The sequence below is a fragment of the Gymnodraco acuticeps genome, unplaced genomic scaffold, assembly GCF_902827175.1.
Source record: "Gymnodraco acuticeps unplaced genomic scaffold, fGymAcu1.1, whole genome shotgun sequence".
Taxonomy (NCBI): Eukaryota; Metazoa; Chordata; class Actinopteri; order Perciformes; family Bathydraconidae; genus Gymnodraco; species Gymnodraco acuticeps.
This window is the reverse complement of record NW_022990485.1, coordinates 410883-548870: the sequence shown is the minus strand read 5'-3', so window position 1 is coordinate 548870 and position 137988 is coordinate 410883. Positions and strand designations below refer to the sequence as shown.

Below are 137988 nucleotides of genomic sequence, written 5' to 3'. Positions count from 1 at the left end.
CTCGACAACGTTAGCAATGACTCCCATAGCTTGAGTCGAAAGACTGAAAACAACGCGACTTCCGCGTGCAGTTTTTTTAAATGTCAAAATAAAAGTCCCTAGATGAAAGCATCTGAAAAAGGGAATCATAATATTTTAAGTGTCTTGCGATGAGGTTCAGGTAAAGCACGGTTAAAGTATTATATTTCAGTCAAAATGTTCCGGTGCTACAGAAATAACATTCTGGGCTCTATCAATCAACATACCTGGGTTATGAGTTGATACATTTTCCTATCCGTATATCATTTAAAATATGTTTGGGAGAAGGTATTGGTGGTTATAGCTTTTAATTACGTCAGCACGCAAGACACTTCAAATATTATGATTCCCTTTTTCAGATAATTACATCTAGGGACTTTTATTTTGACATTTTAAAAAACTGCAGGCGGAAGTCACGTGGTTTTCAGTCTTTCGACTCAAGAGCCTCATCCCAATAACCCTCCTCGACTCCTCTCTTCCCCCTTAATTATAAACTATAATATAAGAAGACGTCCGTTTGTGATGACGCCACACAGCTGATCGTCTGACAGCAGGGTTGCATTCCAATAGTCCATTTAGCTTAGGAACCTTCCTAACGGAGTGAAATGACCCGGAAGTACGTCACTGGCAGCCATGATAAGTGCCGTTCCAATTCTCCAAATGAAAGGAAAGGAGGTTTCAAACTTCCTCTGTCACTACCCGATCTGCAGCTCTGCCCGATCTGCAGTGCGCATGTGCGAGATGGTCCGCCATATTGGACAACTCCGGACGGCAACCCAAGTAGGACAACATTGACACAGTGGCTTTTGACAAAAATAAAACGAGAGAGAGATGAGTTATTGTTATAACAACGTGACTTCACTATTATTTAATAACTCTTTTTATTGGGTTCTTTTATTTGTGGTTAAGTACATTGTCAGATTAAGTGAGAAATGGATTTAACTTCTGCTAGACAGCTATCATACTGAATTTACTGTGAATGTATGCAAAAATGTATGGCATATAGCTGTCTAACAGAAGTTAAATTCATAGGACAAAATTGACATCTAGACCGTCCTGAACGCAACTTGCAATTGCCAATTCGCAAGTTTTACATGTGACACAACGGGTGATTTGCAGAGTTTTTACATGTGACAAATGGTGATTTGCATTGCATCTGACAGAATGAAGACTTTAGTGTTTTACAACAATTTGAGAGAATACATGTCTGAAGGTGAATTTCACACAGACCTCTCTAAAAATGAGCGAGATCAAATGCGCCGTGCGTCATCGAACTTTACAGTAAAAGGTAATTAATTATCATTCTCCTGTTATTTTATGTTGTGACTAACTGATCAGTTACTTAGCTCTGTCCCAAGTTTTGTATTGTATTTTTATTCTATTGTATTTGTATTGCCTTTCTAAATGAAATAATACTATACAAAAAAATATTTAATTCAATATTATAATATAATTTATTATTTTATTATTATTTATAATATAATAATTGTATTCCTGAATGACCCCTTTTTTATGTTTGTGTTTCTGTTTTTTTAATTAATCAAGCAAAATTAAAGGATACAAACTCCAGTTATATAATTCCATATGAATAAATAATATTACATGCAAATGACATTTCCTGTAGGATGCTGAACTCTCTCCCACCTCTCCCCTCTGCCCCCATTGGACCTGGATCTTACACCCCACCCCCCCCCCCCCCCACCCCACACACACACAATATATGTATTGCTGTGCCTTCTTATTTGCTCGTATTATGATGGGATATGGTTTAATTTAGTAAATGGTTTGTGTGTGAAAAATGTATATCTCTAAAATGTGGTTTTAGGTATGATCACATTGTTATATGAAAATGTATGAAGTTCATAACAAACATTCTCAGTGTACAGTCAATCAACTGCAAAGGGTGACGATATGGCAGAAGGTGCTAATCTATATATATTATGAATTGTGTATATATTATTATATATATCTATATATATCTATATTATATATATATATATATACACAATTCAAAAGCTGGTAAGACTCTTTCAAATTTAGGCAATAATAGTCTGAACAAAAGGACTGATAACAGAGATTTGTTTGTTCAGGAATATGTATTCATATGATAAGGGCTCTTGGTCTTAACCCCAAATAATAAACACAAAAGTCTTTCATTCTGTCAGATGGTTCAAGTGCAGTCTTCATTCTGTACATAAAAACACAAAGTCTTCATTCTGTCAGATGCAAAAGTTCTTCATTCTGTAATAAAACACAAAAGTCTTCATTCTGTCCAGAGGCAAAAGGTCTCATTCTGGTAATAAAACACAGTTCTTCATTCTGTCAGATGCAAAGTCTTCACATTCTGTAATAAACACAAAAGTCTCATTCTGTCAGATGCAAAAGTCTCAGTCTGTCAGATGCAATGCAAATCACCGTTTGTCACATGTAAAAAACTTGCGAATGCGCAATGCATATTTTGTCACATGTAAAACTGGCGAATGGTTCAGACGGTCTAGATGTCAATGTCGTCCTACTTGGGATTGCCGTCCGGCGTTGTCCAATATGGCGGACCATCTCGCACATGCGCACAGCAGATCGGGCAGAGCTGCAGATCGGGTAGTGACAGTGACAACCTCCTTTAGCTTAGGAACCACTGGACCTCCCTAACCGAAAGGAGAGGAGAAAATGCTGCCCCACAATGCCTTGCAGCCGCAGCATTTACCGTCACTCAACAGTCGGCCGTTCACGGAAACAACCGATTATGACCGAGAAATGATATCATGAAAGTTACTGTGCTTATTAAGCTTTTTAAAACTTATGTGGTAAGTTGCCAAAGTGCTTTGTTCTGAACGTTCATCAGTATTATAATCAAAAAGAGAAATATGAACGTTAGTTTTGACTGAAATGATCAAATAAAGTCAACATCTCACAGTCTTTACTGAGCTGTGGGGTTTGTTCAACTTTTAAAAGATGTTTGAATGGTGATATACACAGTGATAGATGTTAAGGACTAACGTTTATAATAAATACATTTATGATTTTAAGATATTTTCATACAATCATACGTATTGGGATCATTTGTATTAATGTGGACCGGAGGGAGAGGGTGACGAGCATAAGTTTCACTTTCCTTTTTTATTTCAATTCCAACTTTGGTCCTGAAGAATATGTTTCTCTGTTGTCCACGTTCATAAAGCATAAAGCAACAGCGTCAGAGCACAGAGTCTCTAGATGAGTTTACAGGAGTCCCTCGTTCTTATTGAACATCCATGTTGTAGTCCGCTGTATAGAAAACTGTAGTTTCCATAGTTTCCCCACAGCAGCAGACGCACATTCATGACGTCCGCTGGCGCATCATAAACACGTCGGATAGTGAAAGTGCATTCGGATTCTCTAAAGTACCGCGGTCTCTTCTCCTAAGTCCTTTTGAATTCTCCTATCCACTATCCCTTAACCCCGTGACGTTTCACTCAGAGGTCAAGGAATAGGAGATAGGGTTAGAATTTAGGAGCTGATTTTTGGATTATCGGAACGCAACCCAGCTCTGTCCCCGTTCTTTTCACAAACACCCCCGCCTCTGTTAGTACACATTTACTGACACAAACATTTGTATCATCTGTTGTAGACCCCAATACATAAAATAAAATAAGAACTCATTCTCAAAAAAGATAAACGCCATTCTTAAAATGTATAAACGAACAATAGTTTGATTAATATTGATTAGAGTGCACAAAAGAAATAAAATAATTGAGAGAAGAAAAAGAGATATGTTATCTATCAAAACCCAGTTAGATTAACATTCATTGGATTGCACACTTTGTTTGTTTGTGTGGATATGTAGCACATTAACATTTTAATAGCACTTAATGACTGACTGAATGGAAATGACAATAAATGAAAATGTAAAACGAAAAAAGCGATCATGAAAATGTTTCCAATAAATGAATACAATTATTTTTGACCACTTTGTCGTTTTGCATGATGTCACTGACAATGTTTTAAGGATCTCTTGTCGAGCTAGGTTGTCCGTTTGAAATGTCTGGATGAAGATGTAACTCATTTACAAATGTTACAAAATATTTTAAAAAATGCCTCTTTTCATCCTCTGTCTGAGGGAAACCCCCAAAAAGCATGATAGGGCGAGCCAGGCCCCTTTAAGTTATTTTATTTATTTTTGTCTGCTTCTGAGAAGCTAATGTATAAGTTATACAGTTATTTCTGCAAGAAAATTACAATAAAATGACTGTTAAATCTTCACATCTTGTATTCATGTCTATAATTTTGAGCACCAAAACATTGAAAAGTATCGATAAGAGTATCGAAACATACCGATAAGCAGTATCGGTATCGATAAAATCCTAACGATACCCATCCCTACCTGCGAGTAGGAGCTCATATTGTCCTTCGGGTTTTCCCTTTCCTGTAGTGTGTTATATAGGTTTTAGTGCATGTGAATGGTCTGCAAAGGCTAAAATCCCTGTGCTACCTCCAGAGGGGGTTTCTCTCCCACACACTCCCGCCTCACTTGCTTGAAACACCCACATTGGACTCCTTTGTTTACTTCCTGAACATAATGACATCAACATGTAACACTTGGCTAGCGCTCCAACTAATTGTATGTGAAAGGCTAAGGGGCAGGACATCTCTAAGCGGTTGTCCAATCAGAGCAAGCTGGGCTCTGGTTTCAGACAGAGGGTGAAAAAAGGTGCTGCAGAACAGGCAGTATGAGACAAATAAAGGGCTTTTTGAACATTAAAGCATGAAGACATGTCTCAGTAGAGATAATACTGATATACACCTGAAAGTGAGCATCATAACTTCATTTAAATGAAGTTGGAGCGTGTTTGGATGATGTGAAGTTGGTTTTACAGTATGTGATGTATTTTCTGCAAACAGAAGGTGGAGGAAGCACGCTGGTTCTGATGTGTTGTTTGTCACAGTTAGGGGCGACTGCATCATTACGGCAGCGAGCCCCCGGGTCTCTTCAGCGTCGGAGGGTACAGGGGTCCGCATTAATAATCTTAACAAGGCCGTCAACACTGATATGATCGCTCTCAAGGTCACGATTAAGGCTGAGAGGAAAAGTATCAGTGAAACCCAGCAGGTAAGACCTGTTAAAGGAATACTTCACACCCAAAAGGACCATTTGTATATCAATGACTCCCCTGTGTTACCTTGAATTCTTAAACACATATTTGTTTTTCTTGCCTGCCTCCACTTTGTGCGTTGGTGTTCGGATCAGGGTTCAAACCCCACTGCAGTCAACATGTCGTTCTGTCCCTGAGACACTTCACCCCAAATTGCTCCTGTGGGGATTGTCCACAGTATTGAGTATGTAAGTCGCTTTGGATAAAGCGTCTAACAAGTGACATGTAATGTAATGTAACAACAGGGTGAAACAAAAACATATTTTTGCTCTCCAATTACTTCAATAAATCCCAAATGTTTTCTGTTTTCACTTTCTTCATTTTACCCTGAGAAATGCAACAAAAACAAACAAGTTTCTTGAACAACTGAAAGTAACCCTTTGTGAGAAAGTCTGATGTACAAAATGGTCATTTAGGGGTTTGAGATATTGCTCTTTTACCTTACAGTTTTTTGCACAGGACTTAAGAACTCAGAGGTGACAGAAAATCAGAAAATCAACAGCACTCAGTTGCCACCCTGACAGCACAGCAGCACCTGTAGACAATCAGCTCATTAGGCCCTGATTGGCTGCAAGCTGCAATAAAGCCTCCTTTCTGCTGCTCAGACAAGCAGAGCAAGTCACTTCGGGGCTACTGGTTCTTTACTGCTGTGTTGGAACAGAGAGAGAGAGAAATATGACTTGTGGAGTTCATTTGGGGTAAGTTTCTGCAGATATGCAAAGTTAATTGTTGTTAGCCGTCTGCGTTCTCTGATGTTTACATATTTTCTGTGCAGGATTTTCCTTATTGTCTTGGTTCAAGCAGAGCATGTGCGCTGTTTGTGGGCTTCACAAGGTGAGCTAAGCACAACATTTCACTTAACCCTTCTCTTGCGTTAGGTCATACCCCCCTTCCCATGCTATTTTTGGTCAAAATTGACCGGTGTGTTTTGCAAAGTGATATCTCTGGAACCCCTTATCCAATTTTGATTGTTGACATCTCATTTGAACAGTCAAAGCAAGTATAATCAAGGGGTGACAGACTGAATGACACCAGGGGTGAGTTTAATATTATCTTTTGCAGTAAGGTCAAAGACAGCGCTTATTTTACGTTACTGTAGTGTATATTATAAAAATGCTTGCCATGTAGGCTGTGTTTACTGGAGATGGAAGTACTTTAGTTAGTGCTGTAGCTGAGATTCTTCCCGTTCCAATGATGTATTGATTTGATAGTGTTTCATGTCATGGTCCGGACCCACCGGTGGGCCCATCAAGTTCAGCATTCACTGTGATGAATATAAAATAAGACACTGATACTGTTTTCCTCAATGAAAATGTATTGAAAGAGAAATACACCATAACAGAATGTGTGTGTGTGCATGCTCACATGTGTTCACGCACATAGTTGGCAATGCAAAATTGTGGTGGAATGTTCCTTGCAAACGTAGGCATGGCACTTCTGGCAGGCCTAGCTGGTTTTTCTCCTCTCCCTCAGGTGCCCCTTCCTGGTCTGCTGTAGGCTCATAGTCTGGATCGCTGTTGTCTTCCGTTTCTGTGAAATCTTCCTCTATCTCCTCTTCATCTGGTTAAAAAAAAGTGTCCAGAGCCCCTCGTACAGAAAATCGCCTAATCGGTCGCCTACTCATTGTGTCAATGAGTCAAATGTCGGCAAGCCACAAATATAACTGCTTGAGAGCCAGTAAGGGAGGCGCAATTAGTGAGAGGTTTGTGTTTCTTGAGGGGCACCGAGCTCGCACCTGTGAGAAGGTAGAGGTTCCCCTAACGTGTGTATAGATGTTTTCCATCTGCAGGATGAACATAATGCACTCATACCCATTCGTTTTCTATGGTGGTCAAGTGCTGTGAATGACTATAGCTGTGGCTTTAATATTTTTCTTTTTCTCTAGCAGCTCAGAGCAAGAACAACAACACATATGTTGGCTTCAGGCAAAATAATCGGGAAGCTGGTGTCAACTATCTCCAGAATCGACGCAGACAGGCCCTAAGCAGAAACTTAAACATACCTTCAGCTGTGGGCGGTCGTTTTAGCTGGGGGCCTTCTACTGGTGGCTACACACAAACTGTTTCACAGCCAACTAAAAGTGGCTTGGCTAAAGTCAGGTTAGTGCAGGGCAGCTCAGTGTCAAAACCTAACTTGAATCGTGTGCCTAAACAGCGTTTTCATGGCCTTTCTAGTGCTATTGCCGGTAGCGATTCTCTGAGTAAGAGCAGCAACAAGGACACGGGGAAGTCTTCCAGCCTGTTTGGTGCTGGCGCTCCTGAGCCAAACCAAACCCCTGCACGGACCAAAACTTCCTCCAGTGTTCGCGCTAAGCTAGTGTCTAAAACGGCTAAATCTTCCCGTCCCTCAGCTCCTAAAAACCCCAGCCAGACTGAGGTTGTGAACCCATACAAGAGTAAACTGTTTTCAGGGAATGCAGGAAATGCCAGAGGAAGCTACAAGGCTATTTCCATGGCCTCAAGTTATGGCACTGACTCCAAATCGTCCAGAGAGGGAACCTCTGGTAAGAAGTTCGCCCCGACCAAGACCCACATCATCCCTGATAAATTTGGTGGCTATGCTATCAGACGGCTGAAGGCTCCTGGGCAGGAGAAAGTGAGTGTCAGGAAGCCCCAGCAGCAGACTCCCAACAAGGCCTACAATGCTCCCCGGCAGCAGATTCCCAACAAAGCCTACGAGGCTCCCAACAAGGCCTACAATGCTCCCCGGCAGCAGATTCCCAACAAGGCCTACGTGGCTCCCAACACGGCCTACAATGCTCCCCAGCAGCAGACTCCCAACAGGGCCTACGAGACTTCCAACATGGTCTACAATGCTCCCCAGCAGCAGGCTCCCAACAGGGCCTACAATGCTCCCCAGCAGCAGACTCCCAACAAGGCCTACAATGCTCCCCAGCAGCAGACTCCCAACAAGGCCTACGAGACTCCCAACAGGACTCCCAACAGGGCCTACGAGACTCCCAACAGGGCCTACGAGACTCCCAACAGGCCCTACAAGACTCCCAAGAAGGCCTACGTAGCCCCTCAGCGGCAAGCAACAAACCAGGCCTACGAGGCTCCCAACAGGGCCTACGTGGCCCCTCAGAGGCAGGCTGAACCCCAGACCTACATCTTTCCTCAGGTTGCTCCTCCCAAACCTCAAGTCCCGAGTGCTCACATAAATGCCAAATGGTTTCGTGTCAGTCCAAAGTGGGGACAATAGCAGGTGAGTTCTATGCTCGCTTTCTTGCTGTTCTATACATTAACTTAAACCTGGTGACTAATGTGTGTTTGTTCTTACAGGTGCAGCTGGTGTCCTCGGATGAATATTTCGTTTTTTTTTTTAAATGAAATAAATACATTAATTTACCACCTGGTTGTGTCTTTACTTCACCTTGTATTGTGGGATGGTGAATGCCTTAGCATGAGTGCTTGTGGCTTGGTGCCCTCTAGTGTCTAGTGCAAAAATGTTTCCTTTACAAAACACATTTGCAAAATGTATCTTAATACTTTACAGCGCTCACAAAAGATTGTGAAAATCCCCTTAGCAAAAACAAATGTCTCAATAGTTCTAGTTTAAACTATTGCAAATTTACAAAAGTGTGAGATATCTGCTTATGTGGCACACTGGTTCTTACAACAATGCAGTGTTTGCTTTTGAGTTGGACTTTTTACTTTGACCTTTACCAGTGGCACTCTTTATAATGTGACTCTTAGGTTTTAGTTAAGTGGTAAAATATCTTATCACTTTAAGGGGCTCCCACTAAATGTACAAGTCAATTGATAGACATTGAGCACTAAACTTAAAACATGTGATTCCTTATCCCAATGTCTGCACTTGAAACTTTGAAAGTTCCTCAACTTGAATGCAAAGTGTACATGCTAGTGTAGACTGTGGCCATATTGGATTACATGTTTATAATATATTGCCTTATATTTAACATTGTAGTCTGATGAAACTTTTAATGTAAAGATAAAAACCTTGCTTCTTTCAACATTAAACTTTGTAAACCAGGCTCTATCAGGGGCGTTTCCTGGACCTGGAAACATTTGGGGCTTAGCCCACAGTGGCGGAGCCAGAGATTTTCTTTTGGGTGTGCTGTGGGGTAGCTTGACGTTTCATGGAGGGTGCTCAAACATTTAGGGTTAAGGTACCGGGCGCTACAGTGGAATGTTCTACTGCAACACTCCCCACACACAGTACACCCGCGACTGTTACAATGAAGGCTCGATAATCAGCTCAGGCCATAGAGGTGTAAGCAGGGGTAAAGTCTCTATCTTTTAGTATTTCATAACTGTTTTTAATTTATTCTCTGTTTTATAACTATAATGGTCATATGAAGGTGTGCCTTGGAATAATCTTTCACATACTAATTGCATTCACTGAACACGATAAATTACAATCCTGCCGTCCTCTCTATAGTGTCATGAGGTGCAGGTGAAGCACGGTTAATGTATTATATTTCAGGGAGAATTGTCCGGGGCTACAGAAAAAACATTCTGGGCTCTATCAATATCTCTGTCCCTGATATGCAAGTTGCAAATCCAAAGTGCCTCATTTTCATATGTAAAATTCAACCTGTTCTCACCAGAATGCGTGACTCCACGACTCCTTTGACACCGCATTGCGTCGTGGAGTCACGAACTTTGCTACATTTACGTGTCTGCACCACGCAAACAACCCCAATGTAAAGTGAATGTGGCTGCTTTGTCGTGGTGCACACACGCATTTCTACAACGTCCAGCAGTGAGCTTTTATTCTATAAAATGTTTTTTAAATCTACTTTATAGCTTGTAGAAACTCGCGGGAGGCTTCTTTTATTATATTTGTATTCATAATATTTTTTGTTTTTCGTCAGAATGTATTATGGTGCATTAGTTACGAATTTCTGTTCTCAGAAAACTGCATTGTGTGTAATACAACTGTGATTTTTATTAAATTAGTTAGTTTTTAAGGAAGGCCAGAGCTTCAGCTGTGTCCAATAGATTGTTCCCTTTAGTTAACGTTTTTCAAAAGAACATTATATTCCGATTTGATCATTATTATTGTATTACGGAAAGCAATGTGAGCGTCCATTCCCATTGGATAACGCAGGATTTTACACCCGGAAGTAAGTATTCTCTTTACTGTCGATTGATTTTATAGTGATATCTGCACTACTCATCATCTCAAAAACACCAGATTATCCTTGTTGATTACACAACATTGATTGGTTTAAATTGTGTACAAGGCTTTTGTAATTTTCCTCTTCGATTCGGAGAAACAAATATTTGTTCAGTTTAGGATGGCCGAAGACACTACACTACCCAGAATCCTCAGCTATCGTTTGGGACTACACCATGTGCTTTGCTTGACAAACCCTGTGATTTGTCCTCAAGCTCTGTGATTGGATGTTGGAGTGGCAGTGCGCGAAGTTTACGCCGAGCGTCACAGCATTTTGAAATGGAATGAAACCCATCGACGGCACACTATTCAAAACAGGAATCGAATGTCTCCCCCAGACAGACTAGAAGATCTCCAGCATCTTGCTGCACACGTGGAAGGATCTCAGCTTCCTCAGAAAATAGAGTCTGTTCATCCCCTTCTTGCAGGGGCGGACTGGGACTACAAATCAGCCCGGGACTCTCGACCGGCCCACTTCGGTACCGCCGGCCCACCGCGATACCGCATAATAGCGCTAGTAAATTGTCGAAGGGGGGGGGGGGGGGGGGGGGTGTGCTAGTGACTTACCGCAGAGGTTGACATTAAGGGTAAAATGGACTTGTATTATCACTGGCCCCACCATTGTAACCACTGGCCCGGAGCATTCGTCCAAAAAAAAAAAATCGACTAATATAGAAGAAAATTAACACATAATATAATAATATATTTTATTTCTTTAGCGCTTTTCTTGAACCCAAAGACATGTGTTGCAATAGTAATTTATGCACTAATTACATTACTACTTGTACTCCAACATTTGAATCATCAGTTCTTCCTCATTTTCCTCAATTGTTCATATTTAGTTTATTAAAATAATGATATTGTGGTCATTGTTAAAAAATGTCTGCTATTATTATGAGTATTATTATTTGTATAATGCACTTTCTGCCTTCCTGTCATTAGGAGTTAGACATGTAATGGATATGTAATAGATTAGATTAGAACCTTCATTATCCTAAACTGCTGGGACATTTCGCCAATACCTTTTATATTGTCTACTCTTCACTTACTTGTCAGCATAGGTCGGCATTGATGTACAGAGCCGACAGAAGACCTTGTTTATATTGGCATCATATTGAGAGGTGCAGTGACGCATCCTAAAACCAGGAAGTAAGCTGCTGGTTCCCTCGACAAAAAGCAATGGGATTTCTCCACAGGGTTTTGGAAAATAGCTGGAACTAAGGTCTGTGGAAAACAAACCTGTTTGATAAATGCACGTTTTGTTCAGCCGGATAATCTCCACATGCTACCCTACTTTTATAATTTTTGAATCATAAATCTAATCGATAGATTATAAAAGGGTTTTAGGACGCGTCACTGCACCACTAGAAGCCAACTCCATCGATCAAGCTGGTTGAAACTTTCTCTCCCTCTTTTTCTCATGCTCCCTGTCACTCTCCTTTAACTCCTCCGGTGATTTTCTTTTATTTAAAGATAGTTTTTTGCCGGCGCTTGGCCGGTTACCGCTGGTATTAAAAACATTTTGGCGAATGGTTAGGTGCAGAGCCCTAGAGAGATAATTATAATTATAATTATTATTATATAATTATCTCTCTAGGGCTCTGGTTAGGTGGCGAGAAAGTCTGTAGTGAAGGAGCGCGCTCACGGGAGCCTGCTCGTGCTGCGCTCTGCAGCAAACAGCTGTTTGCTTTTCACCCAACAACGACAACCGACTCACGGAGCGCTATGTTGTAGCGTTGATAAACGAAACAATTTAACAAAATTGCTAGTCAAAATACCAATACCACAGGACAATTTGTTTAAAGCAATATTTTTAGTGGCCCGAGCGGGCAAGTGGAAAGTACATTATGCTGGCCCGGGGTGTCTAAATAGTGCTTCCGGGCCAGCGGGCCATTTAATGTCGAGCCCTACCGGTTACCGGCCGGCCCACACCGTCCGACCGGCCCACTTCAGTAACGGCCCATCGGGATTCGTCCCGATGGCCAGTCCGCCCCTGATAAGAGCCATGGGACGCTACTCAAGATGGCGCAGACAAAATAAACTTCCGGTGAGACCGAGGACCGAGGAGCGAGGAAATGAAAATAGTCGACCTGAGACAGGGCCCCGGAAGTCCGTCAGTGGCAGCCATGTTAAGTGCCGTTCCAATTCTCTAAATGAAAGGAAAGGAGGTTTCAAACTTCCTTTATAACCTCCTTTAGCTTAGGAACCACTGGACCTCCCTTGACGAAAGGAGAGGAGAAAATGCTGCCCCACAATGCATTGCAGGCATGGGCGCGGGAAGGGGGGTGCTGAGGGCGCTGCAGCACCCCCTAGCGGCAGGCAGGGGGTGCGGAGCTCCCCTGTCTGAATTATTATTTGACGGTTATTGCTGCTCCCGCTGTGCATAATCTGTGTAATTTGTAGCCAATAAATTCCACATTGTTGGTAAAATAATATTTTGGCCTGCCCCGAATGTTTTTTCTGTAGCACCGGACAATTCTACCTCAATAACATAATACATGTTTTACGTGAACCTCATCATGCCACTCGAGAGGACGGCAGGACTGTAATTTCCCGTGTTCAGTGAATGCAACAGAGGCAAGACACCAGACCAATCAGAGAGTTGCATGGAAATAAAAGTGTGCTTGTGTCATTCAAACTCGGCTCTGTTTGTGTGTGTGTGTGTGTGTGTGTGTGTGTGTGTGTGTGTGTGTGTGTGTGTGTGTGTGTGTGTGTGTGTGTGTGTGTGTGTGTGTGTGTGTGTGTGTGTGTGTGTGTGTGTGTGTGTGTGTGTGTGTGTGTGTGTGTGTGTGTGTGTGTGTGTGTGTGTGTGTGTGTGTGTGTGTGTGTGTGTGTGTGTGTGTGTGTGTGTGTGTGTGTGTGTGTGCAGGACCGGCCCTAGACATTTTGGTGCCCTAGGCGAGATTATGATTTGGTGCCCCCCCCCCCCCCCCCCCCCTCCAAGCAATACACAATAGAATATATAAAGACTAAATGAAAAATCTCTACAAAAGACCAATACACTGTAAGAACTGAAACGTATTGACATGTTGGTTAAATACATAAAGAAGGTTTCAAATATATTCATTATTGTATGAACATGTTTTAATTGGGAGGTGGACGTCACATCCTCTGGGGGGGGTCCGGGGGTATGTCACCCCGGAAAGATTTGTTTTAACATTTTAAAGTAGAATGCTTCAATCTGCTGCACTTAGAGCAGAATTACTAGAGACTAGATCTAGGGGGCACAACTCTAAAACACCCATATGAAAAAGATCGGTTTACATTTTAACAATCAAATAAGTATGTGAACATAACCAATAACCCATAGCCAATAACAAAATAAATGTAAAGTATTTTATTTTTGTTGTTCATTCATATCTTATTTTACCTAGTTAACATTTATTTATTGATGCATATTTGTTTATATCTCCAGTTTTAAACAATATTTTTGGTTACTGTCCTATACATTGGAATGATTTCAAACCTGTTTTTATTTATCCTAATAATTATGAAGGTGTGCCTTGGAAATACTTGTTTACATAAATTGTGACCAAACCATTTGAGACCCACTGATATAACTTAGACTAAAGTGAACTATCTAAACACTCAGAGTCCTTTACCTCACTGAGCTGTAGTTATCAGCCTCAATCCAACAACAATCCGCGGTACCGATGCATGCATGCACGCCCTCTCTCTCTCTCTCTCTCTTGCTCGCTCGGAGGCTAGCTCGCACTTTGGCTGTGAGCTGCGGGCGCCTGATGCGTCAACATGCCCCACTTTCATCACTTAACAGCGCCCATCATACAGGGCAAATGCAAAATGTTGTCGGCCCGGGGTACAAAGGGTGTTTACTTTATTCAATTATTAATGTAAATGTATTACATCAAGGGCAGAACATTAGGCAGAATAAAAATGTAAAACAATTTTGTTTATAATTTTTTTTATCAGAGCTCAGCGCCCCTCCAGATCTGGCGCCCTAGGCGACCGCCTAGTTCGTCAGTGCCAAGAGCCGGCCCTGTGTGTGTGTGTGTGTGTGTGTGTGTGTGTGTGTGTGTGTGTGTGTGTGTGTGTGTGTGTGTGTGTGTGTGTGTGTGTGTGTGTGTGTGTGTGTGTGTGCGCGGACATAGCGCATTTATGGCGCATTTCCACTGCAGCGGGTAGCCCCGTTTAAGCGTCCTTAACCGTCCTCAAGCGGCCAGGCCAGTTTTTGGTGGCCTTTCCATATAGCCTAGTACCGGCTAGCGGGTACTTTTTCCCTCTTTTTCCAGCCCCATAAAATCGTGGTTCTATCAGACCAGGGCCAGGGCTGAACTAGTGACGTCAACACTCTCGACTGCTGATTGGTCAGAGAGAATCGTCACAAGATCGCGCGCGAGTTCATCCCTTTATATAAAGGCTGCTTCTCAGGTCGATTAAATGAAATCCTTGCTTCCCTCACTTGCGTCGTTTCCCTGCGTTTAGTCCCTCCCACCAGGGAAGCATGGAGGGACGCAAGGAAACCACGAGAAGCAGGGAAATGAGTTTTAAGAGCAATGGGACGTCCTTTCCTCCGGAGCGTCACGTGAAGTGACGTCCGTTTGTGATGACGCTGCACAGCTGATCGTCTGACAGAAGCCAGCTCTGTCCCCGTTATTTCCACAAACATTTGTATCATCTGTTGTAGATCCCAATAAATAAAATAAAATAAGAACTCATTCTCAAAAAAAATAAACGCCATACTTAAAATGTATAAACGAACAATAGTTTGATTAATATTGATTAGAGTGCACAAAAGAAATAAAATAATTGAGAGAAGAAAAAGAGATATGTTATCTATCAAAACCCAGTTAGATTAACATTCATTGGATTGCACACTTTGTTTGTTTGTTTGTTTGTTTGGATATGTAGCACATTAACATTTTAATAGCACTTAATGACTGACCGAATGGAAATGACAATAAATGAAAATGTAAAACGAAAAAAGCGATCATGAAAATGTTTCCAACAAATGAATAAAATGATTTTTGACCACTTTGTTGTTCAGATATATCACATATTTGTAACTAAATGAAACATGAATTGAAACAAAACACGGTATAAACTGAGGAGTGACTCCCGTGAGGTTCATGTATTTTCTTCACTCTGCTCTCATGTCAAGAAGCATGAGATCAGTGCATGCACTGCATCGTCCAATCAGTGAGCGATACACAGTAAGGGGGCGGGGCGAGTATCTGAGGATTTCATCGGAGGATGGTCTGGTGGTTCCTCGATTATCGCTCCTCGATCCTCGGTCCTCCGGCAGAAATAAGAGCCATGGGACGGTACTCAAGATGGCGCAGGCAAATCAACTTCCGGTGAGACCGAGGACCGAGGAGCGAGGAAATGAAAATAGTCGACCTGAGAAGCAGCCATAGTCTATGGTTCATCCCTAGCGTCGCATATATATTTAGAAGCAAGCTTGCAGCATTTTTATAAACAGCATTTTGTAAACGGATGAGCTACAAAAATGGCTACGTCTAATAAGAAAAGCACACCGTGGTCGACCGAGGAGGTGACGACGTTCCTACATCTCATTGGGGATGATCAAATCCAGCGGGAGCTCGACGGAACAACTCGAAATGTGAACAAAAACAAAGCCGATCGCCCCGCCTACACTGCGTTGCTACCCCAGGTCCTAAACTGTAATGGAAATGCGCCACGGCCTCGGACGGCCAGCGAGGTAGCCCGAGGCCTGAGCGAGGACGCTTAAACGGGGTAGTGTCTGTGAGAGAGGGAGAGAGAGAGAGAGAGAGAGAGAGAGAGAGGGACCGGTGCCAGCAGCAGGGACCGTGTTGTTAGCATCTGGTTAGCTAGCTGCACTAACGGACATACGGAGCTGTTGGTTCCACAACAAGCTGGAGGAGAGCTCTCCTCTCAGACTGAGAGGCTCAGGTGAGTGTTTAGATAGTTAACTTTAGTCTAAGTTATCTCAGTGGGTCTCAAACGGTTTGGTCACAAATTATTCAAAAGATTATTTCCGCGGCACACCTTCATATGATCATTATAGTTATAAAACAAATAAGAGAATAAAGGGAAAACAGTTATGAAATACTATATGGCAGTACAACAAGAATACAGTTTGAAAGGGGAGTGATTTGTAAAATATCCATAAAGAAAAAGAACATCTGCTTACAGTTGTGTTTCATCTGGGTGTTGAGAGAGATGTATCCATAGATCTCTTAATGTTGCTCTCAAAGTGCACCAGATTGATGCTTTTAACTTCAATATTTAAAAAAAAATCTTCCCGGGGGAGCATCCCCCCGGACCTCCCTAGAGGAGGTGAGGTCCGCTCCCCACTCGTAAAAAATAGCACTTTACCCCTGCTTATATGCCGTGAGCTGATTATTGAGCCTTCATTGTAACAGTCGCGGGTGTACTGTATGTTTGCGTGTGGGGATTGCTTTTGTGCGTGCTCTATAGTGCCCGTAATAGTGTTCACTGGAGTCCAGCACCTCAGCACCCCCACTCAAAATACCTTCCCGCGCCTCTAATTGCAGCCGCAGCATTTGCCGTCACTCAACAGTCGGCCGTTCACGGAAACAACCGATTATGACCGAGAAATTATATCATGAAAGTTACGGTGCTTATTAAGCTTTTTAAAACGTATGTGGTAACTTGCCAAAGTGCTTTGTTCTGAACGTTCATCAGTATTATAATTAGGGCTGTCAGTCGATTAAAATATTTAATCGCGATTAATCGCATGATTGTCCATAGTTAATCGCGATTAATCGCAAATTAATCGCACATTTTTTATCTGTTCTAAATGTACCTTAGAGGAATATCTTTCAAGTTTTTAATAATCTTATCAACATATGAGTGGACAAATATGCTTTATGCTAATGTTTATTATCATTTGAACAATGACAAATATTCTGATGAATATTAAACACAACAACCTCTGAACAGTGGCGGCACCAGAGTATTTTTGTTGGGTAATCTATGGTAGGGCTAACCCATACAGTGGTGGGGCTCAAGCAGTATTTGTAATGTAGTAACACGCTATATCGCACCCCTTGACAGTGAAACGCACGCGTGAGGCTTTTATTAGCTTCTATTAGTCGCGTAAACGCGTAAATGTGTGGCGGGGGTGTTTGTGAAAAGAACGGGGACAGAGCTGGGTTGCGTTCCGATAATCCAAAAATCAGCTCCTAAATTCTAACCCTATCTCCTATTCCTTGACCTCTGAGTGAAACGTCACGGGGTTAAGGGATAGTGGATAGGAGAATTCAAAAGGACTTAGGAGAAGAGACCGCGGTACTTTAGAGAATCCGAATGCACTTTCACTTTCCGACGTGTTTATGATGCGCCAGCGGACGTCATGAATGTGCGTCTGCTGCTGTGGGGAAACTATGGAAACTACAGTTTTCTATACAGCGGACTACAACATGGATGTTCAATAAGAACGAGGGACTACTGTAAACTCATCTAGAGACTCTGCACCGTGCTCTGATGCTGTTGCTTTATGCTTTATGAACGGGGACAACAGAGAAACAGATTCTTCAGGACCAAAGTTGGAATTGAAATAAAAAAGGAAAGTGAAACTTATGCTCGTCACCCTCTCCCTCCGGTCCACGTATGATTGTATGAACTATTAAAAGATCTTAAAATCATAAATGTATTTAGTATAAACGTTAGTCCTTAACATCTATCACTGTGTATATCACCATTCAAACATCTTTTAAAAGTTGAACAAACCCCACACAGCTCAGTAAAGACTGTGAGATGTTGACTTTATTTGATCATTTCAGTAAAAACTAACGTTCATATTTCTCTTTTTGATTATAATACTGATGAACGTTCAGAACAAAGCACTTTGGCAACTTACCACATACGTTTTAAAATGCTTAATAAGCACCGTAACGTTCATGATATCATTTCTCGGTCATAATCGGTTGTTTCCGTGAACGGCCGACTGTTGAGTGACGGCAAATGCTGCGGCTGCAATGCATTGTGGGGCAGCATTTTCTCCTCTCCTTTCGGTTAGGGAGGTCCAGTGGTTCCTAAGCTAAAGGAGGTTATAAAGGAAGTTTGAAACCTCCTTTCCTTTCATTTGGAGAATTGGAACGGCACTTATCATGGCTGCCACTGAGGTACTTCCGGGTCATTTCACTCCGTTAGGAAGGTTCCTAAGCTAAATGGACTATTGGAACGCAACCCCGCAGTCTCTTCTCTAAGTCCTTTTGAATTCTCCTATCCACTATTCCTTAACCCCGTGACGTTTCACTCAGAGGTCAAAGAATAGGAGATAGGGTTAGAATTTAGGAGCTGATTTTTGGATTATCGGAACGCAACCCAGGGCTGCAGTCGAATAGTCCATTTAGCTTAGGAACCTTCCTAACGGAGTGAAATGACCCGGAAGTCCCTCAGTGGCAGCCATGATAAGTGCCGTTCGAATTCTCTAAATGAAAGGAAAGGAGGTTTCAAACTTCCTTTATAACCTCCTTTAGCTTAGGAACCACTGGACCTCCCTCACCGAAAGGAGAGGAGAAAATGCTGCCCCACAATGCATTGCAGCCGCAGCATTTGCCGTCACTCAACAGTCGGCCGTTCACAGAAACATGACAGAGAAATTATATCATGAAAGTTACGGTGCTTATTAAGCATTTTAAAACGTAGGTGGTAAGTTGCCAAAGTGCTTTTTTCTGAACGTTCATCAGTATTATAATCAAAAAGAGAAATATGAACGTTAGTTTTGACTGAAATGATCAAATAAAGTCAACATCTCACTGAGCTGTGTGGGGTTGTTCAACTTTTAAAAGATGTTTGAATGGTGATATACACAGTGATAGATGTTAAGGACTAACGTTTATAATAAATACATTTGTATTTATTTTAAGATATTTTCATACAATCATACGTATTGGGATCATTTGTATTAATGTGGACCGGAGGGAGAGGGTGACGAGCAGAAGTTTCACTTTCCTTTTTTATTTCAATTCCAACTTTGGTCCTGAAGAATATGTTTCTCTGTTGTCCACGTTCATAAAGCATAAAGCAACAGCATCAGAGCACAGAGTCTCTAGATGAGTTTACAGGAGTCCCTCGTTCTTATTGAACATCCATGTTGTAGTCCGCTGTATAGAAAACTGTAGTTTCCATAGTTTCCCCACAGCAGCAGACGCTCATTCATGACGTCCGCTGGCGCATCATAAACACGTCGGATAGTGAAAGTGCATTCGGATTCTCTAAAGTACCGCAGTCTCTTCTCCTAAGTCCTTTTGAATTCTCCTATCCACTATCCCTTAACCCCGTGACGTTTCACTCAGAGGTCAAGGAATAGACGATAGGGTTAGACGTTAGGAGCTGATTTTTGGACTATTCGACTGCAGCCCAGATCTCTGTAGATCAGCGTTTCTCAAAGTGTGGGGCGCGCCCCAGTGGCAGGGCGCAGAGATGTGATAGGTGGGTCGCAAAATACAAAATGTCATTTTTTTTTTTTTTTTTTCACACTGGTGGAATATCAAAACAACGGCCCTGGGTGCAAAACGCATCAATGAAACCCTCTACCACACAAAACTACACCTGTAAATAACCCAATTTGTTTTCTTTGAAATTGAAAAGGATATTGCATTGTGTTTGTTACTTTTGTTGCAGTTGTATGTCTTAAGTGTAATCTGGCATGCTTTTATTTTGAAGGCGATTTTACGCTGTTGACAGTTGTTGTTGCTATGGAAACAAGAAACGTTTCACAGCGGGCGGAACTTCTCATAAAGTCCGTGATAATAAAGCCCACCCATTTAGAGGGAAGATATGATTGGTCAATTGTACTGTCATTTGACATTACTCTCGTTCAGTTACTATAGCTGGCCCTTTGTGAATTCATAGCTGGACGTCCAATCAGCTCCTGTCTTCACCTCGCAGAGATGAGCTTCTTTCATTTAACCCTTCACATTCAAACAGAAACTGAATAGGCAGATTCAAAGGATTTATTTCTTTGGAAATGTTATTTTAAATACAATTTAATCAAGTTATTATTGGTAAAACTAATGGCAAATATTACTAAAAACATATTTAAAAAATATATATAAAGAAAAATATATTTTGTAGAATATCTTAGGCCCTCAGAGACAGGCTCGCCACTGGTAAATATCTCTCATACACACATGTGAAACGCTCTCACAGACACACAACAGCGTTGCAGTCGGGAAGAAAAGCAATGTGGAGCGAGAGAGAGAGCACACCTTTATCTATTTAATAAAGTTGTAAAACATAAACTATAGGACAGTAAAAAGTTTAAAAGGGGAGGGATTAGTCAAATATGCATAAATAAAAAGAAAGCTAACTAGGTAACATAAGATAAGAATAAACAAGTTTAAATGATTTGTTGTGATCATATTCTAAAGATGTTTGGATTATTGAAAAGTATACGGCTCCCTTTCATCTGAGTGGAGAGCTGTATCCATAAATTCATGTTGGGCTCAAAGTAGGGCTGCTCGATTATGGCAAAAATCATAATCTCGATTATTTGGGTCAATAATTGATATCACGATTATTAAAAACGATTCACGTAGAACTATTGAGACATTTGTTTTTGCTAAGGGGATTTTCACAATCTTTTGTCAGCGCTGTAAAGTATTAAGATACATTTTGCAAATTTGTTTTGTAAAGGAAACATTTTTGCACTAGACACTAGAGGGCACCAAGCCACAAGCACTCATGCTTAGGCATTCACCATCCCACAATACAAGGTGAAGTAAAGACACAACCAGGTGGTAAATTCATGTATTTATTTCATTTAAAAAAAACTAAATATTCATCCGAGGACACCAGCTGCACCTGTAAGAACAAACACACATTAGTCACCAGGTTTAAGTTAATGTATAGAACAGCAAGAAAGCGAGCATAGTACTCGCCTGCCATTGTCCCCACTTTGGACTGACACGAAACCATTTGGCATTTATGTGAGCACTCGGGACTTGAGAGGAGCAACCTGAGGAAAGATGTAGGCCTGGGGTTCAGCCTGCCTCTGAGGGGCCACGTAGGCCCTGTTGGGAGCCTCGTAGGCCTGGTTCGTTGCTTGCCGCTGAGGGGCTACGTAGGCCTTCTTGGGAGTTTCGTAGGGCCTGTTGGGAGTTTCGTAGGGCCTGTTGGGAAACTCGTAGGGCCTGTTGGGAAACTCGTAGGGCCTGTTGGGGGTCCTGTTGGGAGTCTCGTAGGCCCTGTTGGGGGTCCTGTTGGGAGTCTCGTAGGCCCTGTTGGGAGTCTCGTGGGCCCTGTTGGGAGTCTCGTGGGCCCTGTTGGGAGTCTCGTGGGCCCTGTTGGGAGTCTCGTGGGCCCCGTTGGGAGTCTCGTGGGCCCTGTTGGGAGTCTCGTGGGCCCTGTTGGGAGTCTCGTGGGCCCTGTTGGGAGTCTCGTGGGCCCTGTTGGGAGTCTCGTGGGCCCTGTTGGGAGTCTTGTGGGCCCTGTTGGGAGCATTGTAGACCCTGTTGGGAGTCCTGTTGGGAGTCTCGTAGGCCTTGTTGGAAGTCTCGTAGACCCTGTTGAGAGTCTGCTGCTGGGGAGCATTGTAGGCCTGGTTTGTTGCTTGCCGCTGAGGGGCCACGTAGGCCTTGATGGGAGTCTGGTAGGCCTGCTGGGGCTTCCTGACACTCACTTTCTCCTGCCCAGGAGCCTTCATTCGTCTGATAGCATAGCCACCAAATTGATCAGGGATGATGTGGGTCTTGGTCGGGGCTAACTTCTTACCAGAGGTTCCCTCTCTGGATGATTTGGAGTCGTAGCTCGTTGAGTAACTGTGAGGCTTGAAGATGGGACCATTTCCTACATTGGACTCAAGAGAAGTGCCATAACTTGAGGCCATGGAAGTAGCCTTGTAGCTTCCTCTGGCATTTCCTGCATTCCCTGAAAACAGTTTACTCTTGTATGGGTTCACAACCTCAGTCTGGCTGGGGTTTTTAGGAGCTGAGGGACGGGAAGGTTTATCCGTTTTAGACACTAGCTTAGCACGAACACTGGAGGAAGTTTTGGTCCGTGCAGGGGTTTGGTTTGGCTCAGGAGCACCGGCACCAAACAGGCTGGAAGACTTCCCCGTGTCCTTGTTGCTGCTCTTACTCAGAGAACCGCTACCGACAATAGCACTAGAAAGGCCATGAAAACGCTGTTTAGGCACACGATTCAAGTTAGGTTTTGACACTGAGCTGCCCTGCACTAACCTGACTTTAGCTAAGCCACTTTTAGCTGGCTGTGAAACAGTTTGTGTGTAGCCACCAGTAGAAGGCCCCCAGCTAAAACGACTGGCCACAGCTGAAGGTATGTTTAAGTTTCTGCTTTGAGCCTGTCTGAGTCGATTCTGGAGATAGTTGACACCAGCTTCCCGATTATTTTGCCTGAAGCCAACATATGTGTTGTTGTTCTTGCTCTGAGCTGCTAGAGAAAAAGAAAAATATTAAAGCCACAGCTATAGTCATTCACAGCACTTAAGTGAAATGTTGTGCTTAGCTCACCTTGTGAAGCCCACAAACAGCGCACATGCTCTGCTTGAACCAAGACAACAAGGAAAATCCTGCACAGAAAATATGTAAACATCAGAGAACGCAGACAGCTAACAACAATTAACTTTGCATATCTGCAGAAACTTACCCCAAATGAACTCCACAAGTCATATTTCTCTCTCTCTCTCTGTTCCAAGACAGCAGTAAAGAACCAGTAGCCCCGAAGTGACTTGCTCTGCTTGTCTGAGCAGCAGAAAGGAGGCTTTATTGCAGCTTGCAGCCAATCAGGGCCTAATGAGCTGATTGTCTACAGGTGCTGCTGTGCTGTCAGGGTGGCAACTGAGTGCTGTTGATTTTCTGATTTTCTGTCACCTCTGAGTTCTTAAGTCCTCAGGGTAAAATGAAGAAAGTGAAAACAGAAAACATTTGGGATTTATTGAAGTAATTGGAGAGCAAAAATATGTTTTTGTTTCACCCTGTTGTTACATTACATTACATGTGACTTGTTAGACGCTTTTATCCAAAGCGACTTACATACTCAATACTGTGGACAATCCCCACAGGAGCAATTTGGGGTGAAGTGTCTCAGGGACACAACGACATGTTGACTGCAGTGGGGTTTGAACATGTGACCCGCTGATCTGAACACCAACGCACAACCCACTACACCACACGCCTTTTTTTGCTTGTATTATGGTACTGTTATTGGTTTTGTGAATATCTTTAGGACAAAGAAAAACAAGATTCAAGTTTGAATGTTCATTTGAGTTTTTCTTTTGTTACAAGTCCTTTTTGTTGCCTATGGTATTAGAGACTGTGTGCATGTTTGTCTGTCCTGCTTTCAGAATAATCATATATACTGTTATGTGCTCACTCCGTCACAAACACATGCGTTTTAATTAAGATAAAACAATTAAATACACTTGCAAAAACAGTTTTAGGCACGCTACTTCTGTACTTGTGTTAAAGTGTGTTATACTACATTGGCTGTTTGAGTAAACCATTCTTGTGATATGATTGATTTAAGGGCGGTGCGACACCTCTGCCAGCGAAGGTGGAGGCTGTTGCGGCTTTTCCCTCGCCCGCTCACAGCCAAGCCCCCAGGAAGTGCGCCGGAGTCTGATGAGAATATTCATAGTGGCCAAATGGCGGTACTACACTTCCGTTTGGTTGCTGGGCCCGGAAACACTTTTTCCCATTGACTTACATTGGGAAAGAGTGGTCTGTAACTCGTTGGATAATTTTTTTTAAACTAAATAAACAACCCAGTATGAAGACTTGTATAGCCCTTATTAAAAACATTCGTTCCTCAAGTTGTAAAAATTTGCTAATAACGTTATTCTGAGAGTTATTTCCCTCGGCATTATGAACGCGCATCTAACCCACGGGACCGCCTGCCCGGCACGTTCATGTGATGTGACGTATTCAGCACCTCCCCCTTCACACGCGGTCACGTTCAGTGTTCACTGTCATGTCACTGAGGCTAAAGAGACAACGCTTTACAGTCTATGCTAACAACCGACAACAGTTTGCTCCAAAAGGTAAGATACGAAAACATATTTATTTTCTAACCTGCCTCCTTAATGTCTGTATGTAATGTAACATGTTCTCATATAAAAGAGTAAAATAAGCCAAACCACTCATCAGCAACCGCTACTGTGGCTAAGCTAATGTTGGGTGTTTGCACAGTAATTTTCCATACTTTTCATAGTTAACCAAAATGCTAGAAATGTATGCATGCCAGCAGTTCTGCAATGTTAACTCTGGATGCATTAGCCAACTTTCTAGAAACCAGACTTTGCATTTATAATTCGTTTTATATATATATATTTCTATTTAAAATCTATAAATGTGAGATGAAAAATCTAAAAATGACATATCTTTTTCACAACTAATTTCCAATGCAATGTCCCTACCATTGTAAACGACGATGCATACAGAATCTTCAAGAACACATATTATTTTAAAGAGGCGTGAAGAGCTAATCATTTGTACTTTATTTATAGATGGCAGAAATAGCCGGATCGTCATCCAGAGAGGAAATGCTGAAGGAAAGTGGGCCTCCCGCCATACTTGGACAAGGTGCTGTATAGTTTTTATAAGAATTTGTATTCATTTTGTTTCAGTAATTTTTTGATTGCATACCCTTTACTTTCATATGGCAAAAACAAATATATTGTACCTTATTTTTACATCTGATAAGTGAAATCAGTTGATTGTGACCTTATCACAAAAAGTCAGTGACTTGATACATCCTGCTTCGTAATAATGCATGAAATCGTCATGCATTATTTAATGTAATATTAATATATAATCTTAATCCTTATAAAGTTTCATCATGATTCTATATACAAGTATAGAGTTATATGTAATATAATCTACAAATTAAACTTGTGTAGTCTTAAAAATATGATGAAAATGATATGACAACTCAGGCTACATGTACCGCCTTTTTCTAAAAGATGATCACCAGTAACCACTTTTTCCTTTTTCAATATATTTTATTCTATCTAGGTCCCAATGTGTGGATAATAGGGAGCAGCTACATTAGACGTGGGGAAGAAAGAGCCAGACACACCATGGGAAGCAACCTGGGTCTCAATTGCCGTGTGTGGTGGTTTGGCAAGGGTGGTCTGAGGTGGAGGAACCTTCTTCCCTTTTTCTATTAGTCCTTGAGAGGAAGAACAGTCCCGGATGTCCTGCTCATCCACTGTGGCGGCAACGACAACAACCTTGGCAACATCAAAGGTGTGGAGCTTGTCACAGCGATGAAGCAGGACCTGCTTTCCCTCAGTGACAACTTCTCAGAGATGAAGATAATTCTATCTTCTATCAATGAGAGATGTCACTGGAGGAAAGCCAATCCGGGAAAGCTGAACAAGGCCAGAATGTGGGTGAACAGAGAGATGGGTAAATGTGTTAGTGGTTTGGGTGGAGAGAGTGTAAGGCATCCTTGCATTAAGTTTGACTGCCCTGGCATATTTCTAAGAGATGGAGTTCATTTCACCAATTTGGGAAATTATATGTTTTTAAGTAACCTTAAACAGTCCCTTGAGGCTATAATCTAAAGTGGTTCTGCATTTTGGATTCTAGCCTCAACAGGATATGTATATTTAACAAGAATAACTTATAGATTTGACAGGGCAGTCCTCCTTGTAAGGATGTCTTCACTTACTCACACTATTTTTTTTAAATGTGTCATTTAATTAAATTGTTCACTCACATTCTGTGTTCTTCCTCTCTCTTAAACTTTAGTCCCCTTGTCTTTTTCTCTCTTTCCTTCACTCATCTTAGTCCCCTTGTCTTTTTCTCTCTTTCCTTCACTCATCTTAGTCCCCTTGTCTTTTTCTCTCTTTCCCTCACTCATCTTAGTCCCCTTGTCTTTTTCTCTCTTTCCCTCACTCATCTTAGTCCCCTTGTATTTTTCTCTCTTTCCCTCACTCATTTTAGTCCCCTTGTATTTTTCTCTCTTTCCCTCACTCATCTTAGTCCCCTTGTCTTTTTCTCTCTTTCCTTCACTCATCTTAGTCCCCTTGTCTTTTTCTCTCTTTCCCTCACTCATCTTAGTCCCCTTGTCTTTTTCTCTCTTTCCCTCACTCATCTTAGTCCCCTTGTCTTTTTCTCCCTTTCCCTCACTCATCTTAGTCCCCTTGTCTTTTTCTCTCTTTCCCTCACTCATCTTAGTCCCCTTGTATTTTTCTCTCTTTCCCTCACTCATCTTAGTCCCCTTGTCTTTTTCTCTCTTTCCTTCACTCATCTTAGTCCCCTTGTCTTTTTCTCCCTTTCCCTCACTCATCTTAGTCCCCTTGTCTTTTTCTCTCTTTCCCTCACTCATCTTAGTCCCCTTGTATTTTTCTCTCTTTCCCTCACTCATTTTAGTCCCCTTGTATTTTTTCTCTCTTTCCCTCACTCATCTTAGTCCCCTTGTATTTTTCTCTCTTTCCCTCACTCATCTTAGTCCCCTTGTATTTTTCTCTCTTTCCCTCACTCATCTTAGTCCCCTTGTATTTTTCTCTCTTTCCCTCACTCATTTTAGTCCCCCTGTTTTGTTTCTCCCTTTCCCCTCACTCATCTTCCCCAGCCTCACCAGCCTCACCCAGACGACGAGACGGCGTACAGAGAGGAGGTCGAAAACCTGACATCTTGGTGCCAGGATAACAACCTCCATCTCAACGTCAGCAAAACCAAGGAGCTGATTGTGGATTGCAGGAAGCAGCAAAGAGAGGGACACGCCCCCCATCGCCATCAATGGGACTACGGTTAGAGAGAGTCAGCAGCTTCAGGTTCCTCAGTGTCCATCACGGACACAGCTGCATCACGGCCCTTGTACGGCAGCTGCACCGCCCTCAATCGTAAGGCTTTCCAAAGGGTGGTGAAAACTGCACAGAACATCACCAGGGTGGAGCTGCCATCCATGGAGGACCTTTACTCCCAGCGGCTCAGGAAGAAAGCCCTCAGTTTATGTTTATGTTTATTTTAGAAATGTTTTGCACATTTGTTCCAATTCTGCTAATGGTATATTGCAGGATATTTAAGTCTCCCATGTACTTTTTAAATTAATAATAGTATGTTCATCTTGATGTTTAACTTGTAATATTGTAATCATCTTAGTTAGAAATGCTGTTTCCACCCCATCCTCTGCTGCTGAATGATTTTATATATTGTTACTGAAAGTGCTTGTCTTTGATATTATAATGATTCCACCAGAAAGTCACTCTTTGTGAGATTTATTTGTTCACATTTTTCCCAGCCACAAGATGATGTTCATTCATTGGAGGCCTCAAAGCTGGGTGAAGGTATTGATGCACGGATCAATGCAATCCTTTACAACAGCATTCCACTATGGTTGGGGATGTCTGTAAAAAAAGGAGAAATAATCTTAAACCAAATAAGTGTCGCAATATAGGGAAACAAACTGACAAAAACATCAATTAGATCAGAATACATTTACATTGTTACAGCAGAAAGAGCCAAAGACAGCCTAATGTTACTTAAAGTATGCATAAAAAAAGTATTAAAGATTCAAAACAAGAAATTATAATTTAAAAAAAATACACATTTCACAAAATACACATCCAGCAACAACAGTTTGGAGGATTTAGCAGCCTGGTATATTACACAGTTTTTAGCGGCATATTTATATATATATATATATATATATATACACATGGTTGGTATTTAACAACAAGGGGTGTTGTACTGTGATATTGGTATTTATGGGAACATTTGACACCTTTCCTTCAAGTATTATACGTTTTAGTTACTTGTGGGCTACTTAACATGAATAATCACAGTTACTATCCTTTTACTCAATCACATTTCAAAAAGAAATAGGATATTGTTATTTTAACTCCACCACAGTAATCCATCATCAGCTTTACTTTTTAGATAAAGTTTTAACTCACAATTGATCATAACAGGCTTCAACATATACATTTGTATATATTACCAAGTGGTTTCATGTACAACCCACACAAGTATCATGCTAAATGAAGCTCTGTTGCTTGGATATCACTAGATCCTGATGTCAGCGTAATATAAAAGTACATAACGATTGATGTGTAAGTTAGCATCATTTACTAGCTAGCCGCTAGCTGCTAACTGCCGCCTCGTTAATATAAATCCAGTACCATGCTGTCATGAACGCGCGGTGCTGTTACGTGTACGCAAATTCACGTGCTTAATGTGAACGAGCCTTTTGGGCGGCGTGGTTAAAGTTGCGCATGCGCTATGAGCGCACATACGGGTACTTCTCAGGCATGCCGGGTAATCTGTGACGTTTCGCTCTCTCAAAAGTTGGGCCATTTTGTCATCATGCGCTAATGAGCAACTCTCATAGGAATGAATGAGGCCCCGCCTCCCACGCTGTATCCAGTTCTTATTATACATCCATGCTCACAGCCCGGTCGCTCCGTGAGTTTCTGGGGATGGTGACTTTCTACCTGTAGCGTTAGCTTCCATTCCTGCTAGCTCGTCAAGCAGAGCAGTTCATGTGATAACCTCTCTGTTATTAATGGCTAATAAAGATTGGAACTCTGTTCTTAATACACCGCCTCCGACTCCCTTTTCCTGGCACTACAATACACAATATTACAAATCAGTTCATAGTCATCAGAAAATTAGTGGCCGGTGAATTAACTTTTATAAATGTTTGGGTTAAAACAACCCATATTCTTCAAGAAGCTTGTACTGTTCGGTATGGCAGTTTGACACTGAAGCTTCGAACGGAGCTTCAACCCTGGACTTCCTATTCCATAGAAGCAGTGCTTCGAAGCTTGCTTCAAATCACGTGACATATGACGTCCGAAGCAGCAACTGCTTCAAATCAAAGTGATTCGATGCTTCATTCAAAGCTTCATTTTGCCATCACTACTGTTCGGTCTTAGTGTATCTTTACATTAAAAGTTTCATCAGACTACAATGTTAAATATAAGGCAATATATTATAAACATGTAATCCAATATGGCCACAGTCTACACTAGCATGTACACTTTAATTCAAGTTGAGGAACTTTCAAGTGCAGACATTGGGATAAGGAATCACATGTTTTAAGTTTAGTGCTCAATGTCTATCAATTGACTTGTACATTTAGTGGGAGCCCCTTAAAGTGATAAGATATTTTACCACTTGAGCTAAAACCTAAGAGTCACATTATAAAGAGTGCCACTGGTAAAGGTCAAAGTAAAAAGTCCAACTCAAAAGCAAACACTGCATTGTTGTAAGAACCAGTGTGCCACATAAGCAGATATCTCACACTTTTGTAAATTTGCAATAGTTTAAACTAGAACTATTGAGACATTTGTTTTTGCTAAGGGGATTTTCACAATCTTTTGTCAGCGCTGTAAAGTATTAAGATACATTTTCCAAATTTGGTTTGTAAAGGAAACATTTTTGCAACACACCTTTTAGACACTAGAGGGCACCAAGCTTACATCCACAAGCATTCATGCTTAGGCATTCACCATCCCACAATACAAGGTGAAGTAAAGACACAACCAGGTGGTAAATTAATGTATTTATTTAAAAATAAAATATTCATCCGAGGACACCAGCTGCACCTGTAAGAACAAACACACATTAGTCACCAGGTTTAAGTTAATGTATAGAACAGCAAGAAAGCGAGCATAGTACTCACCTGCTATTGTCCCCACTTTGGACTGACACGAAACCATTTGGCATTTATGTGAGCACTCGGGACTTGAGAGGAGCAACCTGAGGAAAGATGTAGGCCTGGGGTTCAGCCTGCCTCTGAGGGGCCACGTAGGCCCTGTTGGGAGCCTTGTAGGCCTGGTTCGTTGCTTGCCGCTGAGGGGCTACGTAGGCCTTCTTGGGAGTTTCGTAGGGCCTGTTGGGAGTTTCGTAGGGCCTGTTGGGAGTTTCGTAGGGCCTGTTGGGAGTTTCGTAGGGCCTGTTGGGAGTTTCGTAGGGCCTGTTGGGAAACTCGTAGGGCCTATTGGGAGTCTCGTAGGCCCTGTTGGGGGTCCTGTTGGGAGTCTCGTAGGCCCTGTTGGGGGTCTCGTGGGCCCTGTTGGGAGTCTCGTGGGCCCTGTTGGGAGTCTCGTGGGCCCTGTTGGGAGTCTCGTGGGCCCTGTTGGGAGTCTCGTGGGCCCTGTTGGGAGCATTGTAGGCCTTGTTGGGAGCATTGTAGACCCTGTTGGGAGTCTCGTAGGCCTTGTTGGAAGTCTCGTAGACCCTGTTGAGAGTCTGCTGCTGGGGAGCATTGTAGGCCTGGTTTGTTGCTTGCCGCTGAGGGGCCACGTAGGCCTTGATGGGAGTCTGGTAGGCCTGCTGGGGCTTCCTAACACTCACTTTCTCCTGCCCAGGAGCCTTCAGCCGTCTGATAGCATAGCCACCAAATTGATCAGGGATGATGTGGGTCTTGGTCGGGGCTAACTTCTTACCAGAGGTTCCCTCTCTGGATGATTTGGAGCCGTAGCTCGTTGAGTAACTGTGAGGCTTGAAGATGGGACCATTTCCTACATTGGACTCAAGAGAAGTGCCATAACTTGAGGCCATGGAAGTAGCCTTGTAGCTTCCTCTGGCATTTCCTGCATTCCCTGAAAACAGTTTACTCTTGTATGGGTTCACAACCTCAGTCTGGCTGGGGTTTTTAGGAGCTGAGGGACGGGAAGGTTTATCCGTTTTAGACACTAGCTTAGCGCGAACACTGGAGGAAGTTTTGGTCCGTGCAGGGGTTTGGTTTGGCTCAGGAGCACCGGCACCAAACAGGCTGGAAGACTTCTGCGTGTCCTTGTTGCTGCTCTTACTCAGAGAACCGCTACCGACAATAGCACTAGAAAGGCCATGAAAACGCTGTTTAGGCACACGATTCAAGTTAGGTTTTGACACTGAGCTGCCCTGCACTAACCTGACTTTAGCTAAGCCACTTTTAGCTGGCTGTGAAACAGTTTGTGTGTAGCCACCAGTAGAAGGCCCCCAGCTAAAACGATTGCCCACAGCTGAAGGTATGTTTAAGTTTCTGCTTTGAGCCTGTCTGAGTCGATTCTGGAGATAGTTGACACCAGCTTCCCGATTATTTTGCCTGAAGCCAACATATGTGTTGTTGTTCTTGCTCTGAGCTGCTAGAGAAAAAGAAAAATATTAAAGCCACAGCTATAGTCATTCACAGCACTTAAGTGAAATGTTGTGCTTAGCTCACCTTGTGAAGCCCACAAACAGCGCACATGCTCTGCTTGAACCAAGACAATAAGGAAAATCCTGCACAGAAAATATGTAAACATCAGAGAACGCAGACAGCTAACAACAATTAACTTTGCATGTCTGCAGAAACGTACCCCAAATGAACTCCACAAGTCATATTTCTCTCTCTCTCTGTTCCAAGACAGCAGTAAAGAACCAGTAGCCCCGAAGTGACTTGCTCTGCTTGTCTGAGCAGCAGAAAGGAGGCTTTATTGCAGCTTGCAGCCAATCAGGGCCTAATGAGCTGATTGTCTACAGGTGCTGCTGTGCTGTCAGGGTGGCAACTGAGTGCTGTTGATTTTCTGATTTTCTGTCACCTCTGAGTTCTTAAGTCCTGTGCAAAAAACTGTAAGGTAAAAGAGCAATATCTCAAACCCCTAAATGACCATTTTGTACATCAGACTTTCTCACAATGGTTACTTTCAGTTGTTCAAGAAACTTGTTTGTTTTTGTTGCATTTCTCAGGGTAAAATGAAGAAAGTGAAAACAGAAAACATTTGGGATTTATTGAAGTAATTGGAGAGCAAAAATATGTTTTTGTTTCACCCTGTTGTTACATTACATTACATGTGACTTGTTAGACGCTTTTATCCAAAGCGACTTACATACTCAATACTGTGGACAATCCCCACAGGAGCAATTTGGGGTGAAGTGTCTTGCCCAGGGACACAACGACATGTTGACTGCAGTGGGGTTTGAACATGTGACCCGCTGATCTGAACACCAACGCACAACCCACTACACCACACGCCTTTTTTTGCTTGTATTATGGTACTGTTATTGGTTTTGTGAATATCTTTAGGACAAAGAAAAACAAGATTCAAGTTTGAATGTTCATTTGAGTTTTTCTTTTGTTACAAGTCCTTTTTGTTGCCTATGGTATTAGAGACTGTGTGCATGTTTGTCTGTCCTGCTTTCAGAATAATCATATATACTGTTATGTGCTCACTCCGTCACAAACACATGCGTTTTCATTAAGATAAAACAATTAAATACACTTGCAAAAACAGTTTTAGGCACGCTACTTCTGTACTTGTGTTAAAGTGTGTTATACTACATTGGCTGTTTGAGTAAACCATTCTTGTGATATGATTGATTTAAGGGCGGTGCGACACCTCTGCCAGCGAAGGTGGAGGCTGTTGCGGCTTTTCCTCGCCCGCTCACAGCCAAGCCCCCAGGAAGTGCGCCGGAGTCTGATGAGAATATTCGTAGTGGCCAAATGGTGGTACTACACTTCCGTTTGGTTGCTGGGCCCGGAAACACTTTTTCCCATTGACTTACATTGGGAAAGAGTGGTCTGTAACTCGTTGGATAATTTTTTTTTAAACTAAATAAACAACCCAGTATGAAGACTTGTATAGCCCTTATTAAAAACATTCGTTTCCTCAAGTTGTAAAAATTTGCTAATAACGTTATTCTGAGAGTTATTTCCCTCGGCATTATGAACGCGCATCTAACCCACGGGACCGCCTGCCCGGCACGTTCATGTGATGTGACGTATTCAGCACCTCCCCCTTCACACGCGGTCACATTCAGTGTTTCACTGTCATGTCACTGAGGCTAAAGAGACAACGCTTTACAGTCTATGCTAACAACCGACAACAGTTTGCTCAAAAGGTAAGATACGAAAACATATTTATTTTCTAACCTGCCTCCTTAATGTCTGTATGTAATGTAACATGTTCTCATATAAAAGAGTAAAATAAGCCAAACCACTCATCAGCAACCGCTACTGTGGCTAAGCTAATGTTGGGTGTTTGCACAGTAATTTTCCATACTTTTCATAGTTAACCAAAAATGCTAGAAATGTATGCATGCCAGCAGTTCTGCAATGTTAACTCTGGATGCATTAGCCAACTTTCTAGAAACCAGACTTTGCATTTATAATTCGTTTTATATATATATATTTCTATTTAAAATCTATAAATGTGAGATGAAAAATCTAAAAATGACATATCTTTTTCACAACTAATTTCCAATGCAATGTCCCTACCATTGTAAACGACGATGCATACAGAATCTTCAAGAACACATATTATTTTAAAGAGGCGTGAAGAGCTAATCATTTGTACTTTATTTATAGATGGCAGAAATAGCCGGATCGTCATCCAGAGAGGAAATGCTGAAGGAAAGTGGGCCTCCCGCCATACTTGGACAAGGTGCTGTATAGTTTTTATAAGAATTTGTATTCATTTTGTTTCAGTAATTTTTTGATTGCATACCCTTTACTTTCATATGGCAAAAACAAATATATTGTACCTTATTTTTACATCTGATAAGTGAAATCAGTTGATTGTGACCTTATCACAAAAAGTCAGTGACTTGATACATCCTGCTTCGTAATAATGCATGAAATCGTCATGCATTATTTAATGTAATATTAATATATAATCTTAATCCTTATAAAGTTTCATCATGATTCTATATACAAGTATAGAGTTATATGTAATATAATCTACAAATTAAACTTGTGTAGTCTTAAAAATATGATGAAAATGATATGACAACTCAGGCTACATGTACCGCCTTTTTCTAAAAGATGATCACCAGTAACCACTTTTTCCTTTTTCAATATATTTTATTCTATCTAGGTCCCAATGTGTGGATAATAGGGAGCAGCTACATTAGACGTGGGGAAGAAAGAGCCAGACACACCATGGGAAGCAACCTGGGTCTCAATTGCCGTGTGTGGTGGTTTGGCAAGGGTGGTCTGAGGTGGAGGAACCTTCTTCCCTTTTTCTATTAGTCCTTGAGAGGAAGAACAGTCCCGGATGTCCTGCTCATCCACTGTGGCGGCAACGACAACAACCTTGGCAACATCAAAGGTGTGGAGCTTGTCACAGCGATGAAGCAGGACCTGCTTTCCCTCAGTGACAACTTCTCAGAGATGAAGATAATTCTATCTTCTATCAATGAGAGATGTCACTGGAGGAAAGCCAATCCGGGAAAGCTGAACAAGGCCAGAATGTGGGTGAACAGAGAGATGGGTAAATGTGTTAGTGGTTTGGGTGGAGAGAGTGTAAGGCATCCTTGCATTAAGTTTGACTGCCCTGGCATATTTCTAAGAGATGGAGTTCATTTCACCAATTTGGGAAATTATATGTTTTTAAGTAACCTTAAACAGTCCCTTGAGGCTATAATCTAAAGTGGTTCTGCATTTTGGATTCTAGCCTCAACAGGATATGTATATTTAACAAGAATAACTTATAGATTTGACAGGGCAGTCCTCCTTGTAAGGATGTCTTCACTTACTCACACTATTTTTTTTAAATGTGTCATTAATTAAATTGTTCACTCACATTCTGTGTTCTTCCTCTTTCTTAAACTTTAGTCCCCTTGTCTTTTTCTCTCTTCCTTCACTCATCTTAGTCCCCTTGTCTTTTTCTCTCTTTCCTTCACTCATCTTAGTCCCCTTGTCTTTTTCTCTCTTTCCCTCACTCATCTTAGTCCCCTTGTCTTTTTCTCTCTTTCCCTCACTCATCTTAGTCCCCTTGTATTTTTCTCTCTTTCCCTCACTCATTTTAGTCCCCTTGTATTTTTCTCTCTTTCCCTCACTCATCTTAGTCCCCTTGTATTTTTCTCTCTTTCCTTCACTCATTTTAGTCCCCTTGTATTTTTCTCTCTTTCCCTCACTCATCTTAGTCCCCTTGTCTTTTTTCTCTCTTTCCTTCACTCATCTTAGTCCCCTTGTCTTTTTCTCTCTTTCCCTCACTCATCTTAGTCCCCTTGTCTTTTTCTCTCTTTCCCTCACTCATCTTAGTCCCCTTGTATTTTTTCTCTCTTTCCCTCACTCATTTTAGTCCCCTTGTATTTTTCTCTCTTTCCCTCACTCATCTTAGTCCCCTTGTATTTTTCTCTCTTTCCCTCACTCATCTTAGTCCCCTTGTATTTTTCTCTCTTTCCCTCACTCATCTTAGTCCCCTTGTATTTTTCTCTCTTTCCCTCACTCATTTAGTCCCCCTGTTTTGTTTCTCTCTTTCCCTCACTCATCTTCCCCAGCCTCACCAGCCTCACCCAGACGACGAGACGGCGTACAGAGAGGAGGTCGAAAACCTGACATCTTGGTGCCAGGATAACAACCTCCATCTCAACGTCAGCAAAACCAAGGAGCTGATTGTGGATTGCAGGAAGCAGCAAAGAGAGGGACACGCCCCCCATCGCCATCAATGGGACTACGGTAGAGAGAGTCAGCAGCTTCAGGTTCCTCAGTGTCCATCACGGACACAGCTGCATCACGGCCTTGTACGGCAGCTGCACCGCCCTCAATCGTAAGGCTTTCCAAAAGGGTGGTGAAAACTGCACAGAACATCACCAGGGTGGAGCTGCCATCCATGGAGGACCTTTACTCCCAGCGGCTCAGGAAGAAAGCCCTCAGTTTATGTTTATGTTTATTTTAGAAATGTTTTGCACATTTGTTCCAATTCTGCTAATGGTATATTGCAGGATATTTAAGTCTCCCATGTACTTTTTAAATTAATAATAGTATGTTCATCTTGATGTTTAACTTGTAATATTGTAATCATCTTAGTTAGAAATGCTGTTTCCACCCCATCCTCTGCTGCTGAATGATTTTATATATTGTTACTGAAAGTGCTTGTCTTTGATATTATAATGATTCCACCAGAAAGTCACTCTTTGTGAGATTTATTTGTTCACATTTTTCCCAGCCACAAGATGATGTTCATTCATTGTAGGCCTCAAAGCTGGGTGAAGGTATTGATGCACGGATCAATGCAATCCTTTACAACAGCATTCCACTATGGTTGGGGATGTCTGTAAAAAAAGGAGAAATAATCTTAAACCAAATAAGTGTCGCAATATAGGGAAACAAACTGACAAAAACATCAATTAGATCAGAATACATTTACATTGTTACAAGCAGAAAAGAGCCAAAGACAGCCTAATGTTACTTAAAGTATGCATAAAAAAAGTATTAAAGATTCAAAACAAGAAATTATAATTTAAAAAAAATACACATTTCACAAAATACACATCCAGCAACAACAGTTTGGAGGATTTAGCAGCCTGGTATATTACACAGTTTTAGCGGCATATTTATATATATATATATATATATATACACATGGTTGGTATTTAACAACAAGGGGTGTTGTACTGTGATATTGGTATTTATGGGAACATTTGACACCTTTCCTTCAAGTATTATACGTTTTAGTTACTTGTGGGCTACTTAACATGAATAATCACAGTTACTATCCTTTTACTCAATCACATTTCAAAAAGAAATAGGATATTGTTATTTTAACTCCACCACAGTAATCCATCATCAGCTTTACTTTTTAGATAAAGTTTTAACTCACAATTGATCATAACAGGCTTCAACATATACATTTGTATATATTACCAAGTGGTTTCATGTACAACCCACACAAGTATCATGCTAAATGAAGCTCTGTTGCTTGGATATCACTAGATCCTGATGTCAGCGTAATATAAAAGTACATAACGATTGATGTGTAAGTTAGCATCATTTACTAGCTAGCCGCTAGCTGCTAACTGCCGCCTCGTTAATATAAATCCAGTACCATGCTGTCATGAACGCGCGGTGCTGTTACGTGTACGCAAATTCACGTGCTTAATGTGAACGAGCCTTTTGGGCGGCGTGGTTAAAGTTGCGCATGCGCTATGAGCGCACATACGGGTACTTCTCAGGCATGCCGGGTAATCTGTGACGTTTCGCTCTCTCAAAAGTTGGGCCATTTTGTCATCATGCGCTAATGAGCAACTCTCATAGGAATGAATGAGGCCCCGCCTCCCACGCTGTATCCAGTTCTTATTATACATCCATGCTCACAGCCCCGGTCGCTCCGTGAGTTTCTGGGGATGGTGACTTTCTACCTGTAGCGTTAGCTTCCATTCCTGCTAGCTCGTCAAGCAGAGCAGTTCATGTGATAACCTCTCTGTTATTAATGGCTAATAAAGATTGGAACTCTGTTCTTAATACACCGCCTCCGACTCCCTTTTCCTGGCACTACAATACACAATATTACAAATCAGTTCATAGTCATCAGAAAATTAGTGGCCGGTGAATTAACTTTTATAAATGTTTGGGTTAAAACAACCCATATTCTTCAAGAAGCTTGTACTGTTCGGTATGGCAGTTTGACACTGAAGCTTCGAACGGAGCTTCAACCCTGGACTTCCTATTCCATAGAAGCAGTGCTTCGAAGCTTGCTTCAAATCACGTGACATATGACGTCCGAAGCAGCAACTGCTTCAAATCAAAGTGATTCGATGCTTCATTCAAAGCTTCATTTTGCCATCACTACTGTTCGGTCTTAGTGTATCTTTACATTAAAGTTTCATCAGACTACAATGTTAAATATAAGGCAATATATTATAAACATGTAATCCAATATGGCCACAGTCTACACTAGCATGTACACTTTAATTCAAGTTGAGGAACTTTCAAGTGCAGACATTGGGATAAGGAATCACATGTTTTAAGTTTAGTGCTCAATGTCTATCAATTGACTTGTACATTTAGTGGGAGCCCCTTAAAGTGATAAGATATTTTACCACTTGAGCTAAAACCTAAGAGTCACATTATAAAGAGTGCCACTGGTAAAGGTCAAAGTAAAAAGTCCAACTCAAAAGCAAACACTGCATTGTTGTAAGAACCAGTGTGCCACATAAGCAGATATCTCACACTTTTGTAAATTTGCAATAGTTTAAACTAGAACTATTGAGACATTTGTTTTTGCTAAGGGGATTTTCACAATCTTTTGTTAGCGCTGTAAAGTATTAAGATACATTTTCCAAATTTGGTTTGTAAAGGAAACATTTTTGCAACACACCTTTTAGACACTAGAGGGCACCAAGCTTACATCCACAAGCATTCATGCTTAGGCATTCACCATCCCACAATACAAGGTGAAGTAAAGACACAACCAGGTGGTAAATTAATGTATTTATTTAAAAATAAAATATTCATCCGAGGACACCAGCTGCACCTGTAAGAACAAACACACATTAGTCACCAGGTTTAAGTTAATGTATAGAACAGCAAGAAAGCGAGCATAGTACTCACCTGCTATTGTCCCCACTTTGGACTGACACGAAACCATTTGGCATTTATGTGAGCACTCGGGACTTGAGAGGAGCAACCTGAGGAAAGATGTAGGCCTGGGGTTCAGCCTGCCTCTGAGGGGCCACGTAGGCCCTGTTGGGAGCCTTGTAGGCCTGGTTCGTTGCTTGCCGCTGAGGGGCTACGTAGGCCTTCTTGGGAGTTTCGTAGGGCCTGTTGGGAGTTTCGTAGGGCCTGTTGGGAGTTTCGTAGGGCCTGTTGGGAGTTTCGTAGGGCCTGTTGGGAAACTCGTAGGGCCTGTTGGGAAACTCGTAGGGCCTATTGGGAGTCTCGTAGGCCCTGTTGGGGGTCCTGTTGGGAGTCTCGTAGGCCCTGTTGGGGGTCTCGTGGGCCCTGTTGGGAGTCTCGTGGGCCCTGTTGGGAGTCTCGTGGGCCCTGTTGGGAGTCTCGTGGGCCCTGTTGGGAGTCTCGTGGGCCCTGTTGGGAGCATTGTAGGCCTTGTTGGGAGCATTGTAGACCCTGTTGGGAGTCTCGTAGGCCTTGTTGGAAGTCTCGTAGACCCTGTTGAGAGTCTGCTGCTGGGGAGCATTGTAGGCCTGGTTTGTTGCTTGCCGCTGAGGGGCCACGTAGGCCTTGATGGGAGTCTGGTAGGCCTGCTGGGGCTTCCTAACACTCACTTTCTCCTGCCCAGGAGCCTTCAGCCGTCTGATAGCATAGCCACCAAATTGATCAGGGATGATGTGGGTCTTGGTCGGGGCTAACTTCTTACCAGAGGTTCCCTCTCTGGATGATTTGGAGCCGTAGCTCGTTGAGTAACTGTGAGGCTTGAAGATGGGACCATTTCCTACATTGGACTCAAGAGAAGTGCCATAACTTGAGGCCATGGAAGTAGCCTTGTAGCTTCCTCTGGCATTTCCTGCATTCCCTGAAAACAGTTTACTCTTGTATGGGTTCACAACCTCAGTCTGGCTGGGGTTTTTAGGAGCTGAAGGACGGGAAGGTTTATCCGTTTTAGACACTAGCTTAGCGCGAACACTGGAGGAAGTTTTGGTCCGTGCAGGGGTTTGGTTTGGCTCAGGAGCACCGGCACCAAACAGGCTGGAAGACTTCTGCGTGTCCTTGTTGCTGCTCTTACTCAGAGAATCGCTACCGACAATAGCACTAGAAAGGCCATGAAAACGCTGTTTAGGCACACGATTCAAGTTAGGTTTTGACACTGAGCTGCCCTGCACTAACCTGACTTTAGCTAAGCCACTTTTAGCTGGCTGTGAAACAGTTTGTGTGTAGCCACCAGTAGAAGGCCCCCAGCTAAAACGACTGCCCACAGCTGAAGGTATGTTTAAGTTTCTGCTTTGAGCCTGTCTGAGTCGATTCTGGAGATAGTTGACACCAGCTTCCCGATTATTTTGCCTGAAGCCAACATATGTGTTGTTGTTCTTGCTCTGAGCTGCTAGAGAAAAAGAAAAATATTAAAGCCACAGCTATAGTCATTCACAGCACTTAAGTGAAATGTTGTGCTTAGCTCACCTTGTGAAGCCCACAAACAGCGCACATGCTCTGCTTGAACCAAGACAATAAGGAAAATCCTGCACAGAAAATATGTAAACATCAGAGAACGCAGACAGCTAACAACAATTAACTTTGCATGTCTGCAGAAACTTACCCCAAATGAACTCCACAAGTCATATTTCTCTCTCTCTCTGTTCCAAGACAGCAGTAAAGAACCAGTAGCCCCGAAGTGACTTGCTCTGCTTGTCTGAGCAGCAGAAAGGAGGCTTTATTGCAGCTTGCAGCCAATCAGGGCCTAATGAGCTGATTGTCTACAGGTGCTGCTGTGCTGTCAGGGTGGCAACTGAGTGCTGTTGATTTTCTGATTTTCTGTCACCTCTGAGTTCTTAAGTCCTGTGCAAAAATCCGTAAGGTAAAAGAGCAATATCTCAAACCCCTAAATGACCATTTTGTACATCAGACTTTCTCACAAAGGGTTACTTTCAGTTGTTCAAGAAACTTGTTTGTTTTTGTTGCATTTCTCAGGGTAAAATGAAGAAAGTGAAAACAGAAAACATTTGGGATTTATTGAAGTAATTTTGAGCAAAAATATGTTTTTGTTTCACCCTGTTGTTACATTACATTACATGTGACTTGTTAGACGCTTTTATCCAAAGCGACTTACATACTCTATACTGTGGACAATCCCCACAGGAGCAATTTGGGGTGAAGTGTCTTGCCCAGGGACACAACGACATGTTGACTGCAGTGGGGTTTGAACATGTCACCCGCTGATCTGAACACCAACGCACAACCCACTACATCACACGCCTTTTTTTGCTTGTATTATGGTACTGTTATTGGTTTTGTGAATATCTTTAGGACAAAGAAAAACAAGATTCAAGTTTGAATGTTCATTTGAGTTTTTCTTTTGTTACAAGTCCTTTTTGTTGCCTATGGTATTAGAGACTGTGTGCATGTTTGTCTGTCCTGCTTTCAGAATAATCATATATACTGTTATGTGCTCACTCCGTCACAAACACATGCGTTTTCATTAAGATAAAACAATTAAATACACTTGCAAAAACAGTTTTAGGCACGCTACTTCTGTACTTGTGTTAAAGTGTGTTATACTACATTGGCTGTTTGAGTAAACCATTCTTGTGATATGATTGATTTAAGGGCGGTGCGACACCTCTGCCAGCGAAGGTGGAGGCTGTTGCGGCTTTTCCTCGCCCGCTCACAGCCAAGCCCCCAGGAAGTGCGCCGGAGTCTGATGAGAATATTCATAGTGGCCAAATGGCGGTACTACACTTCCGTTTGGTTGCTGGGCCCGGAAACACTTTTTCCCATTGACTTACATTGGGAAAGAGTGGTCTGTAACTCGTTGGATAATTTTTTTTAAACTAAATAAACAACCCAGTATGAAGACATGTATAGCCCTTATTAAAAACATTCGTTCCTCAAGTTGTAAACATTTGCTAATAACGTTATTCTGAGAGTTATTTCCCTCGGCATTATGAACGCGCATCTAACCCACGGGACCGCCTGCCCGGCACGTTCATGTGATGTGACGTATTCAGCACCTCCCCCTTCACACGCGGTCACGTTCAGTGTTCACTGTCATGTCACTGAGGCTAAAGAGACAACGCTTTACAGTCTATGCTAACAACCGACAACAGTTTGCTCCAAAAGGTAAGATACGAAAACATATTTATTTTCTAACCTGCCTCCTTAATGTCTGTATGTAATGTAACATGTTCTCATATAAAAGACTAAAATAAGCCAAACCACTCATCAGCAACCGCTACTGTGGCTAAGCTAATGTTGGGTGTTTGCACAGTAATTTTCCATACTTTTCATAGTTAACCAAAATGCTAGAAATGTATGCATGCCAGCAGTTCTGCAATGTTAACTCTGGATGCATTAGCCAACTTTCTAGAAACCAGACTTTGCATTTATAATTCGTTTTATATATATATATTTCTATTTAAAATCTATAAATGTGAGATGAAAAAACAAAAAATGACATATCTTTTTCACAACTAATTTCCAATGCAATGTCCCTACCATTGTAAACGACGATGCATACAGAATCTTCAAGAACACATATTATTTTAAAGAGGCGTGAAGAGCTAATCATTTGTACTTTATTTATAGATGGCAGAAATAGCCGGATCGTCATCCAGAGAGGAAATGCTGAAGGAAAGTGGGCCTCCCGCCATACTTGGACAAGGTGCTGTATAGTTTTTATAAGAATTTGTATTCATTTTGTTTCAGTAATTTTTTGATTGCATACCCTTTACTTTCATATGGCAAAAACAAATATATTGTACCTTATTTTTACATCTGATAAGTGAAATCAGTTGATTGTGACCTTATCACAAAAAGTCAGTGACTTGATACATCCTGCTTCGTAATAATGCATGAAATCGTCATGCATTATTTAATGTAATATTAATATATAATCTTAATCCTTATAAAGTTTCATCATGATTCTATATACAAGTATAGAGTTATATGTAATATAATCTACAAATTAAACTTGTGTAGTCTTAAAAATATGATGAAAATGATATGACAACTCAGGCTACATGTACCGCCTTTTTCTAAAAGATGATCACCAGTAACCACTTTTTCCTTTTTCAATATATTTTATTCTATCTAGGTCCCAATGTGTGGATAATAGGGAGCAGCTACATTAGACGTGGGGAAGAAAGAGCCAGACACACCATGGGAAGCAATCCCCTTGTCTTTTTCTCTCTTTCCCTCACTCATCTTAGTCCCCTTGTCTTTTTCTCTCTTTCCCTCACTCATCTTAGTCCCCTTGTATTTTTCTCTCTTTCCCTCACTCATTTGAGTCCCCTTGTCTTTTTCTCTCTTTCCCTCACTCATCTTAGTCCCCTTGTATTTTTCTCTCTTTCCCTCACTCATCTTAGTCCCCTTGTATTTTTCTCTCTTTCCCTCACTCATCTTAGTCCCCTTGTATTTTTCTCTCTTTCCCTCACTCATTTTAGTCCCCCTGTTTTGTTTCTCTCTTTCCCTCACTCATCTTCCCCAGCCTCACCAGCCTCACCCAGACGACGAGACGGCGTACAGAGAGGAGGTCGAAAACCTGACATCTTGGTGCCAGGATAACAACCTCCATCTCAACGTCAGCAAAACCAAGGAGCTGATTGTGGATTGCAGGAAGCAGCAAAGAGAGGGACACGCCCCCCATCGCCATCAATGGGACTACGGTAGAGAGAGTCAGCAGCTTCAGGTTCCTCAGTGTCCATCACGGACACAGCTGCATCACGGCCTGGTACGGCAGCTGCACCGCCCTCAATCGTAAGGCTTTCCAAAGGGTGGTGAAAACTGCACAGAACATCACCAGGGCGGAGCTGCCATCCATGGAGGACCTTTACTCCCAGCGGCTCAGGAAGAAAGCCCTCAGTTTATGTTTATGTTTATTTTAGAAATGTTTTGGCACATTTGTTCCAATTCTGCTAATGGTATATTGCAGGATATTTAAGTCTCCCATGTACTTTTTAAATTAATAATAGTATGTTCATCTTGATGTTTAACTTGTAATATTGTAATCATCTTAGTTAGAAATGCTGTTTCCACCCCATCCTCTGCTGCTGAATGATTTTATATATTGTTACTGAAAGTGCTTGTCTTTGATATTATAATGATTCCACCAGAAAGTCACTCTTTGTGAGATTTATTTGTTCACATTTTTCCCAGCCACAAGATGATGTTCATTCATTGTAGGCCTCAAAGCTGGGTGAAGGTATTGATGCACGGATCAATGCAATCCTTTACAACAGCATTCCACTATGGTTGGGGATGTCTGTAAAAAAAGGAGAAATAATCTTAAACCAAATAAGTGTCGCAATATAGGGAAACAAACTGACAAAAACATCAATTAGATCAGAATACATTTACATTGTTACAGCAGAAAAAGAGCCAAAGACAGCCTAATGTTACTTAAAGTATGCATAAAAAAAGTATTAAAGATTCAAAACAAGAAATTATAATTTAAAAAAAATACACATTTCACAAAATACACATCCAGCAACAACAGTTTGGAGGATTTAGCAGCCTGGTATATTACACAGTTTTAGCGGCATATTTATATATATATATATATATATATATATATATATATATATATATATATATATACACATGGTTGGTATTTAACAACAAGGGGTGTTGTACTGTGATATTGGTATTTATGGGAACATTTGACACCTTTCCTTCAAGTATTATACGTTTTAGTTACTTGTGGGCTACTTAACATGAATAATCACAGTTACTATCCTTTTACTCAATCACATTTCAAAAAGAAATAGGATATTGTTATTTTAACTCCACCACAGTAATCCATCATAAGCTTTACTTTTTAGATAAAGTTGTAACTCACAATTGATCATAACAGGCTTCAACATATACATTTGTATATATTACCAAGTGGTTTCATGTACAACCCACACAAGTATCATGCTAAATAAAGCTCTGTTGCTTGGATATCACTAGATCCTGATGTCAGCGTAATATAAAAGTACATAACGATTGATGTGTAAGTTAGCATCATTTACTAGCTAGCCGCTAGCTGCTAACTGCCGCCTCGTTAATATAAATCCAGTACCATGCTGTCATGAACGCGCGGTGCTGTTACGTGTACGCAAATTCACGTGCTTAATGTGAACGAGCCTTTTGGGCGGCGTGGTTAAAGTTGCGCATGCGCTATGAGCGCACATACGGGTAATCTGTGACGTTTCGCTCTCTCAAAAGTTGGGCCATTTTGTCATCATGCGCTAATGAGCAACTCTCATAGGAATGAATGAGGCCCCGCCTCCCACGCTGTATCCAGTTCTTATTATACATCCATGCTCACAGCCCGGTCGCTCCGTGAGTTTCTGGGGATGGTGACTTTCTACCTGTAGCGTTAGCTTCCATTCCTGCTAGCTCGTCAAGCAGAGCAGTTCATGTGATAACCTCTCTGTTATTAATGGCTAATAAAGATTGGAACTCTGTTCTTAATACACCGCCTCCGACTCCCTTTTCCTGGCACTACAATACACAATATTACAAATCAGTTCATAGTCATCAGAAAATTAGTGGCCGGTGAATTAACTTTTATAAATGTTTGGGTTAAAACAACCCATATTCTTCAAGAAGCTTGTACTGTTCGGTATGGCAGTTTGACACTGAAGCTTCGAACGGAGCTTCAACCCTGGACTTCCTATTCCATAGAAGCAGTGCTTCGAAGCTTGCTTCAAATCACGTGATATATGACGTCCGAAGCAGCAACTGCTTCAAATCAAAGTGATTCGATGCTTCATTCAAAGCTTCATTTTGCCATCACTACTGTTCGGTCTTAGTGTATCTTTACATTAAAAGTTTCATCAGACTACAATGTTAAATATAAGGCAATATATTATAAACATGTAATCCAATATGGCCACAGTCTACACTAGCATGTACACTTTCATTCAAGTTGAGGAACTTTCAAAGTTTCAAGTGCAGACATTGGGATAAGGAATCACATGTTTTAAGTTTAGTGCTCAATGTCTATCAATTGACTTGTACATTTAGTGGGAGCCCCTTAAAGTGATAAGATATTTTACCACTTGAGCTAAAACCTAAGAGTCACATTATAAAGAGTGCCACTGGTAAAGGTCAAAGTAAAAAGTCCAACTCAAAAGCAAACACTGCATTGTTGTAAGAACCAGTGTGCCACATAAGCAGATATCTCACACTTTTGTAAATTTGCAATAGTTTAAACTAGAACTATTGAGACATTTGTTTTTGCTAAGGGGATTTTCACAATCTTTTGTCAGCGCTGTAAAGTATTAAGATACATTTTCCAAATTTGGTTTGTAAAGGAAACATTTTTGCAACACACCTTTTAGACACTAGAGGGCACCAAGCTTACATCCACAAGCATTCATGCTTAGGCATTCACCATCCCACAATACAAGGTGAAGTAAAGACACAACCAGGTGGTAAATTAATGTATTTATTTAAAAATAAAATATTCATCCGAGGACACCAGCTGCACCTGTAAGAACAAACACACATTAGTCACCAGGTTTAAGTTAATGTATAGAACAGCAAGAAAGCGAGCATAGTACTCACCTGCTATTGTCCCCACTTTGGACTGACACGAAACCATTTGGCATTTATGTGAGCACTCGGGACTTGAGAGGAGCAACCTGAGGAAAGATGTAGGCCTGGGGTTCAGCCTGCCTCTGAGGGGCCACGTAGGCCCTGTTGGGAGCCTTGTAGGCCTGGTTCGTTGCTTGCCGCTGAGGGGCTACGTAGGCCTTCTTGGGAGTTTCGTAGGGCCTGTTGGGAGTTTCGTAGGGCCTGTTGGGAGTTTCGTAGGGCCTGTTGGGAGTTTCGTAGGGCCTATTGGGGGTCCTGTTGGGAGTCTCGTAGGCCCTGTTGGGGGTCCTGTTGGGAGTCTCGTGGGCCCTGTTGGGAGTCTCGTGGGCCCTGTTGGGAGTCTCGTGGGCCCTGTTGGGAGTCTCGTGGGCCCTGTTGGGAGTCTCGTGGGCCCTGTTGGGAGTCTCGTGGGCCCTGTTGGGAGCATTGTAGGCCCTGTTGGGAGCATTGTAGACCCTGTTGGGAGTCTCGTAGGCCTTGTTGGAAGTCTCGTAGACCCTGTTGAGAGTCTGCTGCTGGGGAGCATTGTAGGCCTGGTTTGTTGCTTGCCGCTGAGGGGCCACGTAGGCCTTGATGGGAGTCTGGTAGGCCTGCTGGGGCTTCCTGACACTCACTTTCTCCTGCCCAGGAGCCTTCGGCCGTCTGATAGCATAGCCACCAAATTGTTCAGGGATGATGTGGGTCTTGGTCGGGGCTAACTTCTTACCAGAGGTTCCCTCTCTGGATGATTTGGAGTCGTAGCTCGTTGAGTAACTGTGAGGCTTGAAGATGGGACCATTTCCTACATTGGACTCAAGAGAAGTGCCATAACTTGAGGCCATGGAAGTAGCCTTGTAGCTTCCTCTGGCATTTCCTGCATTCCCTGAAAACAGTTTACTCTTGTATGGGTTCACAACCTCAGTCTGGCTGGGGTTTTTAGGAGCTGAAGGACGGGAAGGTTTATTCGTTTTAGACACTAGCTTAGCACGAACACTGGAGGAAGTTTTGGTCCGTGCAGGGGTTTGGTTTGGCTCAGGAGCACCGGCACCAAACAGGCTGGAAGACTTCTGCGTGTCCTTGTTGCTGCTCTTACTCAGAGAATCGCTACCGACAATAGCACTAGAAAGGCCATGAAAACGCTGTTTAGGCACACGATTCAAGTTAGGTTTTGACACTGAGCTGCCCTGCACTAACCTGACTTTAGCTAAGCCACTTTTAGCTGGCTGTGAAACAGTTTGTGTGTAGCCACCAGTAGAAGGCCCCCAGCTAAAACGACTGCCCACAGCTGAAGGTATGTTTAAGTTTCTGCTTTGAGCCTGTCTGAGTCGATTCTGGAGATAGTTGACACCAGCTTCCCGATTATTTTGCCTGAAGCCAACATATGTGTTGTTGTTCTTGCTCTGAGCTGCTAGAGAAAAAGAAAAATATTAAAGCCACAGCTATAGTCATTCACAGCACTTAAGTGAAATGTTGTGCTTAGCTCACCTTGTGAAGCCCACAAACAGCGCACATGCTCTGCTTGAACCAAGACAATAAGGAAAATCCTGCACAGAAAATATGTAAACATCAGAGATTGCAGACAGCTAACAACAATTAACTTTGCATGTCTGCAGAAACGTACCCCAAATGAACTCCACAAGTCATATTTCTCTCTCTCTCTCTGTTCCAAGACAGCAGTAAATAACCAGTAGCCCCAAAGTGACTTGCTCTGCTTGTCTGAGCAGCAGAAAGGAGGCTTTATTGCAGCTTGCAGCCAATCAGGGCCTAATGAGCTGATTGTCTACAGGTGCTGCTGTGCTGTCAGGGTGGCAACTGAGTGCTGTTGATTTTCTGATTTTCTGTCACCTCTGAGTTCTTAAGTCCTGTGCAAAAAACTGTAAGGTAAAAGAGCAATATCTCAAACCCCTAAATGACCATTTTGTACATCAGACTTTCTCACAAAGGGTTACTTTCAGTTGTTCAAGAAACTTGTTTGTTTTTCTTGCATTTCTCAGGGTAAAATGAAGAAAGTGAAAACAGAAAACATTTGGGATTTATTGAAGTAATTGGAGAGCAAAAATATGTTTTTGTTTCACCCTGTTGTTACATTACATTACATGTGACTTGTTAGACGCTTTTATCCAAAGCGACTTACATACTCAATACTGTGGACAATCCCCACAGGAGCAATTTGGGGTGAAGTGTCTTGCCCAGGGACACAACGACATGTTGACTGCAGTGGGGTTTGAACATGTGACCCGCTGATCTGAACACCAACACACAACCCACTACACCACACGCCTTTTTTTGCTTGTATTATGGTACTGTTATTGGTTTTGTGAATATCTTTAGGACAAAGAAAAACAAGATTCAAGTTTGAATGTTCATTTGAGTTTTTCTTTTGTTACAAGTCCTTTTTGTTGCCTATGGTATTAGAGACTGTGTGCATGTTTGTCTGTCCTGCTTTCAGAATAATCATATATACTGTTATGTGCTCACTCCGTCACAAACACATGCGTTTTCATTAAGATAAAACAATTAAATACACTTGCAAAAACAGTTTTAGGCACGCTACTTCTGTACTTGTGTTAAAGTGTGTTATACTACATTGGCTGTTTGAGTAAACCATTCTTGTGATATGATTGATTTAAGGGCGGTGCGACACCTCTGCCAGCGAAGGTGGAGGCTGTTGCGGCTTTTCCTCGCCCGCTCACAGCCAAGCCCCCAGGAAGTGCGCCGGAGTCTGATGAGAATATTCGTAGTGGCCAAATGGTGGTACTACACTTCCGTTTGGTTGCTGGGCCCGGAAACACTTTTTCCCATTGACTTACATTGGGAAAGAGTGGTCTGTAACTCGTTGGATAATTTTTTTTAAACTAAATAAACAACCCAGTATGAAGACTTGTATAGCCCTTATTAAAAACATTCGTTCCTCAAGTTGTAAAAATTTGCTAATAACGTTATTCTGAGAGTTATTTCCCTCGGCATTATGAACGCGCATCTAACCCACGGGACCGCCTGCCCGGCACGTTCATGTGATGTGACGTATTCAGCACCTCCCCCTTCACACGCGGTCACGTTCAGTGTTCACTGTCATGTCACTGAGGCTAAAGAGACAACGCTTTACAGTCTATGCTAACAACCGACAACAGTTTGCTCCAAAAGGTAAGATACGAAAACATATTTATTTTCTAACCTGCCTCCTTAATGTCTGTATGTAATGTAACATGTTCTCATATAAAAGAGTAAAATAAGCCAAACCACTCATCAGCAACCGCTACTGTGGCTAAGCTAATGTTGGGTGTTTGCACAGTAATTTTCCATACTTTTCATAGTTAACCAAAATGCTAGAAATGTATGCATGCCAGCAGTTCTGCAATGTTAACTCTGGATGCATTAGCCAACTTTCTAGAAACCAGACTTTGCATTTATAATTCGTTTTATATATATATATTTCTATTTAAAATCTATAAATGTGAGATGAAAAAACTAAAAATGACATATCTTTTTCACAACTAATTTCCAATGCAATGTCTCTACCATTGTAAACGACGATGCATACAGAATCTTCAAGAACACATATTATTTTAAAGAGGCGTGAAGAGCTAATCATTTGTACTTTATTTATAGATGGCAGAAATAGCCGGATCGTCATCCAGAGAGGAAATGCTGAAGGAAAGTGGGCCTCCCCGCCATACTTGGACAAGGTGCTGTATAGTTTTTATAAGAATTTGTATTCATTTTGTTTCAGTAATTTTTTGATTGCATACCCTTTACTTTCATATGGCAAAAACAAATATATTGTACCTTATTTTTACATCTGATAAGTGAAATCAGTTGATTGTGACCTTATCACAAAAAGTCAGTGACTTGATACATCCTGCTTTGTAATAATGCATGAAATCGTCATGCATTATTTAATGTAATATTAATATATAATCTTAATCCTTATAAAGTTTCATCATGATTCTATATACAAGTATAGAGTTATATGTAATATAATCTACAAATTAAACTTGTGTAGTCTTAAAAATATGATGAAAATGATATGACAACTCAGGCTACATGTACCGCCTTTTTCTAAAAGATGATCACCAGTAACCACTTTTTCCTTTTCAATATATTTTATTCTATCTAGGTCCCAATGTGTGGATAATAGGGAGCAGCTACATTAGACGTGGGGAAGAAAGAGCCAGACACACCATGGGAAGCAACCTGGGTCTCAATTGCCGTGTGTGGTGGTTTGGCAAGGGTGGTCTGAGGTGGAGGAACCTTCTTCCCTTTTTCTATTAGTCCTTGAGAGGAAGAACAGTCCCGGATGTCCTGCTCATCCACTGTGGGCGGCAACGACAACGACCTTGGCAACATCAAAGGTGTGGAGCTTGTCACAGCGATGAAGCAGGACCTGCTTTCCCTCAGTGACAACTTCTCAGAGATGAAGATAATTCTATCTTCTATCAATGAGAGATGTCACTGGAGGAAAGCCAATCCGGGAAAGCTGAACAAGGCCAGAATGTAGGTGAACAGAGAGATGGGTAAATGTGTTAGTGGTTTGGGTGGAGAGAGTGTAAGGCATCCTTGCATTAAGTTTGACTGCCCTGGCATATTTCTAAGAGATGGAGTTCATTTCACCAATTTGGGAAATTATATGTTTTTAAGTAACCTTAAACAGTCCCTTGAGGCTATAATCTAAAGTGGTTCTGCATTTTGGATTCTAGCCTCAACAGGATATGTATATTTAACAGAATAACTTATAGATTTGACAGGGCAGTCCTCCTTGTAAGGATGTCTTCACTTACTCACACTATTTTTTTTAAATGTGTCATTTAATTAAATTGTTCACTCACATTCTGTGTTCTTCCTCTCTCTTAAACTTTAGTCCCCTTGTATTTTTCTCTCTTTCCTTCACTCATCTTAGTCCCCTTGTCTTTTTCTCTCTTTCCTTCACTCATCTTAGTCCCCTTGTCTTTTTCTCCCTTTCCCTCACTCATCTTAGTCCCCTTGTCTTTTTCTCTCTTTCCCTCACTCATCTTAGTCCCCTTGTCTTTTTCTCTCTTTCCCTCACTCATCTTAGTCCCCTTGTATTTTTCTCTCTTTCCCTCACTCATTTTAGTCCCCTTGTATTTTTCTCTCTTTCCCTCACTCATCTTAGTCCCCTTGTCTTTTTCTCTCTTTCCTTCACTCATCTTAGTCCCCTTGTCTTTTTCTCTCTTTCCCTCACTCATCTTAGTCCCCTTGTCTTTTTCTCTCTTTCCCTCACTCATCTTAGTCCCCTTGTATTTTTCTCTCTTTCCCTCACTCATCTTAGTCCCCTTGTATTTTTCTCTCTTTCCCTCACTCATCTTAGTCCCCTTGTATTTTTCTCTCTTTCCCTCACTCATCTTAGTCCCCTTGTATTTTTCTCTCTTTCCCTCACTCATCTTAGTCCCCTTGTATTTTTCTCTCTTTCCCTCACTCATTTTAGTCCCCCTGTTTTGTTTCTCTCTTTCCCTCACTCATCTTCCCCAGCCTCACCAGCCTCACCCAGACGACGAGACGGCGTACAGAGAGGAGGTCGAAAACCTGACATCTTGGTGCCAGGATAACAACCTCCATCTCAACGTCAGCAAAACCAAGGAGCTGATTGTGGATTGCAGGAAGCAGCAAAGAGAGGGACACGCCCCCCATCGCCATCAATGGGACTACGGTAGAGAGAGTCAGCAGCTTCAGGTTCCTCAGTGTCCATCACGGACACAGCTGCATCACGGCCTTGTACGGCAGCTGCACCGCCCTCAATCGTAAGGCTTTCCAAAGGGTGGTGAAAACTGCACAGAACATCACCAGGGTGGAGCTGCCATCCATGGAGGACCTTTACTCCCAGCGGCTCAGGAAGAAAGCCCTCAGTTTATGTTTATGTTTATTTTAGAAATGTTTTGGCACATTTGTTCCAATTCTGCTAATGGTATATTGCAGGATATTTAAGTCTCCCATGTACTTTTTAAGTTAATAATAGTATGTTCATCTTGATGTTTAACTTGTAATATTGTAATCATCTTAGTTAGAAATGCTGTTTCCACCCCATCCTCTGCTGCTGAATGATTATATATATTGTTACTGAAAGTGCTTGTCTTTGATATTATAATGATTCCACCAGAAAGTCACTCTTTGTGAGATTTATTTGTTCACATTTTTCCCAGCCACAAGATGATGTTCATTCATTGTAGGCCTCAAAGCTGGGTGAAGGTATTGATGCACGGATCAATGCAATCCTTTACAACAGCATTCCACTATGGTTGGGGATGTCTGTAAAAAAAGGAGAAATAATCTTAAACCAAATAAGTGTCGCAATATAGGGAAACAAACTGACAAAAACATCAATTAGATCAGAATATATTTACATTGTTACAGCAGAAAAGAGCCAAAGACAACCTAATGTTACTTAAAGTATGCATAAAAAAAGTATTAAAGATTCAAAACAAGAAATTATAATTTAAAAAAAATACACATTTCACAAAATACACATCCAGCAACAACAGTTTGGAGGATTTAGCAGCCTGGTATATTACACAGTTTTAGCGGCATATTTATATATATATATATATATATATATATATATATATATATATATATATACACATGGTTGGTATTTAACAACAAGGGGTGTTGTACTGTGATATTGGTATTTATGGGAACATTTGACACCTTTCCTTCAAGTATTATACGTTTTAGTTACTTGTGGGCTACTTAACATGAATAATCACAGTTACTATCCTTTTACTCAATCACATTTCAAAAAGAAATAGGATATTGTTATTTTAACTCCACCACAGTAATCCATCATCAGCTTTACTTTTTAGATAAAGTTTTAACTCACAATTGATCATAACAGGCTTCAACATATACATTTGTATATATTACCAAGTGGTTTCATGTACAACCCACACAAGTATCATGCTAAATGAAGCTCTGTTGCTTGGATATCACTAGATCCTGATGTCAGCGTAATATAAAAGTACATAACGATTGATGTGTAAGTTAGCATCATTTACTAGCTAGCCGCTAGCTGCTAACTGCCGCCTCGTTAATATAAATCCAGTACCATGCTGTCATGAACGCGCGGTGCTGTTACGTGTACGCAAATTCACGTGCTTAATGTGAACGAGCCTTTTGGGCGGCGTGGTTAAAGTTGCGCATGCGCTATGAGCGCACATACGGGTACTTCTCAGGCATGCCGGGTAATCTGTGACGTTTCGCTCTCTCAAAAGTTGGGCCATTTTGTCATCATGCGCTAATGAGCAACTCTCATAGGAATGAATGAGGCCCCGCCTCCCACGCTGTATCCAGTTCTTATTATACATCCATGCTCACAGCCCGGTCGCTCCGTGAGTTTCTGGGGATGGTGACTTTCTACCTGTAGCGTTAGCTTCCATTCCTGCTAGCTCGTCAAGCAGAGCAGTTCATGTGATAACCTCTCTGTTATTAATGGCTAATAAAGATTGGAACTCTGTTCTTAATACACCGCCTCCGACTCCCTTTTCCTGGCACTACAATACACAATATTACAAATCAGTTCATAGTCATCAGAAAATTAGTGGCCGGTGAATTAACTTTTATAAATGTTTGGGTTAAAACAACCCATATTCTTCAAGAAGCTTGTACTGTTCGGTATGGCAGTTTGACACTGAAGCTTCGAACGGAGCTTCAACCCTGGACTTCCTATTCCATAGAAGCAGTGCTTCGAAGCTTGCTTCAAATCACGTGACATATGACGTCCGAAGCAGCAACTGCTTCAAATCAAAGTGATTCGATGCTTCATTCAAAGCTTCATTTTGCCATCACTACTGTTCGGTCTTAGTGTATCTTTACATTAAAAGTTTCATCAGACTACAATGTTAAATATAAGGCAATATATTATAAACATGTAATCCAATATGGCCACAGTCTACACTAGCATGTACACTTTAATTCAAGTTGAGGAACTTTCAAGTGCAGACATTGGGATAAGGAATCACATGTTTTAAGTTTAGTGCTCAATGTCTATCAATTGACTTGTACATTTAGTGGGAGCCCCTTAAAGTGATAAGATATTTTACCACTTGAGCTAAAACCTAAGAGTCACATTATAAAGAGTGCCACTGGTAAAGGTCAAAGTAAAAAGTCCAACTCAAAAGCAAACACTGCATTGTTGTAAGAACCAGTGTGCCACATAAGCAGATATCTCACACTTTTGTAAATTTGCAATAGTTTAAACTAGAACTATTGAGACATTTGTTTTTGCTAAGGGGATTTTCACAATCTTTTGTCAGCGCTGTAAAGTATTAAGATACATTTTCCAAATTTGGTTTGTAAAGGAAACATTTTTGCAACACACCTTTTAGACACTAGAGGGCACCAAGCTTACATCCACAAGCATTCATGCTTAGGCATTCACCATCCCACAATACAAGGTGAAGTAAAGACACAACCAGGTGGTAAATTAATGTATTTATTTAAAAATAAAATATTCATCCGAGGACACCAGCTGCACCTGTAAGAACAAACACACATTAGTCACCAGGTTTAAGTTAATGTATAGAACTGCAAGAAAGCGAGCATAGTACTCACCTGCTATTGTCCCCACTTTGGACTGACACGAAACCATTTGGCATTTATGTGAGCACTCGGGACTTGAGAGGAGCAACCTGAGGAAAGATGTAGGCCTGGGGTTCAGCCTGCCTCTGAGGGGCCACGTAGGCCCTGTTGGGAGCCTTGTAGGCCTGGTTCGTTGCTTGCCGCTGAGGGGCTACGTAGGCCTTCTTGGGAGTTTCGTAGGGCCTGTTGGGAGTTTCGTAGGGCCTGTTGGGAGTTTCGTAGGGCCTGTTGGGGGTCCTGTTGGGAGTCTCGTAGGCCCTGTTGGGGGTCCTGTTGGGAGTCTCGTAGGCCCTGTTGGGGGTCCTGTTGGGAGTCTCGTGGGCCCTGTTGGGAGTCTCGTGGGCCCTGTTGGGAGTCTCGTGGGCCCTGTTGGGAGTCTTGGGGGCCCTGTTGGGAGTCTCGGGGGCCCTGTTGGGAGTCTCGTGGGCCCTGTTGGGAGTCTCGTGGGCCCTGTTGGGAGTCTCGTGGGCCCTGTTGGGAGTCTCGTGGGCCTTGTTGGGAGCATTGTAGACCCTGTTGGGAGTCTCGTAGGCCTTGTTGGAAGTCTCGTAGACCCTGTTGAGAGTCTGCTGCTGGGGAGCATTGTAGGCCTGGTTTGTTGCTTGCCGCTGAGGGGCCACGTAGGCCTTGATGGGAGTCTGGTAGGCCTGCTGGGGCTTCCTAACACTCACTTTCTCCTGCCCAGGAGCCTTCAGCCGTCTGATAGCATAGCCACCAATTGATCAGGGATGATGTGGGTCTTGGTCGGGGCTAACTTCTTACCAGAGGTTCCCTCTCTGGATGATTTGGAGCCGTAGCTCGTTGAGTAACTGTGAGGCTTGAAGATGGGACCATTTCCTACATTGGACTCAAGAGAAGTGCCATAACTTGAGGCCATGGAAGTAGCCTTGTAGCTTCCTCTGGCATTTCCTGCATTCCCTGAAAACAGTTTACTCTTGTATGGGTTCACAACCTCAGTCTGGCTGGGGTTTTTAGGAGCTGAAGGACGGGAAGGTTTATCCGTTTTAGACACTAGCTTAGCGCGAACACTGGAGGAAGTTTTGGTCCGTGCAGGGGTTTGGTTTGGCTCAGGAGCACCTGCACCAAACAGGCTGGAAGACTTCTGCGTGTCCTTGTTGCTGCTCTTACTCAGAGAATCGCTACCGACAATAGCACTAGAAAGGCCATGAAAACGCTGTTTAGGCACACGATTCAAGTTAGGTTTTGACACTGAGCTGCCCTGCACTAACCTGACTTTAGCTAAGCCACTTTTAGCTGGCTGTGAAACAGTTTGTGTGTAGCTACCAGTAGAAGGCCCCCAGCTAAAACGACTGCCCACAGCTGAAGGTATGTTTAAGTTTCTGCTTTGAGCCTGTCTGAGTCGATTCTGGAGATAGTTGACACCAGCTTCCCGATTATTTTGCCTGAAGCCAACATATGTGTTGTTCTTGCTCTGAGCTGCTAGAGAAAAAGAAAAATATTAAAACCACAGCTATAGTCATTCACAGCACTTAAGTGAAATGTTGTGCTTAGCTCACCTTGTGAAGCCCACAAACAGCGCACATGCTCTGCTTGAACCAAGACAATAAGGAAAATCCTGCACAGAAAATATGTAAACATCAGAGATTGCAGACAGCTAACAACAATTCACTTTTCATGTCTGCAGAAACTTACCCCAAATGAACTCCACAAGTCATATTTCTCTCTCTCTCTCTGTTCCAAGACAGCAGTAAAGAACCAGTAGCCCCGAAGTGACTTGCTCTGCTTGTCTGAGCAGCAGAAAGGAGGCTTTATTGCAGCTTGCAGCCAATCAGGGCCTAATGAGCTGATTGTCTACAGGTGCTGCTGTGCTGTCAGGGTGGCAACTGAGTGCTGTTGATTTTCTGATTTTCTGTCACCTCTGAGTTCTTAAGTCCTGTGCAAAAATCCGTAAGGTAAAAGAGCAATATCTCAAACCCCTAAATGACCATTTTGTACATCAGACTTTCTCACAAAGGGTTACTTTCAGTTGTTCAAGAAACTTGTTTGTTTTTGTTGCATTTCTCAGGGTAAAATGAAGAAAGTGAAAACAGAAAACATTTGGGATTTATTGAAGTAATTGGAGAGCAAAAATATGTTTTTGTTTCACCCTGTTGTTACATTACATTACATGTGACTTGTTAGACGCTTTTATCCAAAGCGACTTACATACTCAATACTGTGGACAATCCCCACAGGAGCAATTTGGGGTGAAGTGTCTTGCCCAGGGACACAACGACATGTTGACTGCAGTGGGGTTTGAACATGTGACCCGCTGATCTGAACACCAACGCACAACCCACTACACCACACGCCTTTTTTTGCTTGTATTATGGTACTGTTATTGGTTTTGTGAATATCTTTAGGACAAAGAAAAACAAGATTCAAGTTTGAATGTTCATTTGAGTTTTTCTTTTGTTACAAGTCCTTTTTGTTGCCTATGGTATTAGAGACTGTGTGCATGTTTGTCTGTCCTGCTTTCAGAATAATCATATATACTGTTATGTGCTCACTCCGTCACAAACACATGCGTTTTCATTAAGATAAAACAATTAAATACACTTGCAAAAACAGTTTTAGGCACGCTACTTCTGTACTTGTGTTAAAGTGTGTTATACTACATTGGCTGTTTGAGTAAACCATTCTTGTGATATGATTGATTTAAGGGCGGTGCGACACCTCTGCCAGCGAAGGTGGAGGCTGTTGCGGCTTTTCCTCGCCCGCTCACAGCCAAGCCCCCAGGAAGTGCGCCGGAGTCTGATGAGAATATTCGTAGTGGCCAAATGGCTGGTACTACACTTCCGTTTGGTTGCTGGGCCCGGAAACACTTTTTCCCATTGACTTACATTGGGAAAGAGTGGTCTGTAACTCGTTGGATAATTTTTTTTAAACTAAATAAACAACCCAGTATGAAGACATTGTATAGCCCTTATTAAAAACATGCGTTCCTCAAGTTGTAAAAATTTGCTAATAACGTTATTCTGAGAGTTATTTCCCTCGGCATTATGAACGCGCATCTAACCCACGGGACCGCCTGCCCGGCACGTTCATGTGATGTGACGTATTCAGCACCTCCCCCTTCACACGCGGTCACGTTCAGTGTTCACTGTCATGTCACTGAGGCTAAAGAGACAACGCTTTACAGTCTATGCTAACAACCGACAACAGTTTGCTCCAAAAGGTAAGATACGAAAACATATTTATTTTCTAACCTGCCTCCTTAATGTCTGTATGTAATGTAACATGTTCTCATATAAAAGACGTAAAATAAGCCAAACCACTCATCAGCAACCGCTACTGTGGCTAAGCTAATGTTGGGTGTTTGCACAGTAATTTTCCATACTTTTCATAGTTAACCAAAATGCTAGAAATGTATGCATGCCAGCAGTTCTGCAATGTTAACTCTGGATGCATTAGCCAACTTTCTAGAAACCAGACTTTGCATTTATAATTCGTTTTATATATATATATTTCTATTTAAAATCTATAAATGTGAGATGAAAAAACTAAAAATGACATATCTTTTTCACAACTAATTTCCAATGCAATGTCCCTACCATTGTAAACGACGATGCATACAGAATCTTCAAGAACACATATTATTTTAAAGAGGCGTGAAGAGCTAATCATTTGTACTTTATTTATAGATGGCAGAAATAGCCGGATCGTCATCCAGAGAGGAAATGCTGAAGGAAAGTGGGCCTCCCGCCATACTTGGACAAGGTGCTGTATAGTTTTTATAAGAATTTGTATTCATTTTGTTTCAGTAATTTTTTGATTGCATACCCTTTACTTTCATATGGCAAAAACAAATATATTGTACCTTATTTTTACATCTGATAAGTGAAATCAGTTGATTGTGACCTTATCACAAAAAGTCAGTGACTTGATACATCCTGCTTCGTAATAATGCATGAAATCGTCATGCATTATTTAATGTAATATTAATATATAATCTTAATCCTTATAAAGTTTCATCATGATTCTATATACAAGTATAGAGTTATATGTAATATAATCTACAAATTAAACTTGTGTAGTCTTAAAAATATGATGAAAATGATATGACAACTCAGGCTACATGTACCGCCTTTTTCTAAAAGATGATCACCAGTAACCACTTTTTCCTTTTTCAATATATTTTATTCTATCTAGGTCCCAATGTGTGGATAATAGGGAGCAGCTACATTAGACGTGGGGAAGAAAGAGCCAGACACACCATGGGAAGCAACCTGGGTCTCAATTGCCGTGTGTGGTGGTTTGGCAAGGGTGGTCTGAGGTGGAGGAACCTTCTTCCCTTTTTCTATTAGTCCTTGAGAGGAAGAACAGTCCCGGATGTCCTGCTCATCCACTGTGGCGGCAACGACAACGACCTTGGCAACATCAAAGGTGTGGAGCTTGTCACAGCGATGAAGCAGGACCTGCTTTCCCTCAGTGACAACTTCTCAGAGATGAAGATAATTCTATCTTCTATCAATGAGAGATGTCACTGGAGGAAAGCCAATCTGGGAAAGCTGAACAAGGCCAGAATGTGGGTGAACAGAGAGATGGGTAAATGTGTTAGTGGTTTGGGTGGAGAGAGTGTAAGGCATCCTTGCATTAAGTTTGACTGCCCTGGCATATTTCTAAGAGATGGAGTTCATTTCACCAATTTGGGAAATGATATGTTTTTAACCTTAAACAGTCCCTTGAGGCTATAATCTAAAGTGGTTCTGCATTTTGGATTCTAGCCTCAACAGGATATGTATATTTAACAAGAATAACTTATAAATTTGACAGGGCCCTCCTCCTTGTAAGGATGTCTTCACTTACTCACACTATTTTTTTTAAATGTGTCATTTAATTAAATTGTTCACTCACATTCTGTGTTCTTCCTCTCTCTTAAACTTTAGTCCCCTTGTATTTTTCTCTCTTTCCTTCACTCATCTTAGTCCCCTTGTATTTTCTCTCTTTCCTTCACTCATCTTAGTCCCCTTGTCTTTTTCTCCTCTTTCCCTCACTCATCTTAGTCCCCTTGTCTTTTTCTCTCTTTCCCTCACTCATCTTAGTCCCCTTGTATTTTCTCTCTTTCCCTCACTCATCTTAGTCCCCTTGTATTTTTCTCTCTTTCCCTCACTCATCTTAGTCCCCTTGTATTTTTCTCTCTTTCCCTCACTCATCTTAGTCCCCTTGTATTTTTCTCTCTTTCCCTCACTCATTTTAGTCCCCCTGTTTTGTTTCTCTCTTTCCCTCACTCATCTTCCCCAGCCTCACCAGCCTCACCCAGACGACGAGACGGCGTACAGAGAGGAGGTCGAAAACCTGACATCTTGGTGCCAGGATAACAACCTCCATCTCAACGTCAGCAAAACCAAGGAGCTGATTGTGGATTGCAGGAAGCAGCAAAGAGAGGGACACGCCCCCCATCGCCATCAATGGGACTACAGGTAGAGAGAGTCAGCAGCTTCAGGTTCCTCAGTGTCCATCACGGACACAGCTGCATCACGGCCTGGTACGGCAGCTGCACCGCCCTCAATCGTAAGGCTTTCCAAAGGGTGGTGAAAACTGCACAGAACATCACCAGGGCGGAGCTGCCATCCATGGAGGACCTTTACTCCCAGCGGCTCAGGAAGAAAGCCCTCAGTTTATGTTTATGTTTATTTTAGAAATGTTTTGGCACATTTGTTCCAATTCTGCTAATGGTATATTGCAGGATATTTAAGTCTCCCATGTACTTTTTAAATTAATAATAGTATGTTCATCTTGATGTTTAACTTGTAATATTGTAATCATCTTAGTTAGAAATGCTGTTTCCACCCCATCCTCTGCTGCTGAATGATTTTATATATTGTTACTGAAAGTGCTTGTCTTTGATATTATAATGATTCCACCAGAAAGTCACTCTTTGTGAGATTTATTTGTTCACATTTTTCCCAGCCACAAGATGATGTTCATTCATTGTAGGCCTCAAAGCTGGGTGAAGGTATTGATGCACGGATCAATGCAATCCTTTACAACAGCATTCCACTATGGTTGGGGATGTCTGTAAAAAAAGGAGAAATAATCTTAAACCAAATAAGTGTCGCAATATAGGGAAACAAACTGACAAAAACATCAATTAGATCAGAATACATTTACATTGTTACAGCAGAAAAGAGCCAAAGACAGCCTAATGTTACTTAAAGTATGCATACAAAAAGTATTAAAGATTCAAAACAAGAAATTATAATTTAAAAAAAATACACATTTCACAAAATACACATCCAGCAACAACAGTTTGGAGGATTTAGCAGCCTGGTATATTACACAGTTTTAGCGGCATATTTATATATATATATATATATATATATATATATATATATATACACATGGTTGGTATTTAACAACAAGGGGTGTTGTACTGTGATATTGGTATTTATGGGAACATTTGACACCTTTCCTTCAAGTATTATACGTTTTAGTTACTTGCTGGCTACTTAACATGAATAATCACAGTTACTATCCTTTTACTCAATCACATTTCAAAAAGAAATAGGATATTGTTATTTTAACTCCACCACAGTAATCCATCATCAGCTTTACTTTTTAGATAAAGTTTTAACTCACAATTGATCATAACAGGCTTCAACATATACATTTGTATATATTACCAAGTGGTTTTCATGTACAACCCACACAAGTATCATGCTAAATGAAGCTCTGTTGCTTGGATATCACTAGATCCTGATGTCAGCGTAATATAAAAGTACATAACGATTGATGTGTAAGTTAGCATCATTTACTAGCTAGCCGCTAGCTGCTAACTGCCGCCTCGTTAATATAAATCCAGTACCATGCTGTCATGAACGCGCGGTGCTGTTACGTGTACGCAAATTCACGTGCTTAATGTGAACGAGCCTTTTGGGCGGCGTGGTTAAAGTTGCGCATGCGCTATGAGCGCACATACGGGTACTTCTCAGGCATGCCGGGTAATCTGTGACGTTTCGCTCTCTCAAAAGTTGGGCCATTTTGTCATCATGCGCTAATGAGCAACTCTCATAGGAATGAATGAGGCCCCGCCTCCCACGCTGTATCCAGTTCTTATTATACATCCATGCTCACAGCCCGGTCGCTCCGTGAGTTTCTGGGGATGGTGACTTTCTACCACCGTTTCATCGCCCGGGCCGCACACATCATGCGGCCGCTGTATGAAGCGTTGAAAGGCAAGACCTCCGTCCAGGAGATCGACTGGACAGCAGAGGCGGACGGCGCTTTTGCTGAGGTCAAGACCACGTTGGCTCAGGCGGCTTTGCTGGCACACCAAACACCTACGGCTCCCATCTCCATCACCATGGACGCGTCGGACTACGCGGTCGGCGCAGTGCACGAGCAGTGGGTGGAGGGCGCTTGGCGGCTGAAAAAGGCGAGCGGCTGCCAAGCGCCCTCCACCCACTGCTCGTGCACTGCGCCGACCGCGTAGTCCGGCGCCTTTTTCAGCCGCCAGCTGACGCCTAGAGAACGCAAATACAGCGCCTTTGACCCGGAGCTCCTCGGACTTTATTTGGCCGTGCGGCACTTCCGTTTCATGCTGGAAGGCCGTGAATTTACGGCGTTTGGCGACCACAAGCCGCTCACCTTCGCCATGTCAAAAGTGGCGGAGCCTTGGTCGGCACGTCAGCAGCGGCAGCTGTCCTACATATCGGAGTTCACTACGGACATTAAGCACGTGGCTGGCAAGTCGAACCTGGTTGCTAATTGCCTCTCCAGGGTCGTCATCGGTGCTGTCCAGTTGGGCCTGGACTATACTCGCATGGCGGCGGACCAGGTCACAGATCCCGGCGTCCAGGCTCTGAAGGTGGAGAGCGCGGGGCTGCGCTTGGAGGACGTGGTGTTCGGCGATGCGGGCATTACTCTCCTGTGTGACGTCTCTACGGGCCTGGCGCGGCCTGTCGTCCCTGCCATCTGGATGCGTCCTGTGTTCGAGGCTGTGCACGGCCTGTCACACCCGGCGTTAAACCTTCGGTACATTTGGTAGCGGCGAAGTTCGTTTGGCAAGGACTGAAAAGGGACGTGAGGACTTGGGCCAGGGAGTTCGTGGCTTGTCAACGCGCTAATGTGCACCGCCACACGAAGGCCCCGTTGGAGCGTTTCCTAGTGCCTGAGAGGAGGTTTGATCACGTCAACATTGACCTGGTTGGTCCGTTGCCTTCCTCTCAGGGGTTTTCCTACCTCCTCACCATGGTGGACAGAACGACCCTTTGGCCGGAGGCGGTTCCGCTCGTTTCGACATCAGCCGCAGACGTTGCCCGGGCCTTCATTGCAACGTGGGTGTGTCGTTTTGGCACCCCGTCAGACATTTCCTCAGATAGGGGCTCTCAGTTCACGTCCGAGCTCTGGAACACTGTGGCAGGCGGTTTGGGGGTTAAGCTGCACAGGACTACCGCTTACCACCCTCAGGCTAACGGCCTCTGCGAGCGCTTCCATCGCTCCATGAAGGCGGCCCTCAAGGCCGGCCTTACGGAAGGTAACTAGGTCGACAAGCTGCCCAGGGTGATGCTGGGCCTGAGGACCGCACCTAAGGAAGATCTGCAGTGTTCTACAGCGGAGATGGTCTACGGTCAGCCGCTGAGAGTTCCGGGGGATTTCCTCCCAAATGCATCAGCTCCCTGGTCTGCCACGGCCCAGCGAGTTTTTCCCGCGTGACGCGGCGGAGGCTTTCGCTCCAGTCCCGACTACTCAGCACGCTGCGCCAGGGTCTCAAGTTCCCGCGGAGCTACGCTCGGCTGGGCACGTCTTCATTCGTCACGACGCCACACAGAGGCCCCCTGCAGCCCCCTTACGATGGACCTTTCCGGGTTTTGGAACACGGTGAAAAACACCTGGTGGTCGACATGGGCGGTAAGGCTGAGCACGTCTCGGTTGACCGGGTGAAGGCTGCTCACTTGGACGTGGACCGGCCGGTGGTGCTGGCTCGGCCGCCGAGACGGGGCCGACCCCCGGCTTTGATTCCTGTCAGGGAGTGTGGACCTGTTGTTCCGGTCCCTCCTCTGTCAGGGGCCGCACGGGTGGAAGTCGCTGTTCCGACTCCGGTGCGCAGGCGGATTGTTCCTCCCCGCCTTACGGATTTGTTTACACGTGAATTCTGGGGGGGCTTGTGTGGTGACACGTTATTGGACATAATTCACCTCTCGTATTGTGTTGCCACACGGACCCTTTAGTGGGAACACCTGTAGCGTTAGCTTCCATTCCTGCTAGCTCGTCAAGCAGAGCAGTTCATGTGATAACCTCTCTGTTATTAATGGCTAATAAAGATTGGAACTCTGTTCTTAATACACCGCCTCCGACTCCCTTTTCCTGGCACTACAATACACAATATTACAAATCAGTTCATAGTCATCAGAAAATTAGTGGCCGGTGAATTAACTTTTATAAATGTTTGGGTTAAAACAACCCATATTCTTCAAGAAGCTTGTACTGTTCGGTATGGCAGTTTGACACTGAAGCTTCGAACGGAGCTTCAACCCTGGACTTCCTATTCCATAGAAGCAGTGCTTCGAAGCTTGCTTCAAATCACGTGACATATGACGTCCGAAGCAGCAACTGCTTCAAATCAAAGTGATTCGATGCTTCATTCAAAGCTTCATTTTGCCATCACTACTGTTCGGGTCTTAGTGTATCTTTACATTCAAAGTTTCATCAGACTACAATGTTAAATATAAGGCAATATATTATAAACATGTAATCCAATATGGCCACAGTCTACACTAGCATGTACACTTTAATTCAAGTTGAGGAACTTTCAAGTGCAGACATTGGGATAAGGAATCACATGTTTTAAGTTTAGTGCTCAATGTCTATCAATTGACTTGTACATTTAGTGGGAGCCCCTTAAAGTGATAAGATATTTTACCACTTGAGCTAAAACCTAAGAGTGACATTATAAAGAGTGCCACTGGTAAAGGTCAAAGTAAAAAGTCCAACTCAAAAGCAAACACTGCATTGTTGTAAGAACCAGTGTGCCACATAAGCAGATATCTCACACTTTTGTAAATTTGCAATAGTTTAAACTAGAACTATTGAGACATTTGTTTTTGCTAAGGGGATTTTCACAATCTTTTGTCAGCGCTGTAAAGTATTAAGATACATTTTCCAAATTTGGTTTGTAAAGGAAACATTTTTGCAACACACCTTTTAGACACTAGAGGGCACCAAGCTTACATCCACAAGCATTCATGCTTAGGCATTCACCATCCCACAATACAAGGTGAAGTAAAGACACAACCAGGTGGTAAATTAATGTATTTATTTAAAAATAAAATATTCATCCGAGGACACCAGCTGCACCTGTAAGAACAAACACACATTAGTCACCAGGTTTAAGTTAATGTATAGAACAGCAAGAAAGCGAGCATAGTACTCACCTGCTATTGTCCCCACTTTGGACTGACACGAAACCATTTGGCATTTATGTGAGCACTCGGGACTTGAGAGGAGCAACCTGAGGAAAGATGTAGGCCTGGGGTTCAGCCTGCCTCTGAGGGGCCACGTAGGACCTGTTGGGAGCCTTGTAGGCCTGGTTCGTTGCTTGCCGCTGAAGGGCTACGTAGGCCTTCTTGGGAGTTTCGTAGGGCCTGTTGGGAGTTTCGTAGGGCCTGTTGGGAGTTTCGTAGGGCCTATTGGGGGTCCTGTTGGGAGTCTCGTAGGCCCTGTTGGGGGTCCTGTTGGGAGTCTCGTGGGCCCTGTTGGGAGTCTCGTGGGCCCTGTTGGGAGTCTCGTGGGCCCTGTTGGGAGTCTCGTGGGCCCTGTTGGGAGTCTCGTGGGCCCTGTTGGGAGTCTCGTGGGCCCTGTTGGGAGTCTCGTGGGCCCTGTTGGGAGTCTCGTGGGCCCTGTTGGGAGTCTCGTGGGCCCTGTTGGGAGTCTCGTGGGCCCTGTTGGGAGCATTGTAGGCCTTGTTGGGAGCATTGTAGACCCTGTTGGGAGTCTCGTAGGCCTTGTTGGAAGTCTCGTAGACCCTGTTGAGAGTCTGCTGCTGGGGAGCATTGTAGGCCTGGTTTGTTGCTTGCCGCTGAGGGGCCACGTAGGCCTTGATGGGAGTCTGGTAGGCCTGCTGGGGCTTCCTGACACTCACTTTCTCCTGCTCAGGAGCCTTCAGCCGTCTGATAGCATAGCCACCAAATTGATCAGGGATGATGTGGGTCTTGGTCGGGGCTAACTTCTTACCAGAGGTTCCCTCTCTGGATGATTTGGAGCCGTAGCTCGTTGAGTAACTGTGAGGCTTGAAGATGGGACCATTTCCTACATTGGACTCAAGAGAAGTGCCATAACTTGAGGCCATGGAAGTAGCCTTGTAGCTTCCTCTGGCATTTCCTGCATTCCCTGAAAACAGTTTACTCTTGTATGGGTTCACAACCTCAGTCTGGCTGGGGTTTTTAGGAGCTGAAGGACGGGAAGGTTTATCCGTTTTAGACACTAGCTTAGCGCGAACACTGGAGGAAGTTTTGGTCCGTGCAGGGGTTTGGTTTGGCTCAGGAGCACCGGCACCAAACAGGCTGGAAGACTTCTGCGTGTCCTTGTTGCTGCTCTTACTCAGAGAATCGCTACCGACAATAGCACTAGAAAGGCCATGAAAACGCTGTTTAGGCACACGATTCAAGTTAGGTTTTGACACTGAGCTGCCCTGCACTAACCTGACTTTAGCTAAGCCACTTTTAGCTGGCTGTGAAACAGTTTGTGTGTAGCCACCAGTAGAAGGCCCCCAGCTAAAACGACTGCCCACAGCTGAAGGTATGTTTAAGTTTCTGCTTTGAGCCTGTCTGAGTCGATTCTGGAGATAGTTGACACCAGCTTCCCGATTATTTTGCCTGAAGCCAACATATGTGTTGTTCTTGCTCTGAGCTGCTAGAGAAAAAGAAAAATATTAAAGCCACAGCTATAGTCATTCACAGCACTTAAGTGAAATGTTGTGCTTAGCTCACCTTGTGAAGCCCACAAACAGCGCACATGCTCTGCTTGAACCAAGACAATAAGGAAAATCCTGCACAGAAAATATGTAAACATCAGAGATTGCAGACAGCTAACAACAATTCACTTTTTATGTCTGCAGAAACTTACCCCAAATGAACTCCACAAGTCATATTTCTCTCTCTCTCTGTTCCAAGACAGCAGTAAAGAACCAGTAGCCCCGAAGTGACTTGCTCTGCTTGTCTGAGCAGCAGAAAAGGAGGCTTTATTGCAGCTTGCAGCCAATCAGGGCCTAATGAGCTGATTGTCTACAGGTGCTGCTGTGCTGTCAGGGTGGCAACTGAGTGCTGTTGATTTTCTGATTTTCTGTCACCTCTGAGTTCTTAAGTCCTGTGCAAAAATCCGTAAGGTAAAAGAGCAATATCTCAAACCCCTAAATGACCATTTTGTACATCAGACTTTCTCACAAAGGGTTACTTTCAGTTGTTCAAGAAACTTGTTTGTTTTTGTTGCATTTCTCAGGGTAAAATGAAGAAAGTGAAAACAGAAAACATTTGGGATTTATTGAAGTAATTGGAGAGCAAAAATATGTTTTTGTTTCACCCTGTTGTTACATTACATTACATGTGACTTGTTAGACGCTTTTATCCAAAGCGACTTACATACTCAATACTGTGGACAATCCCCACAGGAGCAATTTGGGGTGAAGTGTCTTGCCCAGGGACACAACGACATGTTGACTGCAGTGGGGTTTGAACATGTGACCCGCTGATCTGAACACCAACGCACAACCCACTACACCACACGCCTTTTTTTGCTTGTATTATGGTACTGTTATTGGTTTTGTGAATATCTTTAGGACAAAGAAAAACAAGATTCAAGTTTGAATGTTCATTTGAGTTTTTCTTTTGTTACAAGTCCTTTTTGTTGCCTATGGTATTAGAGACTGTGTGCATGTTTGTCTGTCCTGCTTTCAGAATAATCATATATACTGTTATGTGCTCACTCCGTCACAAACACATGCGTTTTCATTAAGATAAAACAATTAAATACACTTGCAAAAACAGTTTTAGGCACGCTACTTCTGTACTTGTGTTAAAGTGTGTTATACTACATTGGCTGTTTGAGTAAACCATTCTTGTGATATGATTGATTTAAGGGCGGTGCGACACCTCTGCAAGCGAAGGTGGAGGCTGTTGCGGCTTTTCCTCGCCCGCTCACAGCCAAGCCCCCAGGAAGTGCGCCGGAGTCTGATGAGAATATTCATAGTGGCCAAATGGCGGTACTACACTTCCGTTTGGTTGCTGGGCCCGGAAACACTTTTTCCCATTGACTTACATTGGGAAAGAGTGGTCTGTAACTCGTTGGATAATTTTTTTTAAACTAAATAAACAACCCAGTATGAAGACTTGTATAGCCCTTATTAAAAACATTCGTTCCTCAAGTTGTAAAAATTTGCTAATAACGTTATTCCGAGAGTTATTTCCCTCGGCATTATGAACGCGCATCTAACCCACGGGACCGCCTGCCCGGCACGTTCATGTGATGTGACGTATTCAGCACCTCCCCCTTCACACGCAACCCTGTCTCCTAAAAATTACGTTCCCACAGAACTAAACTGCATTCTCAATTACGTTTAGCTAGAAACGTATTTTCTCCCACGTTACGTTTGTTATGAACGTATCTCAAATACGTTTATTTTCTACATATCTTCTAGAAACATATCTTCTCCCACGTTACGTTCGTTATGAACGTATCTTAAATACGTTTAATTTCTACATATCTTCTAGAAACGTATTTTCTCCCACGTTACGTTCGTTATGAACGTATCTTAAATACGTTTATTTTCTACATATCTTTTCCATTTATTGCCTTGCTTATAATAATGATAATAGTCATTTATAAATATCATTTTAGAGCACACATTTGAAATCGAGAATCGGGCTCGATATATGGTTAAATTAAAAATCAGTAGGCGAGGCTGTAATTTCGGCAGCTGTTACTCTCATGAGCGAGGCAGAAAATAATAGTTTTAACATGACAAAAAGCTGCTGTGTCGTTTATTGCACCTCAAAGATTAAAACAAATCCAGAGTTACTTGTTTCTGTACTTCCTCTAAGAAGAAAGGACAGTAAAAGAAGAGCTCTGTGGCTTCAGGCTTGATCGCCGTTCAAATGACAGCGTTGGTTTCCCCAAAAGTGGGCGGGGCTGTAAAGTGACGTTTTACTATCATCTATTATTCAAAACCATTCTATTTATTCTAACGTAAATTACATGCCAGTGTTTTATCTTTTTATTTATTTGTTTTTATTTTAAATCGTATAATGTCGGACTTTTTTCCCGTCTGTGAGGAAAATAAATGGGGTTTAGAGCCTCAAAATACTGAAATCTGTATTTTTTAAAATCTTTTCCTTCTAATTTGTTATTATTTTCTAAATAACACACTGTTATTTACTCAACCATAACACACAATTATCCTTGTTTTTATTTATTCGTTTAATTCTATAATCTTGGGCTTTTTAGCCGTAAATAAAGTCACCGGAAACAGGCGGGACATTTCGAGCGATACACACCACAAATCCACCGAACTGATTACCCAAGATCCTCAGCTTGAAGCTCGTTGATTGGATGTTTTAGCCGCAATAAACGCTGGTATATGGTGTTAATAAGTTGTGATATCCGAAAACGAAAAATAAAATAATACCTAATTCAGAGTGTTCTTGCTTTTCTCTTTGGAAGTCATCACATAACGGCATTGTAATACACGGTTCGGCTCCATTAAATATTATACATCTGCCATAGTTCTTTATTTATAGAGCCCTGATGAGAAGACTTCTAGACAAACATGAGGAACTGCCGCCAAAACTGAATACTTGATGTGGATCATAAATATATCAACAATTAAACAACATCTTCAATTTCTTTTCACAAAATACGTCTCCTTGCAGTATCAATAGTAATTCGGCTGACTTTTATATTTGATCCAATTGGTAGATAATAGGTTATATTTACACCATAACGGTGCACAGCTGATAGAAAAGGACTTGTAGTTTTTAAAGATATTACTGATTTTCTTTGAATATAAGAATGTAAACGAGATCGCGGATACAAGCGGCCGAGATGGGTTTTCTCCGCAGGGTGGCTGGTGTCTCCCTTAGGGATAAGGTGAGAAGTTCGGTCATCAGGGAGGGACTCGGAGTTGAGCCGCTCCTCCTTCGCGTCGAAAGGAGCCAGTTGAGGTGGTTCGGTCACCTAGTTAGGATGCCACGTGGGCGCCTCCCTAGGGAGGTGTTCCAGGCACGTCCAGCTGGGAAGAGACCAAGGGGTAGACCTAGGACCAGGTGGAGGGATTATATCTCTTCGCTGGCCTGGGAGCGCCTTGGGATCCCCCAGTCAGAGCTGGTTGATGTCGCCAGGGAAAAGAAAGTTTGGGGTTCTCTGCTGGAACTGCTACCCCCGCGACCCGACCACGGATAAGCGGAAGAAGATGGATGGATGGATGGATAAGAATGTAAATACTGAGTTGAGAGAATAGTCAGGGGATTTGGGTGATGGGAGACACATCTATGGATTCAGAATTGCAATAGCTTACCATTAAATGACGGATATGCCTTTCTGTCTGTGATGTTTTACAAATCAGATATTAATGTGTAGAAGTAAAACGTGAAATAATATAGCAATATCCTGTAAAATTATGTGAAAACATGAATAAAACTACACATCTTCAGATGTTATACATACATAAGTGTTCTACACTAATAATACAAAGTTATTATTAGTATGCTGTGTGTACCTTGTGTGCACCGCCTAGTGGTTAAAGCACGTTATTGAATTATTTTTGTTGAATAATGTTATTTGATGAAAACAATATTAAGAGTACATACTTTCATAGGGGGAAAGTAGAAGGTCAATGATAGAAATATAGAATATAAAAAGTCAAGAAGATACTATAAGTGATCTCTACAATAAAACAGTTTAGTGCCGGATGTACAAAGATATTAATAGGAGGATGTGCAAAACAGAAAAACGAATTAACCTTTATTAACACATTAAAGAATACTTTAGGTTAAGGTCTTATTTTAAACAAGAAAAAAGCTTTGGGGGTATCTATCTACCGATGAATATTAAGCCTGACAAAGTACTTAACGTCTAATATATTGCTTTCCTGCCATGTTAACTATGTTGAAGCACTTCTTTTAACTGATATTATACACATTAATTATACTCTTATGTATGTAGATAGAATAAGAAATGTGCAGAATATGACAGTTTAATGGTGGAGGTACACACATATTGATAGATGTCTTGTAATGCGCTGTTGAGGAACCTGCGACCCAAGTTGTGTATATGATCAAGAAACCTTAGAAAATCTTGAAATCTTGAAAGGGATGTGCAAAATAGCCATTATACAGTTTTTAATTAACTATTAGTAGAGAATAACGAGTAATGAATATACTTTATAGAGATCTGCAGATGAATGTTTCGTCTTCTCAAGCACCACCTATCAAATATCTCTCCTGATTGTTGGCACTTGACAATCACCTTCCCTGAATTTTACTCAGGTGTAACTAAAGTCTGCTTTAAGGGTTGTTTATATTTCACATTATTAATCAGAATCTGCAAAGTAACTAAACTAAATGTAGTGGAGTAAAAATACCAGGTTAACCTCTGAATTGTAGTGGAGTAGAATTACAAAGTAACAATGAGCTGTCGTGTGGGTATATATTAATGCTGCCCATTATGGATATAAGCGATTTTTACCCATTTAGTAATTACATGTTTTAAATGTGTACACACCAATGTGTTTCCTATCGCCTAAACCTCCAGGGCTGTACACAGTTTAATACTGGCAACTTCTAATTTTGGGAAAAACGTCTTTTAAAACTACAATTCCCAGTAGAGACGTGCCATAGAGAACATGTTGCGAAACACAATAGCCAGCATGTGTATTTCTCGGGGGGCGTTCGAGTCCAGTTTTGAATAGTCTGCCGTGGTTTCGTTCCATTTCAAAGAGCTTGACGCTCGGCGTAACCTTGGCGCACTGCCACTCCAACATCACGGGGTTAGTCAACGGGACTGTAGTCCCAAACGATAGCTGGGGATTATGGGTAGTGTAGTGTCTTCGGCCATCCTAAATCTCGAAATGTCCCGTCTGTTTCTGGTGACTTTATTTACGGCTAAAAAGCCCAAGATTATAGAATTAAACAAATAAATAAAAACAAGGATAATTGTGTGTTATTGTTGAGTAAATAACAGTGTGTTATTTCGAAAAGAATAACAAATTAGAAGGAAAAGATTTTAAAAAATACAGATTTCAGTATTTTGAGGCTCTAAACCCCATTTATTTTCCTCACAGACGTTTATACGATTTAAAATAAAAACAAATAAATAAAAAGATAAAACACTGGCATGTAATTTACGTTAGAATAAATAGAATGGTTTTGAATAATAGATGATAGTAAAATCTACGTCACTTTACAGCCCCGCCCACTTTTGGGGAAACCAACGCTGTCATTTGAACGGCGATCAAGCCTGAAGCCACAGAGCTCTTCTTTTACTGTCTTTTCTTCTTAGAGGAAGTACAGAAACACGTAACTCTGGATTTGTTTTAATGTTTGAGGTAAACGACACAGCAGCTTTTTGTCATGTTAAAACTATTATTTTCTGCCTCGCTCATGAGAGTAACAGCTGGCGAAATTACAGCCTCGCCTACTGATTTTAATTTAACCATATATCGAGCCTGATTCTCGATTTCAAAGGTGTGCTCTAAAATGATATTTATAAATGACTATTATCATTATTATAAGCAAGACAATAAATGGCAAAGATATGTAGAAAATAAACGTATTTAAGATACGTTCATAAGGAACGTAACGTGGGAGAAAATATGTTTCTAGAAGATATGTAGAAAATAAACGTATTTGAGATACGTTCATAACGAACGTAACGTGGGAGTAAATACGTTTCAAGCTAAACGTAATTCAGAATGCAGTTTAGTTCTGTGGGAACGTAATTTTTAGGAGACAGGGTTGCCACACGCGGTCACGTTCAGTGTTCACTGTCATGTCACTGAGGCTAAAGAGACAACGCTTTACAGTCTATGCTAACAACCGACAACAGTTTGCTCCAAAAGGTAAGATACGAAAACATATTTATTTTCTAACCTGCCTCCTTAATGTCTGTATGTAATGTAACATGTTCTCATATAAAAGACTAAAATAAGCCAAACCACTCATCAGCAACCGCTACTGTGGCTAAGCTAATGTTGGGTGTTTGCACAGTAATTTTCCATACTTTTCATAGTTAACCAAAATGCTAGAAATGTATGCATGCCAGCAGTTCTGCAATGTTAACTCTGGATGCATTAGCCAACTTTCTAGAAACCAGACTTTGCATTTATAATTCGTTTTATATATATATATTTCTATTTAAAATCTATAAATGTGAGATGAAAAAACTAAAAATGACATATCTTTTTCACAACTAATTTCCAATGCAATGTCCCTACCATTGTAAACGACGATGCATACAGAATCTTCAAGAACACATATTATTTTAAAGAGGCGTGAAGAGCTAATCATTTGTACTTTATTTATAGATGGCAGAAATAGCCGGATCGTCATCCAGAGAGGAAATGCTGAAGGAAAGTGGGCCTCCCGCCATACTTGGACAAGGTGCTGTATAGTTTTTATAAGAATTTGTATTCATTTTGTTTCAGTAATATTTTGATTGCATACCCTTTACTTTCATATGGCAAAAACAAATATATTGTACCTTATTTTTACATCTGATAAGTGAAATCAGTTGATTGTGACCTTATCACAAAAAGTCAGTGACTTGATACATCCTGCTTCGTAATAATGCATGAAATCGTCATGCATTATTTAATGTAATATTAATATATAATCTTAATCCTTATAAAGTTTCATCATGATTCTATATACAAGTATAGAGTTATATGTAATATAATCTACAAATTAAACTTGTGTAGTCTTAAAAATATGATGAAAATGATATGACAACTCAGGCTACATGTACCGCCTTTTTCTAAAAGATGATCACCAGTAACCACTTTTTCCTTTTTCAATATATTTTATTCTATCTAGGTCCCAATGTGTGGATAATAGGGAGCAGCTACATTAGACGTGGGGAAGAAAGAGCCAGACACACCATGGGAAGCAACCTGGGTCTCAATTGCCGTGTGTGGTGGTTTGGCAAGGGTGGTCTGAGGTGGAGGAACCTTCTTCCCTTTTTCTATTAGTCCTTGAGAGGAAGAACAGTCCCGGATGTCCTGCTCATCCACTGTGGCGGCAACGACAACGACCTTGGCAACATCAAAGGTGTGGAGCTTGTCACAGCGATGAAGCAGGACCTGCTTTCCCTCAGTGACAACTTCTCAGAGATGAAGATAATTCTATCTTCTATCAATGAGAGATGTCACTGGAGGAAAGCCAATCTGGGAAAGCTGAACAAGGCCAGAATGTGGGTGAACAGAGAGATGGGTAAATGTGTTAGTGGTTTGGGTGGAGAGAGTGTAAGGCATCCTTGCATTAAGTTTGACTGCCCTGGCATATTTCTAAGAGATGGAGTTCATTTCACCAATTTGGGAAATTATACGTTTTTAAGTAACCTTAAACAGTCCCTTGAGGCTATAATCTAAAGTGGTTCTGCATTTTGGATTCTAGCCTCAACAGGATATGTATATTTTAACAAGAATAACTTATAGATTTGACAGGGCAGTCCTCCTTGTAAGGATGTCTTCACTTACTCACACTATTTTTTTTAAATGTGTCATTTAATTAAATTGTTCACTCACATTCTGTGTTCTTCCTCTCTCTTAAACTTTAGTCCCCTTGTCTTTTTCTCTCTTTCCTTCACTCATCTTAGTCCCCTTGTCTTTTTCTCTCTTTCCTTCACTCATCTTAGTCCCCTTGTCTTTTTCTCTCTTTCCCTCACTCATCTTAGTCCCCTTGTCTTTTTCTCTCTTTCCCTCACTCATCTTAGTCCCCTTGTATTTTTCTCTCTTTCCCTCACTCATTTTAGTCCCCTTGTATTTTTCTCTCTTTCCCTCACTCATCTTAGTCCCCTTGTCTTTTTCTCTCTTTCCTTCACTCATCTTAGTCCCCTTGTCTTTTTTCTCTCTTTCCCTCACTCATCTTAGTCCCCTTGTCTTTTTCTCTCTTTCCCTCACTCATCTTAGTCCCCTTGTCCTTTTCTCTCTTTCCCTCACTCATCTTAGTCCCCTTGTATTTTTCTCTCTTTCCCTCACTCATTTTAGTCCCCTTGTATTTTTCTCTCTTTCCCTCACTCATCTTAGTCCCCTTGTATTTTTCTCTCTTTCCCTCACTCATCTTAGTCCCCTTGTATTTTTCTCTCTTTCCCTCACTCATCTTAGTCCCCTTGTATTTTTCTCTCTTTCCCTCACTCATTTTAGTCCCCCTGTTTTGTTTCTCTCTTTCCCTCACTCATCTTCCCCAGCCTCACCAGCCTCACCCAGACGACGAGACGGCGTACAGAGAGGAGGTCGAAAACCTGACATCTTGGTGCCAGGATAACAACCTCCATCTCAACGTCAGCAAAACCAAGGAGCTGATTGTGGATTGCAGGAAGCAGCAAAGAGAGGGACACGCCCCCCATCACCATCAATGGGACTACGGTAGAGAGAGTCAGCAGCTTCAGGTTCCTCAGTGTCCATCACGGACACAGCTGCATCACGGCCTTATACGGCAGCTGCACCGCCCTCAATTGTAAGGCTTTCCAAAGGGTGGTGAAAACTGCACAGAACATCACCAGGGTGGAGCTGCCATCCATGGAGGACCTTTACTCCCAGCGGCTCAGGAAGAAAGCCCTCAGTTTATGTTTATTTTAGAAATGTTTTGGCACATTTGTTCCAATTCTGCTAATGGTATATTGCAGGATATTTAAGTCTCCCATGTACTTTTTAAATTAATAATAGTATGTTCATCTTGATGTTTAACTTGTAATATTGTAATCATCTTAGTTAGAAATGCTGTTTCCACCCCATCCTCTGCTGCTGAATGATTTTATATATTGTTACTGAAAGTGCTTGTCTTTGATATTATAATGATTCCACCAGAAAGTCACTCTTTGTGAGATTTATTTGTTCACATTTTTCCCAGCCACAAGATGATGTTCATTCATTGTAGGCCTCAAAGCTGGGTGAAGGTATTGATGCACGGATCAATGCAATCCTTTACAACAGCATTCCACTATGGTTGGGGATGTCTGTAAAAAAAGGAGAAATAATCTTAAACCAAATAAGTGTCGCAATATAGGGAAACAAACTGACAAAAACATCAATTAGATCAGAATACATTTACATTGTTACAGCAGAAAAGAGCCAAAGACAGCCTAATGTTACTTAAAGTATGCATAAAAAAAGTATTAAAGATTCAAAACAAGAAATTATAATTTAAAAAAAATACACATTTCACAAAATACACATCCAGCAACAACAGTTTGGAGGATTTAGCAGCCTGGTATATTACACAGTTTTAGCGGCATATTTATATATATATATATATATATACACATGGTTGGTATTTAACAACAAGGGGTGTTGTACTGTGATATTGGTATTTATGGGAACATTTGACACCTTTCCTTCAAGTATTATACGTTTTAGTTACTTGTGGGCTACTTAACATGAATAATCACAGTTACTATCCTTTTACTCAATCACATTTCAAAAAGAAATAGGATATTGTTATTTTAACTCCACCACAGTAATCCATCATCAGCTTTACTTTTTAGATAAAGTTTTAACTCACAATTGATCATAACAGGCTTCAACATATACATTTGTATATATTACCAAGTGGTTTCATGTACAACCCACACAAGTATCATGCTAAATGAAGCTCTGTTGCTTGGATATCACTAGATCCTGATGTCAGCGTAATATAAAAGTGCATAACGATTGATGTGTAAGTTAGCATCATTTACTAGCTAGCCGCTAACTGCCGCCTCGTTAATATAAATCCAGTACCATGCAGTCATGAACGCGCGGTGCTGTTACGTGTACGCAAATTCACGTGCTTAATGTGAACGAGCCTTTTGGGCGGCGTGGTTAAAGTTGCGCATGCGCTATGAGCGCACATACGGGTAATCTGTGACGTTTCGCTCTCTCAAAAGTTGGGCCATTTTGTCATCATGCGCTAATGAGCAACTCTCATAGGAATGAATGAGGCCCCGCCTCCCACGCTGTATCCAGTTCTTATTATACATCCATGCTCACAGCCCGGTCGCTCCGTGAGTTTCTGGGGATGGTGACTTTCTACCACCGTTTCATCGCCCGGGCCGCACACATCATGCGGCCGCTGTATGAAGCGTTGAAAGGCAAGACCTCCGTCCAGGAGATCGACTGGACAGCAGAGGCGGACGGCGCTTTTGCTGAGGTCAAGACCACGTTGGCTCAGGCGGCTTTGCTGGCACACCAATCACCTATGGCTCCCATCTCCATCACCACGGACGCGTCGGACTACGCGGTCGGCGCAGTGCACGAGCAGTGGGTGGAGGGCGCTTGGCGGCTGAAAAAAGGCGAGCGGCTGCCAAGCGCCCTCCACCCACTGCTCGTGCACTGCGCCGACCGCGTAGTCCGGCGCCTTTTTCAGCCGCCAGCTGACGCCTAGAGAACGCAAATACAGCGCCTTTGACCCGGAGCTCCTCGGACTTTTTTTGGCCGTGCGGCACTTCCGTTTCATGCTGGAAGGCCGTGAATTTACGGCGTTTGGCGACCACAAGCCGCTCACCTTCGCCATGTCAAAAGTGGCGGAGCCTTGGTCGTTACGTCAGCAGCGGCAGCTGTCCTACATATCGGAGTTCACTACGGACATTAAGCACGTGGCTGGCAAGTCGAACCTGGTTGCTGATTGCCTCTCCAGGGTCGTCATCGGTGCCGTCCAGTTGGGCCTGGACTATACTCGCATGGCGGCGGACCAGGTCACAGATCCCGGCGTCCAGGCTCTGAAGGTGGAGAGCGCGGGGCTGCGCTTGGAGGACGTGGTGTTCGGCGATGCGGGCATTACTCTCCTGTGTGACGTCTCTACGGGCCTGGCGCGGCCTGTCGTCCCTGCCATCTGGATGCGTCCTGTGTTCGAGGCTGTGCACGGCCTGTCACACCCGGCGTTAAACCTTCGGTACATTTGGTAGCGGCGAAGTTCGTTTGGCAAGGACTGAAAAGGGACGTGAGGACTTGGGCCAGGGAGTTCGTGGCTTGTCAACGCGCTAATGTGCACCGCCACACGAAGGCCCCGTTGGAGCGTTTCCTAGTGCCTGAGAGGAGGTTTGATCACGTCAACATTGACCTGGTTGGTCCGTTGCCTTCCTCTCAGGGGTTTTCCTACCTCCTCACCATGGTGGACAGAACGACCCTTTGGCCGGAGGCGGTTCCGCTCGTTTCGACATCAGCCGCAGACGTTGCCCGGGCCTTCATTGCAACGTGGGTGTGTCGTTTTGGCACCCCGTCAGACATTTCCTCAGATAGGGGCTCTCAGTTCACGTCCGAGCTCTGGAACACTGTGGCAGGCGGTTTGGGGGTTAAGCTGCACAGGACTACCGCTTACCACCCTCAGGCTAACGGCCTCTGCGAGCGCTTCCATCGCTCCATGAAGGCGGCCCTCAAGGCCGGCCTTACGGAAGGTAACTAGGTCGACAAGCTGCCCTGGGTGATGCTGGGCCTGAGGACCGCACCTAAGGAAGATCTGCAGTGTTCTACAGCGGAGATGGTCTACGGTCAGCCGCTGAGAGTTCCGGGGGATTTCCTCCCAAATGCATCAGCTCCCTGGTCTGCCACGGCCCAGCGAGTTTTTTCCCGCGTGACGCGGCGGAGGCTTTCGCTCCAGTCCCGACTACTCAGCACGGTGCGCCAGGGTCTCAAGTTCCCGCGGAGCTACGCTCGGCTGGGCACGTCTTCATTCGTCACGACGCACACAGAGGCCCCCTGCAGCCCCCTTACGATGGACCTTTCCGGGTTTTGGAACACGGTGAAAAACACCTGGTGGTCGACATGGGCGGTAAGGCTGAGCACGTCTCGGTTGACCGGGTGAAGGCTGCTCACTTGGACGTGGACCGGCCGGTGGTGCTGGCTCGGCCGCCGAGACGGGGCCGACCCCCGGCTTTGATTCCTGTCAGGGAGTGTGGACCTGTTGTTCCGGTCCCTCCTCTGTCAGGGGCCGCACGGGTGGAAGTCGCTGTTCCGACTCCGGTGCGCAGGCGGATTGTTCCTCCCCGCCTTACGGATTTTGTTTACACGTGAATTCTGGGGGGGCTTGTGTGGTGACACGTTATTGGACATAATTCACCTCTCGTATTGTGTTGCCACACGGACCCTTTAGTGGGAACACCTGTAGCGTTAGCTTCCATTCCTGCTAGCTCGTCAAGCAGAGCAGTTCATGTGATAACCTCTCTGTTATTAATGGCTAATAAAGATTGGAACTCTGTTCTTAATACACCGCCTCCGACTCCCTTTTCCTGGCACTACAATACACAATATTACAAATCAGTTCATAGTCATCAGAAAATTAGTGGCCGGTGAATTAACTTTTATAAATGTTTGGGTTAAAACAACCCATATTCTTCAAGAAGCTTGTACTGTTCGGTATGGCAGTTTGACACTGAAGCTTCGAACGGAGCTTCAACCCTGGACTTCCTATTCCATAGAAGCAGTGCTTCGAAGCTTGCTTCAAATCACGTGACATATGACGTCCGAAGCAGCAACTGCTTCAAATCAAAGTGATTCGATGCTTCATTCAAAGCTTCATTTTGCCATCACTACTGTTCGGTATTAGTGTATCTTTACATTCAAAGTTTCATCAGACTACAATGTTAAATATAAGGCAATATATTATAAACATGTAATCCAATATGGCCACAGTCTACACTAGCATGTACACTTTCATTCAAGTTGAGGAACTTTCAAGTGCAGACATTGGGATAAGGAACCACATGTTTTAAGTTTAGTGCTCAATGTCTATCAATTGACTTGTACATTTAGTGGGAGCCCCTTAAAGTGATAAGATATTTTACCACTTGAGCTAAAACCTAAGAGTGACATTATAAAGAGTGCCACTGGTAAAGGTCAAAGTAAAAAGTCCAACTCAAAAGCAAACACTGCATTGTTGTAAGAACCAGTGTGCCACATAAGCAGATATCTCACACTTTTGTAAATTTGCAATAGTTTAAACTAGAACTATTGAGACATTTGTTTTTGCTAAGGGGATTTTCACAATCTTTTGTCAGCGCTGTAAAGTATTAAGATACATTTTGCAAATTTGGTTTGTAAAGGAAACATTTTTGCAATACACCTTTTAGACACTAGAGGGCACCAAGCTTACATACACAAGCATTCATGCTTAGGCATTCACCATCCCACAATACAAGGTGAAGTAAAGACACAACCAGGTGGTAAATTTATGTATTTATTTAAAAATAAAATATTCATCCGAGGACACCAGCTGCACCTGTAAGAACAAACACACATTAGTCACCAGGTTTAAGTTAATGTATAGAACAGCAAGAAAGCGAGCATAGTACTCACCTGCTATTGTCCCCACTTTGGACTGACACGAAACCATTTGGCATTTATGTGAGCACTCGGGACTTGAGAGGAGCAACCTGAGGAAAGATGTAGGCCTGGGGTTCAGCCTGCCTCTGAGGGGCCACGTAGGCCCTGTTGGGAGCCTTGTAGGCCTGGTTCGTTGCTTGCCGCTGAGGGGCTACGTAGGCCTTCTTGGGAGTTTCGTAGGGCCTGTTGGGAGTTTCGTAGGGCCTGTTGGGAGTTTCGTAGGGCCTGTTGGGAGTTTCGTAGGGCCTATTGGGGGTCCTGTTGGGAGTCTCGTAGGCCCTGTTGGGAGTCTCGTGGGCCCTGTTGGGAGTCTCGTGGGCCCTGTTGGGAGTCTCGTGGGCCCTGTTGGGAGTCTCGTGGGCCCTGTTGGGAGCATTGTAGACCCTGTTGGGAGTCTCGTAGGCCTTGTTGGAAGTCTCGTAGACCCTGTTGAGAGTCTGCTGCTGGGGAGCATTGTAGGCCTGGTTTGTTGCTTGCCGCTGAGGGGCCACGTAGGCCTTGATGGGAGTCTGGTAGGCCTGCTGGGGCTTCCTGACACTCACTTTCTCCTGCCCAGGAGCCTTCAGCCGTCTGATAGCATAGCCACCAAATTGTTCAGGGATGATGTGGGTCTTGGTCGGGGCTAACTTCTTACCAGAGGTTCCCTCTCTGGATGATTTGGAGTCGTAGCTCGTTGAGTAACTGTGAGGCTTGAAGATGGGACCATTTCCTACATTGGACTCAAGAGAAGTGCCATAACTTGAGGCCATGGAAGTAGCCTTGTAGCTTCCTCTGGCATTTCCTGCATTCCCTGAAAACAGTTTACTCTTGTATGGGTTCACAACCTCAGTCTGGCTGGGGTTTTTAGGAGCTGAAGGACGGGAAGGTTTATCCGTTTTAGACACTAGCTTAGCGCGAACACTGGAGGAAGTTTTGGTCCGTGCAGGGGTTTGGTTTGGCTCAGGAGCACCGGCACCAAACAGGCTGGAAGACTTCTGCGTGTCCTTGTTGCTGCTCTTACTCAGAGAATCGCTACCGACAATAGCACTAGAAAGGCCATGAAAACGCTGTTTAGGCACACGATTCAAGTTAGGTTTTGACACTGAGCTGCCCTGCACTAACCTGACTTTAGCTAAGCCACTTTTAGCTGGCTGTGAAACAGTTTGTGTGTAGCCACCAGTAGAAGGCCCCCAGCTAAAACGACTGCCCACAGCTGAAGGTATGTTTAAGTTTCTGCTTTGAGCCTGTCTGAGTCGATTCTGGAGATAGTTGACACCAGCTTCCCGATTATTTTGCCTGAAGCCAACATATGTGTTGTTGTTCTTGCTCTGAGCTGCTAGAGAAAAAGAAAAATATTAAAGCCACAGCTATAGTCATTCACAGCACTTAAGTGAAATGTTGTGCTTAGCTCACCTTGTGAAGCCCACAAACAGCGCACATGCTCTGCTTGAACCAAGACAATAAGGAAAATCCTGCACAGAAAATATGTAAACATCAGAGATTGCAGACAGCTAACAACAATTAACTTTGCATGTCTGCAGAAACGTACCCCAAATGAACTCCACAAGTCATATTTCTCTCTCTCTCTCTGTTCCAAGACAGCAGTAAAGAACCAGTAGCCCCGAAGTGACTTGCTCTGCTTGTCTGAGCAGCAGAAAGGAGGCTTTATTGCAGCTTGCAGCCAATCAGGGCCTAATGAGCTGATTGTCTATAGGTGCTGCTGTGCTGTCAGGGTGGCAACTGAGTGCTGTTGATTTTCTGATTTTCTGTCACCTCTGAGTTCTTAAGTCCTGTGCAAAAAACTGTAAGGTAAAAGAGCAATATCTCAAACCCCTAAATGACCATTTTGTACATCAGACTTTCTCACAAAGGGTTACTTTCAGTTGTTCAAGAAACTTGTTTGTTTTTGTTGCATTTCTCAGGGTAAAATGAAGAAAGTGAAAACAGAAAACATTTGGGATTTATTGAAGTAATTGGAGAGCAAAAATATGTTTTTGTTTCACCCTGTTGTTACATTACATTACATGTGACTTGTTAGACGCTTTTATCCAAAGCGACTTACATACTCAATACTGTGGACAATCCCCACAGGAGCAATTTGGGGTGAAGTGTCTTGCCCAGGGACACAACGACATGTTGACTGCAGTGGGGTTTGAACATGTGACCCGCTGATCTGAACACCAACGCACAACCCACTACACCACACGCCTTTTTTTGCTTGTATTATGGTACTGTTATTGGTTTTGTGAATATCTTTAGGACAAAGAAAAACAAGATTCAAGTTTGAATGTTCATTTGAGTTTTTCTTTTGTTACAAGTCCTTTTTGTTGCCTATGGTATTAGAGACTGTGTGCATGTTTGTCTGTCCTGCTTTCAGAATAATCATATATACTGTTATGTGCTCACTCCGTCACAAACACATGCGTTTTAATTAAGATAAAACAATTAAATACACTTGCAAAAACAGTTTTAGGCACGCTACTTCTGTACTTGTGTTAAAGTGTGTTATACTACATTGGCTGTTTGAGTAAACCATTCTTGTGATATGATTGATTTAAGGGCGGTGCGACACCTCTGCCAGCGAAGGTGGAGGCTGTTGCGGCTTTTCCTCGCCCGCTCACAGCCAAGCCCCCAGGAAGTGCGCCGGAGTCTGATGAGAATATTCGTAGTGGCCAAATGGTGGTACTACACTTCCGTTTGGTTGCTGGGCCCGGAAACACTTTTTCCCATTGACTTACATTGGGAAAGAGTGGTCTGTAACTCGTTGGATAATTTTTTTAAAACTAAATAAACAACCCAGTATGAAGACTTGTATAGCCCTTATTAAAAACATTCGTTCCTCAAGTTGTAAAAATTTGCTAATAACGTTATTCTGAGAGTTATTTCCCTCGGCATTATGAACGCGCATCTAACCCACGGGACCGCCTGCCCGGCACGTTCATGTGATGTGACGTATTCAGCACCTCCCCCTTCACACGCGGTCACGTTCAGTGTTCACTGTCATGTCACTGAGGCTAAAGAAACAACGCTTTACAGTCTATGCTAACAACCGACAACAGTTTGCTCCAAAAGGTAAGATACGAAAACATATTTATTTTCTAACCTGCCTCCTTAATGTCTGTATGTAATGTAACATGTTCTCATATAAAAGAGTAAAATAAGCCAAACCACTCATCAGCAACCGCTACTGTGGCTAAGCTAATGTTGGGTGTTTGCACAGTAATTTTCCATACTTTTCATAGTTAACCAAAATGCTAGAAATGTATGCATGCCAGCAGTTCTGCAATGTTAACTCTGGATGCATTAGCCAACTTTCTAGAAACCAGACTTTGCATTTATAATTCGTTTTATATATATATATTTCTATTTAAAATCTATAAATGTGAGATGAAAAAACTAAAAATGACATATCTTTTTCACAACTAATTTCCAATGCAATGTCCCTACCATTGTAAACGACGATGCATACAGAATCTTCAAGAACACAAATTATTTTAAAGAGGCGTGAAGAGCTAATCATTTGTACTTTATTTATAGATGGCAGAAATAGCCGGATCGTCATCCAGAGAGGAAATGCTGAAGGAAAGTGGGCCTCCCGCCATACTTGGACAAGGTGCTGTATAGTTTTTATAAGAATTTGTATTCATTTTGTTTCAGTAATTTTTTGATTGCATACCCTTTACTTTCATATGGCAAAAACAAATATATTGTACCTTATTTTTACATCTGATAAGTGAAATCAGTTGATTGTGACCTTATCACAAAAAGACAGTGACTTGATACATCCTGCTTCGTAATAATGCATGAAATCGTCATGCATTATTTAATGTAATATTAATATATAATCTTAATCCTTATAAAGTTTCATCATGATTCTATATACAAGTATAGAGTTATATGTAATATAATCTACAAATTAAACTTGTGTAGTCTTAAAAATATGATGAAAATGATATGACAACTCAGGCTACATGTACCGCCTTTTTCTAAAAGATGATCACCAGTAACCACTTTTTCCTTTTTCAATATATTTTATTCTATCTAGGTCCCAATGTGTGGATAATAGGGAGCAGCTACATTAGACGTGGGGAAGAAAGAGCCAGACACACCATGGGAAGCAACCTGGGTCTCAATTGCCGTGTGTGGTGGTTTGGCAAGGGTGGTCTGAGGTGGAGGAACCTTCTTCCCTTTTTCTATTAGTCCTTGAGAGGAAGAACAGTCCCGGATGTCCTGCTCATCCACTGTGGCGGCAACGACAACGACCTTGGCAACATCAAAGGTGTGGAGCTTGTCACAGCGATGAAGCAGGACCTGCTTTCCCTCAGTGACAACTTCTCAGAGATGAAGATAATTCTATCTTCTATCAATGAGAGATGTCACTGGAGGAAAGCTGAACAAGGCCAGAATGTGGGTGAACAGAGAGATGGGTAAATGTGTTAGTGGTTTGGGTGGAGAGAGTGTAAGGCATCCTTGCATTAAGTTTGACTGCCCTGGCATATTTCTAAGAGATGGAGTTCATTTCACCAATTTGGGAAATTATATGTTTTTAAGTAACCTTAAACAGTCCCTTGAGGCTATAATCTAAAGTGGTTCTGCATTTTGGATTCTAGCCTCAACAGGATATGTATATTTAACAAGAATAACTTATAGATTTGACAGGGCAGTCCTCCTTGTAAGGATGTCTTCACTTACTCACACTATTTTTTTTAAATGTGTCATTTAATTAAATTGTTCACTCACATTCTGTGTTCTTCCTCTCTCTTAAACTTTAGTCCCCTTGTCTTTTTCTCTCTTTCCTTCACTCATCTTAGTCCCCTTGTCTTTTTCTCTCTTTCCTTCACTCATCTTAGTCCCCTTGTCTTTTTCTCTCTTTCCCTCACTCATCTTAGTCCCCTTGTCTTTTTCTCTCTTTCCCTCACTCATCTTAGTCCCCTTGTATTTTTCTCTCTTTCCCTCACTCATTTGAGTCCCCTTGTCTTTTTCTCTCTTTCCCTCACTCATCTTAGTCCCCTTGTATTTTTCTCTCTTTCCCTCACTCATCTTAGTCCCCTTGTATTTTTCTCTCTTTCCCTCACTCATCTTAGTCCCCTTGTATTTTTCTCTCTTTCCCTCACTCATTTTAGTCCCCCTGTTTTGTTTCTCTCTTTCCCTCACTCATCTTCCCCAGCCTCACCAGCCTCACCCAGACGACGAGACGGCGTACAGAGAGGAGGTCGAAAACCTGACATCTTGGTGCCAGGATAACAACCTCCATCTCAACGTCAGCAAAACCAAGGAGCTGATTGTGGATTGCAGGAAGCAGCAAAGAGAGGGACACGCCCCCCATCGCCATCAATGGGACTACGGTAGAGAGAGTCAGCAGCTTCAGGTTCCTCAGTGTCCATCACGGACACAGCTGCATCACGGCCTGGTACGGCAGCTGCACCGCCCTCAATCGTAAGGCTTTCCAAAGGGTGGTGAAAACTGCACAGAACATCACCAGGGCGGAGCTGCCATCCATGGAGGACCTTTACTCCCAGCGGCTCAGGAAGAAAGCCCTCAGTTTATGTTTATGTTTATTTTAGAAATGTTTTGGCACATTTGTTCCAATTCTGCTAATGGTATATTGCAGGATATTTAAGTCTCCCATGTACTTTTTAAATTAATAATAGTATGTTCATCTTGATGTTTAACTTGTAATATTGTAATCATCTTAGTTAGAAATGCTGTTTCCACCCCATCCTCTGCTGCTGAATGATTTTATATATTGTTACTGAAAGTGCTTGTCTTTGATATTATAATGATTCCACCAGAAAGTCACTCTTTGTGAGATTTATTTGTTCACATTTTTCCCAGCCACAAGATGATGTTCATTCATTGTAGGCCTCAAAGCTGGGTGAAGGTATTGATGCACGGATCAATGCAATCCTTTACAACAGCATTCCACTATGGTTGGGGATGTCTGTAAAAAAAGGAGAAATAATCTTAAACCAAATAAGTGTCGCAATATAGGGAAACAAACTGACAAAAACATCAATTAGATCAGAATACACTTACATTGTTACAGCAGAAAAGAGCCAAAGACAGCCTAATGTTACTTAAAGTATGCATAAAAAAAGTATTAAAGATTCAAAACAAGAAATTATAATTTAAAAAAAATACACATTTCACAAAATACACATCCAGCAACAACAGTTTGGAGGATTTAGCAGCCTGGTATATTACACAGTTTTAGCGGCATATTTATATATATATATATATATATATATATATATATATATATATATATATATATATATATATATATATACACATGGTTGGTATTTAACAACAAGGGTTGTTGTACTGTGATATTGGTATTTATGGGAACATTTGACACCTTTCCTTCAAGTATTATACGTTTTAGTTACTTGTGGGCTACTTAACATGAATAATCACAGTTACTATCCTTTTACTCAATCACATTTAAAAAAGAAATAGGATATTGTTATTTTAACTCCACCACAGTAATCCATCATCAGCTTTACTTTTTAGATAAAGTTTTAACTCACAATTGATCATAACAGGCTTCAACATATACATTTGTATATATTACCAAGTGGTTTCATGTACAACCCACACAAGTATCATGCTAAATGAAGCTCTGTTGCTTGGATATCACTAGATCCTGATGTCAGCGTAATATAAAAGTACATAACGATTGATGTGTAAGTTAGCATCATTTACTAGCTAGCCGCTAGCTGCTAACTCCCGCCTCGTTAATATAAATCCAGTACCATGCTGTCATGAACGCGCGGTGCTGTTACGTGTACGCAAATTCACGTGCTTAATGTGAACGAGCCTTTTGGGCGGCGTGGTTAAAGTTGCGCATGCGCTATGAGCGCACATACGGGTAATCTGTGACGTTTCGCTCTCTCAAAAGTTGGGCCATTTTGTCATCATGCGCTAATGAGCAACTCTCATAGGAATGAATGAGGCCCCGCCTCCCACGCTGTATCCAGTTCTTATTATACATCCATGCTCACAGCCCGGTCGCTCCGTGAGTTTCTGGGGATGGTGACTTTCTACCTGTAGCGTTAGCTTCCATTCCTGCTAGCTCGTCAAGCAGAGCAGTTCATGTGATAACCTCTGTTATTAATGGCTAATAAAGATTGGAACTCTGTTCTTAATACACCGCCTCCGACTCCCTTTTCCTGGCACTACAATACACAATATTACAAATCAGTTCATAGTCATCAGAAAATTAGTGGCCGGTGAATTAACTTTTATAAATGTTTGGGTTAAAACAACCCATATTCTTCAAGAAGCTTGTACTGTTCGGTATGGCAGTTTGACACTGAAGCTAAGAACGGAGCTTCAACCCTGGACTTCCTATTCCATAGAAGCAGTGCTTCAAATCACGTGACATATGACGTCCGAAGCAGCAACTGCTTCAAATCAAAGTGATTCGATGCTTCATTCAAAGCTTCATTTTGCCATCACTACTGTTCGGTCTTAGTGTATCTTTACATTAAAAGTTTCATCAGACTACAATGTTAAATATAAGGCAATATATTATAAACATGTAATCCAATATGGCCACAGTCTACAGCATGTACACTTGCATTCAAGTTGAGGAACTTTCAAGTGCAGACATTGGGATAAGGAATCACATGTTTTAAGTTTAGTGCTCAATGTCTATCAATTGACTTGTACATTTAGTGGGAGCCCCTTAAAGTGATAAGATATTTTACCACTTGAGCTAAAACCTAAGAGTCACATTATAAAGAGTGCCACTGGTAAAGGTCAAAGTAAAAAGTCCAACTCAAAAGCAAACACTGCATTGTTGTAAGAACCAGTGTGCCACATAAGCAGATATCTCACACTTTTGTAAATTTGCAATAGTTTAAACTAGAACTATTGAGACATTTGTTTTTGCTAAGGGAATTTTCACAATCTTTTGTCAGCGCTGTAAAGTATTAAGATACATTTTCCAAATTTGTTTTGTAAAGGAAACATTTTTGCAACACACCTTTTAGACACTAGAGGGCACCAAGCTTACATCCACAAGCATTCATGCTTAGGCATTCACCATCCCACAATACAAGGTGAAGTAAAGACACAACCAGGTGGTAAATTAATGTATTTATTTAAAAATAAAATATTCATCCGAGGACACCAGCTGCACCTTTAAGAACAAACACACATTAGTCACCAGGTTTAAGTTAATGTATAGAACAGCAAGAAAGCGAGCATAGTACTCACCTGCTATTGTCCCCACTTTGGACTGAAACGAACCCATTTGGCATTTATGTGAGCACTCGGGACTTGAGGTTTGGGAGGAGCAACCTGAGGAAAGATGTAGGTCTGGGGTTCAGCCTGCCTCTGAGGGGCCACGTAGGCCCTGTTGGGAGCCTCGTAGGCCTGGTTCATTGCTTGCCGCTGAGGGGCTACGTAGGCCTTCTTGGGAGTCTCGTAGGGCCTGTTGGGAGTCTCGTAGGGCCTGTTTGGGGTCCTGTTGGGAGTCTCGTAGGCCCTGTTGGGAGTCTCGTAGGGCCTGTTGGGAGTCTCGTAGGGCCTGTTGGGGGTCTCGTAGGGCCTGTTGGGAGTCCTGTTGGGAGTCTCGTAGGCCCTGTTGGGGGTCCTGTTGGGAGTCTCGTAGGCCCTGTTGGGGGTCCTGTTGGGAGTCTCGTAGGCCCTGTTGGGAGTCTCGTAGGCCCTGTTGGGGGTCCTGTTGGGAGTCTCGTAGGCCCTGTTGGGAGTCTCGTAGGCCCTGTTGGGAGTCCTGTTGGGAGTCTCGTAGGCCCTGTTGGGAGTCCTGTTGGGAGTCTCGTAGGCCCTGTTGGGAGTCCTGTTGGGAGTCTCGTAGGCCCTGTTGGGAGTCTCGTAGGCCTTGTTGGGAGTCTCGTGGGCCCTGTTGGGAGTCTGCTGCTGGGGAGCATTGTAGGCCTTGTTGGGAGCCTCGTAGGCCTGGTTTGTTGCTTGCCGCTGAGGGGCCACGTAGGCCTTGATGGGAGTCTGGTAGGCCTGCTGGGGCTTCCTGACACTCACTTTCTCCTGCCCAGGAGCCTTCAGCCGTCTGATAGCATAGCCACCAAATTGATCAGGGATGATGTGGGTCTTGGTCGGGGCGAACTTCTTACCAGAGGTTCCCTCTCTGGACGATTTGGAGTCGTAGCTCGTTGAGTAACTGTGAGGCTTGAAGATGGGACCATTTCCTTCATTGGACTCAAGAGAAGTGCCATAACTTGAGGCCATGGAAGTAGCCTTGTAGCTTCCTCGGGCATTTCCTGCATTCCCTGAAAACAGTTTACTCTTGTATGGGTTCACAACCTCAGTCTGGCTGGGGTTTTTAGGAGCTGAGGGACGGGAAGGTTTATCCGTTTTAGACACTAGCTTAGCGCGAACACTGGAGGAAGTTTTGGTCCGTGTAGGGGTTTGGTTTGGCTCAGGAGCGCCGGCACCAAACAGGCTGGAAGACTTCCCCGTGTCCTTGTTGCTGCTCTTACTCAGAGAATCGCTACCGACAATAGCACTAGAAAGGCCATGAAAATGCTGTTTAGGCACACGATTCAAGTTAGGTTTTGACACTGAGCTGCCCTGCACTAACCTGACTTTAGCTAAGCCACTTTTAGCTGGCTGTGAAACAGTTTGTGTGTAGCCACCAGTAGAAGGCCCCCAGCTAAAACGACTGCCCACAGCTGAAGGTATGTTTAAGTTTCTGCTTTGAGCCTGTCTGAGTCGATTCTGGAGATAGTTGACACCAGCTTCCTGATTATTTTTCCTGAAGCCAACATATGTGTTGTTGTTCTTGCTCTGAGCTGCTAGAGAAAAAGAAGAATATTAAAACCACAGCTATAGTCATTCACAGCACTTAAGTGAAATGTTGTGCTTAGCTCACCTTGTGAAGCCCACAAACAGCGCACATGCTCTGCTTGAACCAAGACAACAAGGAAAATCCTGCACAGAAAATATGTAAACATCAGAGAACGCAGACAGCTAACAACAATTAACTTTGCATATCTGCAGAAACTTACCCCAAATGAACTCCACAAGTCATATTTCTCTCTCTCTCTCTGTTCCAAGACAGCAGTAAAGAACCAGTAGCCCCGAAGTGACTTGCTCTGCTTGTCTGAGCAGCAGAAAGGAGGCTTTATTGCAGCTTGCAGCCAATCAGGGCCTAATGAGCTGATTGTCTACAGGTGCTGCTGTGCTGTCAGGGTGGCAACTGAGTGCTGTTGATTTTCTGATTTTCTGTCACCTCTGAGTTCTTAAGTCCTGTGCAAAAAACTGTAAGGTAAAAGAGCAATATCTCAAACCCCTAAATGACCATTTTGTACATCAGACTTTCTCACAAAGGGTTACTTTCAGTTGTTCAAGAAACTTGTTTGTTTTTGTTGCATTTCTCAGGGTAAAATGAAGAAAGTGAAAACAGAAAAGATTTGGGATTTATTGAAGTAATTGGAGAGCAAAAATATGTTTTTGTTTCACCCTGTTGTTACATTACATTACATGTCACTTGTTAGACGCTTTTATCCAAAGCGACTTACATACTCAATACTGTGGACAATCCCCACAGGAGCAATTTGGGGTGAAGTGTCTTGCCCAGGGACACAACGGGTCCTTCTCACTTCGGTTAAATGAAAACCTTGTGTCGTTTCCCTGTGACTAGTCCCTCGCAACAGGGAAGCATGGAGAGACGCAAGGAAACCACGAGAAGCAGGGAAATTAGTTTTAAGAGCAATGGGACTTCCTTTCCTCCGGAGCGTCACGTGAAGCGATGACCGTTTGTGATGACGCTGCACAGCTGATCGTCTGACAGCAGCACTGTCCCCGTTATTTCCACACACACCCCCGCCTCTGTTAGTACACATTTACTGACACAAACATTTGTATCATCTGTTGTAGACCCCAATACATTAAATCAAATAAGAACTCATTCTCAAAAAAGATAAACGCCATTCTTAAAGTGTATAAGCGAACATTAGTTAGATTAATATTGATTAGAGTGCACAATAGAAATAAAATAATTGAGAGAAGAAAAAGAGATATGTTATCTATCAAAACCCAGTTAGATTAACATTCATTGGATTGCACACTTTGTTTGTTTGTGTGGATATGTAGCACATTCATATTTTACGTAATTAGATTACTTTTAGATTACTTTTGGATTACTTTCTGGAGACACAAAAAGCAAAAGGACACTGAACGTGTTTTTACTGTTTTAATGGTTTATCAAGAGCACAACTGAAACATAACATCTGAAACGATGTAACAACATACACTTTTTGGGGATGCAGCTTGGGATGTGAGGAGTGAGGGACACGGCTTAGAACGGGCGTGTCGCCTTCTGTCCTGCCAGTGTTGGCAGGACATGAATTAAAATGTCAAACTCGGACTTCATTTTAAGGACATTTCGGCCAGGTGTGTAGAGCTATATTTGTTTAAGCACCGGATTGGCAAAACAGGAGAATGTGTGCACCAGTCTGCCTTGATCTATGAATTCATGTCCGTGACACTCACAGTATCCTATCTGCTGCCCACAGCTGTTTTATAGAAGGAAAACCTCCTTCACTTCATGAAATTTCTGCAGCACCAGGAGGCAGCGGGAGGGTTAACTCAGCCTCTGAGAAGAGGAGCGCGCAGTGCCTTTCACGCACCGCCTTCACTGTGTATACCTTCAGAAATAATCATTAGGCTAAAGAGCGACCGCAGGCTGATTTGTTTTAACCACACACACCTATATATACACACACGATTTAAACGCAGACTTTTGTTCCTCCATGTTTCGTTGTTATTGTTTCACTGAGCGAGCGGACCCGCGATACATTTGCAATAGTTTAAACTAGAACTATTGAGACATTTGTTTTTGCTAAGGGGATTTTCACAATCTTTTGTGAGCGCTGTAAAGTATTAAGATACATTTTGCAAATGTGTTTTGTAAAGGAACATTTTTTGCACTAGACACTAGAGGGCACCAAGCCACAAGCACTCATGCTTAGGCATTCACCATCCCACAATACAAGGTGAAGTAAAGACACAACCAGGTGGTAAATTAATGTATTTATTTCATTTTTTTTTAAAAACTAAATATTCATCCGAGGACACCAGCTGCACCTGTAAGAACAAACACACATTAGTCACCAGGTTTAAGTTAATGTATAGAACAGCAAGAAAGCGAGCATAGTACTCACCTGCTATTGTCCCCACTTTGGACTGACATGAAACCATTTGGCATTTATGTGAGCACTCGGGACTTGAGAGGAGCAACCTGAGGAAAGATGTAGGCCTGGGGTTCAGCCTGCCTCTGAGGGGCCACGTAGAACCTGTTGGGAGCCTCGTAGGCCTGGTTCGTTGCTTGCCGCTGAGGGGCTACGTAGGCCTTCTTGGGAGTTTCGTAGGGACTGTTGGGAAACTCGTAGGGCCTGTTGGGAGTTTCGTAGGGCCTGTTGGGAGTTTCGTAGGCCCTGTTGGGGGTCCTGTTGGGAGTCTCGTGGGCCCTGTTGGGAGTCTCGTGGGCCCTGTTGGGAGTCTCGTGGGCCCTGTTGGGAGTCTCGTGGGCCCTGTTGGGAGTCTCGTGGGCCCTGTTGGGAGTCTCGTAGGCCCTGTTGGGAGTCTCGTGGGCCCTGTTGGGAGTCTCGTGGGCCCTGTTGGGAGCATTGTAGGCCCTGTTGGGAGCATTGTAGACCCTGTTGGGAGTCCTGTTGGGAGTCTCGTAGGCCTTGTTGGAAGTCTCGTAGACCCTGTTGAGAGTCTGCTGCTGGGGAGCATTGTAGGCCTGGTTTGTTGCTTGCCGCTGAGGGGCCACGTAGGCCTTGATGGGAGTCTGGTAGGCCTGCTGGGGCTTCCTGACACTCACTTTCTCCTGCCCAGGAGCCTTCAGCCGTCTGATAGCATAGCCACCAAATTGATCAGGGATGATGTGGGTCTTGGTCGGGGCTAACTTCTTACCAGAGGTTCCCTCTCTGGACGATTTGGAGTCGTAGCTCGTTGAGTAACTGTGAGGCTTGAAGATGGGACCATTTCCTTCACTGGACTCAAGAGAAGTGCCATAACTTGAGGCCATGGAAGTAGCCTTGTAGCTTCCTCTGGCATTTCCTGCATTCCCTGAAAACAGTTTACTCTTGTATGGGTTCACAATCTGGCTGGGGTTTTTAGGAGCTGAGGGACGGGAAGGTTTATCCGTTTTAGACACTAGCTTAGCGCGAACACTGGAGGAAGTTTTGGTCCGTGCAGGGGTTTGGTTTGGCTCAGGAGCACCGGCACCAAACAGGCTGGAAGACTTCTGCGTGTCCTTGTTGCTGCTCTTACTCAGAGAATCGCTACTGACAATAGCACTAGAAAGGCCATGAAAACGCTGTTTAGGCACACGATTCAAGTTAGGTTTCGACACTGAGCTGCCCTGCACTAACCTGACTTTAGCTAAGCCACTTTAGCTGGCTGTGAAACAGTTTGTGTGTAGCCACCAGTAGAAGGCCCCCAGCTAAAACGACTGCCCACAGCTGAAGGTATGTTTAAGTTTCTGCTTTGAGCCTGTCTGAGTCGATTCTGGAGATAGTTGACACCAGCTTCCCGATTATTTTGCCTGAAGCCAACATATGTGTTGTTCTTGCTCTGAGCTGCTAGAGAAAAAGAAAAATATTAAAGCCACAGCTATAGTCATTCACAGCACTTAAGTGAAATGTTGTGCTTAGCTCACCTTGTGAAGCCCACAAACAGCGCACATGCTCTGCTTGAACCAAGACAATAAGGAAAATCCTGCACAGAAAATATGTAAACATCAGAGATTGCAGACAGCTAACAACAATTAACTTTGCATGTCTGCAGAAACTTACCCCAAATGAACTCCACAAGTCATATTTCTCTCTCTCTCTGTTCCAAGACAGCAGTAAAGAACCAGTAGCCCCGAAGTGACTTGCTCTGCTTGTCTGAGCAGCAGAAAGGAGGCTTTATTGCAGCTTGCAGCCAATCAGGGCCTAATGAGCTGATTGTCTACAGGTGCTGCTGTGCTGTCAGGGTGGCAACTGAGTGCTGTTGATTTTCTGATTTTCTGTCACCTCTGAGTTCTTAAGTCCTGTGCAAAAAACTGTAAGGTAAAACAGCAATATCTCAAACCCCTAAATGACCATTTTGTACATCAGACTTTCTCACAAAGGGTTACTTTCAGTTGTTCAAGAAACTTGTTTGTTTTTGTTGCATTTCTCAGGGTAAAATGAAGAAAGTGAAAACAGAAAACATTTGGGATTTATTGAAGTAATTGGAGAGAAAAAATATGTTTTTGTTTCACCCTGTTGTTACATTACATTACATGTGACTTGTTAGACGCTTTTATCCAAAGCGACTTACATACTCAATACTGTGGGCAATCCCCACAGGAGCAATTTGGGGTGAAGTGTCTCAGGGACACCACGGGTCCTTCTCACTTCGGTTTAATGGATTCCTTGCGTCCCTCACTTGCGTCGTTTCCCTGTGACTAGTCCTTCCCACCAGGGAAGCATGGAGAGACGCAAGGAAACCTACGAGAAGCAGGGAAATTAGTTTTAAGAGCAATGGGACGTCCTTTCCTCCGGAGCGTCACGTGAAGCGACGACCGTTTGTGATGACGCTGCACAGCTGATCGTCTGACAGCAGCACTGTCCCCGTTATTTCCACACACACCCCGCCTCTGTTAGTACACATTTACTGACACAAACATTTGTATCATCTGTTGTAGACCCCAATACATTAAATCAAATAAGAACTCATTCTCAAAAAAGATAAACGCCATTCTTAAAGTGTATAAGCGAACATTAGTTAGATTAATATTGATTAGAGTGCACAATAGAAATAAAATAATTGAGAGAAGAAAAAGAGATATGTTATCTATCAAAACCCAGTTAGATTAACATTCATTGGATTGCACACTTTGTTTGTTTGTGTGGATATGTAGCACATTCACATTTTACGTAATCAGATTACTTTTAGATTACTTTTGGATTACTTTCTGGAGACACAAAAAGCAAAAGGACACTGAACGTGTTTTTACTGTTTTAATGGTTTATCAAGAGCACAACTGAAACATAACATCTGAAACGATGTAACAACATAATTAACTTTTTGGGGATGCAGCTTGGGATGTGAGGAGTGAGGGACACGGCTTAGAACGGGCGTGTCGCCTTCTGTCCTGCCAGTGTTGGCAGGACATGAATTAAAATGTCGAACTCGGACTTCATTTTAAGGACATGTCGGCCAGGTGTGTAGAGCTATATTTGTTTAAGCACCGGATTGGCAAAACAGGAGAGTGTGTGCACCAGTCTGCCTTGATCTATGAATTCATGTCCGTGACACTCACAGTATCCTATCTGCTGCCCACAGCTGTTTTATAGAAGGAAAACCTCCTTCACTTCATGAAATCTCTGCAGCACCAGGAGGCAGCGGGAGGGTTAACTCAGCCTCTAGACGAGCGCGCCGCGCAGTGCCTTTCACGCACCGCCTTCACTGTGTATACCTTCAGAAATAATCATTAGGCTAAAGAGCGACCGCAGGTGTTTCAGTCTGCAGCTTTATTCCGTAACTCACAACTCCATCACATGTATATTCCCGCGCTTGCGGATATAGTACATCACAGTGTAAGCCTGTGTCAGCATGCAGTTTACTAAAGCGCCAACAGGCGTCACTATATAGCAGGCATTAACAGATCCCCATATCTGTAACATCTCCTTTCCTTTAGCTGTAAACAACATCAGCATGTCACTTTAAAGTGCAGGTAAGAGCTACATTGTGTAAAGCTAACACTTTAACATTGTCAACCTCCAATACATGAAAACAATTACAATACTGATTAACCATGCAAGTACCGATACAAAACTATAATAATATCCAACAATTCTTTTTTTTTTCTTAACAGTCCAACAGACTTAGTGACAATGTTCCCAGTTGTATCACAGGTTCAGTCTCTGCGGCGGCCGTAACAGGCGACCACACCGCGAGTATACAGCTTGGCTCTCTGTACTCACTGGCTTCCCTGGTGTCAAACCCCGCCCTTGCGCCGGGACCCCTGGAGAGTGAGGAGGCTCCCCCAAACCTGTGTCATCCTGGACCGGGTCGGTTCGAGCTCCACCTGCAGCCCTCTCTGCGTTGACATGGCCCCGGTCCGTGTGGCTGCTCTGCTCCGGCCCTACCAGCTGTCGCATCCGGGCTGAGCGCTCCGCAACCCGCAGATCCACCCGGTTTTCTCCCGTAGAGCGTGCCGTCCACCTCCACTACGAATGAGCGAGGAGCGACTTTCTGGAGGCATTGACCCAGTTGCCAACGGCCTGTGCGATCTCCTGGAAGAGGCCTCATCCTTATGTGTTCCCCAACATTCAGTTCTGGTAAGTCCCTTGCCGATATGTCGTAGGCGGATTTTGCAAGCCGCCGTTTCAACCGCAGCTTTTCCGTCACTCCCGTCACTAACCACGGTTGCAGCAAGCTGTCCGCAACCGGCAGCGAAGTCTTCAGCCTTCGTGACATTAAGCGTTGGGCTGGACTGCTGTCCAACCCCTCTGTGGGCGTGTTGCGCCAATGGAGAATGGCCTGCCATTTATCCGTGCCATCCAACTTTGCCCGCTTGCAGAGTGATTTCACTATCTTGACAGCTGACTCAGCTTTGCCGTTTGATTTTGGATATCTGGGTGAGGATGTGACATGGTTAAATCCCCACTTTGCAGCAAACTTCCTGAACTGTTCACAGGCAAACTGTGGGCCATTATCTGTGAGCACTTTGTCTGGCTGTCCGTAGCGTGCAAATTGAGATTTACAGCATGTGATGAGAGTGTCAGCTGATAGATCCGGCAGAAGATCAATCTCCCAGAAGTCTGAATAGTGGTCCACTAGGACGATGAAATCTTGGCCAGCGTAAGAGAAGATATCCATACTCACTGTTTGCCATGGACGTGTTGGGATATCATGCGACATCAATGATTCCTTCTGCTGGGCTCGTGCATATTCATTGCATGCAGAGCAGTTCGACACATAGTCTTTTATCTCTGTTCTCATGTTTGGCCAGAACAGCGTATCCCTGGCGCGCCTGTAACATGCCTCCCCCCCGATGTGGCTGGTGTGTATGCGTCTTAACAACTCTGCCCTCAAGGCCTTAGGGATAACAACGCACTTTCCTCTGTATAGCACACTGTTTTGCACGTTGAGCTCATCCCTGAAGGGCCAGTATTCTCGCACCAAGAGGGGGGTGTCCTCTTTGAAATCAGGCCATCCCCTGAGGATTACTGATGTCAAAGCTTGTAATACATCGTCCATCTCTGTGTGCTGGGCAATTTGGCGAAACCTGAAGTCAGTAACATCCAGATGCTGTGCCTGATCCAGCTCTGAGTCCTCCACCTGAAAGCTGTCCATGGAACACACCGCCTGTCGTACATAGGGGGTGTCGGAACCACGATACGGTGGAGTGGCCCTGCTTAGAGTGTCACTGACATACATCTCCGTGCCTGGTTTGTAAACAACATCCAGATTGTACCCCTGGAGCTGCAGTAACATGCCCTGAAGGCGTTTAGGCGCATTCATGAGGGGCTTCTTAAAGATGGTGATCAGTGGTTTGTGGTCTGTTTCTGCAGTGATTGTGTCCCTGCCGTATAGGTACTGGTGAAATCTCTGGCATGCAAAAACTATGCTTAAACACTCTTTCTCTATTTGAGCGTAGTTTTGCTCAGTCCGTGTCAGTGCGCGTGAGGCAAAGGCTACGGGCTGCCCCTTTTGCAGCAAGCAGCACCCCAGTCCATTCATGCTGGCATCACTCTGGATCGTTACAGGCTTTGTGACGTCATAATATTTGAGAACCGGCGTGTTGGTGACCATCCGCTTTATCTCGCGTATTGCATCATCGTGTTTTGGCAGCCAGTGCCATGCTGTGTCCTTATCCAGGAGTCTGCGAAGAGGCTCACAGATCTCCGATAGCCCTGGCAGGAACTTAGCCAGATATGTCACAAACCCGATCATGCGTTGCACTGCCTTAGCATCCGTGGGCGTCGGCATGTCCAACACTGCTTGAGTTTTCTCTGGGTCGATTTTCAGTCCTTCTGTAGACAGTACATGGCCGTGGAAATGTACAGCTTTGAGCTTGAACTGCAGCTTGCGTTCACTCAATCTGAGCTTCACAGCCCTGCACCGTTGCATGAGAGCTCTTAAGTTGGTGTTGTGGTCCTCTTCAGCCTCTGCGTCCGTATCGCCACACCCGACCACCAGGATGTCATCCGCAATAGGCTCGATGCCAGCCAGGCCTGATAGCAGCTCATGTTGCTTGCGCTGATAGATCTCTGGCGCCACTGAGACTCCAAACGGGAGTTTGAGCCATCTCATCCGACCCCATGGGGTCCAGAATGTCGTCAAGCGGCTGCTTTCCTCATCAAGCTTGCACTGGAGAAAGGCGTCACGAGCATCAACCAGTGTGAAGACACGAGCCTTGGGCAGTTTGTACAAGACGTCTTCTAGCGTTGGCATGTGGTAATGGGACCTGAGAAGTGCCTGATTGAGAGGCTTTGGGTCAATGCAGATTCTTATCTTGTCTGGTTTAGCTACTGTCACCATGTTGCTTATCCACGCTGTTGGCTCTGTCACTGGCGTAAGGTTGCCTGCTTTCACATGTTTGTCCAGCTCTTCCTTAACCCGGGCTTTTAGCGCTACAGGGACATTTCGTGGTGAGCACTGGACTGGTGTCACTTCAGGGTTCAGATCGAAATGAATATTACCTGGGACTGACTCGATCGGGTCATGGAAAACATCATGAAAGTCTTTCAGTAGCATTTCTTTTGTGAGTGGCATAGACTGGCTTGCATCAATAGTGTTCACCTCTGCTGGCAGTAGTTCTCTTGGAATAGTGAATTTCACAAGGCCCAGATCAGTGCATGCAGCACCACCGAGCAGGGGCTTTTGTTTGGTGTTCACTATCTCAAACACAAGTCTGTGTATTTTCCCCCTGACCACACAGTCAGTGTGAAATTTCCCCAGGGATGGCATGTATGTATCAGAGTACAGCTTTAGCCTTGTTCTGGTCGGCTGTAAGGCTGTCTTTGGTGACAGTTTCTCTTTAAACTGGCGGCCCATAACATTGCAAGTGGCCCCTGTATCTAGCTGGCATAGCTGTCTTTTCTTATTCAGGTGTAGGTGTAGAAACCATTTGCGTCCAGGTGCTTTCACATTCCCCACATATTCAGTGACATTGTATAGGTTTTCACTTGTATCCGAGTCCCCTTCAGTTTGCTGTACATCCTCAACAACATTAACTTTTCTTGTTTTCTCTGCTCTGCTGCTGGCCTGACATACTTTTGCAAAGTGATTTGAAACGCCACATGCTCGGCAGGTCTTACCATAGGCTGGGCACTGCTCTCTGCCCCGTTTGTGTCCATTTCCACAGTATTTGCAGGTCCACTGCTGCTCTCTCTCAGCCGCTGTGTTTCTTTCAGCTGTTTTCCACTGTATTTTGCGTCGTCCGCCTTGCCTGTCCACCAGAATTAATACTGTCCACCTGTGCCTGCGGGCTCTCAATAAGCCTCATGCGTGACTCCGTCAATTCTGCAAGGCGGCAAATCTCCACAGCTGTTGGCAGCGTTAGGTCCCGTTCACGCAGCAGTCTCCGTCTGGTGCTCTCGCTGGCAATACCGAGTACCAGCCTGTCCCTAATCAGTTCATCTTTTAGGTCACGGTACTCACATGATGATGCTTTTTCCCTCAGCTTTATTATAAAGCTATCGATCGGCTCGTCCGGTCCTTGTTTGCAGCATCCAAACGTGTATCTCTCATAAATCACATTTTTTTGCCGGCTTGAAATAATCCCCCAACGCATCCAAGATTGTTTTGGGGTCTTTCTTTTGTTCCTCGGTCAGCGTGACGTTGTGCATATATATATGCCGGCACTCGTTCCCCATAAGCCGTCTCAGCGTGGCTGCCTGCACCGCATTCGTTTTTTCGGTCAGACCTGTAGCGAGCATAAAGTCCTCAAATTCTGCTCTAAAAACCTCCCAGTTTTTGGCTATATCACCAGACATATGCATGCCCTCGGGTGCCGGAATACTGTTTGTCGTCATGACGTGAGTTTTCTTGAGCTTTTAGTCCAAGAAGACCACTTCTGACAGCATGTTTCAGTCTGCAGCTTTATTCCGTAACTCACAACTCCATCACATGTATATTCCCGCGCTTGCGGATATAGTACATCACAGTGTAAGCCTGTGTCAGCATGCAGTTTACTAAAGCGCCAACAGGCGTCACTATATAGCAGGCATTAACAGATGCCCATATCTGTAACAGCAGGCTGATGTGTTTTAACTAGGGCCGGGACTTTAACGCGTTAATTAAGATTAATTAATTACACAAAAATTAACGCGTTAAAAAAATTAACGCATTTTAATCGCACTTATTTTTGCACCGCGGAACGTTTCTCACTGGATGAGTTTCAGGCGTACCGATTATACTGGAGCACCAACTAACGTTCATGACTTCAGACAACAACAACAAACCACAGTGAACAACAGTGGGAAATGTTGTTTTAAAAAACGGACGGATGGAAGCGTCGATAAGAGCACGGTTGTGTGCAAATTATGCAAAAAGGAATTCGCATATCACCGCAGCACATCAAGCCTCAAGTATCACCTCAATGCAAAAATATATAGCAGCTAGCGTGGACGTTAGCCTCTTTTATCGCGTTCACACCAAAAAGAGCCGGTACTAAAATTAGTTCACCCCACGAAAGTCCCTGCTAGAGAGCAGGGACTTTCGTACGGCTCTCTTGTGAGAAGAGAGCTATATGTCTGATTGGCTGGGCGGATTGCAAACCACGCCCCGTAAAACTCCCAAAAAGTTTTGTGAAGCCGCCATTGTCGCCATATCCTCGCATTAGCATTATTAGCATTAGCCCAGCGCAGAAACGCAGAGAGACTAACTTATGGCAACACAAAATAAAACATGGGAGCGGTGGAGATGAGGAGGTGTCGGCGTTCTGGCGATTTACTCGGAAGGCTTCAGTAGAAGCTGCTGGGACTCCCAGCAGCTTCTACTGAAGCCAGTCCCCAACTCCGGGGACTTCCGGCCGGGGACTTTGGGCGGCAGTATACGCCGTGAAGTGGTTTGCGGCCTGCCAGTAAACCCAAAGCAGAAGAAGAAGAAGTGACGTCAGCGGCTTCATTTGCCTAATCCACCCCCAGGTTCAAAGAGTTCTCATGAACTAAGTTCTCATGAACCTTTGTGGGAAAAGTACTGCGGTGTGAATGCGCCTAATGGTATACTAAAATCCATGTGAAAAAAATTGCTTCTCACTGTTCTCAGGTCAAATATTTATATGTGATTAAAAATGCGATTAATTTCGATTAATTAATTACAAAGCCTCTAATTAATTAGATTACTTTTTTTAATCGAGTCCCGGCCCTAGTTTTAACCACACACACACCTATATATACACACACACACGCGATTTTAAACGCAGACTTTTGTTCCTCCATGTTTCGTTGTTATTGTTTCACTGAGCGAGCGGACCCGCGATTTTTTTTCAAACGCTTTTTTTGGTCCATCTGCGGCGGTAATAGGTTTTGTGCGCTGTGATGATTCGGCTGTACCTACTATGAATATTAAATGTTGAGAGGAAATCTTTCCACCAATAATTCCAATAAGTAATCCAAAATGTATTCACTTCAGGTTTACGAAAGTAACTGTAATCAGATTACTCGTTTTTCAAATGTAATGCGAGCTGAATACAGTTACTTGATTTTTGTATTCTGATTACGTAACGCCGTTACATGTATTCCGTTACAACCCAACCCTGTTTGTAACTAAATGATACATGAATTGAAGCAAAACACGGTATAAACTGAGGAGTGACTCCCGTGAGGTTCATGTATTTTCTTCACTCCGCTGGGAAACTGCTCTCATGTCAAGAAGCATCAGATCAGTGCATGCGCTGCATCGTCCAATCAGTGAGCGATACACAGTAAGGGGGCGGGGCGAGTGTCTGAGGATTTCATCGAAGGATGGTCTGGTGGTTCCTCGGTTATCGCTCCTCGCTCCTCGATCCTCGGTCCTCCGGCAGAAATAAGAGCCATTGGGACGCTACTCAAGATGGCGCAGACAAATCAACTTCCGGTGAGACCGAGACCGAGGAAATGAAAAATAAAAGAAGTGAGAAGGGCCCAACGACATGTTGACTGTAGTGGGGTTTGAACATATGACCCGCTGATCTGAACACCAACGCACAACCCACTACACCACACGCCTTTTTTTGCTTGTATTTTGGTACTGTTATTGGTTTTGTGAATATCTTTAGGACAAAGAAAAACAAGATTCAAGTTTGAATGTTCATTTGAGTTTTTCTTTTGTTACAAGTCCTTTTTGTTGGCTATGGTATTAGAGACTGTGTGCATGTTTGTCTGTCCTGCTTTCAGAATAATCATATATACTGTTATGTTATAAACTACAGGCCTGTCTCTCTCCTCCCGTTCCTGTCTAAATCACTTGAATGCGCTGTCTTTAAACAACTCTCCTGTTATCTCAATCAGAACAACCTTCTGGATCCTGTAGAGTTATATTTGTATTTATTCATGTTAGCAAACTATGGATAAGCTTAAAATGGGAATAATTTGGGTAAAACTGTGAGCTGCATTTGGGGCCTGTTGACATGTGTTTTTGAGGACAAAGGAAGATGGGGGAAGGTGAGAGCATGTCCTGATTTGCATTCAACTTAGAACGAGCTACAGTGGTTGTGATGTTAAGAGAGGTCCCTTGGGTTTCTCTGGTGCTTATCAATAGTAGCAGTTAAGTGAATACTGTTCAAACAATACCTGTGTTTGTGTTTTATATTGATTTCTCTGTTTTATCCTTTCATAAATGTAAGGACTACAAATGGCTATAAACATTCTGGGCTGGTTGGAGTAAACAGGGTTTTTATGGCTCTGTGGGGGAGGTGTAGGTATGCAGGCCTTGAGACCTTTTGTTGTAAAGTGAGCCTGTTTGGTTTCCTGCTGCGTTTCCTGCTGCGTTGCGTCTCCCAATGAGATGACCTGAAAAGATGACCAGCTGACCTAACACCAAACCCCTCCTTCTTACTCTGGTATATCTCCGGTGGATCCCTGGCGTTCGGCCTCTTCTTCACATGCTGCGCTCGGGTGAAAGTAGCTCTGCAGTATGCGGACTAGAGCAGGAGTAAGCCGGCATTACTCCTTAAGCATTGCAATATAACTGTAATATATCATGTTGTATTGTAATGATTGTATTGCATTGTCATATTGCCATTAAAGTAGATTATTGTTAACGGTTACTTTGTAGATATGGATTCCTTCCTGTATTATAACCAGCTTCATAGGAACGCGCGGAGATTTGAAAAGCGGACCAGTTATCCCTTTAAATCTCTAACAATCCGCACCAGTCTGGTTTCAAGGCAGGTCACTCCACAGAAACTGCTCTCATTGCTGTCACGGAGGAACTGCACACTGCCAAAACTGCATCCCTCTCCTCTGTCATCATCCTGTTGGACCTGTCTGCTGCATTCGACACGGTGAATCATCAGATCCTCCTTCGCACTCTCCAAAAACTTGGAGTTTCAGGCTCTGCACTTTCCCTCCTCACCTCATACCTGAAAGACCGTACCTACAGGGTGACTTGGAGAGGGTCTGAGTCCGACCCTTGTCAATTAACTACGGGGGTCCCTCAGGGCTCTGTTCTTGGTCCCCTCCTCTTCTCCCTGTACACAAACTCGCTCGGATCAGTCATTAGCCCGCATGGTTTTTTCTTACCACTGCTACGCTGACGACACCCAATTAATCCTGTCCTTTCCCCGCTCAGAGACCCAGGTCGTCGCACGCATCTCTGCTTGTCTAGCTGACATCTCTCAGTGGATGTCTGCTCACCACCTCAAGCTCAACCTTGACAAGACTGAGCTGCTCTTCCTCCCGGGAAAAGATTGTCCAACTCTTGACCTGACAATCAACATCGGCACCTCAGTTGTTTCCCCGACTCAGACTGCAAGGAATCTGGGTGTGACCCTAGATAACAACCTGTCCTTCACTGCAAACATCGCTGCTACAACCCGTTGCTGCAGATACACGCTTTACAACATCAGGAAGATACGTCCCCAGCTGACTCAGAAAGCGACTCAGGTTCTGGTCCAGGCTCTCGTCATCTCACGCCTAGACTACTGCAACTCCCTCCTGGCTGGTCTACCTGCATGTGCCATCCGACCTCTGCAGCTCATCCAGAATGCAGCGGCTCGTCTGGTCTTCAACCTTCCTAAATTCTCCCACACCACTCCGCTCCTCCACTCCCTTCACTGGCTTCCGGTAACTGCTAGAATCCACTTCAAGACACTGGTACTTGCTTACCATGCTGCGAATGGATCTGGCCCTTCCTACATCCAGGACATGGTTAAACCGTACACCCCAGCGCGTGCACTACGCTCTGCATCAGCCAAACGACTCGTTGCGCCCTCGCTGCGAGGGGGACCCAAGTTCCCATCGGCGAAAACACGTGGGTTTGCTGTCCTGGCTCCAAGATGGTGGAATGAGCTCCCCATTGACATCAGGACGGCAGATAGCTTGCACATCTTCCGGCGCGAACTGAAAACTCATCTCTTTCGACTCCACTTCGAGCGTTAGAACTATTAACGAAGCACTTTTATACTAATAAAGGGTTGGCTTACCTAAAGCCAGTTGAGTAGCACTTGAAATGTTTGGCTCTATGAAACCTGATGTACTTATATGATTCTGTTTTCTTCAAGGTTGTGTCTTCCTGGTCGAATGTACTTATTGTAAGTCGCTTTGGATAAAAGCGTCAGCTAAATGCAATGTAATGTAATGTAATGTAATGTAATGTGCTCACTCCGTCACAAACACATGTGTTTTCATTAAGATAAAACAATTAAATACACTTGCAAAAACAGTTTTAGGCACGCTACTTCTGTACTTGTGTTAAAGTGTTTTATACTACATTGGCTGTTTGAGTAAACCATTCTTGTGATATGATTGATTTAAGGGCGGTGCGACACCTCTGCCAGCGAAGGTGGAGGCTGTTGCGGCTTTTCCTCGCCCACTCACAGCCCGGTCGCTCCATGAGTTTCTGGGGATGGTGACTTTCTACCACCGTTTCATCGCCCGGGCCGCACACATCATGCGGCCGCTGTATGAAGCGTTGAAAGGCAAGACCCCCGTCCAGGAGATCGACTGGACAGCAGAGGCGGACGGCGCTTTTGCTGAGGTCAAGACCGCGTTGGCTCAGGCGGCTTTGCTGGCACACCCATCATCTACGGCTCCCATCTCCATCACCACGGACGCGTCGGACTACGCGGTCGGCGCAGTGCACGAGCAGTGGGTGGAGGGCGCTTGGCGGCTGAAAAAGGCGAGCGGCTGCCAAGCGCCCTCCACCCACTGCTCGTGCACTGCGCCGACCGCGTAGTCCAATGCCTTTTTCAGCCGCCAGCTGACGCCTAGAGAACGCAAATACAGCGCCTTTGATCCGGAGCTCCTCTGACTTTATTTGGCCGTGCGGCACTTCCGTTTCATGCTGGAAGGCCGTGAATTTACGGCGTTTGTCGACCACAAGCCGCTCACCTTCGCCATGTCAAAAGTGGCGGAGCCTTGGTCGGAACGTCAGCAGCGGCAGCTGTCCTACATATCGGAGTTCACTACGGACATTAAGCACGTGGCTGGCAAGTCGAACCTGGTTGCTGATTGCCTCTCCAGGGTCGTCATCGGTGCCGTCCAGTTGGGCCTGGACTATACTCGCATGGCGGCGGACCAGGTCACAGATCCCGGCGTCCAGGCTCTGAAGGTGGAGAGCGCGGGGCTGCGCTTGGAGGACGTGGTGTTCGGCGACGCGGGCATTACTCTCCTGTGTGACGTCTCTACGGGCCTGGCGCGGCCTGTCGTCCCTGCCATCTGGAGGCGTCCTGTGTTCGAGGCTGTGCACGGCCTGTCACACCCGGCGTTAAACCTTCGGTACATTTGGTAGCGGCGAAGTTTGTTTGGCAAGGACTGAAAAGGGACGTGAGGACTTGGGCCAGGGAGTTCGTGGCTTGTCAACGCGCTAAGGTGCACCGCCACACGAAGGCCCCGTTGGAGCGTTTCCTAGTGCCTGAGAGGAGGTTTGATCACGTCAACATTGACCTGGTTGGTCCGTTGCCTTCCTCTCAGGGGTTTTCCTACCTCCTCACCATGGTGGACAGAACGACCCGTTGGCCGGAGGCGGTTCCGCTCGTTTCGACATCAGCCGCAGACGTTGCCCGGGCCTTCATTGCAACGTGGGTGTGTCGTTTTGGCACCCCGTCAGACATTTCCTCAGACAGGGGCTCTCAGTTCACGTCCGAGCTCTGGAACGCTGTGGCAGGCGGTTTGGGGGTTAAGCTGCACAGGACTACCGCTTACCACCCTCAGGCTAACGGCCTCTGCAAGCGCTTCCATCGCTCCATGAAGGCGGCCCTCAAGGCCGGCCTTACGGACGGTAACTGGGTCGACAAGCTGCCCTGGGTGATGCTGGGCCTGAGGACCGCACCTAAGGAAGATCTGCAGTGTTCTACAGCGGAGATGGTCTACGGTCAGCCGCTGAGAGTTCCGGGGGATTTCCTCCCAAATGCATCAGCTCCCTGGTCTGCCACGGCCCAGCGAGTTTTTTCCCGCGTGACGCGGCGGAGGCTTTCGCTCCAGTCCCGACTACTCAGCACGGTGCGCCAGGGTCTCAAGTTCCCGCGGAGCTACGCTCGGCTGGGCACGTCTTCATTCGTCACGACGCACACAGAGGCCCCCTGCAGCCCCCTTATGATGGACCTTTCCGGGTTTTGGAACACGGTGAAAAACACCTGGTGGTCGACATGGGCGGTAAGGCTGAGCACGTCTCGGTTGACCGGGTGAAGGCTGCTCACTTGGACGTGGACCGGCCGGTGGTGCTGGCTCGGCCGCCGAGACGGGGCCGACCCCCGGCTTTGATTCCTGTCAGGGAGTGTGGACCTGTTGTTCCGGTCCCTCCTCTGTCAGGGGCCGCACGGGCGGAAGTCGCTGTACCGACTCCGGTGCGCAGGCGGATTGTTCCTCCCTGCCATACGGATTTTGTTTACACGTGAATTCTGGGGGGGCTTGTGTGGTGACACGTTATTGGACATAATTCACCTCTCGTATTGTGTTGCCACACGGACCCTTTAGTGGGAACACCTGTAGCGTTAGCTTCCATTCCTGCTAGCTCGTCAAGCAGAGCAGTTCATGTGATAACCTCTGTTATTAATGGCTAATAAAGATTGGAATTCTGTTCTTAATACACCGCCACCGACTCCCTTTTCCTGGCACTACAATACACAATATTACAAATCAGTTCATAGTCATCAGAAAATTAGTGGCCGGTGAATTAACTTTTATAAACGTTTGGGTTAAAACAACCCATATTCTTCAAGAAGCTTGTACTGTTCGGTATGGCAGTTTGACACTGAAGCTTCGAACGGAGCTTCAACCCTGGACTTCCTATTCCATAGAAGCAGTGCTTCGAAGCTTGCTTCAAATCACGTGACATATGACGTCCGAAGCAGCAACTGCTTCAAATCAAAGTGATTCGATGCTTCATTCAAAGCTTCATTTTGCCATCACTACTGTTCGGTCTTAGTGTATCTTTACATTAAAAGTTTCATCAGACTACAATGTTAAATATAAGGCAATATATTATAAACATGTAATCCAATATGGCCACAGTCTACACTAGCATGTACACTTTCATTCAAGTTGAGGAACTTTCAAGTGCAGACATTGGGATAAGGAACCACATGTTTTAAGTTTAGTGCTCAATGTCTATCAATTGACTTGTACATTTAGTGGGAGCCCCTTAAAGTGATAAGATATTTTACCACTTGAGCTAAAACCTAAGAGTCACATTATAAAGAGTGCCACTGGTAAAGGTCAAAGTAAAAAGTCCAACTCAAAAGCAAACACTGCATTGTTGTAAGAACCAGTGTGCCACATAAGCAGATATCTCACTTTTGTAAATTTGCAATAGTTTAAACTAGAACTATTGAGACATTTGTTTTTGCTAAGGGGATTTTCACAATCTTTTGTCAGCGCTGTAAAGTATTAAGATACATTTTCCAAATTTGTTTTGTAAAGGAAACATTTTTGCAACACACCTTTTAGACACTAGAGGGCACCAAGCTTACATCCACAAGCATTCATGCTTAGGCATTCACCATCCCACAATACAAGGTGAAGTAAAGACACAACCAGGTGGTAAATTAATGTATTTATTTAAAAATAAAATATTCATCCGAGGACACCAGCTGCACCTGTAAGAACAAACACACATTAGTCACCAGGTTTAAGTTAATGTATAGAACAGCAAGAAAGCGAGCATAGTACTCACCTGCTATTGTCCCCACTTTGGACTGAAACGAACCCATTTGGCATTTATGTGAGCACTCGGGACTTGAGGTTTGGGAGGAGCAACCTGAGGAAAGATGTAGGTCTGGGGTTCAGCCTGCCTCTGAGGGGCCACGTAGGCCCTGTTGGGAGCCTCGTAGGCCTGGTTCATTGCTTGCCGCTGAGGGGCTACGTAGGCCTTCTTGGGAGTCTCGTAGGGCCTGTTGGGAGTCTCGTAGGGCCTGTTTGGGGCCCTGTTGGGAGTCTCGTAGGCCCTGTTGGGAGTCTCGTAGGGCCTGTTGGGGGTCTCGTAGGGCCTGTTGGGGGTCTCGTAGGGCCTGTTGGGGGTCTCGTAGGGCCTGTTGGGAGTCCTGTTGGGAGTCTCGTAGGCCCTGTTGGGAGTCCTGTTGGGAGTCTCGTAGGCCCTGTTGGGAGTCTCGTAGGCCCTGTTGGGAGTCCTGTTGGGAGTCTCGTAGGCCCTGTTGGGAGTCTCGTAGGCCCTGTTGGGAGTCTCGTAGGCCCTGTTGGGGGTCCTGTTGGGAGTCTCGTAGGCCCTGTTGGGAGTCCTGTTGGGAGTCTCGTAGGCCCTGTTGGGAGCCCTGTTGGGAGTCTCGTAGGCCCTGTTGGGAGTCCTGTTGGGAGTCTCGTAGGCCCTGTTGGGAGTCCTGTTGGGAGTCTCGTAGGCCCTGTTGGGAGTCCTGTTGGGAGTCTCGTAGGCCTTGTTGGGAGTCTCGTGGGCCCTGTTGGGAGTCTCGTGGGCCCTGTTGGGAGTCTGCTGCTGGGGAGCATTGTAGGCCTTGTTGGGAGCCTCGTAGGCCTGGTTTGTTGCTTGCCGCTGAGGGGCCACGTAGGCCTTGATGGGAGTCTGGTAGGCCTGCTGGGGCTTCCTGACACTCACTTTCTCCTGCCCAGGAGCCTTCAGCCGTCTGATAGCATAGCCACCAAATTGATCAGGGATGATGTGGGTCTTGGTCGGGGCTAACTTCTTACCAGAGGTTCCCTCTCTGGACGATTTGGAGTCGTAGCTCGTTGAGTAACTGTGAGGCTTGAAGATGGGACCATTTCCTACATTGGACTCAAGAGAAGTGCCATAACTTGAGGCCATGGAAGTAGCCTTGTAGCTTCCTCGGGCATTTCCTGAAAACAGTTTACTCTTGTATGGGTTCACAACCTCAGTCTGGCTGGGGTTTTTAGGAGCTGAGGGACGGGAAGGTTTATCCGTTTTAGACACTAGCTTAGCGCGAACACTGGAGGAAGTTTTGGTCCGTGTAGGGGTTTGGTTTGGCTCAGGAGCGCCGGCACCAAACAGGCTGGAAGACTTCCCCGTGTCCTTGTTGCTGCTCTTACTCAGAGAATCGCTACCGACAATAGCACTAGAAAGGCCATGAAAACGCTGTTTAGGCACACGATTCAAGTTAGGTTTTGACACTGAGCTGCCCTGCACTAACCTGACTTTAGCTAAGCCACTTTAGCTGGCTGTGAAACAGTTTGTGTGTAGCCACCAGTAGAAGGCCCCCAGCTAAAACGACTGCCCACAGCTGAAGGTATGTTTAAGTTTCTGCTTTGAGCCTGTCTGAGTCGATTCTGGAGATAGTTGACACCAGCTTCCCGATTATTTTGCCTGAAGCCAACATATGTGTTGTTCTTGCTCTGAGCTGCTAGAGAAAAAGAAGAATATTAAAACCACAGCTATAGTCATTCACAGCACTTAAGTGAAATGTTGTGCTTAGCTCACCTTGTGAAGCCCACAAACAGCGCACATGCTCTGCTTGAACCAAGACAACAAGGAAAATCCTGCACAGAAAATATGTAAACATCAGAGAACGCAGACATCTAACAACAATTAACTTTGCATATCTGCAGAAACTTACCCCAAATGAACTCCACAAGTCATATTTCTCTCTCTCTCTGTTCCAAGACAGCAGTAAAGAACCAGTAGCCCCGAAGTGACTTGCTCTGCTTGTCTGAGCAGCAGAAAGGAGGCTTTATTGCAGCTTGCAGCCAATCAGGGCCTAATGAGCTGATTGTCTACAGGTGCTGCTGTGCTGTCAGGGTGGCAACTGAGTGCTGTTGATTTTCTGATTTTCTGTCACCTCTGAGTTCTTAAGTCCTGTGCAAAAAACTGTAAGGTAAAAGAGCAATATCTCAAACCCCTAAATGACCATTTTGTACATCAGACTTTCTCACAAAGGGTTACTTTCAGTTGTTCAAGAAACTTGTTTGTTTTTGTTGCATTTCTCAGGGTAAAATGAAGAAAGTGAAAACAGAAAAGATTTGGGATTTATTGAAGTAATTGGAGAGCAAAAATATGTTTTTGTTTCACCCTGTTGTTACATTACATTACATGTCACTTGTTAGACGCTTTTATCCAAAGCGACTTACATACTCAATACTGTGGACAATCCCCACAGGAGCAATTTGGGGTGAAGTGTCTTGCCCAGGGACACAACGGGTCCTTCTCACTTCGGTTAAATGAAAACCTTGTGTCGTTTCCCTGTGACTAGTCCCTCGCACCAGGGAAGCATGGAGAGACGCAAGGAAACCTACGAGAAGCAGGGAAATTAGTTTTAAGAGCAATGGGACTTCCTTTCCTCCGGAGCGTCACGTGAAGCGATGACCGTTTGTGATGACGCTGCACAGCTGATCGTCTGACAGCAGCACTGTCCCCGTTATTTCCACACACACCCCCGCCTCTGTTAGTACACATTTACTGACACAAACATTTGTATCATCTGTTGTAGACCCCAATACATTAAATCAAATAAGAACTCATTCTCAAAAAAGATAAACGCCATTCTTAAAGTGTATAAGCGAACATTAGTTAGATTAATATTGATTAGAGTGCACAATAGAAATAAAATAATTGAGAGAAGAAAAAGAGATATGTTATCTATCAAAACCCAGTTAGATTAACATTCATTGGATTGCACACTTTGTTTGTTTGTGTGGATATGTAGCACATTCATATTTTACGTAATCAGATTACTTTTAGATTACTTTTGGATTACTTTCTGGAGACACAAAAAGCAAAAGGAAACTGAATGTGTTTTTACTGTTTTAATGGTTTATCAAGAGCACAACTGAAACATAACATCTGAAACGATGTAACAACATACACTTTTCGGGGATGCAGCTTGGGATGTGAGGAGTGAGGGACACGGCTTTGAACGGGCGTGTCGCCTTCTGTCCTGCCAGTGTTGGCAGGACATGAATTAAAATGTCAAACTCGGACTTCATTTTAAGGACATTTCGGCCAGGTGTGTAGAGCTATATTTGTTTAAGCACCAGATTGGCAAAACAGGAGAATGTGTGCACCAGTCTGCCTTGATCTATGAATTCATGTCCGTGACACTCACAGTATCCTATCTGCTGCCCACAGCTGTTTTATAGAAGGAAAACCTCCTTCACTTCATGAAATCTCTGCAGCACCAGGAGGCAGAGGGAGGGTTAACTCAGCCTCTGAGAAGAGGAGCGCGCAGTGCCTTTCACGCACCGCCTTCACTGTGTATACCTTCAGAAATAATCATTAGGCTAAAGAGCGACCGCAGGCTGATTTGTTTTAACCACACACACGATTTAAACGCAGACTTTTGTTCCTCCATGTTTCGTTGTTATTGTTTCACTGAGCGAGCGGACCCGCGATAAATTTGCAATAGTTTAAACTAGAACTATTGAGACATTTGTTTTTGCTAAGGGGATTTTCACAATCTTTTGTGAGCGCTGTAAAGTATTAAGATACATTTTGCAAATGTGTTTTGTAAAGGAACATTTTTTGCACTAGACACTAGAGGGCACCAAGCCACAAGCACTCATGCTTAGGCATTCACCATCCCACAATACAAGGTGAAGTAAAGACACAACCAGGTGGTAAATTAATGTATTTATTTCATTTATAAAAAAAAAAAACTAAATATTCATCCGAGGACACCAGCTGCACCTGTAAGAACAAACACACATTAGTCACCAGGTTTAAGTTAATGTATAGAACAGCAAGAAAGCGAGCATAGTACTCACCTGCTATTGTCCCCACTTTGGACTGACACGAAACCATTTGGCATTTATGTGAGCACTCGGGACTTGAGAGGAGCAACCTGAGGAAAGATGTAGGCCTGGGGTTCAGCCTGCCTCTGAGGGGCCACGTAGGCCCTGTTGGGAGCCTCGTAGGCCTGGTTCGTTGCTTGCCGCTGAGGGGCTACGTAGGCCTTCTTGGGAGTTTCGTAGGGACTGTTGGGAAACTCGTAGGGCCTGTTGGGAAACTCGTAGGGCCTGTTGGGAAACTCGTAGGGCCTGTTGGGAAACTCGTAGGGCCTGTTAGGGGTCCTGTTGGGAGTCTCGTAGGCCCTGTTGGGGGTCCTCTTGGGAGTCTCGTGGGCCCTGTTGGGAGTCTCGTGGGCCCTGTTGGGAGTCTCGTGGGCCCTGTTGGGAGTCTCGTGGGCCCTGTTGGGAGTCTCGTGGGCCCTGTTGGGAGTCTCGTGGGCCCTGTTGGGAAACTCGTAGGGCCTGTTGGGGGTCCTGTTGGGAGTCTCATGGGCCCTGTTGGGGGTCCTGTTGGGAGTCTCGTGGGCCCTGTTGGGAGTCTCGTGGGCCCTGTTGGGAGTCTCGTGGGCCCTGTTGGGAGCATTGTAGACCCTGTTGGGAGTCCTGTTGGGAGTCTCGTAGGCCTTGTTGGAAGTCTCGTAGACCCTGTTGAGAGTCTGCTGCTGGGGAGCATTGTAGGCCTGGTTTGTTGCTTGCCGCTGAGGGGCCACGTAGGCCTTGATGGGAGTCTGGTAGGCCTGCTGGGGCTTCCTGACACTCACTTTCTCCTGCCCAGGAGCCTTCAGCCGTCTGATAGCATAGCCACCAAATTGATCAGGGATGATGTCGGTCTTGGTCGGGGCTAACTTCTTACCAGAGGTTCCCTCTCTGGATGATTTGGAGTCGTAGCTCGTTGAGTAACTGTGAGGCTTGAAGATGGGACCATTTCCTTCATTGGACTCAAGAGAAGTGCCATAACTTGAGGCCATGGAAGTAGCCTTGTAGCTTCCTCTGGCATTTCCTGCATTCCCTGAAAACAGTTTACTCTTGTATGGGTTCACAACCTCAGTCTGGCTGGGGTTTTTAGGAGCTGAGGGACGGGAAGGTTTATCCGTTTTAGACACTAGCTTAGCACGAACACTGGAGGAAGTTTTGGTCCGTGCAGGGGATTGGTTTGGCTCAGGAGCACCGGCACCAAACAGGCTGGAAGACTTCTGCGTGTCCTTGTTGCTGCTCTTACTCAGAGAATCGCTACCGACAATAGCACTAGAAAGGCCGTGAAAACGCTGTTTAGGCACACGATTCAAGTTAGGTTTTGACACTGAGCTGCCCTGCACTAATCTGACTTTAGCCAAGCCACTTTTAGTTGGCTGTGAAACAGTTTGTGTGTAGCCACCAGTAGAAGGCCCCCAGCTAAAACGACTGCCCACAGCTGAAGGTATGTTTAAGTTTCTGCTTTGGGCCTGTCTGAGTCGATTCTGGAGATAGTTGACACCAGCTTCCCGATTATTTTGCCTGAAGCCAACATATGTGTTGTTGTTCTTGCTCTGAGCTGATAGAGAAAAAGAAGAATATTAAAGCCACATCTATAGTCATTCACAGTACTTAAGTGAAATGTTGTGCTTAGCTCACCTTGTGAAGCCCACAAACAGCGCACATGCTCTGCTTGAACCAAGACAATAAGGAAAATCCTGCACAGAAAATATGTAAACATCAGAGAACGCAGACAGCTAACAACAATTAACTTTGCATATCTGCAGAAACGTACCCCAAATGAACTCCACAAGTCATATTTCTCTCTCTCTCTGTTCCAAGACAGCAGTAAAGAACCAGTAGCCCCGAAGTGACTTGCTCTGCTTGTCTGAGCAGCAGAAAGGAGGCTTTATTGCAGCTTGCAGCCAATCAGGGCCTAATGAGCTGATTGTCTACAGGTGCTGCTGTGCTGTCAGGGTGGCAACTGAGTGCTGTTGATTTTCAGATTTTCTGTCACCTCTGAGTTCTTAAGTCCTGTGCAAAAAACTGTAAGGTAAAAGAGCAATATCTCAAACCCCTAAATGACCATTTTGTACATCAGACTTTCTCACAAAGGGTTACTCTCAGTTGTTCAAGAAACTTGTTTGTTTTTGTTGCATTTCTCAGGGTAAAATGAAGAAAGTGAAAACAGAAAACATTTGGGATTTATTGAAGTAATTGGAGAGCAAAAATATGTTTTTGTTTCACCCTGTTGTTACATTACATTACATGTGACTTGTTAGACGCTTTTATCCAAAGCGACTTACATACTCAATACTGTGGACAATCCCCACAGGAGCAATTTGGGGTGAAGTGTCTCAGGGACACAACGACATGTTGACTGCAGTGGGGTTTGAACATATGACCCGCTGATCTGAACCCCAACGCGCAACCCACTGCACCACACGCCTTTTTTTGCTGGTACTGTTATTGGTTTTGTGAATATCTTTAGGACAAAGAAAAACAAGATTCAAGTTTGAATGTTCATTTGAGTTTTTCTTTTGTTACAAGTCCTTTTTGTTGGCTATGGTATTAGAGACTGTGTGCATGTTTGTCTGTCCTGCTTTCAGAATAATCATATATACTGTTATGTGCTCACTCCGTCACAAACACATGCGTCTTCATTAAGATAAAACAATTAAATACACTTGCAAAAACAGTTTTAGACACGCTACTTCTGTACTTGTGTTAAAGTGTTTTATACTATATTGGCTGTTTGAGTAAACCATTCTTGTGATATGATTGATTTAAGGGCGGTGCGACACCTCTGCAAGCGAAGGTGGAGGCGGTTAAGGCTTTTCCTCGCCCGCTCACAGCCCGGTCGCTCCGTGAGTTTCTGGGGATGGTGACTTTCTACCACCGTTTCATCGCCCGGGCCGCACACATCATGCGGCCGCTGTATGAAGCGTTGAAAGGCAAGACCCACGTCCAGGAGATCGACTGGACAGCAGAGGCGGACGGCGCTTTTGCTGAGGTCAAGACCACGTTGGCTCAGGCGGCTTTGCTGGCACACCCATCATCTACGGCTCCCATCTCCATCACCACGGACGCGTCGGACTACGCGGTCGGCGCAGTGCACGAGCAGTGGGTGGAGGGCGCTTGGCGGCTGAAAAAGGCGAGCGGCTGCCAAGCGCCCTCCACCCACTGCTCGTGCACTGCGCCGACCGCGTAGTCCGACGCCTTTTTCAGCCGTCAGCTGACGCCTAGAGAACGCAAATACAGCGCCTTTGACCCGGAGCTCCTCGGACTTTATTTGGCCGTGCGGCACTTCCGTTTCATGCTGGAAGGCCGTGAATTTACGGCGTTTGGCGACCACAAGCCGCTCACCTTCGCCATGTCAAAAGTGGCGGAGCCTTGGTCGGCACGTCAGCAGCGGCAGCTGTCCTACATATCGGAGTTCACTACGGACATTAAGCACGTGGCTGGCAAGTCGAACCTGGTTGCTGATTGCCTCTCCAGGGTCGTCATCGGTGCCGTCCAGTTGGGCCTGGACTATACTCGCATGGCGGCGGACCAGGTCACAGATCCCGGCGTCCAGGCTCTGAAGGTGGAGAGCGCGGGGCTGCGCTTGGAGGACGTGGTGTTCGGCGACGCGGGCATTACTCTCCTGTGTGACATCTCTACGGGCCTGGCGCGGCCTGTCGTCCCTGCCATCTGGAGGCGTCCTGTGTTCGAGGCTGTGCACGGCCTGTCACACCCGGCGTTAAACCTTCGGTATATTTGGTAGCGGCAAAGTTCGTTTGGCAAGGACTGAAAAGGGACGTGAGGACTTGGGCCAGGGAGTTCGTGGCTTGTCAACGCGCTAATGTGCACCGCCACACGAAGGCCCCGTTGGAGCGTTTCCTAGTGCCTGAGAGGAGGTTTGATCACGTCAACATTGACCTGGTTGGTCCGTTGCCTTCCTCTCAGGGGTTTTCCTACCTCCTCACCATGGTGGACAGAACGACCCTTTGGCCGGAGGCGTTTCCGCTCGTTTCGACATCAGCCGCAGACGTTGCCCGGGCCTTCATTGCAACGTGGGTGTGTCGTTTTGGCACCCCGTCAGACATTTCCTCAGATAGGGGCTCTCAGTTCACGTCCGAGCTCTGGAACACTGTGGCAGGCGGTTTGGGGGTTAAGCTGCACAGGACTACCGCTTACCACCCTCAGGCTAACGGCCTCTGCGAGCGCTTCCATCGCTCCATGAAGGCGTCCCTCAAGGCCGGCCTTACGGAAGGTAACTAGGTCGACAAGCTGCCCTGGGTGATGCTGGGCCTGAGGACCGCACCTAAGGAAGATCTGCAGTGTTCTACAGCGGAGATGGTCTACGGTCAGCCGCTGAGAGTTCCGGGGGATTTCCTCCCAAATGCATCAGCTCCCTGGTCTGCCACGGCCCAGCGAGTTTTTCCCGCGTGACGCGGCGGAGGCTTTCGCTCCAGTCCCGACTACTCAGCACGGTGCGCCAGGGTCTCAAGTTCCCGCGGAGCTACGCTCGGCTGGGCACGTCTTCATTCGTCACGACGCACACAGAGGCCCCCTGCAGCCCCCTTACGATGGACCTTTCCGGGTTTTGGAACACGGTGAAAAACACCTGGTGGTCGACATGGGCGGTAAGGCTGAGCACGTCTCGGTTGACCGGGTGAAGGCTGCTCACTTGGACGTGGACCGGCCGGTGGTGCTGGCTAGGCCGCCGAGACGGGGCCGACCCCCGGCTTTGATTCCTGTCAGGGAGTGTGGACCTGTTGTTCCGGTCCCTCCTCTGTCAGGGGCCGCACGGGCGGAAGTCGCTGTTCCGACTCCGGTGCGCAGGCGGATTGTTCCTCCCCGCCTTACGGATTTTGTTTACACGTGAATTCTGGGGGGGCTTGTGTGGTGACACGTTATTGGACATAATTCACCTCTCGTATTGTGTTGCCACACGGACCCTTTAGTGGGAACACCTGTAGCGTTAGCTTCCATTCCTGCTAGCTCGTCAAGCAGAGCAGTTCATGTGATAACCTCTCTGTTATTAATGGCTAATAAAGATTGGAACTCTGTTCTTAATACACCGCCTCCGACTCCCTTTTCCTGGCACTACAATACACATTACAAATCAGTTCATAGTCATCAGAAAATTAGCGGCCGGTGAATTAACTTTTATAAATGTTTGGGTTAAAACAACCCATATTCTTCAAGAAGCTTGTACTGTTCGGTATGGCAGTTTGACACTGAAGCTTCGAACGGAGCTTCAACCCTGGACTTCCTATTCCATAGAAGCAGTGCTTCGAAGCTTGCTTCAAATCACGTGACATGACGTCCGAAGCAGCAACTGCTTCAAATCAAAGTGATTCGATGCTTCATTCAAAGCTTCATTTTGCCATCACTACTGTTCGGTCTTAGTGTATCTTTACATTAAAAGTTTCATCAGACTACAGTGTTAAATATAAGGCAATATATTATAAACATGTAATCCAATATGGCCACAGTCTACACTAGCATGTACACTTTCATTCAAGTTGAGGAACTTTCAAGTGCAGACATTGAGATAAGGAACCACATGTTTTAAGTTTAGTGCTCAATGTCTATCAATTGACTTGTACATTTAGTGGGAGCCCCTTAAAGTGATAAGATATTTTACCACTTGAGCTAAAACCTAAGAGTCACATTATAAAGAGTGCCACTGGTAAAGGTCAAAGTAAAAAGTCCAACTCAAAAGCAAACACTGCATTGTTGTAAGAACCAGTGTGCCACATAAGCAGATATCTCACTTTTGTAAATTTGCAATAGTTTAAACTAGAACTATTGAGACATTTGTTTTTGCTAAGGGGATTTTCACAATCTTTTGTCAGCGCTGTAAAGTATTAAGATACATTTTCCAAATTTGTTTTGTAAAGGAAACATTTTTGCAACACACCTTTTAGACACTAGAGGGCACCAAGCTTACATCCACAAGCATTCATGCTTAGGCATTCACCATCCCACAATACAAGGTGAAGTAAAGACACAACCAGGTGGTAAATTAATGTATTTATTTAAAAATAAAATATTCATCCGAGGACACCAGCTGCACCTGTAAGAACAAACACACATTAGTCACCAGGTTTAAGTTAATGTATAGAACAGCAAGAAAGCGAGCATAGTACTCACCTGCTATTGTCCCCACTTTGGACTGAAACGAACCCATTTGGCATTTATGTGAGCACTCGGGACTTGAGGTTTGGGAGGAGCAACCTGAGGAGAGATGTAGGTCTGGGGTTCAGCCTGCCTCTGAGGGGCCACGTAGGCCCTGTTGGGAGCCTCGTAGGCCTGGTTCATTGCTTGCCGCTGAAGAGCTACGTAGGCCTTCTTGGGAGTCTCGTAGGGCCTGTTGGGAGTCTCGTAGGGCCTGTTTGGGGTCCTGTTGGGAGTCTCGTAGGCCCTGTTGGGAGTCTCGTAGGCCCTGTTGGGAGTCTCGTAGGCCCTGTTGGGAGTCTCGTAGGGCCTGTTGGGAGTCTCGTAGGGCCTGTTGGGAGTCCTGTTGGGAGTCTCGTAGGCCCTGTTGGGGGTCCTGTTGGGAGTCTCGTAGGCCCTGTTGGGGGTCCTGTTGGGAGTCTCGTAGGCCCTGTTGGGGGTCCTGTTGGGAGTCTCGTAGGCCCTGTTGGGAGTCCTGTTGGGAGTCTCGTAGGCCCTGTTGGGAGTCCTGTTGGGAGTCTCGTAGGCCCTGTTGGGAGTCCTGTTGGGAGTCTCGTAGGCCCTGTTGGGAGTCTCGTAGGCCTTGTTGGGAGTCTCGTGGGCCCTGTTGGGAGTCTCGTGGGCCCTGTTGGGAGTCTGCTGCTGGGGAGCATTGTAGGCCTTGTTGGGAGCCTCGTAGGCCTGGTTTGTTGCTTGCCGCTGAGGGGCCACGTAGGCCTTGATGGGAGTCTGGTAGGCCTGCTGGGGCTTCCTGACACTCACTTTCTCCTGCCCAGGAGCCTTCAGCCGTCTGATAGCATAGCCACCAAATTGATCAGGGATGATGTGGGTCTTGGTCGGGGCGAACTTCTTACCAGAGGTTCCCTCTCTGGACGATTTGGAGTCGTAGCTCGTTGAGTAACTGTGAGGCTTGAAGATGGGACCATTTCCTACATTGGACTCAAGAGAAGTGCCATAACTTGAGTCCATGGAAGTAGCCTTGTAGCTTCCTCTGGCATTTCCTGCATTCCCTGAAAACAGTTTACTCTTGTATGGGTTCACAATCTGGCTGGGGTTTTTAGGAGCTGAGGGACGGGAAGGTTTATCCGTTTTAGACACTAGCTTAGCGCGAACACTGGAGGAAGTTTTGGTCCGTGCAGGGGTTTGGTTTGGCTCAGGAGCACCGGCACCAAACAGGCTGGAAGACTTCTGCGTGTCCTTGTTGCTGCTCTTACTCAGAGAATCGCTACTGACAATAGCACTAGAAAGGCCATGAAAACGCTGTTTAGGCACACGATTCAAGTTAGGTTTCGACACTGAGCTGCCCTGCACTAACCTGACTTTAGCTAAGCCACTTTTAGCTGGCTGTGAAACAGTTTGTGTGTAGCCACCAGTAGAAGGCCCCCAGCTAAAACGACTGCCCACAGCTGAAGGTATGTTTAAGTTTCTGCTTTGAGCCTGTCTGAGTCGATTCTGGAGATAGTTGACACCAGCTTCCCGATTATTTTGCCTGAAGCCAACATATGTGTTGTTGTTCTTGCTCTGAGCTGCTAGAGAAAAAGAAAAATATTAAAGCCACAGCTATAGTCATTCACAGCACTTAAGTGAAATGTTGTGCTTAGCTCACCTTGTGAAGCCCACAAACAGCGCACATGCTCTGCTTGAACCAAGACAATAAGGAAAATCCTGCACAGAAAATATGTAAACATCAGAGATTGCAGACAGCTAACAACAATTAACTTTGCATGTCTGCAGAAACTTACCCCAAATGAACTCCACAAGTCATATTTCTCTCTCTCTCTGTTCCAAGACAGCAGTAAAGAACCAGTAGCCCCGAAGTGACTTGCTCTGCTTGTCTGAGCAGCAGAAAGGAGGCTTTATTGCAGCTTGCAGCCAATCAGGGCCTAATGAGCTGATTGTCTACAGGTGCTGCTGTGCTGTCAGGGTGGCAACTGAGTGCTGTTGATTTTCTGATTTTCTGTCACCTCTGAGTTCTTAAGTCCTGTGCAAAAAACTGTAAGGTAAAAGAGCAATATCTCAAACCCCTAAATGACCATTTTGTACATCAGACTTTCTCACAAAGGGTTACTTTCAGTTGTTCAAGAAACTTGTTTGTTTTTGTTGCATTTCTCAGGGTAAAATGAAGAAAGTGAAAACAGAAAACATTTGGGATTTATTGAAGTAATTGGAGAGAAAAAATATGTTTTTGTTTCACCCTGTTGTTACATTACATTACATGTGACTTGTTAGACGCTTTTATCCAAAGCGACTTACATACTCAATACTGTGGGCAATCCCCACAGGAGCAATTTGGGGTGAAGTGTCTCAGGGACACCACGGGTCCTTCTCACTTCGGTTTAATGGATTCCTTGCGTCCCTCACTTGCGTCGTTTCCCTGTGACTAGTCCTTCCCACCAGGGAAGCATGGAGAGACGCAAGGAAACCTACGAGAAGCAGGGAAATTAGTTTTAAGAGCAATGGGACGTCCTTTCCTCCGGAGCGTCACGTGAAGCGACGACCGTTTGTGATGACGCTGCACAGCTGATCGTCTGACAGCAGCACTGTCCCCGTTATTTCCACACACACCCCGCCTCTGTTAGTACACATTTACTGACACAAACATTTGTATCATCTGTTGTAGACCCCAATACATTAAATCAAATAAGAACTCATTCTCAAAAAAGATAAACGCCATTCTTAAAGTGTATAAGCGAACATTAGTTAGATTAATATTGATTAGAGTGCACAATAGAAATAAAATAATTGAGAGAAGAAAAAGAGATATGTTATCTATCAAAACCCAGTTAGATTAACATTCATTGGATTGCACACTTTGTTTGTTTGTGTTGATATGTAGCACATTCACATTTTACGTAATCAGATTACTTTTAGATTACTTTTGGATTACTTTCTGGAGACACAAAAAGCAAAAGGACACTGAACGTGTTTTTACTGTTTTAATGGTTTATCAAGAGCACAACTGAAACATAACATCTGAAACGATTGTAACAACATAATTAACTTTTTGGGGATGCAGCTTGGGATGTGAGGAGTGAGGGACACGGCTTAGAACGGGCGTGTCGCCTTCTGTCCTGCCAGTGTTGGCAGGACATGAATTAAAATGTCGAACTCGGACTTCATTTTAAGGACATGTCGGCCAGGTGTGTAGAGCTATATTTGTTTAAGCACCGGATTGGCAAAACAGGAGAGTGTGTGCACCAGTCTGCCTTGATCTATGAATTCATGTCCGTGACACTCACAGTATCCTATCTGCTGCCCACAGCTGTTTTATAGAAGGAAAACCTCCTTCACTTCATGAAATCTCTGCAGCACCAGGAGGCAGCGGGAGGGTTAACTCAGCCTCTAGACGAGCGCGCCGCGCAGTGCCTTTCACGCACCGCCTTCACTGTGTATACCTTCAGAAATAACCATTAGGCTAAAGAGCGACCGCAGGTGTTTCAGTCTGCAGCTTTATTCCGTAACTCACAACTCCATCACATGTATATTCCCGCGCTTGCGGATATAGTACATCACAGTGTAAGCCTGTGTCAGCATGCAGTTTACTAAAGCGCCAACAGGCGTCACTATATAGCAGGCATTAACAGATCCCCATATCTGTAACATCTCCTTTCCTTTAGCTGTAAACAACATCAGCATGTCACTTTAAAGTGCAGGTAAGAGCTACATTGTGTAAAGCTAACACTTTAACATTGTCAACCTCCAATACATGAAAACAATTACAATACTGATTAACCATGCAAGTACCGATACAAAACTATAATAATATCCAACAATTCTTTTTTTTTTCTTAACAGTCCAACAGACTTAGTGACAATGTTCCCAGTTGTATCACAGGTTCAGTCTCTGCGGCGGCCGTAACAGGCGACCACACCGCGAGTATACAGCTTGGCTCTCTGTACTCACTGGCTTCCCTGGTGTCAAACCCCGCCCTTGCGCCGGGACCCCTGGAGAGTGAGGAGGCTCCCCCAAACCTGTGTCATCCTGGACCGGGTCGGTTCGAGCTCCACCTGCAGCCCTCTCTGCGTTGACATGGCCCCGGTCCGTGTGGCTGCTCTGCTCCGGCCCTACCAGCTGTCGCATCCGGGCTGAGCGCTCCGCAACCCGCAGATCCACCCGGTTTCTCCCGTAGAGCGTGCCGTCCACCTCCACTACGAATGAGCGAGGAGCGACTTTCTGGAGGCATTGACCCAGTTGCCAACGGCCTGTGCGATCTCCTGGAAGAGGCCTCATCCTTATGTGTTCCCCAACATTCAGTTCTGGTAAGTCCCTTGCCGATATGTCGTAGGCGGATTTTGCAAGCCGCCGTTTCAACCGCAGCTTCTCCGTCACTCCCGTCACTAACCACGGTTGCAGCAAGCTGTCCGCAACCGGCAGCGAAGTCTTCAGCCTTCGTGACATTAAGCGTTGGGCTGGACTGCTGTCCAACCCCTCTGTGGGCGTGTTGCGCCAATGGAGAATGGCCTGCCATTTATCCGTGCCATCCAACTTTGCCCGCTTGCAGAGTGATTTCACTATCTTGACAGCTGACTCAGCTTTGCCGTTTGATTTTGGATATCTGGGTGAGGATGTGACATGGTTAAATCCCCACTTTGCAGCAAACTTCCTGAACTGTTCACAGGCAAACTGTGGGCCATTATCTGTGAGCACTTTGTCTGGCTGTCCGTAGCGTGCAAATTGAGATTTACAGCATGTGATGAGAGTGTCAGCTGATAGATCCGGCAGAAGATCAATCTCCCAGAAGTCTGAATAGTGGTCCACTAGGACGATGAAATCTTGGCCAGCGTAAGAGAAGATATCCATACTCACTGTTTGCCATGGACGTGTTGGGATATCATGCGACATGAATGATTCCTTCTGCTGGGCTCGTGCATATTCATTGCATGCAGAGCAGTTCGACACATAGTCTTTTATCTCTGTTCTCATGTTTGGCCAGAACAGCGTATCCCTGGCGCGCCTGTAACATGCCTCCCCCCCGATGTGGCTGGTGTGTATGCGTCTTAACAACTCTGCCCTCAAGGCCTTAGGGATAACAACGCACTTTCCTCTGTATAGCACACTGTTTTGCACGTTGAGCTCATCCCTGAAGGGCCAGTATTCTCGCACCAAGAGGGGGGTGTCCTCTTTGAAATCAGGCCATCCCCTGAGGATTACTGATGTCAAAGCTTGTAATACATCGTCCATCTCTGTGTGCTGGGCAATTTGGCGAAACCTGAAGTCAGTAACATCCAGATGCTGTGCCTGATCCAGCTCTGAGTCCTCCACCTGAAAGCTGTCCATGGAACACACCGCCTGTCGTACATAGGGGGTGTCGGAACCACGATACGGTGGAGTGGCCCTGCTTAGAGTGTCACTGACATACATCTCCGTGCCTGGTTTGTAAACAACATCCAGATTGTACCCCTGGAGCTGCAGTAACATGCCCTGAAGGCGTTTAGGCGCATTCATGAGGGGCTTCTTAAAGATGGTGATCAGTGGTTTGTGGTCTGTTTCTGCAGTGATTGTGTCCCTGCCGTATAGGTACTGGTGAAATCTCTGGCATGCAAAAACTATGCTTAAACACTCTTTCTCTATTTGAGCGTAGTTTTGCTCAGTCCGTGTCAGTGCGCGTGAGGCAAAGGCTACGGGCTGCCCCTTTTGCAGCAAGCAGCACCCCAGTCCATTCAAGCTGGCATCACTCTGGATCGTTACAGGCTTTGTGACGTCATAATATTTGAGAACCGGCGTGTTGGTGACCATCCGCTTTATCTCGCGTATTGCATCATCGTGTTTTGGCAGCCAGTGCCATGCTGTGTCCTTATCCAGGAGTCTGCGAAGAGGCTCACAGATCTCCGATAGCCCTGGCAGGAACTTAGCCAGATATGTCACAAACCCGATCATGCGTTGCACTGCCTTAGCATCCGTGGGCGTCGGCATGTCCAACACTGCTTGAGTTTTCTCTGGGTCGATTTTCAGTCCTTCTGTAGACAGTACATGGCCGTGGAAATGTACAGCTTTGAGCTTGAACTGCAGCTTGCGTTCACTCAATCTGAGCTTCACAGCCCTGCACCGTTGCATGAGAGCTCTTAAGTTGGTGTTGTGGTCCTCTTCAGCCTCTGCGTCCGTATCGCCACACCCGACCACCAGGATGTCATCCGCAATAGGCTCGATGCCAGCCAGGCCTGATAGCAGCTCATGTTGCTTGCGCTGATAGATCTCTGGCGCCACTGAGACTCCAAACGGGAGTTTGAGCCATCTCATCCGACCCCATGGGGTCCAGAATGTCGTCAAGCGGCTGCTTTCCTCATCAAGCTTGCACTGGAGAAAGGCGTCACGAGCATCAACCAGTGTGAAGACACGAGCCTTGGGCAGTTTGTACAAGACGTCTTCTAGCGTTGGCATGTGGTAATGGGACCTGAGAAGTGCCTGATTGAGAGGCTTTGGGTCAATGCAGATTCTTATCTTGTCTGGTTTAGCTACTGTCACCATGTTGCTTATCCACGCTGTTGGCTCTGTCACTGGCGTAAGGTTGCCTGCTTTCACATGTTTGTCCAGCTCTTCCTTAACCCGGGCTTTTAGCGCTACAGGGACATTTCGTGGTGAGCACTGGACTGGTGTCACTTCAGGGTTCAGATCGAAATGAATATTACCTGGGACTGACTCGATCGGGTCATGGAAAACATCATGAAAGTCTTTCAGTAGCATTTCTTTTGTGAGTGGCATAGACTGGCTTGCATCAATAGTGTTCACCTCCGCTGGCAGTAGTTCTCTTGGAATAGTGAATTTCACAAGGCCCAGATCAGTGCATGCAGCACCACCGAGCAGGGGCTTTTGTTTGGTGTTCACTATCTCAAACACAAGTCTGTGTATTTTCCCCCTGACCACACAGTCAGTGTGAAATTTCCCCAGGGATGGCATGTATGTATCAGAGTACAGCTTTAGCCTTGTTCTGGTCGGCTGTAAGGCTGTCTTTGGTGACAGTTTCTCTTTAAACTGGCGGCCCATAACATTGCAAGTGGCCCCTGTATCTAGCTGGCATAGCTGTCTTTTCTTATTCAGGTGTAGGTGTACAAACCATTTGCGTCCAGGTGCTTTCACATTCCCCACATATTCAGTGACATTGTATAGGTTTTCACTTGTATCCGAGTCCCCTTCAGTTTGCTGTACATCCTCAACAACATTAACTTTTCTTGTTTTCTCTGCTCTGCTGCTGGCCTGACATACTTTTGCAAAGTGATTTGAAACGCCACATGCTCGGCAGGTCTTACCATAGGCTGGGCACTGCTCTCTGCCCCGTTTGTGTCCATTTCCACAGTATTTGCAGGTCCACTGCTGCTCTCTCTCAGCCGCTGTGTTTCTTTCAGCTGTTTTCCACTGTATTTTGCGTCGTCCGCCTTGCCTGTCCACCATAGAATTAATACTGTCCACCTGTGCCTGCGGGCTCTCAATAAGCCTCATGCGTGACTCCGTCAATTCTGCAAGGCGGCAAATCTCCACAGCTGTTGGCAGCGTTAGGTCCCGTTCACGCAGCAGTCTCCGTCTGGTGCTCTCGCTGGCAATACCGAGTACCAGCCTGTCCCTAATCAGTTCATCTTTTAGGTCACGGTACTCACATGATGATGCTTTTTCCCTCAGCTTTATTATAAAGCTATCGATCGGCTCGTCCGGTCCTTGTTTGCAGCATCCAAACGTGTATCTCTCATAAATCACATTTTTTTGCCGGCTTGAAATAATCCCCCAACGCATCCAAGATTGTTTTGGGGTCTTTCTTTTGTTCCTCGGTCAGCGTGACGTTGTGCATATATATATATGCCGGCACTCGTTCCCCATAAGCCGTCTCAGCGTGGCTGCCTGCACCGCATTCGTTTTTTCGGTCAGACCTGTAGCGAGCATAAAGTCCTCAAATTCTGCTCTAAAAACCTCCCAGTTTTTGGCTATATCACCAGACATATGCATGCCCTCGGGTGCCGGAATACTGTTTGTCGTCATGACGTGAGTTTTCTTGAGCTTTTAGTCCAAGAAGACCACTTCTGACACCATGTTTCAGTCTGCAGCTTTATTCCGTAACTCACAACTCCATCACATGTATATTCCCGCGCTTGCGGATATAGTACATCACAGTGTAAGCCTGTGTCAGCATGCAGTTTACTAAAGCGCCAACAGGCGTCACTATATAGCAGGCATTAACAGATGCCCATATCTGTAACAGCAGGCTGATGTGTTTTAACTAGGGCCGGGACTTTAACGCGTTAATTAAGATTAATTAATTACACAAAAATTAACGCGTTAAAAAAATTAACGCATTTTAATCGCACTTATTTTTGCACCGCGGAACGTTTCTCACTGGATGAGTTTCAGGCGTACCGATTATACTGGAGCACCAACTAACGTTCATGACTTCAGACAACAACAACAAACCACAGTGAACAACAGTGGGAAATGTTGTTTTAAAAAACGGACGGATGGAAGCGTCGATAAGAGCACGGTTGTGTGCAAATTATGCAAAAAGGAATTCGCATATCACCGCAGCACATCAAGCCTCAAGTATCACCTCAATGCAAAACATATAGCAGCTAGCGTGGACGTTAGCCTCTTCTATCGCGTTCACACCAAAAAGAGCCGGTACTAAAATTAGTTCACCCCACGAAAGTCCCTGCTAGAGAGCAGGGACTTTCGTACGGCTCTCTTGTGAGAAGAGAGCTATATGTCTGATTGGCTGGGCGGATTGCAAACCACGCCCCGTAAAACTCCCAAAAAGTTTTGTGAAGCCGCCATTGTCGCCATATCCTCGCATTAGCATTATTAGCATTAGCCCAGCGCAGAAACGCAGAGAGACTAACTTATGGCAACACAAAATAAAACATGGGAGCGGTGGAGATGAGGAGGTGTCGGCGTTCTGGCGATTTACTCGGAAGGCTTCAGTAGAAGCTGCTGGGACAACCAGCAGCTTCTACTGAAGCCAGTCCCCAACTCCGGGGACTTCCGGCCGGGGACTTTGGGCGGCAGTATACGCCGTGAAGTGGTTTGCGGCCTGCCAGTAAACCCAAAGCAGAAGAAGAAGAAGTGACGTCAGCGGCTTCATTTGCCTAATCCACCCCCAGGTTCAAAGAGTTCTCATGAACTAAGTTCTCATGAACCTTTGTGGGAAAAGTACTGCGGTGTGAATGCGCCTAATGGTATACTAAAATCCATGTGAAAAAAATTGCTTCTCACTGTTCTCAGGTCAAATATTTATATGTGATTAAAAATGCGATTAATTTCGATTAATTAATTACAAAGCCTCTAATTAATTAGATTACTTTTTTTAATCGAGTCCCGGCCCTAGTTTTAACCACACACACACCTATATATACACACACACACGCGATTTAAACGCAGACTTTTGTTCCTCCATGTTTCGTTGTTATTGTTTCACTGAGCGAGCGGACCCGCGATTTTTTTTCAAACGCTTTTTTGGTCCATCTGCGGCGGTAATAGGTTTTGTGCGCTGTGATGATTCGGCTGTACCTACTATGAATATTAAATGTTGAGAGGAAATCTTTCCACCAATAATTCCAATAAGTAATCCAAAATGTATTCACTTCAGGTTTACGAAAGTAACTGTAATCAGATTACTCGTTTTTCAAATGTAATGCGAGCTGAATACAGTTACTTGATTTTTGTATTCTGATTACGTAACGCCGTTACATGTATTCCGTTACAACCCAACCCTGTTTGTAACTAAATGATACATGAATTGAAGCAAAACACGGTATAAACTGAGGAGTGACTCCCGTGAGGTTCATGTATTTTCTTCACTCCGCTGGGAAACTGCTCTCATGTCAAGAAGCATCAGATCAGTGCATGCGCTGCATCGTCCAATCAGTGAGCGATACACAGTAAGGGGGCGGGGCGAGTGTCTGAGGATTTCATCGAAGGATGGTCTGGTGGTTCCTCGGTTATCGCTCCTCGCTCCTCGATCCTCGGTCCTCCGGCAGAAATAAGAGCCATTGGGACGCTACTCAAGATGGCACAGACAAATCAACTTCCGGTGAGACCGAGACCGAGGAAATGAAAAATAAAAGAAGTGAGAAGGGCCCAACGACATGTTGACTGTAGTGGGGTTTGAACATATGACCCGCTGATCTGAACACCAACGCACAACCCACTACACCACACGCCTTTTTTTGCTTGTATTTTAGTACTGTTATTGGTTTTGTGAATATCTTTAGGACAAAGAAAAACAAGATTCAAGTTTGAATGTTCATTTGAGTTTTTCTTTTGTTACAATTCCTTTTTGTTGGCTATGGTATTAGAGACTGTGTGCATGTTTGTCTGTCCTGCTTTCAGAATAATCATATATACTGTTATGTTATAAACTACAGGCCTGTCTCTCTCCTCCCGTTCCTGTCTAAATCACTTGAACGCGCTGTCTTTAAACAACTCTCCTGTTATCTCAATCAGAACAACCTTCTGGATCCGCACCAGTCTGGTTTCAAGGCAGGTCACTCCACAGAAACTGCTCTCATTGCTGTCACGGAGGAACTGCACACTGCCAAAACTGCATCCCTCTCCTCTGTCATCATCCTGTTGGACCTGTCTGCTGCATTCGACACGGTGAATCATCAGATCCTCCTTCGCACTCTCCAAAAACTTGGAGTTTCAGGCTCTGCACTTTCCCTCCTCACCTCATACCTGAAAGACCGTACCTACAGGGTGACTTGGAGAGGGTCTGAGTCCGACCCTTGTCAATTAACTACGGGGGTCCCTCAGGGCTCTGTTCTTGGTCCCCTCCTCTTCTCCCTGTACACAAACTCGCTCGGATCAGTCATTAGCCCGCATGGTTTTTCTTACCACTGCTACGCTGACGACACCCAATTAATCCTGTCCTTTCCCCGCTCAGAGACCCAGGTCGTCGCACGCATCTCTGCTTGTCTAGCTGACATCTCTCAGTGGATGTCTGCTCACCACCTCAAGCTCAACCTTGACAAGACTGAGCTGCTCTTCCTCCCGGGAAAAGATTGTCCAACTCTTGACCTGACAATCAACATCGGCACCTCAGTTGTTTCCCCGACTCAGACTGCAAGGAATCTGGGTGTGACCCTAGATAACAACCTGTCCTTCACTGCAAACATCGCTGCTACAACCCGTTGCTGCAGATACACGCTTTACAACATCAGGAAGATACGTCCCCAGCTGACTCAGAAAGCGACTCAGGTTCTGGTCCAGGCTCTCGTCATCTCACGCCTAGACTACTGCAACTCCCTCCTGGCTGGTCTACCTGCATGTGCCATCCGACCTCTGCAGCTCATCCAGAATGCAGCGGCTCGTCTGGTCTTCAACCTTCCTAAATTCTCCCACACCACTCCGCTCCTCCACTCCCTTCACTGGCTTCCGGTAACTGCTAGAATCCACTTCAAGACACTGGTACTTGCTTACCATGCTGCGAATGGATCTGGCCCTTCCTACATCCAGGACATGGTTAAACCGTACACCCCAGCGCGTGCACTACGCTCTGCATCAGCCAAACGACTCGTTGCGCCCTCGCTGCGAGGGGGACCCAAGTTCCCATCGGCGAAAACACGTGGGTTTGCTGTCCTGGCTCCAAGATGGTGGAATGAGCTCCCCATTGACATCAGGACGGCAGATAGCTTGCACATCTTCCGGCGCGAACTGAAAACTCATCTCTTTCGACTCCACTTCGAGCGTTAGAACTATTAACGAAGCACTTTTATACTAATAAAGGGTTGGCTTACCTAAAGCCAGTTGAGTAGCACTTGAAATGTTTGGCTCTATGAAACCTGATGTACTTATATGATTCTGTTTTCTTCAAGGTTGTGTCTTCCTGGTCGAATGTACTTATTGTAAGTCGCTTTGGATAAAAGCGTCAGCTAAATGCAATGTAATGTAATATAATGTAATGTAATGTAATGTAATGTGCTCACTCCGTCACAAACACATGCGTCTTCATTAAGATAAAACAATTAAATACACTTGCAAAAACAGTTTTAGGCACGCTACTTCTGTACTTGTGTTAAAGTGTTTTATACTACATTGGCTGTTTGAGTAAACCATTCTTGTGATATGATTGATTTAAGGGCGGTGCGACACCTCTGCCAGCGAAGGTGGAGGCTGTTGCGGCTTTTCCTCGCCCACTCACAGCCCGGTCGCTCCATGAGTTTCTGGGAATGGTGACTTTCTACCACCGTTTCATCGCCCGGGCCGCACACATCATGCGGCCGCTGTATGAAGCGTTGAAAGGCAAGACCCCCGTCCAGGAGATCGACTGGACAGCAGAGGCGGACGGCGCTTTTGCTGAGGTCAAGACCGCGTTGGCTCAGGCGGCTTTGCTGGCACACCCATCATCTACGGCTCCCATCTCCATCACCACGGACGCGTCGGACTACGCGGTCGGCGCAGTGCACGAGCAGTGGGTGGAGGGCGCTTGGCGGCTGAAAAAGGCGAGCGGCTGCCAAGCGCCCTCCACCCACTGCTCGTGCACTGCGCCGACCGCGTAGTCCAATGCCTTTTTCAGCCGCCAGCTGACGCCTAGAGAACGCAAATACAGCGCCTTTGACCCGGAGCTCCTCTGACTTTATTTGGCCGTGCGGCACTTCCGTTTCATGCTGGAAGGCCGTGAATTTACGGCGTTTGTCGACCACAAGCCGCTCACCTTCGCCATGTCAAAAGTGGCGGAGCCTTGGTCGGAACGTCAGCAGCGGCAGCTGTCCTACATATCGGAGTTCACTACGGACATTAAGCACGTGGCTGGCAAGTCGAACCTGGTTGCTGATTGCCTCTCCAGGGTCGTCATCGGTGCCGTCCAGTTGGGCCTGGACTATACTCGCATGGCGGCGGACCAGGTCACAGATCCCGGCGTCCAGGCTCTGAAGGTGGAGAGCGCGGGGCTGCGCTTGGAGGACGTGGTGTTCGGCGACGCGGGCATTACTCTCCTGTGTGACGTCTCTACGGGCCTGGCGCGGCCTGTCGTCCCTGCCATCTGGAGGCGTCCTGTGTTCGAGGCTGTGCACGGCCTGTCACACCCCGGCGTTAAACCTTCGGTACATTTGGTAGCGGCGAAGTTCGTTTGGCAAGGACTGAAAAGGGACGTGAGGACTTGGGCCAGGGAGTTCGTGGCTTGTCAACGCGCTAAGGTGCACCGCCACACGAAGGCCCCGTTGGAGCGTTTCCTAGTGCCTGAGAGGAGGTTTGATCACGTCAACATTGACCTGGTTGGTCCGTTGCCTTCCTCTCAGGGGTTTTCCTACCTCCTCACCATGGTGGACAGAACGACCCGTTGGCCGGAGGCGGTTCCGCTCGTTTCGACATCAGCCGCAGACGTTGCCCGGGCCTTCATTGCAACGTGGGTGTGTCGTTTTGGCACCCCGTCAGACATTTCCTCAGACAGGGGCTCTCAGTTCACGTCCGAGCTCTGGAACGCTGTGGCAGGCGGTTTGGGGGTTAAGCTGCACAGGACTACCGCTTACCACCCTCAGGCTAACGGCCTCTGCAAGCGCTTCCATCGCTCCATGAAGGCGGCCCTCAAGGCCGGCCTTACGGACGGTAACTGGGTCGACAAGCTGCCCTGGGTGATGCTGGGCCTGAGGACCGCACCTAAGGAAGATCTGCAGTGTTCTACAGCGGAGATGGTCTACGGTCAGCCGCTGAGAGTTCCGGGGGATTTCCTCCCAAATGCATCAGCTCCCTGGTCTGCCACGGCCCAGCGAGTTTTTCCCGCGTGACGCGGCGGAGGCTTTCGCTCCAGTCCCGACTACTCAGCACGGTGCGCCAGGGTCTCAAGTTCCCGCGGAGCTATGCTCGGCTGGGCACGTCTTCATTCGTCACGACGCACACAGAGGCCCCCTGCAGCCCCCTTATGATGGACCTTTCCGGGTTTTGGAACACGGTGAAAAACACCTGGTGGTCGACATGGGCGGTAAGGCTGAGCACGTCTCGGTTGACCGGGTGAAGGCTGCTCACTTGGACGTGGACCGGCCGGTGGTGCTGGCTCGGCCGCCGAGACGGGGCCGACCCCCGGCTTTGATTCCTGTCAGGGAGTGTGGACCTGTTGTTCCGGTCCCTCCTCTGTCAGGGGCCGCACGGGCGGAAGTCGCTGTACCGACTCCGGTGCGCAGGCGGATTGTTCCTCCCTGCCTTACGGATTTTGTTTACACGTGAATTCTGGGGGGGCTTGTGTGGTGACACGTTATTGGACATAATTCACCTCTCGTATTGTGTTGCCACACGGACCCTTTAGTGGGAACACCTGTAGCGTTAGCTTCCATTCCTGCTAGCTCGTCAAGCAGAGCAGTTCATGTGATAACCTCTGTTATTAATGGCTAATAAAGATTGGAACTCTGTTCTTAATACACCGCCTCCGACTCCCTTTTCCTGGCACTACAATACACAATATTATAAATCAGTTCATAGTCATCAGAAAATTAGTGGCCGGTGAATTAACTTCTATAAATGTTTGGGTTAAAACAACCCATATTCTTCAAGAAGCTTGTACTGTTCGGTATGGCAGTTTGACACTGAAGCTTCGAACGGAGCTTCAACCCTGGACTTCCTATTCCATAGAAGCAGTGCTTCGAAGCTTGCTTCAAATCACGTGACATATTACGTCCGAAGCAGCAACTGCTTCAAATCAAAGTGATTTGATGCTTCATTCAAAGCTTCATTTTGCCATCACTACTGTTCGGTCTTAGTGTATCTTTACATTCAAAGTTTCATCAGACTACAATTTTAAATATAAGGCAATATATTATAAACATGTAATCCAATATGGCCACAGTCTACACTAGCATGTACACTTTCATTCAAGTTGAGGAACTTTCAAGTGCAGACATTGGGATAAGGAATCACATGTTTTAAGTTTAGTGCTCAATGTCTATCAATTGACTTGTACATTTAGTGGGAGCCCCTTAAAGTGATAAGATATTTTACCACTTGAGCTAAAACCTAAGAGTCACATTATAAAGAGTGCCACTGGTAAAGGTCAAAGTAAAAAGTCCAACTCAAAAGCAAACACTGCATTGTTGTAAGAACCAGTGTGCCACATAAGCAGATATCTCACACTTTTGTAAATTTGCAATAGTTTAAACTAGAACTATTGAGACATTTGTTTTTGCTAAGGGGATTTTCACAATCTTTTGTCAGCGCTGTAAAGTATTAAGATACATTTTCCAAATTTGGTTTGTAAAGGAAACATTTTTGCAACACACCTTTTAGACACTAGAGGGCACCAAGCTTACATCCACAAGCATTCATGCTTAGGCATTCACCATCCCACAATACAAGGTGAAGTAAAGACACAACCAGGTGGTAAATTAATGTATTTATTTAAAAATAAAATATTCATCCGAGGACACCAGCTGCACCTGTAAGAACAAACACACATTAGTCACCAGGTTTAAGTTAATGTATAGAACAGCAAGAAAGCGAGCATAGTACTCACCTGCTATTGTCCCCACTTTGGACTGACACGAAACCATTTGGCATTTATGTGAGCACTCGGGACTTGAGGTTTGGGAGGAGCAACCTGAGGAAAGATGTAGGTCTGGGGTTCAGCCTCTCTCTGAGGGGCCACGTAGGCCCTGTTGGGAGCCTCGTAGGCCTGGTTCGTTGCTTGCCGCCGAGGGGCTACGTAGGCCTTCTTGGGAGTCTCGTAGGGCCTGTTGGGAGTCTCGTAGGGCCTGTTAGGAGTCCTGTTGGGAGTCTCGTAGGGCCTGTTGGGGGTCCTGTTGGGAGTCTCGTAGGCCCTGTTGGGGGTCCTGTTGGGAGTCTCGTGGGCCCTGTTGGGAGTCCTGTTGGGAGTCTCGTGGGCCCTGTTGGGAGTCCTGTTGGGAGTCTCGTGGGCCCTGTTGGGAGTCCTGTTGGGAGTCTCGTGGGCCCTGTTGGGAGTCTGCTGCTGGGGAGCATTGTAGGCCTTGTTGGGAGCATTGTAGTCCTTGTTGGGAGCCTCGTAGGCCTGGTTTGTTGCTTGCCGCTGAGGGGCCACGTAGGCCTTGATGGGAGTCTGGTAGGCCTGCTGGGGCTTCCTGACACTCACTTTCTCCTGCCCAGGAGCCTTCAGCCGTCTGATAGCATAGCCACCAAGTTGATCAGGGATGATGTGGGTCTTGGTCGGGGCAAACTTCTTACCAGAGGTTCCCTCTCTGGATGATTTGGAGTCGTAGCTCATTGAGAAACTGCGAGGCTTGAAGATGGGACCATTTCCTACATTGGACTTAAGAGAAGTGCCATAACTTGAGGTCATGGAAGTAGCCTTGTAGCTTCCTCGGGCATTTCCTGCATTCCCTGAAAACAGTCTACTCTTGTATGGGTTCACAACCTCAGTCTGGCTGGGGTTTTTAGGAGCTGAGGGACGGGAAGGTTTATCCGTTTTAGACACTAGCTTAGCACGAACACTGGAGGAAGTTTTGGTCCGTGCAGGGATTTGGTTTGGCTCAGGAGCGCCGGCACCAAACAGGCTGGAAGACTTCCCCGTGTCCTTGTTGCTGCTCTTACTCAGAGAATCGCTACCGACAATAGCACTAGAAAGGCCATGAAAACGCTGTTTAGGCACACGATTCAAGTTAGGTTTTGACACTGAGCTGCCCTGCACTAACCTGACTTTAGCTAAGCCACTTTTAGCTGGCTGTGAAACAGTTTGTGTGTAGCCACCAGTAGAAGGCCCCCAGCTAAAACGACTGCCCACAGCTGAAGGTATGTTTAAGTTTCTGCTTTGAGCCTGTCTGAGTCGATTCTGGAGATAGTTGACACCAGCTTCCCGATTATTTTGCCTGAAGCCAACATATGTGTTGTTGTTCTTGCTCTGAGCTGCTAGAGAAAAAGAAAAATATTAAAGCCACAGCTATAGTCATTCACAGCACTTAAGTGAAATGTTGTGCTTAGCTCACCTTGTGAAGCCCACAAACAGCGCACATGCTCTGCTTGAACCAAGACAATAAGGAAAATCCTGCACAGAAAAGATGTAAACATCAGAGAACGCAGACAGCTAACAACAATTAACTTTGCATATCTGCAGAAACTTACCCCAAATGAACTCCACAAGTCATATTTCTCTCTCTCTCTTCCAAGACAGCAGTAAAGAACCAGTAGCCCCGAAGTGACTTGCTCTGCTTGTCTGAGCAGCAGAAAGGAGGCTTTATTGCAGCTTGCAGCCAATCAGGACCTAATGAGCTGATTGTCTGCTACTGTGCTGTCAGGGTGGCAACTGAGTGCTGTTGATTTTCTGATTTTCTGTCACCTCTGAGTTCTTAAGTCCTGTGCAAAAAACTGTAAGGTAAAACAGCAATATCTCAAACCCCTAAATGACCATTTTGTACATCAGACTTTCTCACAAAGGGTTACTCTCAGTTGTTCAAGAAACTTGTTTGTTTTTGTTGCATTTCTCAGGGTAAAATGAAGAAAGTGAAAACAGAAAACATTTGGGATTTATTGAAGTAATTGGAGAGCAAAAATATGTTTTTGTTTCACCCTGTTGTTACATTACATTACATGTCACTTGTTAGACGCTTTTATCCAAAGCGACTTACATACTCAATACTGTGGACAATCCCCACAGGAGCAATATGGGGTGAAGTGTCTCAGGGACACAACGACCAGTACTCGAGTTGAGGGGGGATGGCATCCCCCCTGAAATAAAAATGGTCAAAATCATCCCCCTTCTAAAACTGCCATCCCCCCTTTCCATCCCTTATGTAATTGTATCAATGAACGTGGCACTGGTATTACTGCTATTTCAACATTAATTTTGCGCATTTTGAGTAAAATACTGTGGGCGAGGGAGCACGCACACACGCAATGACATTTTTACCAAGTCACTGACGCTATGCTATGCGAGTGCCCTAGAGGGCGCCAGAGCGCCGTGATGCGCCTGTTTGATCGATGCCAGAAGCTGCATAGCAGCACTAGCGCAGGTAACGGTCATCACAATGGCCAAGCGACCAGGAGGACAACGCGATCTGAGGGACTTTATATTTAAAAATACTAAAAATAACATTTCAGGTAAATCAAGAGTCAGTAATCTTAGTCATTACTCATTACTTTAGTCACCAAAGGTGGAATCTATGGACATAAGCAGCAATAACAACTTAGTTTGGAGTTTAGCTACGTGTTTCTCTCGTGTTAGCTAGCTGGTAAGACTCAAAACTGTTGATGAAATGATACCACCAGCACCAGAAGAGCTGAAACCCCTCCTTCAAGCAGTGAACACTCTGGTCATCTCCACAGCTGAGTGTGAACGTGGGTTTAGTCAGATGAACATTTTAACCACAACTAGAAGCTTCCTAGAGGTCAAAAGCATGTCAGATTGCTTTTCATCAAGTGTGTTGGCCCTCCACTGAACAAGTTCAGACCAGAGGTATATGTCAAGACTTGGCTTCAAAGCCATTGCTTAGCTAACAATCCGAAAGCAAGAGCCAGAAAAATTGAGACCAAAAAACATGATTATGAAAATCTTTGGAAACTTCTATGAGATGGGGGAGAGTGGAGGAGGCAGCCATTGACAACATTGGTCCTATTTTGTATTATCTGTATAATCTTTTAATATATTTTCATATTTTGTAAACAATTTCAATTTGCACTTAATGCCCTGTTAAAAAAAGTAACATTGGGAATGTTAACATAAAATATTTGTATTTGAACTGCAATAAAATGATGACGGATCAATATTTTTCAATTTTTTTTCCTCCATTTTTTCATGAAGAATTTACATAATGATTTAATTAATTACGATACAAATGTAACCCTTTAGATACCAGTTTTGATCGTATACCAGTAACTGCTTTTTTGAAAAAATAGACTATAATTCAATATTCTAAAAACTATTTTGACTTTATTATTAGTGTAATCAGTTGATCCATCTGAATAATAAATGAGGGACTGTTAACCTACAAGATTTGTACCATATACTTCCATTATAACCACATTTCTGTATCCCCTCCCCCCCTTTAAATTAAAGTGAAACAAATATGTTGCCCTAATTGTCCTCTGCATTTGACCCTAAATGTTATTCTACTCTAATTCTAATAATAATAATAATTCCTTACATTTATTATAGCGCTTTATCAATGACTCAAAGTGCTTTACATATACACACATTACACATATATGATACATGCAATGGTCAGATACTGTGGACAATACCCACAGGAGCAAGTTCAGGTCAAGTGTCTTGCCCAAGGACACACCGGTGCCTTCTGAGGTGCCTTGGTCAAGAGCAATGAAAGGAGTATCTGAACATCCATAACATGCATGTTGTTTTAGGAGTATAATAATTATCTTTATGCTGGTAGGTCTCCCACCCTCGGCGGGTTATCAGACTAAATTATGTCCCCATATGATAAAAATCCACCATCCCCCCTGATTTATTTTTACAACTTGAGTACTGACAACGACATGTTGACTGCAGTGGGGT

At 44.4% G+C, this 137988-nt stretch overlaps 11 protein-coding genes and 4 long non-coding RNA genes across 34 annotated transcripts in view; 3 read left to right on the top strand and 12 right to left on the bottom strand.

Annotated features, from left to right (window-relative positions):
• LOC117552785 (heat shock factor-binding protein 1-like) overlaps nt 1–47 on the bottom strand; it is a 5423-nt gene extending 5376 nt beyond the window's left edge. Inside the window, exon 1 of the mRNA XM_034226412.1 lies at nt 1–47. This exon is cut by the window's left edge and continues 177 nt beyond it. The gene's annotated coding sequence lies outside the window, so the exon portion shown is untranslated.
• A 4943-nt stretch (nt 48–4990) lies between these two features.
• LOC117552803 (serine/arginine repetitive matrix protein 5-like) lies at nt 4991–8550 on the top strand. 4 transcript variants are annotated; one of them, XM_034226448.1, is made up of 6 exons: nt 4991–5104; nt 5595–5845; nt 5923–5981; nt 7033–7246; nt 7322–8351; nt 8429–8550. In XM_034226448.1, the coding sequence occupies exons 2-5, from the start codon at nt 5823–5825 to the stop codon at nt 8346–8348; spliced, it is 1323 nt and encodes a 440-aa protein (XP_034082339.1). In that variant the 5' UTR covers nt 4991–5104; nt 5595–5822; the 3' UTR covers nt 8349–8351; nt 8429–8550. The 4 variants fall into 4 exon arrangements, with proteins under 4 accessions (XP_034082339.1, XP_034082338.1, XP_034082336.1 ...); XM_034226447.1 differs by having other exon boundaries at nt 7036–8351; XM_034226445.1 differs by having other exon boundaries at nt 7033–8351.
• Nucleotides 8551–20828: 12278 nt separating this feature from the next.
• LOC117552786 (DNA-directed RNA polymerase II subunit RPB1-like) lies at nt 20829–23079 on the bottom strand. Of its 2 annotated transcripts, none has more exons than XM_034226414.1 (4): nt 22869–23079; nt 22733–22791; nt 21143–22655; nt 20829–21065 (listed from the first exon to the last, which is right to left on the bottom strand). In XM_034226414.1, the coding sequence occupies exons 1-3, from the start codon at nt 22889–22891 to the stop codon at nt 21187–21189; spliced, it is 1551 nt and encodes a 516-aa protein (XP_034082305.1). In that variant the 5' UTR covers nt 22892–23079; the 3' UTR covers nt 20829–21065; nt 21143–21186. The 2 variants fall into 2 exon arrangements, with proteins under 2 accessions (XP_034082305.1, XP_034082306.1); XM_034226415.1 differs by having other exon boundaries at nt 21143–22652; nt 22869–23078.
• Nucleotides 23080–29722: 6643 nt separating this feature from the next.
• On the bottom strand, nt 29723–31742 carry LOC117552787 (DNA-directed RNA polymerase II subunit RPB1-like). 2 transcript variants are annotated; one of them, XM_034226416.1, is made up of 5 exons: nt 31516–31742; nt 31380–31438; nt 30371–31302; nt 29856–30235; nt 29723–29778 (listed from the first exon to the last, which is right to left on the bottom strand). In XM_034226416.1, the coding sequence occupies exons 1-4, from the start codon at nt 31536–31538 to the stop codon at nt 29900–29902; spliced, it is 1350 nt and encodes a 449-aa protein (XP_034082307.1). In that variant the 5' UTR covers nt 31539–31742; the 3' UTR covers nt 29723–29778; nt 29856–29899. The 2 variants fall into 2 exon arrangements, with proteins under 2 accessions (XP_034082307.1, XP_034082308.1); XM_034226417.1 differs by having other exon boundaries at nt 30371–31299.
• A 1620-nt stretch (nt 31743–33362) lies between these two features.
• Nucleotides 33363–35643, top strand: LOC117552806. The gene is made up of 3 exons (XR_004570032.1): nt 33363–33579; nt 34012–34135; nt 35420–35643. It is a non-coding gene; the product is annotated as an uncharacterized LOC117552806 (long non-coding RNA).
• Nucleotides 35644–38338: 2695 nt separating this feature from the next.
• Nucleotides 38339–40291, bottom strand: LOC117552801 (DNA-directed RNA polymerase II subunit RPB1-like). 3 transcript variants are annotated; one of them, XM_034226444.1, is made up of 5 exons: nt 40132–40291; nt 39996–40054; nt 39029–39918; nt 38472–38986; nt 38339–38394 (listed from the first exon to the last, which is right to left on the bottom strand). In XM_034226444.1, the coding sequence occupies exons 1-4, from the start codon at nt 40152–40154 to the stop codon at nt 38516–38518; spliced, it is 1443 nt and encodes a 480-aa protein (XP_034082335.1). In that variant the 5' UTR covers nt 40155–40291; the 3' UTR covers nt 38339–38394; nt 38472–38515. The 3 variants fall into 3 exon arrangements, with proteins under 3 accessions (XP_034082335.1, XP_034082333.1, XP_034082334.1); XM_034226442.1 differs by having other exon boundaries at nt 38472–39918; nt 40132–40290; XM_034226443.1 differs by having other exon boundaries at nt 38472–39915; nt 40132–40287.
• Nucleotides 40292–41512: 1221 nt separating this feature from the next.
• LOC117552804 lies at nt 41513–43649 on the top strand. 2 transcript variants are annotated; one of them, XR_004570031.1, is made up of 3 exons: nt 41513–41651; nt 42117–42192; nt 43018–43649. It is a non-coding gene; the product is annotated as an uncharacterized LOC117552804 (long non-coding RNA). The 2 variants fall into 2 exon arrangements; XR_004570030.1 differs by lacking the exon at nt 43018–43649 and adding an exon at nt 42625–42684.
• A 2303-nt stretch (nt 43650–45952) lies between these two features.
• On the bottom strand, nt 45953–56497 carry LOC117552792 (DNA-directed RNA polymerase II subunit RPB1-like). Of its 6 annotated transcripts, none has more exons than XM_034226429.1 (5): nt 47716–47775; nt 47580–47638; nt 46338–47502; nt 46086–46295; nt 45953–46008 (listed from the first exon to the last, which is right to left on the bottom strand). In XM_034226429.1, the coding sequence occupies exons 1-4, from the start codon at nt 47736–47738 to the stop codon at nt 46130–46132; spliced, it is 1413 nt and encodes a 470-aa protein (XP_034082320.1). In that variant the 5' UTR covers nt 47739–47775; the 3' UTR covers nt 45953–46008; nt 46086–46129. The 6 variants fall into 6 exon arrangements, with proteins under 6 accessions (XP_034082320.1, XP_034082322.1, XP_034082317.1 ...); XM_034226431.1 differs by having other exon boundaries at nt 46086–46519; nt 46571–47502; XM_034226426.1 differs by lacking the exons at nt 47580–47638; nt 47716–47775 and adding exons at nt 56201–56259; nt 56337–56497 and having other exon boundaries at nt 46086–47502.
• On the bottom strand, nt 54524–55054 carry LOC117552795. The gene is made up of 2 exons (XR_004570028.1): nt 54657–55054; nt 54524–54579 (listed from the first exon to the last, which is right to left on the bottom strand). It is a non-coding gene; the product is annotated as an uncharacterized LOC117552795 (long non-coding RNA).
• Nucleotides 56498–64926: 8429 nt separating the features above from the next.
• Nucleotides 64927–65189, bottom strand: LOC117552796. Its single transcript, XR_004570029.1, has 2 exons — nt 65060–65189; nt 64927–64982 (listed from the first exon to the last, which is right to left on the bottom strand). It is a non-coding gene; the product is annotated as an uncharacterized LOC117552796 (long non-coding RNA).
• A 14870-nt stretch (nt 65190–80059) lies between these two features.
• Nucleotides 80060–94183, bottom strand: LOC117552794 (DNA-directed RNA polymerase II subunit RPB1-like). 4 transcript variants are annotated; one of them, XM_034226436.1, is made up of 5 exons: nt 81713–81773; nt 81577–81635; nt 80568–81499; nt 80158–80537; nt 80060–80080 (listed from the first exon to the last, which is right to left on the bottom strand). In XM_034226436.1, exons 1-4 carry the CDS (start codon nt 81733–81735, stop codon nt 80202–80204), a joined length of 1350 nt encoding a protein of 449 aa, XP_034082327.1. In that variant the 5' UTR covers nt 81736–81773; the 3' UTR covers nt 80060–80080; nt 80158–80201. The 4 variants fall into 4 exon arrangements, with proteins under 4 accessions (XP_034082327.1, XP_034082325.1, XP_034082324.1 ...); XM_034226434.1 differs by lacking the exons at nt 81577–81635; nt 81713–81773 and adding exons at nt 93821–93879; nt 93957–94183 and having other exon boundaries at nt 80158–81496; XM_034226433.1 differs by having other exon boundaries at nt 80158–81496; nt 81713–81778.
• Nucleotides 94184–96189: 2006 nt separating this feature from the next.
• LOC117552789 (uncharacterized protein K02A2.6-like) lies at nt 96190–99108 on the bottom strand. The gene is made up of 2 exons (XM_034226419.1): nt 97890–99108; nt 96190–97529 (listed from the first exon to the last, which is right to left on the bottom strand). The coding sequence occupies exons 1-2, from the start codon at nt 99106–99108 to the stop codon at nt 96190–96192; spliced, it is 2559 nt and encodes an 852-aa protein (XP_034082310.1).
• A 9215-nt stretch (nt 99109–108323) lies between these two features.
• LOC117552791 (DNA-directed RNA polymerase II subunit RPB1-like) lies at nt 108324–114327 on the bottom strand. Of its 3 annotated transcripts, none has more exons than XM_034226423.1 (4): nt 114238–114327; nt 114102–114160; nt 112467–114024; nt 108324–108379 (listed from the first exon to the last, which is right to left on the bottom strand). In XM_034226423.1, the coding sequence occupies exons 1-3, from the start codon at nt 114258–114260 to the stop codon at nt 112511–112513; spliced, it is 1596 nt and encodes a 531-aa protein (XP_034082314.1). In that variant the 5' UTR covers nt 114261–114327; the 3' UTR covers nt 108324–108379; nt 112467–112510. The 3 variants fall into 3 exon arrangements, with proteins under 3 accessions (XP_034082314.1, XP_034082313.1, XP_034082315.1); XM_034226422.1 differs by lacking the exon at nt 108324–108379 and adding an exon at nt 112356–112389; XM_034226424.1 differs by lacking the exon at nt 108324–108379 and adding an exon at nt 112356–112389 and having other exon boundaries at nt 112467–114021.
• An 8111-nt stretch (nt 114328–122438) lies between these two features.
• Nucleotides 122439–126781, bottom strand: LOC117552788 (uncharacterized protein K02A2.6-like). Its single transcript, XM_034226418.1, has 2 exons — nt 124286–126781; nt 122439–123925 (listed from the first exon to the last, which is right to left on the bottom strand). Exons 1-2 carry the CDS (start codon nt 126330–126332, stop codon nt 122439–122441), a joined length of 3534 nt encoding a protein of 1177 aa, XP_034082309.1. The 5' UTR covers nt 126333–126781.
• A 7108-nt stretch (nt 126782–133889) lies between these two features.
• Nucleotides 133890–135659, bottom strand: LOC117552805 (muscle M-line assembly protein unc-89-like). 2 transcript variants are annotated; one of them, XM_034226450.1, is made up of 4 exons: nt 135603–135659; nt 135467–135525; nt 134023–135389; nt 133890–133945 (listed from the first exon to the last, which is right to left on the bottom strand). In XM_034226450.1, exons 1-3 carry the CDS (start codon nt 135623–135625, stop codon nt 134026–134028), a joined length of 1446 nt encoding a protein of 481 aa, XP_034082341.1. In that variant the 5' UTR covers nt 135626–135659; the 3' UTR covers nt 133890–133945; nt 134023–134025. The 2 variants fall into 2 exon arrangements, with proteins under 2 accessions (XP_034082341.1, XP_034082342.1); XM_034226451.1 differs by having other exon boundaries at nt 134023–135386; nt 135603–135658.
• Between the last annotated feature and the right edge of the window lie 2329 nt (nt 135660–137988).

What these genes read in the sequence shown, in the direction of transcription:
- LOC117552803 (XM_034226445.1), top strand. Translation starts at nt 5,823, where the DNA reads ATGACTTGTGGAGTTCATTTGGG. An exon ending in ACTTGTGGAGTTCATTTGGG is followed by an intron (nt 5,846 to 5,922) that starts GTAAGTTTCTGC and finishes TTTTCTGTGCAG; the next exon opens with GATTTTCCTTATTGTCTTGG. An exon ending in CTGTTTGTGGGCTTCACAAG is followed by an intron (nt 5,982 to 7,032) that starts GTGAGCTAAGCA and finishes CTTTTTCTCTAG; the next exon opens with CAGCTCAGAGCAAGAACAAC.
- LOC117552786 (XM_034226414.1), bottom strand. Translation starts at nt 22,891, where the DNA reads ATGACTTGTGGAGTTCATTTGGG. An exon ending in ACTTGTGGAGTTCATTTGGG is followed by an intron (nt 22,792 to 22,868) that starts GTAAGTTTCTGC and finishes TTTTCTGTGCAG; the next exon opens with GATTTTCCTTGTTGTCTTGG. An exon ending in CTGTTTGTGGGCTTCACAAG is followed by an intron (nt 22,656 to 22,732) that starts GTGAGCTAAGCA and finishes CTTTTTCTCTAG; the next exon opens with CAGCTCAGAGCAAGAACAAC.
- LOC117552787 (XM_034226416.1), bottom strand. Translation starts at nt 31,538, where the DNA reads ATGACTTGTGGAGTTCATTTGGG. An exon ending in ACTTGTGGAGTTCATTTGGG is followed by an intron (nt 31,439 to 31,515) that starts GTACGTTTCTGC and finishes TTTTCTGTGCAG; the next exon opens with GATTTTCCTTATTGTCTTGG. An exon ending in CTGTTTGTGGGCTTCACAAG is followed by an intron (nt 31,303 to 31,379) that starts GTGAGCTAAGCA and finishes CTTTTTCTCTAG; the next exon opens with CAGCTCAGAGCAAGAACAAC.
- LOC117552801 (XM_034226442.1), bottom strand. Translation starts at nt 40,154, where the DNA reads ATGACTTGTGGAGTTCATTTGGG. An exon ending in ACTTGTGGAGTTCATTTGGG is followed by an intron (nt 40,055 to 40,131) that starts GTAAGTTTCTGC and finishes TTTTCTGTGCAG; the next exon opens with GATTTTCCTTATTGTCTTGG. An exon ending in CTGTTTGTGGGCTTCACAAG is followed by an intron (nt 39,919 to 39,995) that starts GTGAGCTAAGCA and finishes CTTTTTCTCTAG; the next exon opens with CAGCTCAGAGCAAGAACAAC.
- LOC117552792 (XM_034226426.1), bottom strand. Translation starts at nt 56,359, where the DNA reads ATGACTTGTGGAGTTCATTTGGG. An exon ending in ACTTGTGGAGTTCATTTGGG is followed by an intron (nt 56,260 to 56,336) that starts GTAAGTTTCTGC and finishes TTTTCTGTGCAG; the next exon opens with GATTTTCCTTATTGTCTTGG. An exon ending in CTGTTTGTGGGCTTCACAAG is followed by an intron (nt 47,503 to 56,200) that starts GTGAGCTAAGCA and finishes CTTTTTCTCTAG; the next exon opens with CAGCTCAGAGCAAGAACAAC.
- LOC117552794 (XM_034226432.1), bottom strand. Translation starts at nt 81,735, where the DNA reads ATGACTTGTGGAGTTCATTTGGG. An exon ending in ACTTGTGGAGTTCATTTGGG is followed by an intron (nt 81,636 to 81,712) that starts GTACGTTTCTGC and finishes TTTTCTGTGCAG; the next exon opens with GATTTTCCTTATTGTCTTGG. An exon ending in CTGTTTGTGGGCTTCACAAG is followed by an intron (nt 81,500 to 81,576) that starts GTGAGCTAAGCA and finishes CTTTTTCTCTAG; the next exon opens with CAGCTCAGAGCAAGAACAAC.
- LOC117552789 (XM_034226419.1), bottom strand. Translation starts at nt 99,108, where the DNA reads ATGCCATCCCTGGGGAAATTTCACACTGACTGTGTGGTCAGGGGGAAA. An exon ending in AAAGCCTGTAACGATCCAGA is followed by an intron (nt 97,530 to 97,889) that starts GTGATGCCAGCA and finishes CACCGTATCGTG; the next exon opens with GTTCCGACACCCCCTATGTA.
- LOC117552791 (XM_034226423.1), bottom strand. Translation starts at nt 114,260, where the DNA reads ATGACTTGTGGAGTTCATTTGGG. An exon ending in ACTTGTGGAGTTCATTTGGG is followed by an intron (nt 114,161 to 114,237) that starts GTACGTTTCTGC and finishes TTTTCTGTGCAG; the next exon opens with GATTTTCCTTATTGTCTTGG. An exon ending in CTGTTTGTGGGCTTCACAAG is followed by an intron (nt 114,025 to 114,101) that starts GTGAGCTAAGCA and finishes CTTTTTCTCTAT; the next exon opens with CAGCTCAGAGCAAGAACAAC.
- LOC117552788 (XM_034226418.1), bottom strand. Translation starts at nt 126,332, where the DNA reads ATGCGTTGGGGGATTATTTCAAGCCGGCAAAAAAATGTGATTTATGAG. An exon ending in AAAGCCTGTAACGATCCAGA is followed by an intron (nt 123,926 to 124,285) that starts GTGATGCCAGCT and finishes CACCGTATCGTG; the next exon opens with GTTCCGACACCCCCTATGTA.
- LOC117552805 (XM_034226450.1), bottom strand. Translation starts at nt 135,625, where the DNA reads ATGACTTGTGGAGTTCATTTGGG. An exon ending in ACTTGTGGAGTTCATTTGGG is followed by an intron (nt 135,526 to 135,602) that starts GTAAGTTTCTGC and finishes TTTTCTGTGCAG; the next exon opens with GATTTTCCTTATTGTCTTGG. An exon ending in CTGTTTGTGGGCTTCACAAG is followed by an intron (nt 135,390 to 135,466) that starts GTGAGCTAAGCA and finishes CTTTTTCTCTAG; the next exon opens with CAGCTCAGAGCAAGAACAAC.